Raw genomic sequence first — 142,363 nt, 5'->3', positions numbered from 1 at the left:
TCCCCACATATCTCACTTTGCAACTTCTTCCAGCGCGAATACCTCAAAAACATCATGTTTGTATCGCATCTTCATTTTCAGCCTTAAGGTTTACAAGCTCTTTCAACATACACCATGCTATTGTATTCTTACAATGACACTGTGATCATTTTATGATCATCACCGCAAGTGGCTGCTTTACTTGGACAAGATGGAAAAACATGTAATTTAAACCTGTTGGACTGCAAATGTAAAAACTTGTCTTCTGATTCCTAGTTTCTAACTTGAAGCTAATCCAATCTAGTCATAAACTAGGTGACTTTTAATAAATGCCCTAGAACTGTGCCTTTTTCGGGCAAAAAGTAACCTGGTAACCTTTTTGCTTCATTTTATATTAGTTATTAATGGGATAATCTTAATTCAGGACTTATAAAGACCAAAATAAATCTGTGTATCTCCTTTACGCTCTGTACTTTAGCCAATACACTATGACAAATTCGGTAAATGCTGCACTATTTGAGGATGAGTTAGAAACACTGATATAAGACAAAGTGCTGTGCCCTTCAAGGCTCCTTGATCTGTTTACATTGATATTAATAGATGGCTCTGGGCTTCAGTCACAGACCTGAGTAATTCAGGTCATACTGACCGGCTATACTTTTTTTAAAAAACTTTAAGATATATTGGGAAATATTTTAGATAGGTGATATATGCATATGAAAGTTATATAAAACATTTAAAAGTCCACAGAAAATACAGTGTTGTTGAAATAATTATAGATAACATAATAAATTAACTTTTTCTTAATTGTTCCATTAGGATTAATTTCCAAAGGAAATTTTTATTACTAACAGCATATGGCAGGTAAGTAGAAAATAGTACTGATTTCCCATATTTACTTTGTTTTGAGATGGGTAGACTAATAATTTTACTTGTGGGCCAAACTCATAAAAACAATGAGGTTCTACATATGTTTTAAATTATATATTGCATAACCAAATAGTATTATGTAATTGTATAGTAGTAGAAAGTAGCTATGTGAGAAGGTAATGAACATCTGATGGTATTTTATCCATTGTGCTTCCCACCATATAGAGGTTAAGGTTAAGGTTAGCCTCTCTATGGTGCAGTGGTATGACCTACATCCTCCATGCCTGTTCATGATTCTGTATGCAATATTGTGAGGACTATAACAGCAGAGATATGTGAGATTGTACTCTACTGCCTCTGGATTTCTTTGGAAATCTATTTTAGAGACCCTTTTCAGCAGCCTTACCTTACTGACATTTAGATGGGAAATGAAGAGAAACTCAAAACCTGCAAGTTTTCTAAAGACAACTAGAGATTTCTATTTTATAGGGCCCCATTTATCCTTCTGTTTCTCATTGTTTAAATCCAAATTAATATCAAACTGCATTTATTAAATAGTTTTTGGGCATATTGTCAAATTGGGTGCTACATATATAAAGAAACTGGAGTATGGTAACACCATCTGGCACTGTGAATAAATTTTGGAATTCTTGCGGAAATTTCAAAGGAAAATATAGAAAAGTTTGTGTTTAATTTTCTTGAACTTATTTCCATGAGATCCATGATTTAGGAAGCTTTTTCTACAAGTTGTCACTAGACATTGAATTTTTTTTTTAATACCCAGATAGTGCTTTATGTAAAAACACAATTCTTGGCTCTTAACTTTTAATGATTCGTTGATTTTGGTAAGATAGAGCTTCTAAGAGAAGTTATTGAAATACTCTATGCAAAAAATCTTTAAAGGACTTATGAGCTTCATAATATTAGTTCTTGCTACATCTTAATGGCATAGCAAGCCAAAGGTCATCCTGGTTTAAAGTTAAGGAAACTGTAGTACATCCACAATATATGTCTGTGACTTTATGGACAGAATGAAGAAAGGAAGCAGAGTGTGATTATAACATCCAACTATCTACCAAGTTAGGATAAAAAAATTATCCAACACAAGATGTGAGTAAAAAGTCACCTTAAGTGTAAAATACAGTGTTCTATTTATTCTTATATCTATAAATACCTATTATTCTTATATCTATAAATATAAAAAAAATTAGAAATTTCCTTTGTTCATCAACATTGGAGGAGTCAAGTTGATTCAGATATTTTGATTCCTGGTTGGGACTCCTGGCTTTTCTAATTACTAGTTCTATGACTTGGCCTAAACAGATCATGTCTCTGTGCCTCAGTTTCTTTTCTGTATAAAAGTGATGAAAATAGTACTGACCTCATGGGGTAGTTGAGATGATTAAATAAATTAATACACTCAAAGCTCTAAGAAGAGTGTCTGGTCTATGATGTATGCTCAATGGCCATTAGCTGTTGAGGATTTTGGTTATTATTATTTCTATTAAGTTTCCAGGCATTGAAGTAGAACACTGGGTTGTAAGAGCATTGTGTCCTACCAAGTGATAAGAAAAAAAACTTTTAAGATAGGAGATAAGAAAGCTTTGAAATTAGAAGAATGCTCTTCCACCACATAAGGACATATGAATAGAAATGCTTAGTTTAATGGAAGGGAAAGGGAGAAGAAATATTTTAATATTATTGTAGGAAGTTGGAACACTGTTGGATGCTTGTTAAGAGGAAATGGAGGCCATCTGGAGAAAACAATTCCATTCCACATTGTGGAATGGATTGAAAGGACAGCTGAATAGCTAAGGCATGAATTATGTAGGCCTTTGGCCATACAATGTCATAGATTAACATAGCAAACAGCAGGGAGCATAGTGGTAGTTAATGAGAAATGGAAAGAGTTGTCAGGCTTCAAAGACCAGTTATTATATGGTTTTCCTTATTAAAGAAATACACTGATAACATTATTTTGGTTCTTACTAATCATTTGAATACATTAGGACCTTAACAGTATAAATCCTTCCATTTTCTCTATATATTTCTTATATTTATTGCCTTTGTATTAACTTTTGTCTTATAACCATTAGTAGTGGTTGCTGCCTTGTAGCTCAATTTTAAAATTTTTATTAGACATATTTTTAAAATCACTAAAATATGATTTAGGTGGCCTGGTTAACCTAATAACTAAACAGTAAGGGGGTTTAAGTGTGTTAACCTAATAACTAAACAATAATGGGGGTTAATAATTAAATAATTTTATTATTTAAAAATAGAGAAATTCTTATCAAGATTCCTATTGTTTAAAAAATTGTCTATGAAAAATGACCCACTAGAATCAGGAAAAAAAATTAGATAATTTTTTTACCTGAAATATTTTACCTTCCATCATAATGAGTTTAAGAACTTACATAGAAAATAAGTAGTCTTCCTTTATCAATGTTAAGAGAATTCCAGACCTGAAAATCATCCTGTAAGAATCTTCAGGGTTTCAAAAGGATAGGATTATATTGAAATTTTAATAAGTATTAAATAAAAGTAAGCCCATAGATAGCATGTTGTATTGCTTTCCTTCCACAATGTTACTGTTTTCTCCAGTTATTATGGATTCTATAGCTAAATTTTGACTTAACTAAAAATGTATACAGGGTGGGGTAAAAGTAGGTTTACAGCTGTGAGCATGCAAAACAGTTTATTCTTGTATTATTATTTATTATTGTATTATTTTCTATACAAACAACTGTAAACCTACTTTTGCCTCACTCTGTACATTAAACATTTAATTATAATTCATGTGAATAAATTACTTTAGGAATTTATGATCAGTGCTCACTTTCAGTAGATAATATGTGAGGTAAGTAAATTATCTTTAAGATTTCATGTTCACAGTGACTGAGAATCCTTCAAAGAAAAAAAAATTCTGCAGCAAGAGCTGAGCAAATATCTATCAGTGTACTTTCAGGGGGAAAAATGAATTGAGCCTTGTGTCTTAAAAAGAGCCTTTTAAAAATAAGTCATACAGGAGATGAAGAGCTGAGCTGTGGTAGATGATATTCCAGTTATCTCTTCAGTCAATTTTGTGTAATGCTTTAGAAGGAGAACAACAAGTAATATGAAATCATTTTTCAAGATGCTATATGTGCACACTCTTTGTTTTATTTCTGTATTCATTGGAACAGACAATTTAAGCAATGCATTTGTAATATTCCAAGAACAAAGACCAATTTCCCTGAAGGTTATAAGCACTCTTGAATTTTACAAATGCAAAAAAAAAATTACTTTCATGTTGTCACATTTAGATAATGAAGTGAGCTTGATTTACAGTCTCCGTGATGAACCTCAGGAAGTCTGCCCACTGCGTATATTCAGAAAGTGGATGTAGACAGTTATTAACAAGCATTGACAAGTAGTAATTAACAGTGAGTGTTGTAGAAGATGGAAGGCTGAAAGGATTTGGGCATTGGCTAGTGAACTGTCTTTAACTCTTAGGAAAACAGGTATCCAATTGATCTGTTAATGATCCTTAGTCTAGGTCTCAGGATTGAGACAAGAATCTCTTTGCGACTGAAATGAACCACCTGTTGTCTTCAAATAAAAGTGAGGAAAAGGTCGAATAAGGACAATATATTCATCCTTTTGGCACCTCATAGCCCCTTTGCTTGTTTTGTTTTACTTTGGGGAGATGTGTAGGGCTGAGAGTAGAAATGTCTCACACTTGGACCTCCCGCTGTGATTCGACCCATGACCATGGCATGCATCTGAGTACACAATAGTGACACAGAAGATGCCAGAGTTCACAAAGAGCCCCATATTTTTGCTCGCTTGTTCTTTCTTGAATGTTCGCATGGTTTTATGTGATCTTTAATTGTACCTATGGTGCCTTGGGGGAGAACGCGTTCCCTCACAACATACATAGAAACTGTTCATATTTCAGGGTTCATAGCTACCTGAGAAATAATCCAATGTGGAAATCCATGAATTGCAAGAAGCACAGTGCTTTCCAGCTTTCCTTCCTTTCAATGAAATCTAACCTGAATGAACAGAACACAGATTTCCCACTCTACACACTCTAAGTTTTCCGTCTTTGGGGGCACAATCCTGCTTAAACTTGTTTCTGTCACATTCCACACACAGGGCAAAGTTCTGAATATGTACACACTCTACCCTTGCCTGGTTTCTTGTTATGTAATAGCTGTAAATGCTCTTACGTGCCTGCATATAAACTACAAGAAAGAGGGGGATAGTGCAACACTAAGCCTTGATATAATTTTTACAAGAAAAAAAAACCTTTGTGGGCACCTCTTAGTAGTTAGGCACAAGCAGGAAGACATTTTGGCCCAATCTGCTAAAGCTTGGGACCCCATTTGAAGATCACAGAGGAAAACTGAGACAAGAACGGGTCTGAGTTTATAAACCCTTGTCTGTTAAACCTCAATGCAGAGAATTAGGGCTGGTTTAAAAGTTTTCATGTGCTTTATTAGCTTAATAGTTGGAAAGTTACTCTCAGATTCCATCTGGTCAGAAACCAACAAGCTCATTCAGATATATCCAACTATTGGAGTCACCTCATTTAGTGAATAAACATGTGGGGAAAAAGAAGGGAAGAACAAAACTGCAAGAATCTACACTGGGACCAAAAGACTGCTTTTATGTCAGCTAGTATGTGATTTCAGTTATAGCTTCACAGGTGGTCCAAACAGATGAAGAGGAAAATGGATGGCTGTAGAGATCAGGCAGTCTTCCCCTTGAGTTCTGCCACTCATTTTAATGATGTTTTCATTTATTTGTTCATTTATTCTGCTGAGGAGAGAAGATGGAGTGGAAGTAAAAATGAGTTCAGGCATCTCACTTGATAATCTTGTTCTTCCCAGCAGGTTTACCCAGCAGGTCTGTTGTAAATAGGAAGGAAGTTTGCTTTTAAGATCAATTTCAGCTAACTATATTTAGGTGGGTTGTGATCATGGTGACCATTTTTCTTAAAGTTGCATTTAGACTTCCTTTTCTCATCTATATACTTTTAAAAATCAAGAGGCCCCAGCACCATGATGTTGTAGCTGAATTGAGCCCTTGGTAAAGGAAAAGATAGCTGAGGAGTAGGTGAGGGTCCCAATAAAACCCCAGTCATAACATTAAGGCTAATTAGTTTGGTAGATCTTCAGTTGTATAATTTCTTAATACTCTGCTGGCCTTGTATGTTTTTTAGAAGTAGGCTGGATAGAATGATGAACAAATGAAGAAATAAGCATCCTCATAATTTACCTCTTCAATTACATTGATCTTCATGTCAACCCACGTGAGCAAACCTGGCCTTCTCATTCTCTTCGTTGTTTCTAGGGCAGGATTTCTCAACCTTGGCACGGTTGACATTTTGCACCTGATAATTCTTTGTCATGGGGTGCTGTCCTTTGGATCATGGCCTGTCCCCACTGGGTGCTAGTAGCAGCTACCTAGACATGACAACCAAAAATGTCTGGGGGCAAAATCACCCCTGATAACCACTGCTCCAGGATGAACAGATTTTCCAAGATAGTCCCAACTTACACGATTTCTCAAGTGCGTAGCATTCCCTATCACTCTCAGAAGTGTCATATTTTGGACAGAGAATTAAATGGTCACCCAACATATCTCAGTAAACAGCAATTCCACGTTCCTAATTGTTCATGCCAAAACTTTGGAGATGTTTTTAATTCCTCTCATTCTCTCCATACTACTGGTCAACCATTAGCAAATCCAGTTGAATAAAAACAACTTCAGATGAGGTGTAGTATCCAGCACTTCTCTTCATCCACATCTACAGATACCACACTGGTCCAAGCCACCTCTTCTGTCCCCCCAGAAGAGCACGTGCCTGTCTTCATGCTGTTCTCAGACCAGCTGCCAAAGTTACCATATTTAGTTAGCAAGTCGGATCACGCCATTCCTCTGCTCACAATCTCTCAATGGCTTCCCATTGCACTCAGAGTAAAAGCTAAGGTAATTACACTGGACTGTAAGTAGCCTCACAGGGTCTACCTAACCACTGCCCTCCTTCTCACTTCAGTCAGCCTCTCTGACCTGACCCCTTTGGGGCTCACTGACCCTGCTATACTGGCCTCTGCTAATTCTTGAACACCCAGCACATCCTGTTTTAGGGCTCTCCTCTGTCAGTTCCTTCTACCTATAGCCTTCTCCCCTCCCTACTCCAGATATCCACATAGCTTGCCCCCCGTTTTTCAAACCTATGTGCTGATATAGGTTCACACCCTCAATTCATTTCCCTGATTTATTTTTTGCCATAGCCCTTATCACTATTTAATATTAGAATTTTACTCACTTATTTATTTACTTCCTGATTTATTGTGTGACTCTTAGAATTAGTATGCAGACTCCATGAATGCAAGGATTTTTCTCTTTGTTCACTGTTCCATATTCAGTGCCTTTAGCTATTTTCCCAGGAAACATATCGTAGGCACTTGGTTTTATTAAATGAGTGCAATAGTGAATTTATTGAATACTTATTTTCTTCTAGGCTATATACTGTGTGTTCATAAGGGAGTCAATACACTTAGGATCTAGTGGAGGACACACAATCATGTAAATAAAAAAAACACTGATGAGTGAGCGACATCTGCAATAAAGGGAAGAATGCATGGATTAGCATAGAGAAATAGGGGGAGTTGGCGGAGCACAAGCTATTGCAGTGTGTTGCAGAGAAAGTGGAGGTAGTGAAGAGATGAGACTTAAGATACTCTTTTTTTCAGTGTAGTATAAACAGCAACATAAAGCCACTGCATGCGCCAGTGGTTCCTCATGCGTGTGCCTACGCCTACAGTGTGGAATTCTACCTCTTTAGCATGGTATCTAAGGCTCATCATAATCTGGGCCCTGTCTGCACTTATCTATTGATACCTTCCTGCTCACCAGAGTGGTGGATACAAGATGTGTTTTCAGCACTTTCAGGCTCTTCCTTGTCCTGGAATGCCCTCCCCCACTACATGGTCTGCCTGACATGTTTCAAGATTGGCTGAAATGGATTAGCCTCTGTGAAACCTTCCTTGATGTCACCTATCACATAGATGAATTATCACACAGAAGGCAGGAGGCAGCTACATCAGACAGCTTGGAAGAGTTATGCATTTATTTCTGAAGATAATCTATAAAAAAAGGTATTAAAAACAATGCAAAAAATAAATAAACACCATCAGTCAAGACTTGCATGAACTTTGAGCAGTTGCAGGCTAAGATCCATATTCCCAGACCAAGAAGTGACAAACCTGTCATAGATCGATGTAAACAAGGAGACAGAACAGCATGAGAGCCTAGACAATAAAAGAAGAGAAAGATTGGTACCAGATCAAAACATTTGCCTCATCTGCCTGAAGTTTAAACTGGGAAGGACTGGAATTAAGTTCTGGACCACACTATGCTTATGACTACATATTGGGTTGGCCAAAAGGTCAGTTTAGTTTTTTCTGTAAAATACACATTTTTCATTTTCACCAATAACTTTATTGATTTGGATATTTTGAGTATGTCAGCTGTCTCCCTCTATTGGTTTCTAGTGGGTAGAAGCCAGGGGCACTGTTAAACATCTTCCAATACATAAGGCAGCCCCCACAGCAAAGAATTATTTGGCCAAAATGTTAATAGTACCAAGAAACTTCACAAACAACTTTTGACACATTCAATCAGTCATAACACCTTCTCCATACACTGTGCAAATCTTTTTTTGAGTTTCAGTTGCATTGTAAAGCATAATGCACAAAAAATGCTGCATATCTTCTTCCATTTTCACTATTAAAATGGCTGCACAAAGCTTCACCAATTTTGATGTTTCTTTTTTAAATGCACACTGATATGTCAGCTGTCATAATACAATCTAATAAAATTGTTTCAAAGAAGACTAAGCACTACAAGTGCCGTTGTATGGAAAAAACTAAAACTTTTTGGCCAACCTACTATTAATTGGGGGGTGGGTGGGGGTGTGTGTGTGTGTGTGTGTGTACACACATACATATAAGGCTTGTTCAGCAGATATCCAGCCACGTAATAGGAAACATAGAGACATTTATTGAAGAAGAAACAAGAAACATTGTACATAGGACAACAGCGCCTCAGTCCCCTTCAGAGGAGGCACCTTAGGACCTCACACAGTTCTCCCAATGACCATAAACTGTCCCATCGTATTTTCCTCATTAACATCTGAAATCTCTTCATTTTCAAAGGTGATTTAAATTTTGGGAAAAGCCAGAAGTTGGAAGGTGCCAAAACTGGGCCATAGGGGGGCTGAGTCACTGGGTGATTTGATGTTTTGTCAAAAAACTGCATAAAATGTGATGCATGAACAGGCACGTTGTCATGATGAAGCTGCCAATCACCAGTTGCCCACATCTGCAGCCTCCTGATAGTTTCCACAATAGTTTCCACAGAGGGATATTCAAGCTTAATGCAAAATTTGATGCAGATTCATTGCTCTACCAGCTCAGTCATTTTTAATGTGACAGCCACACAGTACATATGCTTACTCAATGGCATCTACTGCCCCCACTGACTACTACAATGAAGTCATCATTGTTCATACATGTGCATTCCACTCCAGTGGAATTCCAGTCCACTCTCCTTGGCTGCCAGGTTATATCAATGTCACACAAACTGTTCTCATTATATTAACAATGGCTGGACTTTTTCTGGACAGACCTCGTATTTATCTACACAAACACATATATACTTGAGTTAAATGTCTAGTAAATTTTATTTCATGTTTTGAGCTTTGTGATTTACAACTACTAATTCCTGTTATGATAAAGTTGTGGTTTTAAAGTGTACATGTGAGTATTTTTAAAGGTAAATACAATAATCAGGTAGACCAGAGCAGAGGTTACAATCAAGATTTGAGTGACCAGAGTCAGACCGGTTGGGCCAACAGCACACATTACAAAGTAGTATCTCTGTAGTACCTGCTACTTTTTGAATATATATTCAACAATTGAAGAATTCAATATTCAGTTCAACATTCAACAGAATAATTCAATAACTGAAGGTCTAAATGTCAGGCATTCTTTTGCTTTTATAACATTCTCAGAAACCTATGATTTAAGTTGTATTTTCACCACTTAAGCACCTTCACCTGCCAGAAAGAAGAGTCCAGATCTGGACCCAGCTCATTCCAAAGTCAAAGCTCATTGGTGACTGCTACGCATATCTGCTTCTGTGCAACATATCTGGTTGATTTCATTTGGGGACATTTGTGTCTGAATTAAAGGTAATACTTTGTATCAAATTTATGTAAAGTTTGATGGTAATCTATGTATCATGAATGGTGATCAGTCACAGAAGTTATTCAATTTGTAATTGTTACACCTTAAAATCATTGTGATCAGTTAAATGGCTGGTAATGTTTGAGGCCTAATTAATGTTTGATAATAATTGTTAGTTTGGGCCACTGTACTGCAGGCTTGGTATTGAATCACATAATGTGTCTTCGTGAAAACAGAACAGTTATAAGAACAGTATCAGCAATTCCTGAAGGAAGATTCCAAGAAGGAGCTGACAAGACCTAGAAAATTCCCCTGGGTATTATGGATTTCATTTTACATGAAAATAACAAAGCAATTAATTTTTGTAACTGAATTCCTTAATTATACAAGATCTCTATTACTTAATTACTTTTTATTTAAAAGTTAAGAACCTTGATTTTTTGCAAATACGTGAAAATATTGGTGCAAATGGAAAAAGATAATATGCAAAAAAGAAAATAGTTTTGTTCTAGGATAGCAAGAGAGCTAGGATGATTTTTTCCCTTTTAAATTTTAAGAAATTTTCAGTATTATAGTTCAGTAGTTTCCATTTTTAAAAGAAACCAATGTGAAATAAATAAAACTTATTTATTATTTAATGCATAGAAAAACATAATGGGTTGGAGTCTTCATTACTATTTCTATGATATACAAGTCACTTAATTCTATACATTTAGAATATTTTACTATGCATAAAATATATGTGGAACTTTGGATCCTAAAATATGTATTCTAAGTGTTTTTGCCTTAATCTTTCATTAATTTTAAAATAGGGTTTTCCAACCTGCTTTAAGTAGGCCTATAATTTATGTCTTGGATGATACTTACCCTAAAGGCAAATTTGCTTTTATTCCTTCCATCTGTTCTTTAGCCTTTGCCTCCTTGCAACAACAGGCCTCCTCCCATTATAAAACCTATGCAACTCACTGTGTTACTTTGGTATTCTATTGTATTCAACTTTTAGGACTCTCCCCAAGTTTCTTGACCACCCCCACCCCAGAAAAAAACTAGTAAGGTAGACCAAAAAAACTAGTAAAGTAGACCAAAGATCCATGGATGACTGTATAAAAAACTATAGTACAAGTTATTCCTATCTCTTCCAATATTATCTGTTCAGGACAAACCACCTGTTACATGCTGTTCTGAAAAAGAAATGTTCAAATCTTCACCTCTGTGAATTTGAGCTTATTTGGAAATAAAGTTTTTGCAGACAACAATAAAGCTAAGGCTAGAACATATTGGATTAATGTGGGCCTTAACCCATTGTTATCCTTAAAAAGTAGGGAAATTGGATGCACAGAAGACACATAGAGAGCGGAACACCATGTGAGAACAAAGGCAGAGACTGGAGTGATGCACCTACAAGCCAAGGAATGCCAAGGATTGCCAGCAGTCTCCAGAAGCTAGGAAGAAGCAGTGAGCAAAATTGGGGAGAGAAGGATCTTTCTAAGCCATTTTACTCTAGATGTGCTTTGCTCCTTGGCTTCTGACACTGGCCACCTAAGGCAATGGAACTGAACCCATGTATGAGGGGTCAGCAAATGTCTTCTCTAGATCAAAAATATCTTTGATGTTCTCATGTAGAACTCTCCTAAATTTTTTGAAATTAAAAAGATACATCAAAATCCAAAGAAAAAATACTTTATTTCTATCACCTACAACTAACTACTATTTATATCCTCTCATATTTGTTTTGCTATATTACTCTTTAAAAATTATTCATGCCCTTTTGAAGTAATTTAGACAAGAAAGAAATCTAGAAATATAAACGTTTAAAAACTTGTGTTGTCAATGTTGAACAACATTGTACACACCACTGATGTATATGCAACTTTTTTTGTATATGGACAGATAAAATATTGATGATGGATGGGTAGATAGATAAAAATACTTCTGTAAAAATGGTAACTGCAAATGCTATTATAATTAAAATATTAAGCTTTCTTGACTTTAATGTAAGAAAAATTGAAGGAAATGAAATTGAGGGAGCTGTTGAACTTCACATGTCTCTTTATGACAGGAAAACTCATTTCCTAAAATATATCTCTAAGGTTAATAAAAACAAAACACAGGTGTCAACATTAAAAACATTAAGATATTGGAGTCATTACATGCTTCAAATTTAGAAAGTATTTATCTACTATCTGAGTGGAGTATAGGGATATTCTTCCTCCCATCCCATCTTCCCTGTTGTGAATTATTTTATTTTTGTATCATCCAGGTTCCTGCAAGCACATTCAGTTCTTTGTAATTCTCATGGTGGTTCTGCTCCTTGTTCAAATAAATTCAAAGTACACACCATGCTTTCACTTCTTGATTCTCTGTTCCTGAATTCTTTAAACATCAAGCCTTGAGAAAGGCTCATGGGTGTTATTTCCCTAAGTAATTTCATGATTGAAAATATGACCTTTCAAATAAAATGACATACCAGCTGAAGTAGAATATTCCTGACAACACTTTCAGTGAGAGATTTATAGATTACTAATTCTCAAAATTTAATATCCACAGAAATCTCCTGGGGACTTGTAAAAAATGCAGATTCAGTAGGCTTGGCATTGGGCCTGAGATTCTGCATTTCTGACAAGTACCCAGGTATTGCCCATGCTACTCACCTGTGGATGCCACTTTGAGTAGCACATTTGTGGACTTTGCTTTGTCTTGGGATCCCGGATGCTGCTCTAGAGAAGTGTAACACCACCATTATTTTTCTCCTCTTGAAGATGACTTGCTTTTTCTGCCTGAATGAGTGAAGAATTTTCTTCTATCCTTGAGATTCAGTCATCATATTGGATTTGAGCATTCTCTATCAGATTAACAAGAAAAAGAAGTGTTCTTTTAAATTTGGAGATGTGTTCTTAATTCATATTATATTCTTAAATTATATATTTAGATACATCTTCTGTATCATCTGATGGGGTCCCTATTTCATGGAGAGAAATTTTCCTTATTGGATTATTCTTATTGGTCTGTGCTCTGGATCTTTTAGCATCATATCTATTGCTTTATTCTCAGTGTTTTTATATGCACCCATTCACTGATTATCCAAAGCTCCTCTATGTCAGTAATTTAATTTTCAGTAATGTCTACCCTATCATTATTTTTAATATTTTAAATTAGTTTTGGAACTACCATATTGTGCTGTGTATAATGTGCACCCGAGTTTTGTGCACATTATACACAGAATAATTATACCCATAGTATGTAATTATACCCATGCATAATGTGCATCCTTATTTTTCCCTCAAAAAAATTGGGCAAAAAAGTGCACATCATGCATGCCAAAATATGGTATATTGTATTAGACTTTGTTATGGTTTTTCCCTAGGTCAATATTACCCCCTTTTATTCTGTTCTTGAGTTATATTTTCCTCTAAGTTGCTCTGAGCCTCTCATATGCTGTGTTCCCTGTTCCCCTCATATATTTGCACAGTTACCAAGCTATTGCTTTTGCTAAGTCTTGAGTGCTTCTGTTTCACCTGAAATAATGGAATGAGTTCTCAACAATTTTTTTTCACAGTGCATTACACCTGCTTATTCAACCTTTGGACCACTTCCCTCAAATCAGAGTGTAGTCCTGGAGTCTCATCAGAGAGTGAGACTTGTTGTTCATTTATCTATCTCAGGCACTCATCCTCAACAGCAGCACAATGCTGTGATTAATGGAAAACATGTAGATTTGGTCATTCAGGTAACCAAATATATTTCTCATACACATATGTGGACTCCATCCACAGTTCCTGGCTCACAGCTCCCCAAATCCTTGTAATTTCCTAAGTGATAAGAACAATGGAAGCACCTTTTAATTTTGGCCTCTTGTCCTTAGTTTCTGCAAATGTTTTGGACCATATAGATGAAATGGATGTCTTGTTATTCATAACATGTCCCTTTCCACTGTGACTGGGTTTATATTAATGAGGTGGCTTTGGGAAAGCAACTAAAGATGGGGACTAGTTGCCAGTGGAACTAACAGAGAATACAGGGTTGGGATTTTTGGTCCTACCCCATGATTTCTGGGAAGAGGAGAGGGGCTGGAGGAACCAATCACCAATGGCCAATAATTTAATCAACCATGCATATGTAATGAAGCCTCTATAAAGAGAGAGAGAGAGAGAGAGAGAGAGAGAGAGAAGGTTCAGAGCACTTCCAGGTTGAGGATCCAGAATGCTTCTACCTGCCATCGTGCTGGGCCCAGAACTCCATGAGGACAGAAGCTTCTTTGGGACCTTGCCTTCTGTATCTCTTCATCTAGTTATTGACTAGTACCTTTAATATCCTTTGTAATAAACTGGTAATCTAGTAAGTAAATAGATTTCCTGAGTTATGTGAGCTACTCTATTAAATTATTCCCACCTAAGGAGGGGGCCGTGGGAACCTCTGATTCACAGCCAGTCAGTTAGAGGTACAGGTAATAACCTGGACTTGTGACTGGAGTTTGAAATCCACGATAGGGTTCCTGGGAACCTTCAATCTGTAGCCAGATGGTCAGCACAGGTGACTAACAACCTGGACTCAGAACTGGTGTCTGAAGTGGAGGGCAGTCTTGTGGGACTGGGCCCTTTATCTATAGAATCTGATGCTATCTCTGGGTAGAATTGAGATGAATTCTAAAACACCCAGCTGGTGTCCTGAGTACTGCTTGGTCTTATGGGGGAAACACCACACACACACACTGGATTTGGCTACAAAACCCAAAATTAACCGTTTTACTAATCCTTAGTTCAAAGAAAAAAAATAAAGGAAATGATCCAACTCAATTTGGTAGTCTCCAGATTTGGGGAGGGAATTTTTCACTAAGGCTTTTTGGAGGTAGGGCCATGGGTGGAGCAATCAGAGGAGTCGTATGGAGCCCAGTCCTTACTGGTTTTCCTCTGTAGACTCTTCTATTTCTTGTTGACCTTTTCATTGCTGTTTGAAGTTGTTGATTTTTTTTTTTCCTGGTGACCCTTTTAAAATTTAAGTCAGGTCCTATCACTTCATTTTTGAAAATTTCCCAGTGGCTCCTGATCTCTCACAGAGTGAAAGCAGAAGACCTTGCTCTGGCTCACTGGACCCATAAGGATCTACCTCTCTCCTCACTCCCATTCCTCCCATTTTGCTTATTCTGCTGGGGCCAGCTGGCCCTGTTACTCCTCAAGCACACCAAGGGTTTAACTGCCTCAAGGCCTTCCACCTGGAACATTCTCCCCTCCTGAACCCCACCCCATACCCTGAGGGCTTGCTCCTTCTTTCTTTAAATCTTTGTCCAAATAACCTCTTAAAGTGACCTCTGTCAAAGCTACTTAGAACTGCAGTCCTCAGTGCTTTCCCTTCTTGCTGTTTGCATTTTTCTCCATACCACCTATTACTTTCTAATATCCCGTATCATTTATTTCTTCATTTACTCACTGACTGTCCCTCCTGCTGTGTTCCCTGCCCTCTCCCAAGGTAAGCTTCATGAGGGCAGAGATTTTTCTGGCTGAAATAGTACTTGGCACATGGAGAGTATTTAATAAATGCTGGTTATATGTTTTTGTTTTGTATTTGTTATATATTTGTTGGTGTCATGATTTTGCTTATCATAACATCCAGGGAGAGAAAGTCTTTGAGGACATTTCTCCTGCCCCTTCAACTCTTCTCATTTAAACTTCCATAGAAACTACTACTTAATATATCTTGATAAAGGTCAGCCTTGTTCCTAGGAAACCTGTTCCAGTGTGTAATAAGCTCGTAATCAGAATTCCTTCCTATTTATTCAAACTATATCTTTAACCATAGCCAGCTCAGGTTTCTTTGTTCACTAGGGTAACATAGAAATACACACCTAAAGAAAATACCCTTCACTTCTCTGCCTTGCAAGATGGTGAGATAGGCTAGGAGGGAAAAAACAGACGGCAATTGGAAGTTATTTTGACTCCCTTATTTTTATTATTTAATTTGCCACTCCTTATATTTTCCCCCCATGGTGTTAAAAGCCATTTTGCTAACTAATCCACAATTGGGTGACTTCTGTAAACAGCAGGACTGGGAGCAGGAAGAAGCTGGTTCCTTTCAAACACTTCTGCTTGTTTTTCCAGGCGGTTTTCTTGAGCCTCTGCATCTCTAGGCCCTTCAGGTGGTAACTAAATCTCTGCTAACCCCTTCACAGATTTTGAAAGTATTTAATATGAAATCAAAACATGATTTTGGGTGACATAGGAATATTTGAACACTTACACCAAAATATATGCAGTTCAATGAATCCTAAGTCCTCTCCAGTATACTGTAGTCTTAATTGTCATCAAACCATCTCAGCTAACCTGTCATTTTGAATTCTGACCAGTTGGCTGTGAAGAAGACACTTGTGAATAGAATCATGCCTCACTTGGTCAGGAATAAATGTGAATCATTATCATCCTCATGTCTTAGGCACTTTGCCAGGTGCTTAACATGCATCACCTTATTCAGTCCTCACAGTAATCTAATGACTTAAGTAAATTAAAGGATAGTTTTTTTAAGGTTAAAATCATGACTCTAGTACAAATATAAACTGAATACACATCCAAGATTTTATTTAACTTATTAACGAATGAGGAAACCAATAAGATGTTATAACTGATTCAAAGGAAAATTCAAAGAACTACACATATTGAGGCAAGCAGTACTGCTGAAATGAATTTATGAATGAATGTAAAACAGGTTAATATCCAAAGACAATGATCAATTGCATTTCAGTGGAACAATCTGCCTAGCTAGGGCAAGGACCATTTGAATTGTGCTCAGTATTTTACATCTTCTGGAGTTATAAAAATAGCTGAAAGACAATGGTAGAGATAACTCAGAAGGATTCTCCAAACAGGATACCCAGTGCTGTGCCCATTTCAAAGTCTTTCACTGTTGTTGTTTCAGTGTTTTTCTGACAGTGTTATTCCAACTTCATTGACTTTAGAACTCAATACATAAAAATAAAAGATTAGAATAATATATAGGCTCTCCTATAGTTGGAAAACAAAAAGTGATCTTTAAAGCAAATAATCATAGAATGTTAGATCTGGATCAAATAATGCAGACCAAACTTCACGTATTATAGACATAAGAATGCGAGGTTAAATAATTTGCCAAAACTCATAAAGCTGGTTGTTGGCAGACCAAAGGAAAAAAAAAAGAGAAACTAGGACTTTGTCCTAGAGTATTATTAAAATAAACAGAAACAAAAACTTAAAAACCTTGTGTGTTGAAATTACCTTTAAATACAGGGGTGAGTAGAAGTAGGTTTACATTTGTGAGTACATGAGTTTATTCTTGTATTACTTATTATTACTATTAATTGACTTTTGCCCATCCCCATTATTATACTTAATGAATTACCCCTCTAAGATACAAATGAACTGAAGCAATCATCAGTTAGGAAAATTCCTTGAGATCATAGTTCAGGAACATAGCTCTGATATTAGTATCAGAAAACCTATCTTTTCCCAGCAGGCTGATGTGACAAAGTCACACTGCTTAATTATATAAATGGTATATTCATTTTAAAATTACAAATATGTTCTCTATCTGTAACTTTTTACCGAATGGATTATTGTTTGATTCAGTATATCTGCAAGGAGACATTCTTTGAAAAGACATACTCATCAAAGCCATTCTCCTTTTAATTAAGTCAAAGTATTCCCTTGCTTTAAGGACACATTATCAAAGAGATTACTTCAATTACAGACTTGAACACTGATTTGGTATATTAAGGATGTGCCTGACATTTAGTCCAACAGACAGCTAACCTGAACACTACAATATTTAAATTAAAAATCAAGTCATGATTTGATTCACATATATAAAAATGAGGTTTTTTTCTTAACTACTTAAGCTACTGAAATGCCAACATAGGTAATCAACACTGCTTCATTTAACATAATTTAGCAAGTGGGAAAGTCCTGGAAACCCCCTCATCTGCTCATTCAGATTGGCATTTCCAAAATAGCAGTAAGTGAATAGACCTGCTGTTGAGGGAAATAAGCAAAGGCTCCTGTGATTGACTGAGTCGCCTAACTCTGTTTTTTTGACTCATCCAATCTATGTCCTCTGTTCCATCATTTCAAAAACATTCCCGTTGACTAATAGAGGATTTTTTTTTCTTTGCTCCAAGTAGCAACTTGTCAGTCAACAGCAGTCCTGAAGAAAGCCTTCTTCACTATTACATGGTCTAAAGGCTCATGCACATCTGGTTAACAAGGAAAAGAGTGTTGCAATCTCCCTTTGGAACAGGGATTGCCTGTCTTGTGCTAATACCTGCCTGGCTTTCAGTGATTTTTAAAAAATCACTTGTGCTGGCAAGGGCACAGGCTTTTCAAACAATGAGATTTTCTTTCCAGGTACATCTTGCGTTTGGAAAAACTGCCAGTGAAATCTGCAGCAGGTCCTGGAGTAACCATTTCATTCAACATTGTTTCATTGTAATGCTGATGAGATGCTGTAGAAACTTAACTCTTGTTTATATCAATTAGCCTACAGTAAAATTGTGTTAAATTTTATTTCATTAAATGTCATTTCGCTGCAATTCCAAGAACCTATTGATAACATTAAATGAGGACTTACATTATTTGTAATTTTGATTGGTCTTCCTTCCAGTACCATGTTGAATTTTAGATACTAGAATTTGAATTTTATATTGACAACTTTGGGTCTGTAGAAAAACTGTCATTAAAATTGCAAGCTGGGATTTGAGAATATGGAATATAGAAGTTTAATGAAACTGAGATTTAATCTTGAGAAGAGAAAGATAACTTTTAAGTGCTGAGTTACTGATTCAGTAAACACAGAGGCCTCCTGAGTTCTGGGTCCCCTGTATGGCTGGTGAAGATCATAGGACTTGCTATTGTCCCAAAGCTTTTCTACATTGCTGTTGTAGTATTTGAAAAGGAAGTGACTCCTTGTAGCTTTAAATTTGCCTTTTAGTAGCTGTGAAAACTTGGGGGAGTTACTAACCTACCCTGCTCCTTAGTTTCCTCTTTTGTAAAATGGGGATAATAAGGCTCACTGCCTACTAGAAGGGTTATGAAGAAGATTAAGTAAGTTAATGTTTGTTACACGCTTAGAACAGTCTCAAGAACCTAGTAAGCATCATGAAAAATATAATACAGACAAATAAACCCCATAATCCTGAGGTAATGTTGGAATCCATCTGGTGCTAATACACAGCAAGGAAGTTGAGACCAAGGACAAAGACAGGTGAAAGCTTTGTGACAGAAGTTAAAAGTCACCCCCATGTGACCTGCACCTTGCCCTGTCAGCTCCTATGCTCTACTTCTTATGAATTTACAAGCTGGAAATTCATCTTTGTGAAAAATCAGGCCTTCCAGGTTTTGGCATCAAAATCCTTGGACCTTCTTCTTTAAATACAATTTTCCCTAGGTTATTTATAAAAAAAGACAAGAGATAAGGGTTGGTGAGGATGTGGAGAAAAGGAACCTTGTGCACTATTGATGGGCACGCTCATTGGTATTTCCCCTAAGGAAAACACCTATGGAGGTTCCTCAAAAAATAAAAATAGAACTATCATAAGATCCAGCAATTCCTCCTCTGGGTATATATTTGAGGAAAATGAAATAATTGTCTCAAAGGGATGATATGCATCCCCATGTTCACTGCAGCATTATTTACATTAGCCAAGATATAGAAACAATCTGAGCCCATGGCTGGATGAATGGATAATGAAAATGGTCTATCATCTATATCTGTATAATGTATATATGCAATGGTGTATTATTCAGCCATAAAAAGAAAGGAAATTCCTCTATTTGTGACAGCATGGATGAATCTTTTCTCTTTCCTGTTTATATTTTCTCCCCAGGTGATCTCATCCAGTCCTGTGGCTGTAATGATTAGATAAGATCTAAATTTATATCTCCACCTGGATTTGTGCCCTGAATTCTAGATTTCTACTTAACTCCTACAATTTAAATATTTATTAATAAATGTTAGTAATAAAACTAATGATATTAAGTTTATTTTGTTTATAATTTATTATGTTATTTTAGGCATTTTATTGTAGTCATAACTTTTATATTTTTTAAATTTTATTTATTTTTAGAGAGAAGGGAAGAGAGGGAGAAAGATGGAGAGAAACATTAATGTGAGAGAGGAACATGGATTGGTTGCTTCTCACACGCCTCCAACTGGGGACCTGGCCTGCAACCCAGGCATGTGCCCTGACTGGGAATAGAACTTGTTACTTTTCAGTTTGTGAAATGTTGCCCAACCTACTGTGCCACACCATTCAGGGCATAACACTTATGTTTTTAAAAATATTTTTATTTCATAAAATACATTATAATACATATAAATGTATTTATTATATTTTTATATTATATTTTTTAATTCATTATATTTGTATTAATATCATTGCATTTTTATTTATTATTAATACTTTAATTTCAATATTAAATTCTTTATAGTCCCTCCCAAACCAACTGCTCCTGTGGTATTTCCCATCTTGTTAATGGCATCTCAGTTCCACCAGTTGCTTAAGCCAACAACCTTGAAGATGGTTTTGACTACTTTCTTTTGCTCACTAATCCATATCCAACTCATGAATAAACCTATAATCTCTACCTTCAACATTTACCCAGAAGTTGACTTTTGTCACCACCTCCATGTCAGCTTGGTCCAAGCCATTGTCATACCAATTTATTACTATAACCAGTACTATCAGACTACAACGAATTTCTCTATCACAGAACATTAAAAAACTATTTTATAAGTTTTGATAGTTGTGTTCACCCTGAGCACAAAACATTATGGTCAGTGATGACATTAACAAATCTCCAGGAACTTCCCACAAAGCATTTGATTTATGAAATATTCATATCAATAACATTTTACTTATATATATTTAACCTGGGCCAGTTGTGTGCACACTGTAATATGACAAATTCCTGTGCAACTCACTGTGATAATGCATCAAACAAATTTAACCTAATTATTTCTAGCATTTCTTTTTATAAAAAAGTAAAAGAATAGGCCTTGAGCTTTTTCATGATTTCCCTCTAGGAAATCTCAAAGATAGTTTTTGTATAAAAGATATCCTGAAATTTAATTTTTTTCTATATTTCATCTTGAGTTGTGGGGAGGTGATTTAAAACGCTCTCAAAGGAAATTTAGGGACTTGGTTAAGACAGAATAATGGGCACCTGAGAAACTATTTAATAAAAGTGACACTATAACATTAAAATAAGCATAAAAAAATGCCTGTCTATGAACCAGTAAGTACTGCGCACACAATCTGCCAACACTTTGATCTGGGGCTTCAGATCCAAGTCTCCAGAACTGTAAGAAATGAAGTTCTATTGTTTATTTTAAAAATAAATATATAAACAAGCACAAAATAAGCATAGAATACTAGCATTACTGCAAAGAACTTTAGGTCTTTTATAAGTGAGAATATTTTCTTTTCTTTTCTTAAATAATCAATAATATAATAAAGCCAATATAAAGCCAAAAAAACTACTCTGGTAAGACAGAGTCTTTGCTACATAAGCAGATTACAGATAAGGTAAAGAAAATTTGATATTATGGGTAAAGGAAGGATATTATCAGTAAACCAAGGAAGCAAGCCCATCAGAATTGAGAAAATTTTGTTATAATTGTTAACATTTCATAGCTTTTATCAAGACTCAGTTAAATTTTCTGCGTAATTATGCTCTTTCTTATTCTGGAACCAACTGACATGACAGTAGTTATCTCTTAGGATATATGTGATATCAAAATAATACTAATATAATAATGCTAGAATGATATTAATGTTTGTATGCAATGTGTTCGTCATTGCTATCTTCAAGCAGATCAATCAATAAATAACTATTCATTTAGCAGACTAGCATCACTCATGAATATACATAACACAGCTTTCTGCAACTACATAGTTATAGACTGAATGTTTGTGTTTCCCCAATTCATATACTGAAATCCTATCCCCCAATGTGATGGCATCAAGAGGTGGGGGCCTTCTGGAGGTTATTAGGTCATGAGGGTGGAGCCCTCATGAACGGGATTAGTGCCCTTATAAAAGAGGTCCCAGAGAGATCTCTAACCCTTTCTGCCATGTAAGTCTGCACAAAAAATGGCCATCTGTGACCCAGGAAGTGGGTTCTCACCAGACATCTGTGAGGGCCTTTATCTTGGACTTCCCAGCCTCCATAACTGAAAAATAAAAGTTTGTTCCCAGCCTCCAGAACTGTGAGAAATAAAAGTTTGTTGTTTAAGCCACTGCGTTTATGGTATTTTTGTACAGCGGCCTGAACAAACTAAGACATACATCTCTTACATATTCTTATAATTGCAAAAAAACAACTATATGTGTTAACATAACCCAAAACTATAGCATCTCCATAGTAAAAATAAAAACCAAAAGTATGTAATGATTATCCATTAATGAACTCAATTTAATATCCGTCCAAGGCTGGATAGGGAAATGTGAGATGAAAGGTGATAGACACAAGGATCAAAGACAGCTTTGAAGTTTGGATTTGGGTGGCTCTGAATTCAATAATAAACTACAAAAGTCGTTGACTTTTGTATAATACTGTAAATTTGACATTTACAGTATTAGATTAAATTTTCAGCCAGAAGACAAAATAGGAGCTATATAGAGACTAAGTATTCATAAAAATGAATTATAATTACAAACACCTGAATTTAGGGCCCTCTCGTATCTGCTCTCTGTAATATATGTATGTATTTAGGAATGAGCCAACACACCTACTTGGTTACTAGAAGATTCACAACTAAGTAACGCAGTAGCAAGACTACGTATTAAATCTTATAAGCTTAAAACAAAATAATTATGGGGTATTTGCATATATCACTTGTACATGCAAATGCTTATAAATTGTTTTATGAATATGCTCATATAGAAAGACTAAGGAAATTAAGAGAAAGGGTGTAAGATGAAAACCAATTCACAAGAACAAAAGTCATTTAAGTATAGGCCACATTTTTTGTAATATTAATAAAAGTTTATTTTCAGAAGGGATCACATGGAACTTAAGGAGAGGGAGCAGGAAAGAGCTTTCTTCATCAGAGTAAGATCTTGTTCATTTTTATTTCCATTGAAGACTAAAATTTAACTGTGTTTAGAAAATTTGAGTATTCCCTATGTTGGAAATAAGGCTAGGCATTATTAGACACAAAATGAAAATGGCTGTGTGTTCCGCTCAGTAGCCTCATCTGCAAAGAAACATAAATTCAATTTACAGGTTGTAGTTCAACTAATCCAATATTAGGGAATACATCAAAACAGAAGTAGTTCTCCTGATTTTCCCATCTCCAACATGTAAACATGGGCAGAATAAGGATATAATGCCCCTTTTGGGTTTACAGAAAAAGAGAGATGAAAAGAAATAAAGTACTAAGTTATTTGCATAAAATGTTATCAAATTCTTTAATTACTCTTATTAATATAGTTGGTGTGTTTCCTATATAATGTACATTTAACTCTCCTGTCTTTGTTTTAGTCTGCATTTATATATTTTTTACTTTGAAAAATAATTTTTTTATATTATCAACATAATATATGCTTACTGTAGAAAATTTGAAAAAATAGGCATAATCCTGCTAGACAGAATGACTGTTAAAATTTTGTTATATATTCCTTAATGATTTCTCTATACATCTATTCATCTGTTTTACATAGTTGATATTATAGTACATAACTAATTTTCATCTTGCATTTTAAAGTATAAGCATTTTCCCATGGTTAGAAAAACTTCACAAAAGCCCTTTTATTAATTGTTTAATTTTCTATCTTATGTTTTACCACAACACTCTCAACTATTAATAGTTTTGAACATTGTGCTTGTTTTCTTAGTCTAAAATTTAAAATAATATAATTTATAATATAAAATATAGTCTTTAAAAATGACCATTTTTAAGCTTTCATCTCGGGCTACTTTTTCTACATTACCTCTCCACACTCTGCACCCCCACCTATACCACCACACACAGGATAAGTTCCTAGAAGCTGAATAACTGGGTCAAAGGGGGTGAACATTGCTTTGAACAGAATTGTGTCCCTCTAAAATTCGTAAATTGAAGCTCTTGCCCCCCCCAGGTAACTGTATCTGGAGCCTTTAGGAGGTTAATTAAGGTTAAATGAGGTCCTCAGGGTGGGGTGTAATTCCCCTGGAGTTCAGCCTTATGAGAAAAGAACATGTGAGAAATCTCTCACTACAGGAGCACACAGAGAGATGGCAACATTCTACAGGCCAGGAAGAGAGCTCCCAGGAGAAACCAATTATGCGGGTACTTTAATCTTGAGTTTCGCAGCCTCCAGAGCTGTGAGAAATAAATTTCTGTTGTTTACGTCTCCTAGACTATGGTATTTTGTTATGGCAGCCTGAGCAGACTAATACAGACACTTTTAAAGTTACTGATACATATTCATAAATTACTCTGCAGAAAGGTGTTACTGATATATACCACTCCAGCAGTGTATAAGGAGCCCCATTGCTCTGTACCCTTACCAGAAATTCAAAACTTATGTAAACTTTATTTTTTAAAATAGATCTATCTATCTATCTATCTATCTATTCTTTTAACCTTTTTTGAAGCTCATTCTTTTAACATTTTATTTCATCAAATTAGCCTTAGTTTCCATGGCATTCTTTCATGGATGTACCACTATACTTTGAAATTCCTGGTGTTAGTACTATTTCATAGAGATAAAAATTTCCACTCAGGAATCCCAAAACAAAGCCAACAAACACATAAGAAAAACATTTAAAACTTTCAATCATTTTATTGTCTCCAGTCTTATATTTATAGGAAAGAAAAACTAAGAACTAAGAACTTCAGGTGGTTTTAGGGCCATTTATTAATAAGATCAAGACTCAAAGACCTATGATATAGGTTTTTTTCAATTTAAAGCCCTCACCTATTTTGCAAAAAAAGATTTCATTTTTGTTAGAAAACAGTAATACAGAAGCTGCTAAAGCTGCTATAGAAACAAAGTCTACTCTCCCACAGTAACTTTTTTTATCATGCTTTTAAATAAAGCCGTAGTAGCAGAACACTTTTTCCCCCAATATGCACCCTAAATTGTTATTTGTTCATGTAGAAAATTTTTCTCCTTCAGTGTGCAACAGAAATCAGTGACTTAAGAGATATTTAAGTCATAATAATAAATGAAATTATTAACTAAATTCCACTTACCCATCTACTTTATACTGAGAACATTATACTGTGCTCTGTGGAGAATGCAAATATTTAGAGCATAAATTAATTTACTATTAAATAGTAAAAGAAATTTGCCTAATAATACCACTGATAATTATCTTGAGGATAAATCCACAGTGTTGTGACTTTATGTCTGACGCACTTTTTCCATTCTTACTCCATTCTTTACTCACCTGTTCCATTCAGTATTACTTTACAGCACATCAGGCACTGCTTTCCCAACTTTGCCCTGAGTTGGCACCAAGTGAGTGGAAATGAAAATATCTTTCACGTCAGTCTGTCTTGCCTCACAACATTCTCAAGCTGTTTTTCCCCATTTTAGCATTTTCAAGGGCAGCTCTATCCTCTTAAAGCTGATTGGGTTTCCATGGAAGAGGTGCCTGCAGAGTTGATAATGGAAAAAAGAAAAGAGAAAACTAAATTCACCTGTGCTGACCAAGGGACCGATGAGGACAATCCAATGTCAAACAAAGGATATTTCAAAAGTTAATCTTAACGGACATTTGTTTTGTAGAAAACCCAGCCATAAATGCGCTTAGCCCAGAAAATTGTTCTTATGGGCTTGGAGTTTGCATCTTAAGGTTATTTTTATAGCATCTATGTTGGTTTTCAATTGCCATAAATAGAGGAAAAACACAACAAACCACTGAGTTGAGGAATTGGAATGATAATTTGAGCAGAGTGATGAGTGGGTAGGCTATGGAATAAAAATGCCAGTTCTTCATATAGGAAAAAATGTTCTATTTCAGAAAAAAAACCTTTTGTGGTTCTAAAAAAAGTCATTTCAGTGCTCCTTGTTTTGTTCAATTTAGCAGTGCAGGTATAGCAATTCTAATTTCTCAAATGTCTAATGCTCTTCAAATTGAACAGAAAAATATGTAATTAGGTATGTATAATTTACTTGGAATGAAATTCAGTTCAAATTTAATTTTTCCTCTGTGCCCTTTGTAGTGTGGGAAATGCCAGTTTTTTAATAGTCTTATAGAAAAATGATGTTTCCTTATATGAGGATCTAATATAACTGAATTCATACTGGAAAATAATATTCACATTGTTTCAATGGAGACTTTTAGAAAAGACTTGTGTCTAACTCAAAGGACATTTTGATTCCTATCAAAAATCAGGTGGTGTTTCCCCTCTTTCTGTTGACAGATATACCTCTGATAGAAGGCAGCCAAGAAAAGCTACAACAATTCCATGTCACTACACTTCAACTAGGAGCTAGAGAATTAAGTGTTTTGGGAGTCCCCTAGAAGGGGAAAACTTCTCTAGTAATATACCAACATGCCATAAAATCTCATAATATGGTTATTATTTTGGCCAGGGTGTCACTTGTATTACATGATTAAATTCTCATAACAACCCTATAAAATAGTTACCATCATTAATTCCATTTAAAAGGTGAAGTAACTGAGACTGAGAGATATTAATTTATTTCCCCAAGGTCAAACAGTCATTATGTGTTGGAACTGTGATTTGAATCTACATTTTGAAAGCCACTTTATTGCCCCTAATCCTCCACAAAGTCCTCTGAGCTAGAGGTGGTATTCTTGTGATGGAGGAGGTATAAATTTGATATTTTGAAATAAGTTCATGTTTAAAGATTTCACCATGTTTGATTTTCTTACTTGGCCAAGTGATCTTAGTCTCCCTACTGTAGCTGTGAATTTAGGGCCCACGCCTCTTAGTGTCTTTTAATTGCTTTACAGTTCTGTAAATTGCAGAAAAGTTAGGATACTGCAGACAATTCTTGTCTCTACAAAGGCAAATGAATTTTGTCCAGAGGAATACAGATAATCATTGGCCTGTGGATATTGACCAATTTTGCATCTATGAATAAATTTACTTCGGCATTCTTGATTGTGTGTCTGTGTGTGTTGTTTGAATTCTCCTTTGAACTAGTTGTAACATCTTATTGGTCCCTCCATGATTAAATGAGTGAAATAAAATCTTTGACATATGTTCATTTTGTATTTGTAATGACTCATGATTGTACCACTAACTGGGTTTTTTTCCCCCTTTTATGCTTCCTTCCATCAGAGTACCTATTACAGGGCCAAATCCAGCCCAAATTCTGTTTTTGTCTAGTCCACTAAGAAGGATGTTTGCATTTTAGTGATTAAAAAAATTTTTTGTGGCATGTAAATATTGTACAAAGTTCAAATTTAGTGACCGTACATAAAATCTGATTAGAACAGCCATACTAATTAGTTTACATATTGTCTATGGCTACTTTCCTGCTACAACAGCAGAGTTGAGTGGTGACTCCAGAGACCGGTTTAACCTTGTTGGCCTTTACTTCCTCCCTACTCATCTATATATTTTGATTCTTTCCTAGATCTGCCCCCTCACCAGACTCCCACCTATTGCAAGTATTCTTAACTTACCTTAGCTCTCTGAGCACCGCAAAATACTTAAGATCCCTCTCAGGACTGAAGGTGTGGATAGGACTAGCAGCACCAGCTGCTGTCTGTTTTGCTCCTGGTGCTATTTCTTCTCCGAAAGAGTTGTCTTTGTTCACTATTTCTGATGTCCAAACCGTTGCTGCCTACGCTTTGCTTCTTCCCTAATTCAGCTCTATAGATTACAAAAAAAAAAAAAAAAAAAAAAAAAATCACTGTTATTAGTATTATATTTTGAATTATATTAATTTAAAAAGTTATATAAATGTGTTTTCTCTCATGTTACATGTGCATCTATATAAAATCCTCTTGGCCTGCAAAGTCTAAAATGCATGTCTCTAAACCTTTACAGAAAATGTTTGTCTACCCCTGGTCTATAAATGACAGATACCATTCTAGCCCCTGGGGATATAGCAGGGACCAAAAAAAAGTAGTTCTTACCCCTCTTAAAAGAAACACTGAAAGCAAGCGAATTAATAATTATGTATGTGTAGGAGACTACACTGGTTCTTAGATAATATACACCAGAGTATTTAGAGGTAAAGGAGGCTAAAATATGCAACTTACTTTCAAGTGGTTCAAATAAGAGAAACAATGTATGCATGTGTCTACAAAGTTTTGAGAGTATTAATTTAGTTTCTCTCTCTCTCTCTCTCTCTCTCCCCCCCCCCACCAGCCTCCTCCCTTTCTTCTCCTTCTCCTTCGCTATTACGGTTTTCCCCTAGTCTTTGGTTCTCTTCAGTTCTAACTACAACTGTCCAGATATAGGTTTCTTTTTAAAAACCTATCCTATCAAGGACTCATATTATTCCATGGGCTGTGTTTTTCTTCATTTCTGAAAAATCATCTGCCATTTTCCTTTTGAATAGTGCCTCCCCTTCATTACCTCTTTTCTCTCTCTTTGGAACTTCTATTAGGTGTATGTTGGATATTCTTGCCTTCCACATCACTTAATTTTGCTTTTATAGTCTCCATTTTTTAAAGATCCTCTGTTCTGTGAGTAATTTCCTTGGATTCACTTTCTGATTTAATAATCATTTTTCGTGATGTTTCTAGTTCATCTATGTAATCCATCTGTTAAAGCAGGGTTTTTTTTTCCAATAGAACATAAGTACAATTTGTATGTCTTCACCATTTTATCTCCAGTACCTAAAATAGTGCTAGAATTTTGTAAATGTTCAATGAGTATTTGTTTTAAAAAAAAGGAATTAGCCCTAGACAGGTAGCTCAGTTGGTTAGAGCACCATCCCAATATGCCAAGATTGTGGGTCTGATCCCCAATCAGGGCATGTAGAAGAATCAACCAATGAATGCATAAATAAGTGGAACAAGAAATCAATGTCTCTCTCTCTCTCTGAAAATCAATAAATAAAATTTTAAAAATTAATGAATCCATAAGTCCTATTCTTTTTCAAATATTTCTATTTTTCATCTAATCTTGTGCTTTCATTTATTTTTCTTTTACATTTTTAACTTTTTGTAGCCATTTCAGGTTGTTTTATTAACTGAAACTATTGGGTACAAATATTTTTCAGTTTGATATATCTGCCGACTCTTCCTTGTGATAGCTTGTTCCCTTATGTGGTATGCGAATCTTGAGAGTTCATTGTCAGTGAAGGTTGTCTATTCTGTGGCGTTCTTTGGTACCATAAATTCTGCAACTGTCCTTATTGAGGATTTTTGTATTTGCTTCTCTAGGGGCTTGGTAATCTCTCTGTTTCTAAGCTTGGTTTTCTGTTTTCAAGTGATAATGTAAAATTGGATTTCCATAGACTGGACTTTCAATTTTTATGGGAAATATTACTTTCCACCTCTACCCAACCTAGACTACTGAGTAGAAGATTGACAACTTCATAAGCCTTCAAACAGTGAAAACCTCTTTAGAGTTCTAATTTATACAGGAATTCCAGTTTCAGCTTCTCACTAAGTCGCTTTAAAGCCACATTTCTTGGTCCTACATAGGATCAAAAACCTCAATTTCTGGCCCTTACTACTTTGAATTTCTTCCTCATGTCTGGTATCTGAAGTTTTGCTTTCTCAATTTTGAGCTCAGATTTATACTTTAAAATAGGTATGTTCTATTCATTGTTTCTGTAAGTTTGGAGGAGGTGGGATTCTTATACCATGAATGTCAGTTCTAGGTAAACAGATGATTTTGGTTCCATAGTTTTTGCTGTTTAAAGTTATCCAAATTATCCAAGAGCCTATCACTAAGTATCATCATCTCATTTCTGATTCTTAGAGCTTTGGCAATGTTCTTATGGACATTACCATTCAAATCAACTCAATGAATATTATTGTGCTAAGTACTTAAGGAAATATAAAGATAACTAAGATAGTCTCTGTGCTCAAATGGCAAACATTATTTAGTATTATCAGACTAAGTAGTGTTTGTATAAAATCATAAGGCAGAAAAGCTTTAAGTGCTATAGAGATGCACATAGATTTAGAATAATGCATGCTATAATACATTTATTATTAAACAGAATGCTAAGCTCGTTACAAGGATGAAAAGGAAATAGAAAGAAGACCTTTTCTTGGTAGTAACAGAAAAAAATTCATGGAAAAGATATAAGTTGAAATTTGTCTTGAAGACTGAGTGGGATTTCTAAGTGTAATATGGAGAGGTAAGTGTTAGAGGAGAGGGAGTGGTTTTTCCAAGTTGAGGGAAAAGTATAAGCTTAAATAAGAAGGTAAGAGGGTGGAAGGCACAGAGAACAACAAATAGTCCGATTTACCAGGTTAGGTGTTAGAATGATAGTATTATTAGAAAGTAAAAATAAAAGAAATGAAAATAAAGCATGGGTGGAGATGAGTTAGTATAGGATTGGCCGGTACGTAAAGGTAATTTACTTTTAAATTTCTTACTGTCTTATATATCCAAAAGGAAAGGAAGATGTTAGGCTCATTTTTTAAGGTTAAATTTAAGAACCAGGATCACATAAATTCTGGTTTGGAGAATTGCTTCTCAATGTCCTGAATCTTCTGATTGGCTAGTTTCACTAGTTTCCGGGAAGGTAAATAAAAGCAGCATTTTTGTCTCTCAGGTGTCCAAGTGCCATCTAGTGGTAAAAGAAGGCCACTACAGGAATTAAATCCTCTGCAGGGAACATTTACTTATTTTTTCACTTGTTGTTTATAATATGATTAACTAATAAAAGTGGGCCATGTTAACTGGACCAGGAAATAAAAAGTACTCTCAGACAACATTATTTAATCATTGGATTAAGAAAATGTGGGGTCAGATAAAAATGGATTATAGACAAAGAGCTCATTAAATATGGAATATTTGAAAATTTCACATCAGGGACTAAAACTGCATTTTGGAATGAACCTTAAAGCAGAACTTATTTACTTTTTTAAATTGATTTGAGAGAGAGAGAGAGAGAAAGGGAGGGATAGAGAGAGAGAAACATTGATTTGTTGTTCCTTTTATTTATGTATTCATTGGTTGCTTGTTTTGTATGCCCTGACTGGAGATTGATCCTGCAACCTTGGGGGATCTGGATAGGATGTTCTAACCAATTGAGCTACCTGGCCAGGTACTATTATGTTTTTAAAGACAGTTGAGAGGTGTAAATGAGGAAGAGGCTGAAATCCTGAAGGTTAACAGTGTGCTACCAGAATATTATCTTCTTCCTCTTTATGTAACTCCTACTTAGCCTTCATATCTTAATATAGATATGACTCTTCCTCTGGTCAATTTTCCTTGACCTCTCGGGTCTGCTATAGATGAATCACTTATGTCCTCCTGCCAACAGCAATCCCCAGGATGCTACTCACTGCACTCCTTTGTCACTTCCCATTTTTATCTATAGCCCTCTTTACGGTCTAAACTTAACAGCTGGTACCATGTCTGTTTTATTTATTATTTTATTCCTAATGCTTAGGACAGTACCTGCCATTAAGGGTGGGGCAAAAGGAGGTGAACAGTTGTAAGTACACAAAAGTTTATTCTTGCATTATTTATTGATTATTGTGTTATTTTCCATATGAACTGTAAAACTACTTTTGCTCCATTGGTCTCATAGGCACTCCACAAATACTACTTACAGAATGAATGAATAGATTAATGAAGAGATTAACAGTCATGGAAATGTGCAGGCAACAAATATTAAAAGTTAATATCAATAAAGCTTAAATAAAAAATATTTCCAGGAAAATTATTAGTAGAATAAATCTTTATTTAGTGTATATCCATTTCATACATGATGTTAATTTGTGATCTCTGGTGCTTTGTAGTTTTCAGAGTACTTAACTTCTCTCGACCTCAGTGGAGGAAAGGTAGTACACAGCTCACATGTCATTGTAGAGATTCAATAAAAGACTACCCAGAAAGCATACAGAACAATGTGTAGCACATATTATGTTCTTAATAGTTAGCTTTTGTTATTTCACATACCTCATCTCAAAAACTGTGAAGCAATACAGAGTCAAAGAGGGTAGGTAGGTATTTTAAAATCCAATTTCAAAAATTAGAAAACTAGTGATTATAGAAGCTAATTATGCATATGTGATTATGCAGTCTTTTCAGTTATTAAATTTCTGAATCTGTAATTTTAAAGTAAGAGTTCATTGTCCTTTCCATGGCATAATATTGCTTACCTATAGGAGAGAAGAAAATGAAGGACGTTTGGACACTAAATAATAACATCTCCACTGCAGAGAATGAAAACAAGTTGCAAAAGCTGTATTATTTTTCTATTGCCACTCTTACATATTACCACAATCTTGATGACTTAGAACAAAACAAATTTATTATATTATGGTTCAGTAAGTTAGAAGTCCAACACATAGTTCTCTCTAGGATAAAATCAAGGTGTGGCAGGGTTGCGTTTGTTTCTGGAGGCTCTAGGAGGGAATGTTTTCTCACCTTTTCCAGTGACTAGAGGTCACCTGCATTCCTTCCTCCACCTTCACAGCCAGCAATGATGGGTTGAGTACTTCTCACATCACACCACTCTGACTTTCTCTCCTGACTCCCTCTTCCGCTTTTAAGGACCCCTGCGATGACACTGGGCCCGCCTAGATAACCTAGGATAATCTCCCTATGCAAAATTTATCCTCTTTTTCCATGTAAGGTAACACACTCAGAGATTCCAGAGATCAGGATGCAGACATTTTTGGGTAGACCAGAGTCACGATTATGCTTATTCCTATTCTGGAGGGATAGTGCAGTCTATGAGGAATACTGGCCAGGGGATCCCCCAAATGAAAGGAAGGGGCAGGTGCTTATGGGCAGTTTGTCAAATGAAAGTGTTAGAGGTATCACTACAAGCTACCTACTATATTATTAACTTGCATTGGTCTTGGCAGACACTAAAACCTCTGGATGCTTGTTTACATGGCTAAACCAGGATCTATCCTATTTTCAGTTCTGCAGTTTTATTTTTCAATTTGAACAAATGTAGGGGTTTTCCTATATTTCTGTTAAATTTTATCTTTAGATTTCAGCTCAGAGTTTAAATTGTTAATATAATTTTGTTTCCTGGTCCTGTCTTCAGCCATATTTTCTATGCTATATAGGTTTTATTCATCCTCTGACTTGACCAAAATGATCATAATGGCCTCATCTATATAACCGATGAGAAATTATAAACAAAAGTTTGGCTACAATTGTCCAACTAACGTTGAGTTTACCTAATTGTAATTATAGCAAGCCTGTATTTTAGGGTTTCACTCACAAATATCATAAAGACTAGATGAAATGCTTTTCTGAAATTAATTTATATAACTATACAATTGCCATTTTAATTAAAAAATAGTCAAACTGTCTTATAAATTTTCATAAAATATATTTAATTATGTACTCTGGAATTTTACTTTTCTGTTTTAAAGTTTTTAGTGTCTACCTTTTAAACAATTTTTAAAAGCAGGTGATCCTATCACCTTTTTCATTTTTTACAGTTTCTCTAAACTTAACAGCAATGGATCTTAGGTTACCTGTAAACAGCTGTGGGATGTAATTTGTGCCTGGAACCCATGAACTTATTTGAAATAGATAGGTGTTTGCTTACTATCTCCTCACCTATCTCAAGTTTCAGTTCTCTTTCTATATTGTTTCACCTTTACTACTTTAAAGTCCATTTTCCTTACTAAGTAGAGAAAGAACACGCAAATAGAGTCAAGTCTCTTTTGTATCCTTTGCATTGTATCTTAGGTAAACTAATAATTTTGTGTTTATAAAAGCCTATTCAAGCTTATTTCCCTCTGCCCATTATGGTTAAACCAATCTCCCCATCTTTTCCTCTGAAAGATACCAGGTAATTCCAGCCCTCAATAATTCCTCTATATTGCTTCATAGTTCACACCACATAGTTTAATAGTGAAACAAATATTATCTTCTATTTGACACTCTTTTTTTTTGGTCTATCAGAATAATTGGTGATTTCTTTACCTTTTTTGTTGAGCTGCAAAGTTGGGGTTCTTGCTAAACAAGAAGGCTAGGAACTCAATATACTCTTGTTGGTTGGGTGAGTTTTTAAACATCAAATTTGGCAATATAGTCTTCAAACATTAATCTCCTTGAATAATTTTTCTGTTTGGAGAAATACAAAGAAAGAATATAATACTTGGAATTCTTTTAAATGCAAGAAAAACAACAACAATAATATTACTACTAGTAATGAAAGCCAAACTAAAACTACCTTCAGAAGTCATTCTCTTCTTCAACCCTCCACCCACTATTAATTAATCATTCCTTAGGCAATTTAGTAACAATCTCAACCACATTCAAGATGGTAGCTTGGAATTCTTTTTTTTTAAAAAAATATTTTATTTATTTATTTTTAGAGAGAAAGGGAGGGCAAAAGATCAGGAGAGAAACATCAATGTATGCTTGCCTCTCACTTGTCCCCCACTGGGAATCTGGGCCGCAACCCAGGCACGTGCCCTGACTGGGAATCGAACCAGCAACCCCTTGCTTTGCAGGCTGGCTCTCAATCCACTGAGCCACACCAGCCAGGGTGGCAGTTTGCAATTCTATTGTTAATATTGTGAAATTCCTTTCTACTTTCTCAGTCAAGGCTACGTTTCTTTATTTGTTTTGCCCTGTTCTGGAAAAAGGTACCAATTTTAAATTATACCTAATTTTTAAAAAAGACTTTATTTTTAGACAGAGGGGAAGAGGGAGGAAGAGAGGGAGAGAAACATCAATGTGTGGTTGCCTCTCATGTGCCCCCTACTGGGGACCTGGCTCGCAAACCAAGCATGGAACCTGACTGGGAATTGAACCAGCAACCCTTTGGTTCACAGGCTGGCGCTCAATCCACTGAGCCACACCAGCCAGAGCAGAAATTATACCTTGTTTAAACCCTAATTTTAGAAACCACATCATTCTCTTGGCACTTTATTTTTAGCTTGTAGAAATGGCAAATGTTTAAGAACTATTAATAATAATGTTTAATAGTAATAGATTTAACAAAATGGTGTATGGCATTTTCAATGTATTGATAATCATGCAAAATAATGTACATCAGGAATACATTGCCTTAACAATTTAGAAATTTTGCTCTTAATTTTGGCATAAGAAATCCATTAAATAAGGCAAGTAAAAAATCAACACAAACAGAATCCATTGTTCATCAGCAGAAGGTTATGGTGTAGGTTGGTATTTAGGGCAGCAAGCCTGCTTCTCTTCCTCTGCATTAAACACTGCCAAAATTTTTATTCACTGTTCATTTTGTTCAGCTAGGCAGCTTGTTAAATTTCAGTCTACAACTTCTATGATCTATGTATTCCCATGTGATTTATTTGTCTCAGAATCTCTTAACGAGGTATGGGGATTTAGGTTGCCACCATGACAACCAGGCATTATGGCTTGTTTGCCATTTCCTAGATACAGAAACTCAGAAAGTAACATCTTCCCTGCAGATGCTTATTTAATACTGGAACCTGGTAACTATGGAAATGTAGACTGAAGTAATGTGGCTAAATTGTTTACAAGGTACATGCAATCTGATAGGCATCCCACTCAAAGAGATGTCACGGCCAATACATTACTCGGTGCAGTCTTTGTAAGTATTCTGTTAGGTTATTCCCACAGCCACATTATCAGTATAATTTTGTCACTCATTCCATAAGAAGAATTTCCCTTTCTCTTTTTAAAGGTATGTTTTGTTGCGTTTGTGGACATTTTGTGGGAATAATAATAACAATAACAGTATTTGCATACTCTTGTACATGTGTTTTCTCATCAGTAGTACTATCATCAACATTTGCTGGACACTTTAATGGATAAAATCTGGAAATTTATATTGATATAAGAAAAAGCTCTTATTCCATACTAGTTACAATTTAAGAAACAGTGCATAAGTAAAATGATATGAACAAGATGTGTGCCATTGAACGGAAACTGAAATCATTTTGTCTAGGGGATGAGAATTTTACAAAATCATTGGTTTTTGGTTTTGAAGGAAGAGTGAAGGCATAAGCAGACAGAATGAATGAGGGAGAATGTCGCAAGGACAAGAAACTCAGGAAACAAACAAAAACTACTTGATCAGTAGTAGAAAAATGAGTAAACTTCTAATATTAAAGTGGGTTAAGGCTACTAGTCAGAAGTACAATTGGAGAGTTGGGGGTGAACGAATAATTCAGTACGACACTTTTACCAAGTTTATCTTTGACCTACATTTATTTATTTGCCCACAAATTGAAGGCCATTAAAAATGTAGTCTTCTGATAGTCAATAATACCGAGATATCGGAGTGTGGAGCCAGGTCAGTGCTGGGGGAAGTGAGAGGACCACCCTGCAGAGGGCATGGTTTCCCGCCCCTTCGCTGTACATCTGAAACTGGTGCACAACGGTAGCGAATGCAAACTGTGATTGAAAAATATAAATAACTAACTAAATAAAATGCAAAAAAAGAGAGTTCTTCTGAATTTGTAACAAAAACATTTTAGATATTCCTAAAGAGAAAAATAAATCATGAATAATTTTCATTACCTGCCTTCTTCAGTATGCGGGTGCAGTTTCTAGGACAGCCTGTTTCCTTTCCCCCAACTTCCACTGCCAGATGTTTAGTCATCATGGATTCTTGCTAAAGCTTTTTGAATTTCCTATTTAATACATATTTGATAGGATAAACAAAACTTGATTCCTTAACTTTTTGGTAGAACTTAGCATTGTGATTGGTGGGAATATTTGGCTTCAATTTGAGAACAAAAACATAGGTAAGTTTAAAAAATACACGATGTACATAGGGTCGACAGAAATGCAAAAAATGATTTAAATTAAATTCCCCAAAGTAAAAAACTGAGCGAAGAAATGTGACCATACAGAAATCAGAAGAGGAAAATCAGTGATGCTAAGCACTATGGGCTTTTCTTTCACGAAAACTTTTGACTACCATTTAGGTCACTTTGGGTAATAAAACTCAAAACATCAGTTTATATTTTTAGCGAAAATAAGTGTGATAGAGACCCTCTCAAGGATACCATGTGCTTCGGTCCTTTTTTTGAAATTCAGGATCTGCCACTTGCCCAGACTCTCAAGAGAACACTTCAGAAACTAAAAGCATCCTCAACGTCCAGATGTCCTAGGTCGGTGTCTGATGTGGGGCCGAGGCAGCGGTTATGAAAACGAGGTCATCGCACCCCAGACGCTGCGGAAAGCAGGGGCCGCGGAGTTCATCAAAACGCAATCCTGGGAGAGGACCTTTCAAACGTCCAGAAAACAAAAAAGAATGGATTCTTAAAACTAGATGTCACCGGGGGAAGCAGCTGCGGTAAGGGCCGCAGGCCAAGGTCACACGGGTTCACCAGCTCTCGACTACAGGCCGGCTGTTTCGGCTTGTGCCTCACCGGGGAGCGCGGTGAGATCCCCACAGAGCTGTCACACGACGCGGGCGCTCTCAGGGCTCCCCGGCGCAGCGGGCGCGCGCGAGGCAGGTCTCCGCTCGCCCTGCTCCTCCCGCCCCTCGGAGCCCCGCCCCCAGGCGCACGCCCCTCGCGGACGCGCTGCCTTCCCAGCCTGCGCCTGGGCGCGCGAGGCGGAGCGGCGGAAGCGCGCGCGTCCTCGGCCCGGTCCTCTAAGAGTCCCGCCCCCAGGTGCGTTCAGCCGGAGGCGGAGCCCTGCTTACGACGCCGAGCGCCTCTTTCTCGGAGCGCAGCCGACCCTGCAGCTCTAGGGGCGCACGGGGTGCAGCAGGGGGAACGCGTGCGCGCCCGCGGGGCCGCACCCTCACGTATTTTCCTCGCATACTGAGCGCGTCCAGGCCTGACTTCGGTGCTGCTCGGGCCTGGACTCTGAGGTGAGGGGGGCGCCGAGGGCAGCGGCGTCTGTGCCTCACCGTGGGGGAAACCACTCCCGGGGGATAAAGAGGTCGAGCCTTGCGGCCGGAGGCGGCCGTTGAAGGGCTGGCGTGAGAGCGGCGGCGGGAGGGGGAAGGGTCGGGGGTCTGAGTTGTGGAGGCAGAGGCGTCGGCCGGAGGCCGAGTGCGCGAGCCCAGGCACCGAGGAGCGATCCCAGCGCGCAGGAACCGCGGTTGGCCGCGGCCGCTGTCAAGGATGCGGTTTGCTTTTCCCAGGGCGGTGGTGTGCGGATGCAGAGGGTGCTGAAGGGGGTCCGTCCGGCACCCAGGACCCGGGACCGGCCGTAGAGAGACCGCGAGGCTGCGTCTGGTTGGACGTGGTGGTGTCCATCCTCAGGGTGTCGTGGCAGACGGCAGGTGTTCTATAGTCAGTTCCCCTGCCCGCAGCCGATCACTAATGAGCTTATTAGTTATTCGTGGCGGGGGGGGGGGCGGTTCGTGCTCCTCACCAGTGTGTGTTGAAGGGAGTCGGGTGAGGTGACAATGCGCACGTCTCGTGGCACGATTTGGGAGGAGATACCCTGATTCCGAAACCCCCAATAAAAGCTGCACGCGTGAAAATATTTCCGCATGTATGAAAGTTAGGCAGGTTGGCGGTCTTGAACTCGGTTTAAAGCGATAGTAGCCCAAGGAGGGTTTGTCCTGGGCTCCCGAGGTTTAGATGTGCATTTTAAAATAAATCTTAAAGAATGAAGACAATCACGTCTACTTTCCATCAAGGACGTTCTGAAGGAGCAGAAGGGGAGAAAAGTATACGTTGGACTCCCGACTGGGAGCCAGGCTCGGTGTTCACTCATTTCATCATGACGGCTGTCCTGGGAGGTTGGAGGTGTTATTCTCGTTGTGCAGATGGAGAAAATGAGCCGCAAAGAGCTTCAATCGCTTATCAAGGTCTCAATCCAGGGATGGCAGACTCTAAATTCTGATGCTTTATATTTTGTGTCTGCCCAAAGAGAGAGATTACATGTTTTTAGGGAAAACTCCAGACCAGAGAGCATTAATTAGGGCTCTTGGGGGAGTCGGGTTAAAATTAAACACAGCATTAATTTTTGAAGATGTGCTGTTTAAGTGTATTTGCCTTCAAACAGGGTTTGCAGAATAGGGGAATATTGCATTCAGGGTAAAAACAAATTTATTAGTACATTTCATGTTTATTTGAATGTCTTATTTTCCGGATATGAAACTATGTGCCAAGAGTACCAAAATGAGTACAATTTATAATCTCTGCCCTTGAGTTTAATTGAGGTGATCTTATAAAATAATTTTGTAATATTCTACAAATTGGTAATCTTCACTAGTGTGTGAATTAATTGGATTAAAATAGTTGTAAGCACAAGCTTTTAGGATCCATTAAGAAAAGATATCGGATAATTTACCATGTTCCCTTGCATTATTACTTTCCCATTCAGCAAGAAATACTGTCATAAAATTTAGGTTAAAACATGTTGACAATCAGCATTCTGTTTTATTATTTACACTATCTTCAGTGAATTTTAAAATAGTAGAGAAGAGAACAGTTATAACTTATTCCCTGTTAAAAGGCTTGATTTTATAGTGCTTTTATTTCATTAGTTGAGAAGCCAGTGTGGCCAGGATTTCTTTCAAGGCATCTGCCTAGCATGTTCGTAACCTCTTCTTCCAAAAAGAAAATATAAGTACCTGATGGGGCAAAAATAGGTATACAGTTGTTCTATGGAAAATAATGCAATAATAATACAAGAATAAACTGAGTTTCGTGGACTCACAACTGTACACATACTTTTGCCCCACCCTGTATAGTTAATAACAGATTCCATTTAACTGTTTATGGCTCAGAAGTCTAATGAACAGTCTTCAGTTTAGTAACATTACATTAGACACAGCGGTAGATAGGTGGGGCATTTTGGAAATTTCTGATAGCTTCAGTTTTCTGAGTGAAGTAGGAATCAGATCATAATCTGACAGTGATTCTGCAGGTGGATGCTTTGGAGGTTTGGGGGTTTGGGCAAGTGAATGGACTAGTGAAATACATGATTGCTAAGCAATTAAACAATCACACTGAGGTATGAAAAGCCCAATAATGGGGTGCTAAATATGGGTGCACAAAATACAGTGTCTGATTTGATTCTGCAAGCTAGGTATTTCACAAACCATTTCCATTACCTGTTTTCACATCTGTTGTAAAACAAGTTGTATCCAAAAAGTTGTATCTGGAGCATACTAGTGCACCTTTTTGCCCTAACTCACTTTGCTTGTGCTTCTGCCATAGTGCAGGTATCCTTGTTCTTCATACAAGTTAAGCCCTTTTAGGAGTAAAACCTCCATATTTTTTTCTCTGCATGGAATTTCATTCCAATCTTTTTCAAGCTCTTTTCCTCCCGTTACAGTGATCACATTATATTACATTTTTATCAATGTGTACAATCAATGACAGTGTCTAACTTATTTTTTGTCATTATGTTTAGTGCATGAGTATCTCAGTAAATGTTAAATGAACTTGCCACTTTCCTTCTTTCTTATTCCTTTAATCCATAACTGGGGTCAGTAGAATTTTTGTAAAGAGCCAGATAATAAATATTTTAGGTTTTGCAGACCATCTAGTCTCTCTTTCAGTCATTTAACTCTGTTGTTTAGCACAAAAGCAATCATAGACAATAAAGAAATGAATGAGCATGTCTGTGTTCCAATAACACTATATTGATAGACATGAAATTTGAATTTCATATAATTTTTGCATATCAGAAATTATTTGATGACTCCCCTCCCCCAAACATTAAAAATGTGACACAACACTCATAACTCATGCTGTACAAAACAGGCTGGATTTAGCCACCACTTCCTCCACTGTAATGTGCAGATCTTTGATCTATATATAAGGACACTCAGCAAGTATTGATGAAATAATTTGCAGGAAGGCAATATTAGTTGTGATATTACCATCGGTGTTAGAGGAGCAAAGATAAGGCAGTTTTTTTTGTTGTTGGAGGTTTTTTTTTTTTGTCAAGGATCTCATGATCAAGTTCAAGATTAAGACATGTAAACAAATAAATAGTGCTGATACAATTTGTTAACTACAGTTATAGTTTATTGGACAAAGACGTGGAACAAAAGAGTGATACAATCAGCTTTATTTAGGTGGACTAGAAGTAACCTCTAACAGCCATCTGTTGGAGATAGGGAACAGTTTCAGTCTTTCTGAGGATCTTTGAGGCTTGCTCAGGTGATTGACCATATCTTTTACCAAGAAGCTATGAACATCAGGATGACTGAATTTCTTTATAGGCTATAATCTGAATTCATTTGTCTCAGAAATAAAACTAATGCATTCCAAATGATTTTTCCCTAGCAATGATTTCTAAAGGTCATGTACATTTTGTATTGCTTAGAACGGTGAAATGTTTTCATAACATGTTAGTGTAGTAATCAACATTTCTTTAATAAATTAATAAATGAATTTTTGATACCAGATTTTGGGTTATGTAACTTCTAGTCTTCAAGTCAATTATTAATATATTACAAAAGGAAGATGGGCTTTAGTGGGCTTTCAATTTTCTTGCAATTTATTAGATTTAGTGTGAATTATTTTATCTAGGAAAGCACTCACCTAGGAAAGTTACATATTTGATGAATTCTTTAATGATATTAGGTGCTTAAAACTTACCTAATTATTATTTAAAGCTGTACAGCAAACTTAATGCATTCCCCAGGTACACTGTGAAGCAGTACAAAGTAACTTTTAAAAAATTTTTAAATTTTATACCCTTATTCCTCTGTTTTTGTCATTGTTCTTTACCTGTTAAGCATTGGGTTTGTTAGAGTTTTTGTTTTTGTTTTTTACATACCCCTTCCATCTCTTTTCAGGTAGGTTTTGCTCACAAAACCTAGTGACTAAATTCCATAATCACTGAGCTCTCAGGCCTAATGCTGTGCTGGCCACAGTTTTGGTTTCAATAAATATTGTTGAATAAATAGATAAATGAGCTGTTATATTTCTTATAAGCAAACAAAATAGCAAAAGCTTCAGAGAAAAATAGTTCTCCATCAGAATTATATTCTCTTCCCCCCAAATTCTCCACATATTTTAGATCTGGGATTGGGTAAAGGACAGTATCTGCAATACATATGTATGGCAGGAGGAATAAAGGCTGAAAAACAGTTTGGGGAGAAATTTTCTGAGCAAACATGACTCAGAAAATTAAATCATGTTAAAGAGTTTTAAAGGTACTGCATTGGTAAGAGTTTGAGTCAGAACTACATAAGATATTGTAAGTTTTCCAAAAATTATATGTTAAAGAAAGCTATTAGATGTTTTATTGTATTTCAGTTGTGAACTTGCACTTTCAAGGATCATCTTCTAATACATGTTGCAAAAAAGAAGGTCTTATATATGTTGTCCACTCAAAAACCTGCTCTTCACCGTGTGGCCCTCTCCGCCATTTCCAACTCTGCCACGCGCTGCGTGAACTATATTATCAGCGAACTTCTGGATACTGTCTGCTTGATTCTGTTCTCACTTCCAGGCAGTGTTACACGTGGGACAGTCCAAGCATTCTTTACTGCCTTTTCCTTTTATTCTTTTGAACACCAATTACTGGAGCACTTTTTTAATAGCTGCTTTAAAGTTTTTGTCAGATAATTCCTAAATCTTGGCATTGGCTTCTGTTGATTTTCATTTCTTAAAAGAGTTGATATTTTCCACATGCTTCATTTGCCAAGTAATTTTGAATTGTAAGAAACTTGTGAGTTTTGTTTTATTCCTATAGAGAGTGTTGATATTTTCTTTTAGCCTGCTGTCAGCCTCGTTAGGTTCAGGTTGCAGGTTTCTACCCACACTCTGAGCTGTGGCTCTAATTTCAGTTTTCTTTTTTTCTTTTTCTTTTTTTTTTTTGATTAACAAATACAATTGTTTTTCACATCACATGGTACATGTGAAAGTGCTTGAAGTAAGGGGGATCACTTAGTTATTAGCTCTTGCTACATCAAGTACTAAAATCATTTTTGGTGGAGATGACAGGCATTCCTTGGCTAATTTTGTATCTTGTTATTGGCATGTCACCGAAGTCCAAGTATGCTAACATCCACGGGCTATTAAACGTTTAATAATTTATTCACTCATCCACCTATTTATTAATCTCACAAATACTTCTGAAGAGGAATTTGGAGTGGGAAACATTGTTCAGTTTAGGCTTTTGGAGAATTTTCTTGGGGTTGGGAGGGAGACTTGACTCCCAACATTTGCCTACACTATTTTCTGTCCAAAATGCCTTCAATCCACATCTTGAGCCGGTAAAATTCTACTCACCTTTCAGTGCTTGCTTGAATATTCTTTCCTCTCAGTAGCCAGCCCTTGCTTCCACACCAACTAAGGAGTCCATCTGCATGCCCACCCCAGCTCTGTCAGCCTACATTTCTCATGGCACCTGTCACTTGGATGTAAAGTAGCCTGCTTGATAACCTGCCTCTTTGATTCTGGTTCTCAAAATGTGGTCTAGGTGCCAACAACATCAAAACCATCTGGTTTATTAAAAATTCACATTTGTTGACTGTTGTCAGACTTGAGGGGAAAATGTGTAAAGTGGATTGTACAAATTTTTTAGGTGATTTTTATATGCTATAAAGTCTGGAAACATTCTTTTATCCTCTCAGCCCCCTGAAGAACGGGCAAGCACATGAAGTAGTAGGCATTCATGGAATGAAGGAATGCAAGAATTAATGAATTATAATCGTAAGAAATAAGTGCTAAGACCATGTAGCAAGAACATTCCTAAAGACTTTGACTTATAGCTTTGTTGGTATAGGATTTCAATCAGAAGGCTTTGCAGTACAGTTTGGATCTGTCCTCTGTGTGACAGCCAGTGATGGGTCTGGATGTGAGCAGTGGTCTGACATGTTCAGTTCCTCAGGTTTTTGGTACACAGAATAGGATTAGATCCGTGTATACCCCGTTTAGTGGTCAGTCCAGGAATTAATAGATAACTTCACTGTTCTTTTTCCTAAGCTCCTTTTTATTTGCCCTCCCTGCCCCTTTCCTCTTTTCCATCCCCCAGCCAAAACGCTATGGTTTATTTGCATCATCGGGTTACACATACATACTTCTGCCACCACATCCCCGGCATCCTGGGGCCTGTGGTGGGAGGTAGAGAAGGAAACCGAATTTGGCCCCACCATTTTGGAACCATAGCTCCACTTAATGGAGAAAAAGGTTCCCCAGCATTTAGAGTTTTGGCTGCAGTAAACTTTCGTTAGTGCAGTTTAGCACTACTGTCATGGGATTACTTGGGGACAGGGTCACAAGAGAAAGTAGAAAAGAAGAAAAGATTGGTGCCCTGGTGCTTGCTTCTACTACATTCCAGGGAAAAAGTGTAAGCTCACTGTTGGTTGGGAGTAGTTACAATTCTGGTTCACTCTTGTTTCACATGCTGCGGTTTACTTTCCAGGGCTTTCAGATCGCCATTACGTGCCTTCTGTCCAGGTAGGAGACACAGCCTGGAGTATGCTTAACTTCATCTAACCTGAGACTGAGACATTTGTCTGTTTTGCCATTAAAAGTGGCATGTTCTTAATTGTGTGGTTCTGTTTTATATTTTTATTTTTATGTTTTTTTAGTCTTCCCCCCTTTAATAGCCTGGTTCAGGAAACATGGCTACTGCAATTAGGGAGGTGGGAGTTTGGAGACAGACCAGAACACTCCTACTGAAGAATTACCTAATTAAATGCAGGACTAAAAAAAGTAGTGTCCAAGTAAGTTAAATGTTTTGTTTTTTTTCTTATGTCTTATTGCAGTTTATTTTGCTTCCATCTTTAAGAGATATTTACTTTGCTGGATACATTTTTATCATAACTTTGTATTTTTAGATTCTTGTAATTTGCTTGTGAAGTAAAAAAGTTAGCCACAGCAAAGAACCTAAATTACCAGTTTTCTAAATGTTAAAAATTCTAATGATTCTTAAATTTAATTAATTTCTGATGTTAGTGCTTAATTTTGAATTTTTAGGCATGCATTTCTCAAGTTGCATGAAATGAAAAATAAACTTCACAATGTTGTAGAACATTAAACTTCAAGGTTTTTTCCCCATAGTTTCCCATCTTTTGGTCTCTGGATTGAATTACCTAATATTACTAAAATTATATCATATATTTGTTTAAAGTAATGTTTTAAAACATACATTACTTTAAAAGGTAAAAGAAAGAACACCGGCTAACCAGTTATTAATAATTTTAAAGGACGAAAATATATTGTTTATCTTCTCCTGAAATCAGAACAATTAAATAGTAAGATGAAATAATAGCTAGTTCATCCCTATAAAAGTGGACTGTTCAATTTACTTAGGTATGATTAAAGCATGAGTTTTAATTTAGAATTAAAGACATTTTTATGGTGGTCTCTATTAGGCATGTTTGGTAAGTTATTTTAAATAAAGTAGATGAGTGAATTTATTTTATATTTTATTGTATTTTATATTTATGTTTACATATTGGTTTGTCTTTTTATTATGTAATTTAAATTTTAAAATACTGGGTTAGCCAAAAAGTCTTTATTTTTTTCCATAAAATAAAAGATAATGTTTTTCATTTTCACCAATAAGTTTATTGATTTGGTATTTTGAGCATGTCAGCTATGTCCTGTGTGGTGTAATGTTGATTGTTCTCAATAAATGTCTCGATTTGATCGCTATCAACTTCAGGAGGTCTACCCGACAACCATAGACCATTGTCCACTAAGAAGTCTCTAGCACGAAACTTTGCAAACCACTTTTCACATTCTTGATCAGTCACAGCACCTTCTCCATACACTGCACAAATCTTTTTTTGTGTTTCAGTTGGCGTTTTTACCCTTCTTGAAATAATTAAGCATAATGTGCTAAAAATGTAGTACATTTTCTCCCATCTTCAATATTAAAATGGCTACAGAAAAATTCACCATTTTCGATACTTTTTGTTAACTACACACTGATATGACAGCTGTCCCAAGACAATCTAACAAATTGCTTCAAATGAAGTTAAAGACAACTAAGTGGTACTGGAGCCATCTTATGGAAAAAACCAAACGAACTTTTTGGGCAACCCAATATTGCAGTAAAACTGAATGTAAAGGAAAAGTAATATGTCTTTAGGTTAGGTGAGATGTTCAACACAATATTTCTTTTAGGATAGAATTGCTTTTACTTTTTGTACTTAAGAAAAGTGCTAATTTCTCATGCTTTTTTCTTAGTTATATTATTTGCATGAAAATCATTAATTTTGTTGCCATTGTTATATTTCATAATTATTTTGTTTTCTTTATTATAGGAAATTCTATTTCCACTATTTTTTTTGTTTTGGTTAATATTAATTAGCATGATGCATCCAAATAAGAAATACGAAGAAGAGCCTGATATGGAACTTAACTCTATGGACAAATCCGTTCTCTCTAATCTAATTCTTGGATATACTCCAGTGACTAATACTACAAGAAACATCATGCAAAAGGTTTCTACTGATCATCTTTCTAATGGTATCGTGAGCTTCTATACATATTTTATCTGTTACAGAAAGCCTCTGCAGTATTTTTCCACTTGTTTTATTGAGTAAATAACATCTTTAATTCTTGGAGCATAGTATAGTTTCACCAAAATATAGTTTTATAAAACTATTAAAATCATTTAATTCTTCTGCCTTATTTTTCTTGTGAAACCCTTACTTTACATTTTTGATAATAGGAAGCATTATTTATTTATTTATTTAACCCTCACCTGAGGACATGCTTATTGATTTTAAAGAGAGGGGAAGGAAAGGGGAGAGAGAGGGAGGGAGAGAAACATCGATTGGTTGCCCCTCACATGTGCCCCACCTGGGGACTGAACCTGCAATCTAGGTATGTGCCCTGACTGGGAATCAAACCTGTGACCCAAACCTGTGATCTTTTGGTCTCCTGGACGATGTTCCCACCAAGTGAGCTACACTGGCCAAGGCTAATTTTTTTAAAAAAAATATTTTATTTATTTTTAGAGAGAGGGGAAGGGAGGGAGACAGAGGGAGAGAAACATCAGTGTGTGGTTGCTTCTCACATCCCTGCTACTGGGGACCTGGCCTGCAACCCAGACATGTGCCCTGACTGGGAATTGAACCAGCGACCCTTCAATTCACAGGCTGGCGCCCAATCCACTAAGCCACACCAGCCAGGGCTAATTTTATGTTTCAATAGTTTATACTACTAAGCCGTTTTTAAAATAAGTATATTTATACAGAATAAAAGATTTGAAGGAACATTTCATTTTGATTTTGTCTCATATAATAAAGAAGCTGGAAATATATGATTAAGATTATAAAGCAGTGACCTTTTCAGATTGCCATGCTTATTTCTGGAGGTATATGATGTAAACCAAAGAAGTACTTAGTTTTGGAGACTCTGATTGTTGCTAAGCACCTAAGTCTATTTTTCTCATTTCATACTTTTCACAAAGAAATGGGTTAGAAAACAGTGTAATCAGTGAGGTACTAATGTGTCTAACGTGGCTGAGAGAGAACCTGAGGCAGAAACTGGAAAAAGTGACAGAAATGTTCATACTGTGATGATTGATTTAATGAAATGCTCAATTGTAGAAAATAACAGATTAACATGTCTTATATAGGATAGATATAGTTAACTTGTAGTATATGTTATTATTGGATATATGTTACATTATTGGATAGTGTATCATTGAACAGAAGATGTTTATACAATTCAGGAGTCAAATAACTTTTCCCACAATTTCTTTTTTGCTTATTGCTACTTAATATTTTTTACCAAACATGTTTCTTATTGGTATATAACATGTTTGTTGTTTTATTATATTAAGCACAAGTAGCATGGATAGCAATAAGAATTTAGCATACCAGCTCAAAATCTGATCAGAAATGTTGAGAAGAGAATTCATTGGTAAATCTAAGTAGGAGAAAACATACACACCAAGGAAATTCAAGTCAACGTATATCAACTTCAATGCCAAAATAGTAGAAACATGTATAGGTTTTTAAAAAAACATTTATTTTTAAGGAGGGGAAGAGAAGGAGAAAGAGGGGAGAGAAACACCAATGTGCAATTGCATTTCATGCACCCCTTGCTGGGGACCTGCCCCGTAACCCAGGCATGTGCCTTGCACTAGGAATCAAACCAGTGACACTTTCGTTCTCAGGCTGGCACTCAGTCCACTGAGCTACACCAGTTAGGGCTATAGGTTTTTTAAAAGTTACGTATTTTTAACAACCAAACTATCCGAAAGTGGGTTACACATAAATGCATGGTAGCATGACTTGAGAGGATGTTGAACTAAACACCCTTCTCATCCAAATCAATCCTGGAGTTGCATGTCCACCTTAAAAGTCTGGAAAATCACGATAATTAACATTTAAGTAATGCTTTGTAATTGACAAAGCATTTTCATATTTGTGGCTACATTTCATATTAACAACCTTGTGTGATTAGATAGATATTGTGGATGAGGATACTAAAGTTTGGAGAATTGTTTACCTGTGCTCACACAGCTAATAAATAATAAAGTTACATACTAATCCTATGTTCTTTCCACTTCACCACATGTTCTGAAGCTCTGTACTGAAAACTGATTTCTTGTAAATAAAATCTCAAGAAAATATTTGAACATTAGGGTTAGCTGATGTGAAAGGAGCTGAATGATGACTATGGTATATTCTTTATATATCTTCCAAGAAAAAAACAAGCAATATTGGGTTTAAGTGGCAATTTTTATTCAAAGAAGAGTCACATCATAGTTACTAAATTACATATTTAGTATCTGAGAAGGATTATGGAATTTTCTTCATAAGAAGAAATATTTGATAAGCCAGTCAGAGAAAGACAAGTTCCATATGATTTCACTCATATGTGGAATCTGATGAACAAACTGACTAACAAGCAAAATAGGGACAGAATCATATAGAGTAGGTGGGCGGCTTTGGCTGGCGTTTAGGGGATGGAGGGATCCAGCAAAAAAGGAAAAAGAAAAGAACTCATGGATATGGACAACAGTATGGTGATTACAGGGCGGGGGAGGGGGAGGCAGGTGGGTGGAGGTAGAAGAGGGTATGGGGGGATAGATGGTAATAGAAAAAAATACAATTAAAAAATACTTGAAAATAAGATATTCACTCATTTATCAAGGAGTTATTTGTATCGATTTATTTGGAGATAGGTCAGTGAACTAACAGCACATATCACATATGAAGTGTATACTCTTACCATCCTAATATTTATTACACTGACATAATTTATGTAATTAAATAACAGTTAAATAGTGTGTGTAAAATTATACTGTTTGGCTTTTTTAAGTATGTTTTAGAAGGGCTCTATTTTCTAAGAAGCTAGAGCATAAAACAAATGTTTATAAAATATTACACATTTATCAAATATAATGGTAAATTTGGTCTATTGTGAGTTAACTATATTGTTATAATATTTTATAGTCATAATTACCGAAGAATATACAAATGAAAAAGAATTGCTAGCATCCAGTCTTTCTAAGAGCAACAACTTTGTAGGTGTGATTTTCAAAGACTTCATGTCCTACGAACTCCGTTTTTTTCCTGATATGATTCCAGTTTCTTCCATTTATATGGATTCAAGAGGTAAATAGTCCTAAAAAATAATTGAAAATTAGTTATTGCTGCTCCTAGTTCATATGCAAAATTTTAATGGGGTCCAGCATTGGCATTTTTCAAATATTTAGATAAGAAAACTCTCAAGTGTAGTGTAAAAATTTGTACGTATACTCAAATAACTACCTATCTACATCTGCATATATAACATATATAACATCCATTTTCATTTGCTACATTTATACATCAAATATAGTAACAAAATGAATGTATCTTTAATTGTAAGACTTTATAAATCTGTATTTTTTTCTCCATGTAGTTGTTTTCAGAAATGATATATTACATATCTGAAACTTCAAAGTTTTCCACCAGCAAACTTTGTTAGTTTTATGTTTGAAACATGGAAAATTGCTCTCAATGGTTAAACCTATGAAGAGATATATTAGCAATAAACATTTGTCACTTTGCTAACTACTGAATATGTAACTTGATTCCAAAAAACTCTTAGAGAATTTTTTTTCTCTTGTCTTAACCTGGACTTGTCTTTGCATCTGGAAATGCTTTGAAGCTAAGTCATTATAGAATAACTTACGTTAAAATAGAAAAGTGACTTATTTTAGATAACTATGTGTACAATTAAATTCTTTCCATTTGTTTTCATTTACCATTAATCATCCTAACACATGTTAATGTACTTCAAAAATTTCAAATAAACAATCAGTAGAGTGATATTATTTGTCTTCGAAGATAATTGCTTATTTTCTTTGGTCCTGTATAGGTTGAGTAATCATATTACTTTGGGAAACCTTCATATGCTTTCTTTAAAAAAAGGCATTTGCAAGTCTTGCAAAACCTTATGTCTCACATTTTCCTCCCGTAGCTAGCTGTTCAAAATCATGCGAGGCTACTCAGTACTGGTCCTCAGGATTCACAGTTTTACAAGCATCCATAGATGCTGCCATTATACAGGTAAGTATGAAGAAAAATAAAGCCAAACCATATTTTAACAATTATGCCCTAAGTCTTTACAATAGGCTTTGGTTTGACTCCTGTCAAATGTATAAAATACATAACTTATTACAACTCCTTTAAGAAAAAAAGATACCTGAAATTCTCTGTTTGAAACCCACACTTATTGGATGGTTTCCTAGCATATGAATCAGTATTCTACATAGCTATATTATTTTATCTGGATTGACCATAGGTAATAGTCATGAAAGATCTGTATTTGCAGATGTTTCCCCTTGAATAAAAATAACTTAAAGAAAGTAAACATCTTTGTCTTAATTATAATGGTAGGTTTTTTTTAATTTAAGAAACTTGTATCACTTACTTGCCAAACATTATTATAAATTATATACTAATATTAACCAGTTTAATCTTTACCAACCCTATGAAATTGGTGCTGTTGTTATGTCCATTTTATATACAAAACTGAAGCATAGGGAAATTAAGTGATTTTTCCAAAGCTTAGTTAATTAGTGGCAAAACTAGTTCAAACTATGGCTTCTGGGCTCTCAAGCCTGTGTTTTAATTCTATACTGCTAATTGGACTGCATACACATGTGACAGTTATATTTTAAAGACATGCTTAGACCTGATCCAGTGTTTCACATTTTTGTGAAAATGAACAGGAGACTTTGAACAGAAAAACTATTTCTGTTAGTTGTCAGACTGCTACATAGTAAAATGGCTATCATAATGCCTTGTTTGGCAGATTGTTTTAAGAACCAAATGAGATGATATATATAGAATTGTCTTATAAACTCCCACACATGGTATATGTATTACAGATATGTGATACTACACAAATTCAATAATTCAAAAGTTTTAAGGTAAAGACATTGAAATATGCGATATATCACTTTGCTGGTGTTTTAGTACTTACTTGTGTTTGGGCCAAAGACCTTAACCATCTACAAACCAGACCACACTGGATGAATAGGCCAAGAAGATCTCATTTTAGACATTCAGTTAAATGTTAGGTGGAAGTATCATAGGGCATAGTTTTATTATTCTATTTATACGTGCTAAACATATATATTTTTTTAAAACAATAGGACATACTATTTACTTTAAAAAATTCTATTTAGATGAACATTTTTAATGAGTCATTTTTTATGGTACTAATAATCATTCTTTAATTTCTCAATTTTATAAATGCATATTTTTAATATACACAAATAATTGCCTGCTTAAAATAGTAATTGAAATTTTATTTTCTTTGACAAAATATTTTATCAAAATTTGTATACTTTCCCAACTTATGACATTAAACTTGATAGTCTTTTTCCAGAATGAATAAAATCAGTACTCTATTGTGATATTAGGGTCGATAACTTTATTTCAGGTGTATAGCTTCTTGAGGACTGTATTTGTACTAGGTTGTTGACTAAATTTTTGTGTTTATTAAACTTTGTTGGCTATAGTCAGAACAAAATTAATTGAATGTATTTACATTTTCCAATTATAGTTGAAGACCAATGTTTCTCTATGGAAGGAGCTGGAGTCAACTAAAGCTGTTATTATGGGAGAAACTGCTGTTGTAGAAATAGATACCTTTCCCCGAGGAGTAATTTTAATATACTTAATAATAGCATTTTCACCGTTTGGATACTTTTTGGCAATTCATATCGTGGCAGAAAAGGAGAAGAAGTTAAAAGAGTTTTTAAAGATAATGGGTCTTCATGACACTGCCTTTTGGTATGTTATTAAAAGTTTATTCAACATGATTAATAATTAAATATACAAATATCCAGAATTTTAATTTTGTTATTCACCTGACTTGATAAGAAGGGTACTTATCCTGTTTTCTTACAATGATTGTCTTTGTTTTAAAATTTGAGACTATTAAACAAGCTTCAGAAATTGATTGGCTTGTTTTAACATAAGAAAAGTGCGATTTGCAAAGTATGGTAAGACTACATCTTTAAATTTTATTTCACATTTTGTTTGAATCAATGAAGTGTGTGCCATGTATTTCAGTGTATTTTTCAGTGCATAGACTATATGAGGTCTTGGAAAGTTAGAAATTAATTGCTTAGTATAGTTCTCCCCCAATATCATAGCATATACATGTTATTAAAAACTTAGTTAAAATGATTGAAGTTTGTGTACATAGTTCATAGACTTTTTTCCTGAAGAAAAGTTATTTGTGTGAATTACGATGAAAATATACAAATAATTTATAGAGAAACAAGTGAAGAAAAATATTTTCACAATTTTTACAAATGAGCGCTTTTTATACAATGGTAATTTTATAGACACATGCATTTTTACTAGTAATTGTAGGTTTATTTTCCTTACTTTCCCCAATATGTTGTAAGAAATTTATTTTGACCTCATTTAGGGAAAAAGGTTAGTATATTTTGGGAGGAAATTTAATAAGCATGTGAGTTGGCATTCTAGTCCATTTTATATAATTTTATTCCATTTAGCCCAATGCAACAATTAATTATAACACTTTACCTAATGGGATTATTGTCTATAACATATTTTCTTTGTTTCTTTTTTTTCTCCTGTCATTTTAGTAGTGATTGGTTTTTAAGGTGCATTGGATTATTAAAGTACTTTGTGAGGAAACAGTAGTGGGAAGAATTTAGGCAAATCAATCGGTGCCTCAGTTTTACCTCTGTAGAATAATGCATTCAATTTTGGTAATGTAGGTCTCCTTTAGCCTTATTTCAGTGATTTTTATGATAGCATACATAAAATCATGATCTATTAACTTGAAACATAAAATAAAATGAAACTAAATGCTGTAGAAATTCCACTGAGCTCCAGTTCAAGGAGGATTTTCAAGCAAGTACAGTGAATCCATTGTTGACCTTCTTGATCTGATGTGTAAATATGTAGTAATTATGTTGTTGATTGGTGAGATGGTATTTATTGTTTAAACTGCCATGAGTGATAAGAGGTTTTATCGTAGCACATGCCATAAAGAAAATTGTTAGTCATTAAACTCTTGTATTTTAAGAAAATCAGAAACGTTGTTATTGAACTTTTGAAATATTAGATTTAAATTAATTATGAATTATTACTAATTTGTTTTTTGACTCTTGCAGAGATAATCAGCATTTCATCTATGTATCAGTAACATGTAATTCCATGTGTAATATGTAACAGTATGTGTGTTATTACACATGTGTAATTGGTTAATACTGTAACCAATACTGTATTTTAATTACTTATAAGAGCATTAATTTTCAGTAAAAGAACATACATAGAAATGAACAGATTGACTTAATTTTAAGGGTAAAGTGGTTGAAATAAAGATGAAATTTTATTTAATGTGTTTTGTTTTTAACTGTTAAAACCTATGCTTTTAAATGTAAATGTATTTGTATTCACATTTTAGGCTTTCCTGGGTTCTTCTGTATACAAGTTTGATTTTTCTTATGTCCATTCTTATGGCAGTCATTGCAACAGCTTCTTCCTTATTCCCTCAAAGTAGCTGCATTGTGATATTTCTACTTTTTTTCCTGTATGGACAATCATCTGTAAGTATTTCAACTTGAAATGTGAATAAAGTATTGCCAAAATATTTGGTTAATATAGCAAGGTCTTATTCTTTATTTATAGTCACTTTTCCCAAGAAAGAAAGATTATTACAAGGTTCTGATAAATGACTTAAATACAGCATTGTTGTACCTCCATGTTTTTAGGAAAGGTACAAAATAGTCTCAGGTTTAAATATAACTTGTTTTCATCTGATACGTTTCACATACAAATCCTTTAAGTCTTTTACTATCTTCATACAACATGTATAATTAAGATTCTGTAGTAGTAGACTTGTTTTTCATTTTCCTGAAATTTGACTCTTTTGAGTTCATTTATATTATAAGATGATGTTGTATAAAGATATGTCTTTGTAAATACAGCTCTTACTCATTTGGTATATTGGCAGAATGCTTGCTGTTAATGACCAACCTTTGTCTTAAATGGTTCCGGTTTCCATTCTGACTGGTTTATGTACCCATGCTCTAGCAGTTGTTAAATATCTGACTGTCACCTCTTTTCTTTGACGTAATAATTTACATATAATTCATACACTTCTTTACATAATTGCCCAGTTTTTAATCGGCTTTGTCATATCGATACATAAAATTTTAAAGATGGTGCTTGTATTTAAAAGCTTATTTATTGTTTTCTTCATGTAGTACACATCTAACTGCAGAAATGCCTAGCTGTTTATGGTTGATAGAGTGCAGGCGATCATGTTTGCTTATTATATACATCATATGTCAGTTTAAATTCTTAAATGTATATTATTATTTTTATGAAAATAAAATGCCAGAGCATTTAGAAATTAAAAGTATTTGTTTTAGTACGAGTGTATATGAACAATGCATTAACTTTAATATTTATATTTTATAGGTATTTTTTGCTTTAATGCTGACACCTCTTTTTAAAAAGTCAAAACATGTGGGAATAGTTGAATTTTTACTCACTGTGGCTTTTGGATTTGTTGGCCTTTTGATAGTCCTCATGGAAAGTTTTCCCAAATCATTAGTGTGGCTTCTGAGTCCCTTCTGCCAGTGTACTTTTTTGATTGGTATTGCACAGGTAGGTGATATATTTATGTTGCTTTCACTAAACATTTTCTTTTCTGTTTCATACAGGATGTTATACTACCATGAATACTACCTTTGATTTGAAAAAAAAGAAAAGTCAACATGAGAAAGGAATGATATTTGAATACTGGAGTACCTTTTATTTTGGTTTCATTTATATTTTCTCCATTTTTAGTTTATATTTTCTGTTTATAAGTTTTCCACATCTACTTCAGTGTATCTCAGCAATCTAGTCCATTGCAGTAACTCAGTTTGTTAGAAGTCATTAGTTTAAGCATCAAGTCATTTAGATTGCTTTATGGCCTGGTTTCATTGCTGCCTGATATAAAATAATCTCAAACGTGTGCCTGGAGAAAATTCTGTGTGGAGGAGAACAAATTTTTCATGACTGTAATAGTAGAATAAGTAGACCTGGTGGATTTTATTGGTCTAGGATCCATGGGACCATGTCATTCACCTAAATTATATTTAGATTTATAAATTTGATTTTTATTAGTTTTTAAAGGAACTGCCAGCTTCTTAGGTAAAAATTCTTATAAGGAGCTGTTTGATGTAACAAAATTAATATGGTTAATGTAAAAGAAAAAATGTAACTACTTAGTATAAGAGATTATTCATGTTGGCTGGGTAGAATATTCTTATTTGTGAGAATTAAGATAGATTATTTATAACAATATTGAGTTAAACAAATTTTAATTACTTAAGATGTAAGAGTTGATGATATATATTTTGGAAGTTCACTGAGTCCCCTTCCCTTGGGGAGACGGAATTACAGATTCACAGGTTTTTGTTGTGAGTGGAGGGGACTTCTCATCTCCTTCATTTCACAGATGAGGAATCTGAAATTCAGAATGGTAAATTAAAGTTTATTCAGTTCATGACAGGTCTAGAACCTAAATGAGGCCCCAAACTCTAGTATGTTTCTTTCTGCTTTATCACATATATTTACTATGAATAATTTAATATTTATGTTAATAATTATGTTAATTAATTGTAGTATCTTCTATCTTTTCAGTATTGAAAAGATGCTGACCATAATTTTATCCCCTAATGCTTAATTTGTTTGCGTTCTATGTGGACCATAACCCTTTTTGTATTAGTATTAACATCATACTTATATTTACTTCATTTGATAATCATAGTATTAAGAATTAAATGCCTCAGAGGGGATGTATACTATATACTAGTTTTAGAAACACATTAAAAACATGATTGAAATGGATTACTGTGATAAACTCATACTTTGGTAAAGTTCTGTTTTCTTTATGATTTATATCTCTAATTGGGTAGACTTTAATCTGCTAAAAGACCTAGTTTGATTACTGTCATTGTGGATATAAGGAGTAACTCTAAGCATCTAAGCAGTGTTAACTTTTGCTTACGGGTGTTTTTAATCATTTTTATATAATAAAGTTGGTGTTTCTGTTTTTTAGGTTATGCATTTGGAAGATATTAATGAAGGTGCTTTATTTTCTAATATGACTGAAGGCCCATATCCTCTTATTATTACTATTATTGTTCTAGCACTTAATAGTATATTCTATGTGCTCTTGGCTGTTTATCTTGATCAAGTCATTCCAGGTAAGCAGATACTTACTGGTTTTAACTTTAAAGATTTTTAGGACTTTTTTTGTCTGCATAGGGTAAACTTTATTTCTTTCTAGCCAGCGTACCCAAATTATATTCATGTTAAAGCTTTTAATTTAATTTTATTTATATATATTTATATATATATATTTTGTACCTTATATCCTAACGACTAGTGAACATAGGAAAGTTGTGTAAAAAGAGAGCAGATTGTTTTGAAAATCCGAAGTCCCTAACTGAACTTCTTAACTTCCCTATGGCAATTTTCTTTGGCTATACTGTTTCATTATTTTACCGTCTAAGGTCCAGAACTAAGAAGCAGTGTTGCATCTCCTACCATTCCCCACAGTGCCTTTCCTGTATCTGTAGTAGCAATTTTCAACCATTGTGCTGCAAGAATATTTAGAACATGCAATATTTGACTGTTTAGTCAGAGGCACTGACCTCTTTTCCCTTAGATTGTCAAATTAAAAAATGACTACAGACAACATAGCAAATAGTGTGAATGAATCAAAATTATAACTTTCTTTTTTTTTGTCAGATTGGAAAAAATATATTTTTCGAGGTGCTGCAGAATTTTAGTAATTAGTTTAATGTGTGCCATGAGATAAAAATCATTGAAAGTCACTGATCTACTATAGATTAAAAATATTATTAAATACCCAGTACCCCCTTTACTTTTCTCCTGAAGTTCCTCATTACTTTTGTCTATGTTCCAGACCTGCACTGTTTTATACAGCAACCGCTGGACTCACGTGGCTTTTAAAATTTTTTCTTCTTTTAAATTTTTTTAAATCCTCACCCGAGGACATGCTTATTTATTTTAGAGAGAGGAGAAGAGAGGGAGAAACAGAAGGAGAAAAACAGCAATCAATTGCTCTTGTATGCATGCCAACCAGGAACTAAACCTGCATCCTGGGCATGTGCCCTGACTGGGAATTGAACCAGCGACCTTTTTGTTTACAGGATGATGTTCCAACTAACTGAGCCACAGTGACCAAGCCATGGCTTTTAAAATTTAAATTAATTAGAATTAAATAAATTAACAATTCATTTCTTGTAGTACAAGCCACATTGCAAGTGCTAGTAGCCCTATATGACTGTTACCATATTCAGTATAGACATAGGACATTTGCATCATTGCAGGAAGTTGTATTGGACAGCACTAGTCTAGATTGCTGTAATACCACTTATCTAATTACCTAACTTAAATCTAAGAACTCACCATTTCCTTTAATCAAATTAATCACCTCTTAAAAAACTTGGCATATTCTTATAAATAGGTATACTTATTACTGTACCTACTTACTATATATTAATACCCTCCATAATACTTTCATATATTTAATTTCTCCTCATCATTCTCCCTTCCTGATTGTATTTAATATTCATTTGTATAGCCTTACTTAACTATTTAAACACATTTCCAGGGTATCAGTTAGATTGTCTTTAGTTACTCATATCAAAAAATCTAATTGGCTTAAACAATTAGAAGGAAATCAGTTGTTTGACTTAAAAGGAAGTCCAGAGATAGGATGGGCTTCAAGCTGTTTAACTTGCACAACTATGTCATCGGGGACCCATTTTCTCCATGCCTTTGCCACCTTTGTCTCAGAGTCTGGCAGATTTACTCTCGTTTATGGCCACGGGGTGTTCTGCTTCTTTGTTCATGGCCAGTGGAAGAGGAAGGGTGAACCTTTCCCCCAACTAAGCCCTTTGCTTCTGTCTTATTGGTTACGTGCTTATGTGTGGAGCAATAACAGTTACTAGAGCATTCCACGAACTGATTAGATCTATTAGAATCTTCTGTGTAATTGGGATTAGATTTCTTTGAGACATGTGGCCATCTAGAAGAGGAGTAGATATTTAAAGTGTGAGTGTTGGTTTTGGGGAGGAAAAGAGGGGAAATGGGTACATGGTATGTGGGCAACTGTCACTGTCCACCATATGTAAGTCTCCTATATCTCTTATTGCTGTATTGTTCTCCTAATTCTAAAAAATATTCTCTACAAACTATATTGAATTTTCCAAATACCTCCTATTATCAAAGACTAAGATGATATATTCAACCTTTGAGGATATATCTCCTATCCAGATATAAACTTTTCCTCTTCTGGACTCTTACTAGCATTTTGGATGGCATGCCTCATGTTCTGCATTGTCTTTTTGCCACTTGATATATATGTGTGTCCTCATAAAGATTTAAGTTCCTTTGGGCAGAAATTGTGCTTTACTCACCTGAACATTCCCATACACTCTTGGCAACTCTGAAACCATTTATGGACTGAGTTGTCAATAAAAGTTATTTTTCACACAATACGGATTTAGTACTTTATATCTAAGCTTTACATTTAGGTTGTTATATATTTCTCATACTGCCTTTATGATTTTAAAACTCATTTTTGGAAATAATTTATGATAATTCAGTTTTTTATTTTTCAGGGGAATTTGGCTTACGGAGATCATCTTTGTATTTTCTGAAGCCATCATATTGGTCAAAGAACAAAAGAAATTATAAGGAGTTATCTGAGGGCAATGTTAATGGAAATATTAGTTTTAGTGAAATTATTGAGCCTGTTTCTTCAGAATTTATAGGAAAAGAAGCCATAAGGTATGATTTAATCTTTGATAATTTAGGCATAAGAAGTGCTAATGGAACATGTCCTATTTAAATCCTGTCTTTTAAATAACATATGTAAGTAATGTATGTTTTTTAAACAGTATTAATAAGAGCTAATTGCCTTTTAAGTTCTTATTTGTAACCATTTAGAATAAGGTGGCTGCTAGATTTGAAATTTTATGTTTCAAAGAAAAAATTTGAAAGTAATAAAACCAGGTTTTTACAGAGTTATTTTAAACTTTCTGTTTTATCAATCAAAACATAATATTAACTTTATAATTCGATTCTGGATATGTTTTCTAAGTTATATAACATTAAATTGTCCTCTGTTAATTTCATAGTCCTTTAGGTATTGTGACACAGAGTATTAGTTTAATTTCTAAGGGCCAAAGAAATTAATCACTATTTTCACTAGATCAGTCAAAACCAACTTAAAAAATAATAATGAGAAAGCAAAAAGAAATAAAAATTACAGAAAAAGTGAAGTGTAATTTGTTTTTTAAGTTTAAGAAAAATGGATAAAAGCTGGGGAGAGTAAAATAATTAGGATGTAATTAGCAAGCCAGTGGTCTGCCCTCTCAAGGGTAAAATTCAAAATGGTTAATAAAACTTAGTGGAATGAATCACTTCACATTTGCAGATTGTTTGAAATGTGTACTGATGTGAAATAAATAGCATTTGGTTTTTAATTTCCCTTAGCTGATATAACTAGTATTTTATTAGTTGCAAGCAGAAAAGTATCAAAGATGAAAACAGATCTATAAATTGCTTGAGTCAAATGCTTCACTTTGCTTTTAGAAGTTGGTTTATGAAAAGTGAATGAACGGCATTTAAAATGGAGAGGAATACTATATTTTTCTCTTGTTTCTTAAAACTACTTTTATAATTGTCAACTCTGCTTAATTATTTTAGCAGGAAGGTACTTTATTATTATTCCTATAAAATATGACAGATTCGATAAAAATGTACATGGAAACACATTTATAAATTGCTCTAAATACTTAAAGTAGAAATGGGTGTTTTTCAGAATCAGTGGTATTCAGAAGACATACAGAAAGAAAGGTGAAAATGTAGAGGCTTTGAGAAGTAAGTAGCTTTTTTACTCTTCAGTCCATAGTATTAAAGTACAAATGGAAAAACAATTTGCATAATTTGTGGGAAATTTAAACATCTTTATCACAAATTTCTTTTTCCTCTAGGGATACTTAAATTTATTTATGTGGTTAATATTCATAATAAAACTAATATCAAATTAATAAAATAAAAAAGTAATACCTATTTTAAGATTAAAAATATTCAACTATTTGAACAAACCTATGTCCTTTTTCCCTTTATTATCATACATGTGTTTATGGGTTGATTGCTTTTTTTTTCTTTTGACTTACAAAGTCTTTCTCAAACTCACCACTACTGCCATTTTGGATCTAATAATTCTTTTTTTATCAGAGGCTGTCCTGTGAATTGTAGAATGTATAGCAATTTGTCAGCCTGGGTTCTTCTGAACCAACAGAATATATGTACTTATATATGCACATACAGAGAGCAAGTGAGCTGGATGGGAGAGGGCAGGAGGGAAGAAGGGAAATTATGTTTAAGGAATTGGTTCATGTGATTGTGCTTTCTGGAAACTTTGAAATCTGCAGGGCAAGCTGGCAGCTCGGAAACTCAGGCAAGAGTTGAAGTAGCAGTCTTGAATCCAGAATTCATAGGGCAGGCAGGCAGGTGGGAAACTCAGATTTCAGAGGAAATCTGTACTACAATATCGAGTTAGATTGCTTCTCCAGGAAACCTATTTTTTGCTCTTCAGGCCTTCAACTGATTGGATGGGGTTCGCCAGTGATATTGTGGGTAGTCTCTCCTTTACTGAAAGTCAGCTTACTGTAAATGTTAATCACATCTATAAAATACCTTCACAGCAACATTTACTTTAGTGTTTGACCAAACAGTTGGGTGTCATAGCTGTAGCTAAATTGACACATAAAATTTACAAGCACAAGCAGCATCTGTGGTCTCTATCTACCATATACCCATAGCAGCTTCCTTCTTCCTCAGTTGTGACAACCAGAAATGTCTTCAGGTCTTCCCAGATGTCCCTGGGGATCGGGTGGGAAGTGAAGGGGGAATGTTAAGCCCCCAACCTCTACTTAAGAACCACTGGTCTAATATATACTGATTTTTCTAGATAGCTTTCATTTTATTATTTTCAAATGTATTGCCAAAAACTTGTTTAAAGTATTTTCATATTATTAAGACCTGTAGGATCTACAGTAATGTCTTCATTTTTATACCTGGGATTTGTTATCTTCATTCCTCCCTCCCTCCTTTCCTTCTGCTGCAGTTTATCAGTAAAAAAAAAAAAAAGTCTTTTTAAAGAACTAATTCTTGCCTTTGTTGATCCTCTGTGTTGTATATTTATTTTCTATTTTCTAAATTTTTTTCTCGTTTCATTGTTTTTGATTTTACATTTAATTCTGTTTTTCCCCCTAAATTCTTGAGATAGATACATAGATCACTTTATAATAATGCATTTTAAATATGTAAATTTTCATCTAAGCATGGCTTTAGGTGCATCGCACAAGTTTTGACAGGTTGTTTTCATTATTATTAAATTTTAAATATTTCTAATTTTCACTGTGATATTTTTGAATGGGTTATTTATGTTTTGATTTTTAAGTATATGGTGATTTATATTTATCTAACATAAGTCCACTGTAGTCAGATAGTATAGTAGTAGTATTTGTTTTTAGCTTTTCGCAATTTATTGGGATTAGATGGCCCAACATATGGTCAGTTTTTGTACATATTCTCTGTGCACTTGTACAAAACACATATTCTGCAGTCGTGTGTTGTATCATCATTGGTCGAGTTGGTTAATTGTGTTTTTGAAAACTTATGTATGTTTACCGATTTATTTTTTGTGGGAGTCCTTCTATCATTTATTGAGAGAGAGATAAAAAATAAAAATCTTCAATTATGATTGTGAATTTGTCTCTTTTTTTGTACTTGTTATTTTCTTTTTTTAAAGAATGTCTTTTTAAAAAAAATTTTATTTATTTTTGGAGAGAAGGAAAGGGAAGGAGGAAGAGGAAAACATCGATGTGTGAGAGTGACATTGATGGGTTGCCTCTTGCACACCTCCCAACTGGAGATGGGGGCCTGGCCCACAACCCAGGCTTGTGCCCTGACCGGGAATTGAACCAGCAACCTTTGGTTTGCAGGATGATGCCTGACCCACTCACTGAGCCATGCCAGTCAGGGCTGTCATTGTTTTCCTTTACATTTTTTCAGACCATGTAATTAGATACATATGTATACTTGTATATTCAGAGTTATGGCTTCCTTTAGTCCAGTGATTACATGATTCATGTTTTTTTACCCTTTTTCTTTCAATCTGTTTTTGAATGTGTCTCTATTAAGTCATTATAGTTTCAAAATCTGATCTGAAAATCTTTTAAACATTCTAATTGGAATGTTTAGTACATTTTGTTTAATGAGATTGTTATACTTGAGTTTTAATCATTTATCTTCTTTTACTTTGTTACTGTTTGTCTCCTTTTTCCTATGTTCTTTCTTTACTTTTGCTTTTTTTTGGTTGAATATTTTAAACTTTTAAAAATATTTTTAACCTTTTAACTTTCTTTTACTTACATTATACTTAATAAAATACAAAAATCTTAAATGTACAGTTTGGTCAGTCTTTTACAAATGTATGCAGTGATATAACCACAACACAGATAAAAATAGAGAACATATATAGCACTCTAAAGGTTTGCTTATGCCCCTTGCCAATCAATACCATCCTCCACCAGACAGAGCCACTGTTCATTACGAGGTCTATCACTGAATTACATGTCTATACTGGAATTTCCTAGTAATGGAATCAGTATTATGTCTAACAGACTTTCCATTGTGCTTTATGTCATAGCACTTTGTTCTTTATCATTGCTGTCTAGTTTTCTTTTGTACGAACATACAAAGGTATGGGTTTTTTTAAAAAATATAGTCATGCACCACACAATGATGTTTCGGTCAATGTTGAACCACATATATGAAGGTAATCCCATAAGATTATAAATGGAGTTGAAAAATTCCTTTCACCTAGTGACATAGTAGCCATTGTAACATTGTAGCATTACTCATGTGTTTGTGGTGATACTGGTGTAAACAAACCTACTGCACTGCCAGTTGTTTAAGAGTATATAGCTCTTTGTGTTGGTATGCTCTGTGATGTTCACAAAATGATGAAATTGTCTAATGACGCATTTCAGAATATATATGGCCGTTATTAAGTAGTGCATGACTATATTTGAGTAGAATTTTTAGGTCATGAGTAGAACTCATGAGAATTGCTAGTTCATAAGTTTAACTTTAGTAAGGACTTTGAACATTTTTCTAAAGTTGGTACCCCTTCGACCAGAAGGTATGACAGGTTTTGACCAGAAGGTATTACTGTACATCTTCACCAGCCTTTGGTATTGTCAGCTCTTTTAACTTTAGCTATTGTGGTAGAGTACAATAATATGTTAATATGGTTTAATTTGCATTTATTTAGTACCTAGTGTATTTATTGAAGATCATCATTTATTTTTGGTTTTCAGAAGTTTTATTATAATATACATTGTTGATTTTTTTTTAACATTTATTCTGCTTTTATTTATGGTGCTTCTTCAATCTGAGACTTGATGTCTTTACTCTGTTTTAGAGACTTCTCAGCCATTTCTTTTTCAGTATTGCTTCTGTTCTGTTTTCTCTTTTGTTCTCCCTCTTTTTTAATACATGCTATGACTTTTCATTTTTATTTGTCTTTTATTCTCTTTTCTGAGTTTTCTTATACTTTTCTCCCTCTCTGCTGTAGTCTAGGTATTTTCTCCTGACTTTTTGTTCATTAATTTTCTCTATAGTTGGATATAATCTGCTGCTAAACTATCTTTTGAAATCTTTTTCACTAATGGTTTACAGTTTTTATCTTTCCACTTGGTTCTTTTATATAGTTTTCAGTCCTTTGCCAGCATTCTCTTGTGAAGATACCATAATGACTTTTAAATCACCCCTAAGTCTGTTTCTGTTGGTTTTGGGTCTTACCTTGCTTTCTCCTGCCTGGTTAATTTTGGCTAAGTGCTACGTATTATGTATGAATAATTATAGAGATAATTTGATGCACTAGACAATGTAATCTTCCAGAGAGGACTCATTTTTACTTCTGGTCTACAGCTCTAGATATACTAAATCCCAGATCACCTTCATTAAATGAAGGGCTATACTTGCAGTGGTGGGCAAAAGTAGTTTTACAGTTGTAATACAAATACAATACTTAATAAACAAAAACACAAGAATAAACTCTGTTTTTCATACTCAAAATATACCTACTTTTGCCTATCCCTGTATTTGAAGCTGGGTTTTTAGATCCCTGTTTTATGTCTTCCTTCAATGATTGATTCATCCATCCAGTGACATTTCTTTGTTCCATTTTTCTCTTGCTTATATTAAACCATTCAGGTGTTAACTTAGCTATTCCCATGCTATTGATCAATGTCTAGTCTTTTTCACCAGTATATTTAACATCCTATAAATATCCTTGGGACCAAACTTTTGTTTGTTTCAGTTCTCTTGGAAATTCCCAAGAGTGGGTATACAAACCTGCCCCCAATATTTTGTACACCCTCTAAATCAATGTAACAAAAAAAGTTTTATTACTTATTCATACTGTTGACATAACAAATAATTATTATTCTATAACATTAAATATTATGCACTTAAGTATGCTGGTAATTTTCAGTCTGGCTTTAAATTTATTTACTTGTTTCAAGATGGCTCAAGTAGTATGAGTTATCTTATATAGCTCGATGGAACTAAAAATTATATCTGGATCTTTTTTTCCCTGAACTAGATTTGTCATTTGACATATACGAGGGTCAGATTACTGCATTACTTGGCCACAGTGGAACAGGAAAGAGTACATTGATGAATATTCTTTGTGGACTATGCCCACCTTCTGATGGTGAGAGTTTTCTGACGTTAAAAAAACAAAAAACAAAAAAACAACTCTGACGTGTGTTATTAGTATTATTAACTAAAGTGTCAGTCACAGCATAACTATCTTTGAAATATGTACTGATTGGTTTTTGTCAATGATTTAGGACCAACATCTGTGTCTATGAAGCTGTTTTATCTTTTTTGGATTAAACACATCTATTTTTCGGTAGGAAATAAAAGATGATTCGGTAATGTTTAATAAAGTAAAAAGTTCTAATTTCATACCTTTTTTAAATCAGATACTTTGTGTGTGTGTTGATTTTTCATTTTCAAGGAAGAATAAATCAGTAACTAATTGGATATTAAATGAGACCTGTAGACATTTCAGGTTGAGAAAATAGTCACAGGTTTCTAATTATATAATAATAGTTCAAAAGGAAAGAGCAGTACATGTCAATATGATTTCCTAACCTAGGATTTTAGGAACAGTACCTCAAACATGTAATTGTCATATGTGATTGCCCTATAGGTAAGAATTCAGTATGGCAGTTCCGTATTTCCACAATAAGCAAAGAGAGTGGCAGTACAACATTTTACTTTAATAAAGGGCCAAATTTCCGTGTATCAAATCTGCATGTTTTTCAGTGTAGTTTAACTTTTTAAAATTTTGTTGCTTATCCATAATTGTGTCACTCTCTAATGGTAGTATTAATATCTTACATTTATTTAAGAATGTATGGTTTTTATTATGATCCTACATACATTATCACATTTGTGTAACAATTCTAAAGTGAGATATATTAGTATTCAGTTTATATAAGAAGAAGCTAGAATTCAGGTTGATTTCTCAAGATCATACTGCTAGTTATTATGAGAATATTTATATCTCTCTGTTCTCTCTACTGTTGTGTAATGCCTGAGAATGAAGGAAAATTGTTACTGGAATGTAAGTGTAAATAATGTACCAGTTAAACTTCTGGTTCCTTGCTCTTTCTGCTATGTATTATCACCTGGAAATGAGGGAAAATGAGATTGGAATATAAGTGGAAGTAAATCAACACTATGGAAATAGGGGTGCATTGTATTTTCCAAATTTATATTAATTCTTACCTTATATGTCTACTACATACAAGTAATTGGATTATTAGTATATATAAAAGCATGTATACTTTTTAATACTTAATATATTTAATATGAATTTAAAGATATATTTCGGTTTCAGGGTTTGCGTCAATATATGGACATAGTGTCTCAGAAATAGACGAAATGTTTGAAGCAAGAAAAATGATTGGCATTTGTCCACAGTTAGATATACATTTTGATGTTTTGACAGTAGAAGAAAACTTATCCATTTTGGCTTCAATCAAAGGAATACCAGCTAATAATATAATACAAGAAGTATGTTATTCATATTGAAAACTTTGCTTTTATTTCCTGTAAATCAATAGCCTATTATACTAACTTCTGTAATAAATCTAAATATAAAACCTGTTCTGAGTCAGTAAACAAAATCATTACAAAGAATTAGAATTTTAAGTAAAAGTTTTTGCATGCATACAGTTGTCATTGTTTTATCAGGATGATACTAGTTTCTCAATATAAGTGTTTCTTTTCTTCCTTTTCATTCACATCACCCTCGTCTTCCTGAACACCCATGTACGCACACACACGCAACCTTTGTACGCACACACACGCAACCTTTGCACTGATCCTCTTCCCCACTACCCAGGAAGTCACACAAAAGTAAAACAGACCTTTCCATCAGGAATCTTTTTATCTGTTATTTCAAAATTATATATGAATATTCTCAAAATTAAATTCTGTACTAAAATAGCACTTTAAAGGTTGATATTAAAATTGGAACACTTAAAAACTAATATTGATGATTATGTAAAAGGTGTAGTTTAAAAAATAACATTGTTCTTGCTTTACTTTTATAGGTACAGAAGGTTTTACTGGATTTAGACATGCAGGCTATCAAAGATAATCAAGCTAAAAAGTTAAGTGGTGGTCAAAAAAGAAAGCTGTCTTTAGGAATTGCTGTTCTTGGGAATCCAAAGGTAAACAGATATTGTCACTGATGAGATAATTTTAAATTGTTTGATTAAAAAATGTAGGTTGTAGGAAAATATATATACACACATTACAAAATTTAAGCATACATAAAATACTATATGTTATTGTAAATGTAATTATAGTAATAAGGTTTTAAAATTGTAGTCAGATACGTAATATCTTCATGATAGTGTTTACCTTTAGGAAGAGGAATGTAAAGGACAGCCTTTAGTTATATCTACAATGTTTTATGTCTTTAAAGAAAATCTGAGGAAACTATGACCAGAAATAACATTACTTAAATTTCATTGGTGGTTATAACAGTACTGTTCTATTATTCTCTACAATTTTCCATATATCTATAATAGTTCATAATACAAATTTTGAAATAGAACAATGTCAAAGGAACAGTTTAGTTTTTCACTGTCCTTCTGATTTAATTTCGTATGTCTCGTTTGTGCTGTTCTCTATCCTGTAGAAACAGAACTAGTTGATAGTGTTTTGCAAGGTGCTAGAAAGCTGCTATGTACATGCCTGTAGCCAGGAGACCCGTTGGTCCCTACCATCCTTTCACTTTTGCACTTGCTGCTATAGTTTAGGGGTGATTCTGGTTCTGGCTTTATGTTAATTTATCTGTCTCCCAACCCTCACCACAATGTTTTTGAAATTTAAAATATGCATAAAACAAATTACTTCCCTTGATCTAATATAGGACATATTTCTATAATAAGCAGTTGATATGTTTACAGAATTTAATTGTTCAGATAAAAGCAATATAATGTTTTGTTTTTAATTTATTTATCTGATTGTTATTACACTTACATATATTACAAACATTAGTCTTTTATAATTAAACCAAGGAAAATATTCATATGCCGAACTGATAATTTTTAAAATCTATGCTCACATGAGTGAAAAACCCAGATCTAATAGATTTTCAAATGAAAATAATAATTAGAAATGGGGAAGCTTTTCAGTTCACATAAATTTTATATATTTTAGTTTTCATGAGGATTCTCTGCCCTCTCTGGTTCACGCAGATACTATTGCTAGATGAACCAACAGCTGGAATGGACCCTTGTTCTCGTCATATTGTTTGGAATCTTCTAAAATACAGAAAATCTAATCGAGTTACAGTGTTTAGTACTCATTTCATGGATGAAGCTGACATTCTTGCTGGTGAGATTTTTACTTTACCTTTGAAGGATAAGGTCATGGGGCCAAATGGGAGATTGGATGTAGAGATGCCAAATTTTGAGAAATGAAGAAGTTGATGCATTTAACAAAAAAAGGTTTAAAAATTTTTTTCAATCATGTAGTTTTGTGTTGGGGAGGTCCTCAATCCTATGGGTGCTAGGAGAACTCATAGGACTTAGCATTGTCATACTCATACATGAATTAATTACTGTGAAACTGAAAGGTACAAAGCAAAGTCAGCACCGTGAAAAGGCACACGGGACAAAGTCTAGAGGAAACCAGACACAAACTTCCTAGAATCTTCTCCTAGCAGAGTCACATAGGATATGCTTAATTTATCTAGCAATGAATTGTTAAAGACATGTGAAATGTCTACTCGGGAAGCTCTTTAAGACTCAGGGCCCAAGGTTTTCATTGGGCATTGCTTGTGTAGGCACCCTCTGCCTAGTATATACCTAAACTACAGAATCCCAGAACAAAAGCAGGTGTTAAGTATACTCTACATTGTTTGTAAATTTTATGTAAAGTGAGCCATCCTCATCTGCCTTGGGAATGGTGGGAACACTACTAAAATCCAGGTTTCCAGACACCAGTTAAGGACCAACATTGTAAGCAGGCCTTTCTAATAATAATCTCAGGTCTGCTATGTTAACTGTTTTCTGTGCAATTCTCAACACAAACACATGTATAACAAAAAAATAATCTAACGTGATTTTAATAACTGACAAGATCCAGGAGTTTGAAATTCTAGAGCAACATCTTTCTATTTATAATATAATCATAAAAATGTGGCATGCCATTCATTTCTTCAGTTGTATCTTTGTTTAAAAGAACTAATATTTTACTTTTGTTGCTTTTTTATTGTTTTTACCTTTGGTTACAAAGGAAATCTTGAAAATTAGTAAGTCTTAGGAAGAGATAGATATTTGGAGTAGTTTTAGGAAAAAAGACTAGAGTTAGACAGCCTGGCTATATAGTTCATAGCTTTTGTCATTTAATATGTGAAATGTGGACAAATTGTATATTTTCTCATTGCCTCAGTGGTCTCACCTAAAAAGCAGGTGATGCAAATCTAGTATTTTCTTCATAAAGTTGTGATAATTTAATCAGTTAATAAATTGGTTCTCATAAAGTAATCCATAAAATACGAATGCCAATTATTAATGCTGTTACTAATTTAAGAATTGAAATGCAAATCTCTGTTTGCAGATCGGAAAGCTGTCATATCACAAGGAATGTTGAAATGTGTTGGTTCCTCAATGTTTCTCAAAAGTAAATGGGGGATTGGCTATCGCCTGAGGTATCTATTCATTCTTTATTGGCTCTATATTATATTCTTGATCTGTTACTATATTTAGGGCTTGACATAAGGTACTTCGGCCTGCTTTTATGGCACTCAATTTAAAGCATTCAGAGTTTACTTTTGGTTATTCACTGAGTATAAAAAATTACGATTTTTGTTTTTTTCTAGCATGTACATAGACAGATACTGTGCCACAGAATCTCTCTCTTCTCTTGTTAAACAACATATACCTGGAGCTACTTTATTACAACAGAGTGACCAACAACTTGTGTATAGCTTGCCTTTAAAGGACATGGACAAATTTTCAGGTATTACTTACTTTCAGTTTCTTGGTTGTTAAACCAGCAGCTTGCTTTGGGAATAGGTTTTCTTGCTTTACCTTGTTTATTCTTCTGTGTAATATTTACATGCTCCCAGGTGGCCAGAGTTAATAATCTGTTTCTGCTTTATTTTGCTTTAGAAAATCGGAAATACTACTAGTTAACATATTTCTTTCTTTACAAACAGCATGCAAGAAACTGTAACTAACATGTTAACTTAATAACTGTGTTTGCTTTGTTGTCAAGAAATTGCTCTGTTTGGTTGTGTATACATGTACATATATTTACACACATATATGTGTCTATATACATACACATATATATACACACATGTATAATTGTGTATATCCTCAAGTTCTTTTCCATTTTCTTAATTTCATAATAAAATCCATGATTGTATGGTAAACCACTGAATTATTTTAATTGTGGCACTAGTTTTCCAGTTTATAATGAGGAAGGAACTCAAACTCAGTCTCCTATATCTGTTTAGGGATCTCTTAAGAAACAAAAGGATACTATTAATGTACATATGTTGTGCAGAATTTCCATAGTATTTATCTCATAATCAGATAGAAATCTTTTATATTAGTTTAATTGGTTTCTTTCAAGAATTAAGACAAAATTATTAATTAACTGGATTGAAGTATCTATGCCAACTTAGTATATGCTGCCTATCATTCTGTCTGTAAAATATCGTATTTATAATATGATAAATGTCTAACAGATATATTTCTATAAACAAACATTCCTTGGTGTTCTTACCAATAAGAATGTTAAAAGGGTCCCAAGACCAAAAAATTTGAGAACCACTGTACCAGCAGAGTAAATTTAAAGAGCATTTTTAGAATAATTCATGATAGTATGCTTAACTACACAATATTCTTTCATATTCTCTTCTAGGTTTATTTTCTGCTCTAGACACACATTCGAGTTTGGGTGTTATTTCTTATGGTGTTTCCATGACAACTTTGGAAGATGTATTCTTAAAGCTAGAAGTTGAAGCAGAAATTGACCAAGCAGGTAAAAACAAAAGTAACAAAACATTTTAGGCAGTGAACCAGACAGATGGCAAGCAAGACAAGCAGTTATATAAACATGTGAAATTTATGTTTTGGGAAAGAAAGGACTGAAATAAACCGGTAAAATAAGTAATTGAAATATTTACTAATAGTGATAGGAGTTATGAAGGAAATAATGGGGTGATCTTGGGAGGCAGATAACTTAGATTGCATCTTCAAGGAGGACTCTGTTGAGATGAAACTGAGACCTGGAAGGCAAGAAAAATCCAGGTGAAGATTTTATTCCAGAGCTTTCTAGATAAAGGAAAGTGTTACTGCAGAGGTGGTATTGAGGAGTAAGTTGAATGTCTTTGATGCTAAAAAGGACACCAGGGATAGAGTTTAATGAGCCCAGGTCAGAGGGATAGGCAAGGGGCCAGAACATCTGGAAAAGAATTTGGGTTGTTTTCTTTGTGCAATGTGAAGCTATCAGAGAACTTTGAAGCAAAGGAGTAAATGATGGTGGTTGAATGGTGAGGATATTGTAAAGGAAGTGTGGAAGCAGGAAGACCAGTTAGAAAACTTAGCTTGAAGTAGAATGGTAGTGAAAATAAAGAAACATGAACAGATTTGGGTTATATTAGTGATACTGGTGATGACTTGCTGATGGATTAAGTATTAGGGGTTGGGGAAAGGGAAGAATCAAGAATAATTTCTAGCTTTTGGCTTGAGACTTGGGAATGGAATAGCTGTTTCCTGAGAGTGGGGAAGGAGAAAGTTTGTGGAAAGGGGGAATTTAGGCATGAATTTTGGCTTTATTGTTTGAGATGCTTATGAGACATACAAATGGAGATGTATAATGGGCAGTTGGGTTAACGTACGTGGAGCTAAGTGAAAAATAAAATATAAATTCCAGAGTTACTCATATATAAATGGTGCCATGGGATTGGATGGAATCACTTAAGTAGAGAGTATAGATAAGAAAAGAGGGGAAAGCCCTGAGGTTGAGCAATGAAGGGCCAAAAGGGGCTAACTGAGAAGGAGCCGAAAAAGACATAAAAGCCAAGACAAAATGGCGTTTTAGGAAAGAGGAAGTGGGCAGTTACGTTTTGACTGCTGTGACGAATAAGATGAGAACGAGAGATGTGTTTGGTAACATAGAAGACACTAGGGATTTGGTAGTGTAACCTTGACCAGCCATTTCAGTGGTGTGGTAAAGATCAAACCTGAATTTGTGTAGTTTAAGGTGAGAATGTGAGTTGAGGAAACTTGTAATGATTGAAGTGGCAGTATGGTGCAGTGGAACGTCAGAGGAGAGAAGGAAACAGGGATGCTTCCTGCAAACGTGGAAACAGTAGGAAAGTCAAGTTGATGATGACATAAGATTATAGTCGGAAGGCAATTTCACATAAAAATTTTAGATCTTATGTGGTTGGAGAGAGAACAATATCTTAAATTTGGGTATACATCCAGTTTGATGAAATATCAATGAATACGTTTGTAATAGTTTGGGTAATGGGAGAGAATTAGATGGAGAAGATGCTTGTACGTAAGTATTTTGAGGTATATGAAGTAGTTTCTACAAGTGTTTGAGTAGTTGGAATAAAGCTGAGAATGATGTGCTCTGTTTAGGTATTAATTTTTTTTTTCCCATAGTACCTTTAGGACTACCATAAAAAAATCATATTTCTAACATCAGCTTGCCTTTATTTTGGCTGATTTTAATTGTTTTATTTTTAACTGTTAGTATATATCAGATTCATAGAAGGTGAATTGGTGGTTACTGAACACCATGATTGTGATGTACAATATGGAGCACCTGTTTTTAGTTTGATTAGTTCACTCTATCAGGGGAAGAGAGGGATTAGACTGTTTGTCTTATTAAGCCATTCATCTAAACTGTTGATTTGGTAGGATGCCCCAGCCAACCAGGTTGTGCATAAATACTATTTTATGCATTATTTCATTCCCCTCTTAAAAATTTTAATGTTTACTCATTTTAAAAATTTAGTGTAAGTCTAAAAACTCTTCTTCGTGGCTCGCATACTGAAGCCAGTTTTCATCCTTTTTTTTTTTAATCTGATGTTAAATCACTGTTATAAAAATAACATCTTGATTTCTATTCCTTATTGATTAGTTTTGTCAGTTTTTGGCCTAATGGAATCATTCATAGCATGTCTCTTGTGTTTGACTTCTTCTACTTAATGTTATATTTGTAAGATTCATACTACTGTACTTGGATAGTAATTTGTTTATTTTCATTGTTTTATACTATTTTATTACACAAGGAATATTTCACAACTTATTTATTTATTACCTGTTGATAGCCTTTTGGGTTCTCCCTACTTTATGGCTATTCTGGATAGGGTGCTACTTAAGGATATTCTTCTACATGTGTTTTGGTGAACATACATACATATTTCTGTTGTGTTTATACCTAATAGAATTTCCTGGGTTGTAAGCTATGCATCTGTTCAGTTTTAATAATATTGTCAAAGTATATGAGAGTTCCATTTGACGTACATCACTGCCATATGTGTGCTTCTTTATTTACTTATTTGTTATATTTTATTCAACTTATTGGGGTGACGTTGCTTAATAAAATTCTATAGGTTTCAGGTATACAATTCTGTAATACTTCATCTGTATTTAATGTTCACTACCCCCAGTCAGGTCTCCTTCCATCACCGTTGATCCCCCATGTGCTTCAGAAAGATTTTCATCTTTTTTAAGGAATATATCATAATTTTCTAAATTTTTATTTTGTTTTGGCAAGTAGATTATAGTGTATTTACTCAGCAGCCACTTGAGGAAGAAATGGATTCAAAATCTTTTGATGAAATGGAGCAGAGCTTACTCATTCTTTCTGAAACCAAGGCTTCTTTAGTGAGCACCATGAGCCTTTGGAAGCAGCAGATGTATACAATAGCAAAGTTTCACTTTCTTACCTTGAAACGTGAAAGCAAATCAGTAAGATCAGTGTAAGTATATCACTCTTTTACTTGATAAGTTGTTTTTTTAAGGATACAAATGGGTTTACCATCTTAATTTTTTAAAAGCAAACATGTGTAAATAATCCCTGTGTTTTTGAAAGGTTAAAGCTATATCATATGTCAGAAAAAAAAGTATGCTTTTGGTAATTGCATCAAATAGTGTTAGAGCCTTATCCTTTTTTTTAACTAGCATTTTTTTGTCTTATTTATAAAATGAGGGAGTGACAAACAATATTCTCTAATTGTGTAAAATTTTTGAATTACTGTCACTGTTTTTAAATTTTATTTTGTATTCATATTTTTCACAATTATTTTGCATCTGTTCCTAATATTTATTAGTAAACAGCAGGAAGAATAAGTTTTATCACCATTTATTGGATGAAGAAACTGAATATAAAGGAGGCTCTATAGCTGGTAGAACTGGAATCTAAATGACATCCTTTTCACTTAGCTTTCCCTTTCAGTTTCCCATGGGATTCTAGGGTGCTGGACATTGAATTATTTGGAAATATTAAGTACTTTCATACATCATACACCTATCTTGGTGGATCCAAAATAGCAGTAGAAATAAAATTTAATCAAGAATAAGAGTTTTCTTATATGTTTGAAATATGCTGAATTCCTTTACTTTTTTGTTCAGATTTATTCAGTATCAAATAAATATCTGATACATTTCTCTGTCAGCATTACTGAGAGAAAATATATGTTTCAGTGTATTTATTTGAACACTACTGTTATATTTCCTGAAAAAACAATGGAAGTTATCTTAGTTAGCTTGGGCTGCCATAACAAAATAATGTAGACTGAGTGTGGCTTAACAACAGAAATTTGTCTTAGAGTTCTGGAGGCTGGAAGTCAAGTTAGGGTACCAGCATGGTCTGGGTCTGGGGAGGATTCTCTCTTCCTGGCTTGCACATGGGCCACCATCTTGCTGTGTAGCTTTCGTGAACTCTGCGCACCCGTCAAAGAGACAGAGACAGAGCAAGCTCTCTGCTGTCTCTTCATGAGGTCCCCACTTTTAGGACCTCATCTAACCCTTATTATTTCCCGGAGGCCTCATTTCCAAATACTATCACATTGGAGGTTAGGGCCTCAGTGTTTGAATTTGTGGGGAGGGTGACACATTCAGTCCATCACAAAAAGTGTTCTGTGGTCAAATGCATATTTGACCACCTATACATTTAGGAGATATTTTATCTTGTATTTCCTCTCTTAAAAAGTTGTTCATTAGCATAACAAAAACACAGGAGAGGTCCTATGATAAAGAAATTACTTCAAGTTTATTTAACCTGCAGTTTCCACATATTTTTTTGTTGTGTTGTGTTTTTATTTTGAAAGATGCAGGAAAATCAGTGTCTTTAGGAAAAATAATACTAAAATAAAGCCAAAAAGATAGTTACAAACACAGGACACTTGAAGCACAAAGCTACTTATGTCTTTTTATTATGTCATTAAAATAGGATACAAAAAGCAAACTTTCCCACATCCTTTTTCTCTCTGATATGATATCCCCTCCCTTAGTCTCCGCAGCAGCAGGTATATTGTGACTGTTCTTGACAACCCTACCCCAGTGGTCCTACCTGAAATCTTTTGCCTACATAGTCACATTTCACCATCACTAATGCTCTCAAAAATTCATCCTGTAGAAAGACAAGCATCAGAAAGAAAGTTGTTGCGGAGAGAGACTCAGCTCCTTCTCTGGACAACAGGGAGGCCCTGTCGGCTGAGAGGAGACCACCCTGCTCTTTCCTCAACCCACAGCACTTCCCTAGAGACTCACTGGCCACAAACCCAAATCATGTCATTCAAACATTTTTTAATCATGATTTTTTTTAAGCTTAAAACACCTATTATTATGGAACTGGAGTTTCATGTGATATGCTTTTGGAAATGCTGACTTAGGTGTATTTACAACAATTTAAGAAACTTTTTTTTAAATAATAGGGTTTCTGAAAGTGATAAAATATTTAAGCATGATAATCCAAGCTCTCTCTACAGTGGCCGCACCAGTGTGCATTCCCACCAGTGTACCCCCACTTATGGTACACATCACATGCAATGTGGAGCTATTTCACCCAGTAAGATAAAAGGATGCCAGCCTTCTAGAGAGAGGGGCATTTTGAATGGGTAATAGAATTATGTAATGGACCAGATGCAGGTGGTGATCCTTGTAACTGACTCTAGTATATCTTGCTTTGAGGTTAGGATGAAATTTCAAAGATATCAATCATTCAAAGTTTCATTGTATTTTTATTCTTTCTTGTATCTAAAGTATTTTTGTATCACACATTTTTGAAAATATAAGGACAGTAATTAATTAGAATAGAGATAGGGCAGCAAATAGTTTCTTTAAGAGAATAGAGATGAAAATTTTGACATACTGTCTGGTTCTTTAAAAGCTGTAACTGTGTATATATGTACTTTATAAAAATTTCAGGGTAATTCTGATCTAAAATATGCTTTTATAACTTTTAATTTCATTGTTAAATATTGAATTTCTCTTGAATATTGTCATGAGATCATTTGCAGGGTAGAAATTCTATTTACAAGTGCTATTTTTTACAAGTTTTTCCCTTTAATATTTTTTTAAATGAGTGCCTTTTAACTGTCAAGTAAAGAAAGATTTTAAAAATAGATTTACATATTAATGTGCCTTGAGCTGTATTATCATTTTTTCCTTTCAGGTTGCTTCTGCTTTTAACTTTTTTTGCAGTTCAGATTTTTATGTTTTTGGTGCATCGCTCTTTTAAAAATGCTGTGGTTCCCATCAAACTTGTTCCAGACTTATATTTCCTAAAACCTGGAGATAAACCTCATAAATATAAAACAAGTCTGCTTCTTCAAAATTCTACTGGTGAGAGTGTGTGAAGGTCTGTGAATGTGTGTTGATTGGGGTGTAGGGGTGAGGGGTATAGGTCCAAGATATGGATTTTAGAAATGTATGTAAGTTAAAGGCATGTTGTACCTGCACAAATCTAAATTTAACACAAGTCTTTATTAAGGCTGAACAATATATTAGAGAAATGAAATTTTGGTTAGAGTATAGATGACAATTTTAAAAAATATTCTAATTTATACTGCATATAACCATAGAGTTTCCTTTTTTAACAGTAGCAGCATCATTCTCAGAGTAGCATATTTCACTCAAATTTTATGATGAGCAAAATAAATTTCAAAAGTTGAAAAAACTCACTTCAGAGTTACTGCATGTAATATGTAGGCAGTATAACCAAAATTTTCAAGGGTTCTCTGGAAAATTAGAATTAAGAATAAGCGCCTTAGGTGTAAATATTTATAATCAAATACACTACATTTGCAGTGGCTATTTTGGATTTGCTATTGATTATTCTTATTACATAATTGTAAAATATCAAAAAACAATTTAAAACACATGGCCTGAGCAATGAGCAGAACAAATAAAAAAAGAAAAAAAACTGGCGTAGGATTCTGCTTGTCAAAATAATAAAACCTAATGCCAACTTTTATTTATACATGACCAGTTGTTCCTTCAACATCTCCCATCTCCAAAGATAGTTTGTACAGTAGTCTCAGGGTGCTTGAAGAAAAAGTGAAGATCAGCAAACTTAACTGGCAAACTAAGAGCAAAACAGTAGCCTCTTAATTTGCTTATCATGCTGAAATAGGTCAAAAGTTGCATTTCATGCAACCCTTTCTATACTCCTAAACTCTTTGGGGTTTAACATCTCCCAGCACTTCACTTTTATTTGAGTATCTTCCCTTTAGATTCATTGCTAACTGAAGAGCTTTTCCTAGTGTTAAAATAATTGTAGTTGGAGGTGATTATAAATTACTCCTTAAAATCATTACTCTTAAAACCTGGCTGAGTTTATTATACAACTTTTATTCTTTTGGAGGAAAAACATGATTAGTGAAGGAAAACTACTTTTGATTAGAAAATGTTATGTTTTGCAATTTTTTTCTTTTATTATTCTTGTTTTGGGTTTTAATATACATTTCATGTTACTAAAATATAGTACTGCATGGAGCCATATACCCTGACATTGTGACATTTTTTGTGTATTTGGGGAATTGTCCATGTATCTCAAATCTTTCTGCTTTGAGTTCATTCTGAACTGATCTGTAGAAATTCTAGTATTTTCAAAGTTTTGTCCCTTCAGTTACATTTTAGTATTTCAGGAGTTGCTTACATATGAATCCCATATTCTGTTAGGCCTTATTTGTTGGTCCTGGACAAAACCATGTTTTCTTAAGGCATCATTGGCTTCTGTGTATACGTTGGTGGGTATCTTACCTTCCTTGCAAAGGTTTTTGTATCACAAGTGATACAGTTCCCTTAGTTATAGTGTAGCTCTCTTCTCTAGAGCACAGAGCCACTCAGGCAGGCTGGGGCTGAGAGAGCAATTGAGACTCAAGGTTAGGGGTAAATGTAGTGTCACCAGGATCACAGTTCTGACACTCAGGTTTGGTGCTGAGCCTGTGCCACCCCGCCGTACTACTTAGTTACTGATAGTGTTTTCCTTTGGTTGGTTTCAGTTTTTCTCAAAGTCACATTTGTCCTTCCTTGAGTCCTGGCTTTTATGATAATGAAATATTTTCATCTATCTGGCATGTTGGTATGAATTTAAACCTTAGACAGGATTCAGAGTTTTTTCATTGGCTCTGGGCAATCTAAAGAATATAGATGGAGACCTGGTGATTATGTGTTTTAATATTTTAAGGCAGTCAGCATTGATTAAACTTGTCTGTTCAGAGCATACAAAAATCCTCTAAGGAGTGACGTTACCTAATTTCATACCATGACTTCTGCCTCTCTGAGCCTGCACGTTATCTTGTTACATAAAATTGCCGGATAGATTTTTATTGTCACTATTTAACCAAATTTCAGGTATGATAGATAGAAGTTCAATGTGAGTAATAGTTGCAGCAGCAGCAGCTAAAATTTTCACAGTTACCGTGTCAGGTTCATTCTATGGCCCACGCATGTATTGACTGACTTGGATTTGAATCCAGGCAGGCTGGATAGCTTACAAAGATAAAATACTTTTTGAAGGGGAGATAGCCTTTCCAATGTTATTAAAAGCCTGTATATGTTTCTCATTTGAACTGATTCTTTATTATTTGCTTATTTTCTAATACCAGACTCAGATATCAGTGATCTTATTAGCTTTTTCACAAACCAGAACATAATGGTGACGATGTTTAATGGCAGTGACTATGTATCTGCTGCTCCCCATAGTGCAGCTTTAAATGTGATGCATTCAGAAAAGGTAAGAGTAATGTATATGAATGAATACCCATTTGAAAGTTATAAAAGATTAAGATGTTTCCTCTAAAGTTAATCATTTGCTGATTTGGCTCCATTAGTTGCAAATTAGAATTTACTTTTGGAAGTAGTAATATTTATAATAGATTTAATGCCCTGATAGGTTACCAATAAATTAAGCTTAAAGGAATTTAATTTTATGCTACATTTTTTAAATACTAAAATATCTATAGTTTCCAAACAAGGGTGTCTTTATCATTGAGTATGATTTCTATGATTTGCTGACTAGCTTTCTGTATAGATAGTGAAAAGTAGCCAAGTGGATGAGAAAACCTTGCAATCTAGCAACAGTATACCCATTTATATGTATATATGGTATGTAATAAGTCTCTCTTTTCTAAATTGTAGGACTATGTTTTTACAGCTGTTTTCAACAGTACTATGGTTTATTCTTTACCTGTATTGATGAATATCATTAGTAACTACTACCTTTATCATTTAAATGTGACTGAAAGCATCCAGGTCTGGAATACCCCATTCTTTCAAGTAAGCAAAATTAAAATGTGTTTGTGTGTATAAAGTAAGTATTAAAAGCCAAATGATAATAAAATATGAAGCAGCTCATCTTTGACATCTCCTAGTCTTCTTAAAACTAGAGTTGGGAATCGTTTATATCTGGGTGTAGGAGTCCTCAATATTAATTTGCTTCGGGATCAAGGAGGTGTTCTGTGTTGATACTGATATTTTTGTAAAGTATATGTATTTTTTATATTAATCATAGAAAAGTTAGTTTAAAAATGAATATTGTTGGTCTAAAATCTGGAAACTGGGGTAGTGAAAGAAACTTGAGAAGTCACCCAGACAATTTTTCTTCTAGATACTATTGCTGGTTATAAATATGAAAGTTAATTTGTCTCTAGAAAAATGTGAAACATTTTCTCTCAATTCTTATTTTTTTATATGTTGAAAAATAAATGGACAAATATCTTTCTGTAGTAACATGTTTTATTCTCTATTGCTGTACAGTTTTTAACAGTTTATTGACATGTACATCATATGCCATCTAATTCTATGCCATCTAATAATATGCCATTTAAAATGTACAGCTCAGTGGTTTTTCTTACATTTGTAGAGATCGGTTACCATTGCCACAACCAGCTTTATATTTCATCACTCCCCCAAGAATCCCCCAAGAATCGGGTAATCACTGCCGGTTTCTCCCACCTCCACCACCAGCTCGCTAGTCATCTGCTTTCTGTCGTATGTCTGTGTAATCTACACCCAAACCTTTTTTTAGTTGGCTGTAATCTTTTGCCATCTTTAAATGGGAATCACACCGAAGATTAATTTAGTACTCTTTTTGTTAACAGTTATATATGGGGACAAAATAACATTAAATTTACATTTTAAAAAGTTCCTTGGCACCAGGGTAGCGAGGGATTTCTGTGAGGAGAATTGTGCTGGAAGAAAGAAAGTTAAAGAAATCAAATCAAAGATTCTTTTACTAATTAGCCTAAATTAGAGGTGATGATGTGTGTGAGAATTAATTTAGGGGCAGTAATAATAATGACGGGAGATAAAGATGTTAAAGAAATATATGGCATACTTCACCACTATTGAATTTGTGAGGTGAGAAGAAGAAAGGAATCTTATGTTTCTTATCATTTTGGGTAATGTGGTGTCTGGTAGTATCAGTCACCGATTTTGAGAATATGGGCAGAAGATTTTTGTTTTGTTTTGATAGAATGGAGATACTGATTTCAGTTCTGAATCTACTGAGTTCTGGCATTTGTGCCTGATGGACATTCAGGAGGCTTTTGATGTGTAAATCTGGAGAGATTTCTGGATTGGAAATAAATATTTGTGAGTCACCAGTGCTTAGGAGATACTGAAATTGTCAAAATTGTAGATCATCCCTTATTTTTTTATTGTGAAATATTTCAAGCCTACAGAAAAAAAAAAAACAACCATGTGCCTATTACCCAAATGTTTCAAATATTAGTATCTTGTTATACTTTAAAAAAACTTTAAATTTTAAAGGTACATCTGAAATCCCCAGTGTACCCTTTCCCAATCTCATTTTCTTCTCTAGCTCCACAAAGCAACCACAATTCAATATTTTTGATTCTCATACCTGTTTTTATGATGTTATTATATTTGTATGTATCCATAACTATTACAATAGAGCTTACAATTTTCATTTTCCATCAAACACATATAACCATTTTTTTAAATTGGAGGGAAAGAAATGAGACTTTGCAAAGCTCACTATTCATAGATGTAGTCTTATTAATAGTCCATATTTTTTCATAATTCATCAGATTCTGTGCGATTGAATCCAATTGTAGTCTCATTATTCTTCACTTGCTGTACTAATGAGCTTACATGTTTGTTGGTTCTGTCCATTGTAATCTACCAGAGTTTGGGAAAAAATTCTACATTGTTATATGGCATGAATTAAGGAATTAGCTTTATTGCTAAAAACTCAGAAGGCCAGAGCCAACAAGATGCACTCTGTTTCCACATAGTCCTGTGAATGGGTGTGCCAGGGCCAGAGTGTCTGCTAGACATTCAGATTATTCCGTTCTAGTGCAAAGTGTTTTCCCAGTCCCATGCATATATCTTCTTACAGAGCAAGGATAACAAAATGGCCTTGTCGAGGGTGGAGGGTAACAAAGTGCATTTGGTTTTTAGTTGTTTGCATTTGGGTGCCAGCTGTTTACAAGGTTGTTTGGAAAAGGTTGCTGTCTGCACACACCTTTGGGGTAGCTAGTGACCTTTGGGGCCTGTGGGAGCTGTAGTCCCCCCTGCTTGGGAGAAGAAGCTCCTGGTTTCTGGGGCCCTTTGGAGAGCAATAGGGCCCCAAGCTTCCAGCTGGCATACAGTCTAGGCAAACTAATGAAGGCACCAGAGATCATTCTGAGAGAGTCATGTTCATTGCATAGGACCACTGGTGGATGTGTTAACTGCTTTTCATGCAATTATTATTTTAAGTGGTGAAGCTTAATTTATATGCCATATTCAGTGTTATAGATTTAAAAAAAAGAAATACAGTGATTTGCTCAGGATCTTATAGCTCTTTAGTAAGTGGCAAAGTTGGTACTATGGCTCACTGCCTGGTAACTCTGCCACCCGTTTCTTCATATAGGCTCTGCCTAGGATAGTTATACTGATGTGTTTCTTCAGAGGTTTTGATAGTCTTTTAGACAGTGCTATCAGTGGTGGGCACAGGTTACAATATACAGACCATGTATCATAATAATGTATACTTGATACCTGTATGACTCTATTGGCTGATGTTACCCCAATAAATTTAACAAAAAAGAAGAAAAAAAAGTTCTAAGATGATATCAAGTGATTCTCAGTTCCATTTCTTATTATGTGGTTCTTTTTCAGGAAATTACAGACATAGTTTTTAAAATTGAGCTGTATTTTCAAGCAGCTTTGCTTGGAATCATTGTTACTGCAATGCCACCTTACTTTGCCATGGAAAATGCAGAGAATCATAAGGTAATGACTCAATTAGAAAACTATAGGAATAGTTTGCTAATAAGAATAACATTTATTTGCATGAATGAAAGACATTATGTCAGTAGTAAGCAAATGGAGCACAATACATTTATTATTTCTTATAGTAATACAGGGTAAGACAAAGTAAGTTTAGAGTTGTGAGTACAAGAAGTAGAGTTTATTCTCATTATTTATTGTATTTTTCATATGAACAACTGTAAACCTACATTTGCCCCACCTTGTAGTAATAACAATCATTTATTACTCAAATCCTTGCCATCTTCTTTAGAAGTTACATCCTTTAATCCTTACAACATTATGAGGTAAGTTTTACGTTACCCACTTTGTGGGTCAGGAAATGGAGGATGGGAGTGTTGATATAATGTGTCCAGTTTTAATGCATCTTGATTAAGTAGTAGATGTGGGTACTATGATCCTTATGTTCTTTTTTTTAAATTAAAGTATATTTTATTGATTATGCTGTTACAGTTGACCCATTTTTTTTCTCCCTTTTATTTCCTCCCTTCTGGCACACCCCTCCCTCCAGCATTCCTCCCCTTAGTTCATGTCAATGGGTCATACATATAACATACAAGTTCTTTGGCTTCTCCATTTCCTATACTATTCTTAACCTCCCCCTGTCTATTTTGTACCTACAAATTATGCTTCTTATTCCCTGTATCTTTTCCCCCATACTTCTCCCTCCCCTTCCCCGCTGATAACCCTCCATGTGATCTCTGTTTCTGTGATTCTGTTCCTGTTCTAGTTGTTTGCTTAGTTTGTTTTTGTTTTTAGGCTCAGTTGATACTTGGGAGTTTGTTGTCATTTTACTGTCCATAGTTTCGATCATCATCTTTTTCTTAGGTCCCTTTCACATTTCATGTAATAAGGGCTTGGTGATGATGAACTCCTTTAACTTGACTTTATCTGGGAAGCACTTTATCTGCCCTTCCACTCTAAATGATAGTTTTGCTGAGTAGAGTAATCTTGGATGTAGGTCCTTGGCTTTCATGACTTTGACTACTTCTTTCCAGCCCCTTCTTGCCTGTAAGGGCTCTTTTGAGAAATCAGCTGATAGTTTTATGGAAACTCCTTTGTAGGTAACTGTCTTCTTTTCTCTTGCTACTTTTAAGATTCTCTCCTTATCTTTAATCTTAGGTGATGTACTTATGATGTGCCTGGGTGTGTGCTTCCTTGGGTCCAACTTGTTTTGGACTCTCTGAGCTTCCTGGATGTCCTGGAAGTCTGTTTTCTTCACCAGTTTGGGGAAGTTCTCCATTATTTTTTTCAAATAAGTTTCCAATTTCTTGCTTTTCCTCTTCTCCTTTTTTCATCACTATGATTCAGATGTTGGAACGTTTAAAGTTGTCCCAGAAGTTCCTAAGCCTCTTCTCATTTTTTGAATTCTTGTTTCTTCATTCTGTTCTGGTCGAATGTTTATTTCTTCCTTCTCCAAATTGTTGATTTTTGTCCCGGTTTCCTTCCGTTCACTCTTGGTTCCCTGTGTATTTTTCTTTATTTCACTTTGCATAGCCTTCAGTTTTTCCTCTATATTGTGACCATACTCAACAATTTCTGTGAGCATCCTGATTACCAGTGTTTTGAACTGTGCATCTGGTAAGTTGGCTGTCTCTTCATTGCTTAGTTGTATTTTTTCTGGAGTTTTGATCTGTTTTTTCATTTGGGCCATATTTCTTTGTCTCCGTGTTTCTGTTATCTACAAGGGGCAGAGTCTTACATATTTGCCAGAGTGGGGCAACCCATGTCACATCATTGTGGCGCTGTATGTAGGGGAGGGGTCTGAGAGGGAACAATGCCGCTAGCTTGGCCCTGAGCGACTTTCAGCCACTTCCCTTGCTTCCTATAAGCAAATTGGGTCCTTCTGGCACCGATTCCCAGATGGGTGGGTTTGTGTACGTTCTAGGACCCTTTGGGTGTCTCCAACAAACTCTCCTGTGAGTCTGGGAGTTTCTCCCACCGCAACCCCCACAGATTTTTACAGCCAGAGGTGTTGAGGCTCTCTTTTTCTGTGCTGCAACCCTGGGTCGCATGGTCTCTCTCACTCCCCAGTTGTTCCTCCTGGTTTATCCGCATGCGAATGTGGGATCTACCAGCTGTCATCTTGCCTGCCTAATCCTCCAGCCACCTCCTTGCTGTGTGTCCTCTCTGCTCCAGCTGCCCGTCTCCACCCCTCCTACCAGTCTGGATGCATGTTTCTTCTTTAACTCCTTGGTTGTCAAGACTTCCAGACAGTTTGATTTTCTGGCAGTTCTGGTTGTTTTTTGTTTTTAATTTGTTGTCCTTCTTTTGATTGTGTGAGGAGACAAAGTCCTCCATCTTGACCGAAAGTGTCTGATCCTTATGTTCTTAATTGACACACTCTCCTCTAGCCTTTAATGGAATGTATGGATTGTATAAGGCGCTTAATGTGATGTTCAGTGAAAAAAAAAAGGTGAAAAATGATTGTTGTCACCAGGCCGAGGAAAAATTGCAATGTGTACAGAGGATTTTTTAGTATTCTTCCTCTTTATTTTCTGTTCCTTTCTCTTTTTAATATCCTCCATCCAAGGAGACTCAGGTGATCTTATATAGTTTTTGACAGTTCAAAGTCTTCCACTCTTCCACTCTGCTGAGATTGTCTCTTTCTTACTCTTCTACAAAAAGTTCTCATTCTCTTTGTGTCTGTTCTTCTACTTGTTCAGTGGAAGCAAATTTGTCCAAATTAATTTATACAATGTGATTAATAATGAGGTTAAGCCTCATTTAAAAGTAACACATGAGTCTCAGAAGATATTTTAAAAATATATTCAGTTTTTCTGTTATACATATTCATTGTACTAATTTAGAAAATATAGGAAAGTATATAAAGAAAATAAAAATTATCCATAATCTTCACCACTCAGAGATAAAACCTACTAGACAATTGCATTTTCTCTTTTTTGTTTCCCCTTAAATGGTTTTTAATTCAAATTTTTATTTTGAGGTAATTGTAGATTTATATTAGGTTGTAAACAATAATACAACCTAATAATAGTGAGATCCTATGTACCCTTATTCACTTTACCCCAATAAAAGTATCTTGCAAAACTGTAGAAAACTAGGGTTTTGACATCAAGAGACAGAACAGCACTGTCACCACAAAGATCCCTTCTGTTGCTCTTTTCAAGCCCGCCTGGACACCCTCCCCCCTCCCTGACCTCTGGAAATCATTAATTTGTTCTCCATTCCTATAATTTTGATGTTTCAAAAATGATTTAATGGAACAACAGCATGTTTCCTTTTGAGATTGGTTGTTTCACTCAGGATAATTCCCTGGAGATCCATCCAATTTGCATGTATCAGTACTTCATTCTTTTATTGCTGGTTAGTATTTCATGGTGTGCATCTGGATTGTTTCCAGTTTTTGACTATTAAGAATTAAACTGCTGTGAACATTTGCATACAGGTTTTTGTGTCAGCATTAAGGTTTTATGCTTCTGGCATAAATGCCCGAGTACAGTGCTGTCGTAAGGTGACTGAAAGTTTACAGGTACTTTTATAAAAAATTGTCAAACTGTTTCCCAGAGTGGATTTATTGTTTGACTTTCCCACCAGCATTGTATGAATAACAAAAGCATTCATTTGGATTATCAAAAATAATTGTATTTGACTTAGTTTATATTTTTATACTTACATGTGAATTTATTTTGTTTTTATAATTCATTGAACATAAAAGTTGTCCTTTTTTTTTTTTTTTTTTTTTTTTTAAAATCACTTCTCTTCTTAACTCTGTATTCCATGGTTCCCTTAGCTGATTCTATGGCTAGTTCTTTCACATAATAACTTTAGATTATTAGGAGTGATATTTTTATAGGTGACAGGAATCAACTGATTAAAATATTAGGAATTTGGATTTGTAAAAGATTTTAAAATTTCAAATTAAGTAATGAGAGCATTAGAAAGTTAGAGAAACTGTCATCATTGAAGTTACTCTTACTATTCATGAAAATGCTATTTACTTGTGGTAGCAATAACAGCTTACATTTATGTACTATACAAGAATGTATAAAAAGCTTTTAAATGTATGATCTGTACCTAAGCCAAAAGCCTTATGTAAACCCAGAGGGCAGTTGGCAGTTTATTAGTATTTTTAAGAAAGTTCAGTTTTTAAAAGTGAGAGTCCTTTTTTTTTTGTTTAAAGCACACCTTTCCATCTATTTCCACATATTTTCACAAGCAGTCATGTTTTGATGACTGTGATATAGAATCACTATTATTCATCTATAACCCCAGTAAACTTTCGTCTTATCTCAGTTTTGTGTCTCTTAGCAGCACTGTTATAATCTGGTCCTGAAAATTTTATTGGAATTGTTACATCTCAGAAATAATGATCTAAGTTAAATGCGAAATGGAGTTTATGTTCAGCTGTAAGAAAGCTTTAATACCTATATAACTGGAATATAAACTTGTTGTTGATGTAAAAATTGAGAGTTCTACTATAATTTGATAGAGTTTTTGTTTGAAAAATATTTTAAAATATAATCAACTTTTTTCCTTTTTTTTAAATTTTTAGATCAAAGCTTATACTCAACTTAAACTTTCAGGTCTTTTGCCATCTGCTTATTGGATTGGACAAGCTATTATTGATATCCCCTTATTTTATGCTGTTCTTATTTTGATGCTAGGAAGTTTATTTGCATTTCATTATGGATTATATTTTTATCCTGTAAAGTTCCTTTCTGTGGTAAGTTAACGTTAGTTGTACTCATTCTATTTATAAATAAAATGCTACTTAAAAAATGGAGTCTTTACAAACATGACAATTGGCTGGTTGAGTAATTTGGATGTTAATTCTTTTTTTAATGGAAAATAGAACCAGTTTCTATTAATCATTGTATTTTGTTGGCCAAAAAAGTTCCTTAGTTTTTTCCTGTAAGATGGCTCTGATAGTGCTTAGTTGTCTTTAACTTCATTTGAAACAATTTTTTTAGATTGTATTGTGACAGGTGTCATAGCCTGAATTTTAAAAAAGTTATCAAAATTAGTGAATTTTTGTGTAGCCATTTTAATATTGAAGATGAAAGAAAATGAGCAATATTTTCAGCATATTATACAAAGAAGATAAAAATGCAACTAAAATACAGAAAAAGATTTGTGTAGTATATGGAGAGGGTGCTGTGACTGATCAAACGTGTCAAAAGTGGTTTGTGAAGTTTTGTGCTGGAGATTTCTTGCCAGGTGATGCCCCACAGTCAAGTAGATCAATTGAAGTTACCAGTAATAAGGATCAAATTGAGACATTAATTGAGAACAGTCAATGTTATACCATGCGGCAGAGAGCCAACATACTCAAAATATCCAAATCAAGCGTTGAAAATTATTTGCACCAGCTTGGTCACTTTGATTTTTGGGTTCTACCTAAGTTAAGCAATAAAACCCCTTCTTGATCATTCCACATGTAATTCTCTACTTGAACTTAATGAAAATGTTTTGTTTTTAAAACAAATTGTGACTGGTGATGAAAAGTGGATACTTTACAATAATGTGGAACAGAAAATCATGAGGCAAGCAAAATGAATCACCAACCACATCAAAGGCCCGTCCTCATCCAAAGAAGGTGACGTTGTGTATATGGTAGGATTGAAAGGGAGTCCTCTATTAGCTCCTTCTGGAAAATCAAACAATTAATTCCAACAAGTACTGCTCCCAGTTAGACCAGCTGAAAGCAGCACTCCACAAAAAGCATCCGGAATTAGTCAACAGAAAATACATAGTCTTCCATCAGGATAATGCAAGACCACATGTTTTTTTGATACCAAGTGAAAACTATTACAGCTTGCCTGGGAAGAAGTTCTGATTCATCCACCGTATTTACCAGATATGGCACCTTCAGATTTCCATTTATTTTGGTCTTTACAAAATTCTCTTAATGGACAATTTTAGTTCCTTGGAAGACTGCAAAAGGCACCTGTAATAGCTCTTTGCTCGAAGTATTTTGGGAAGATGGAATTGCAAAGTTGCTTGAAAGATGGCATAAGGCAGTGGAACAAAATGGTGCATATGTTGTTCATTAAAATTATTGGTGAAAATGAAAAATGTGTCTTATTTTTACTTAAAAACAGAACAAACTTTTTGACCAACCTAATATATGAACCCGTAATCAGTGCAATTTAAGCAATTTTTAAAGCAGTAACTTACAGCCATTACAAAAGAATTCCTTGAAACCAAAGCACTCTTTTATGTAGACTATCTACTTATGTATAATTAGAAGTACTTAAGCAGTCCTTTCTTAAAATATCTTTCTTGTCCTTATGCCTGAAAATAATTTCACAAGGAAACTCCTTTGTTTCATAATTTAAAATATGATTTGAAATACTAAGGAAGAGTATGATTCGTTGTTATTAGACCCTTTTATATGAATGACTTATATGAGGAAACCGAGTTAGACAAGGTCTGGGTTGCTGAAAGTAAACAAACTTCTCTATTTTGCCAGAGATCATACTGATCTTACATATTTCTGCTTTATAAATTAATGAGGATTTTTTTTAAATGTACAAAATGCATTAAGTGCTATATATTAAAATGGTAACTAATAGTTAATTGAGGAAAAGTTTTAACCAGCTTCACCTGTTTCTATAACAAGATAAAAGATAGCATTGTACTTGGCAAAGAAAACTGTTCTGTTTAAATTATTCAGGATTTTGTTAACTTGTTAAAAGCATGAGCTTTATTGATTTAGGAGCCATGTGTATGGTAACTCCTCAAGTAACCAAAATTTCAATTTTTAGAGTGATTTGTTAAGCAGTAAAATGTGAAGAATAATTATTCTTTAATATTTTAATATTAGTGGTATTTTATATATCTGCATTGCTAGTTATTCATATTTTTATATAAAACTACATCTTTTTGTTTTACAGGTTTTTTGTCTTATTGGTTATGTTCCATCAGTTATTCTGTTTACCTATATTACTTCTTTTACTTTTAAAAAAATTTTAAATACCAAAGAAATTTGGTCATTTATCTATTCTATGGTAAGTCACACTTTATATTATTTCATTTCAAATTTTCATAGTAGCTTATTTGAAACTCCTTCATGTTTATACTAGAAAAGACATGAACTCTTTCAGGATAATACTCCAGAATGTTGCTGTGTCTTTTCTAAGTACAGGACTTAGATAGCTGGCAGCATCTTGTTGTCTGTATATTTGTCTTCTGCATCATCCTCTCCATGAAGGGATGATAATGAGAGCATTTAACAACTGCATGGAAAAGATGCAAGCCAAAAGCAACTGGTACCAGTGCACTGAGACTTGCTAAGTATCATCTCTGGTTCCATGTTTTACTAGAAGATTGACAGCATAGTTAATGTTGAGTATGAAATTTCTAAACGCTTTTTCACTTGTTTTCTTCTTATTTTTTCTTTAGACAGCACTGGCTTGCATTGTAATCACCGAAATCACTTACTTTTTGGGATATACAGTTACAGCTATTCTCCATTATATCTTTTGCATAGCCATTCCAATCTACCCACTTCTAGGTTGTCTGATTTGTTTCATAAAGGTAGGTCTAATAGATGTTTTAATATTTAAAAAAACGTACATAGTGCCTAACCTTTAAGCTCTTAATTCTTGTACTGAAAATAATTTTTTATAAAAACCTCATCATGTTAGCAGCTACTACTTGATTTAAATATTATTAATGAAGCAATTTAGAATCACTGTGGAATCTTTTTAAGCATGTTTTTAAACCTTAAAGTCTCAAAGTAGAAAGGACTATGTCCATTACATGTTCTTTGATGCCCCAAATGGTATATGTACATAAATTAAAGTATGATCTGACTTCAATTAGTATTTGGGAGAGCTTCTCAAGGATTAAATAATGTATTTTCTTATAAAGGGAAAAGAGAAATAAAGTGTAGAGTTTTTTTTTTTCAAAGAAAAAAACACAGATTAATTTTATTTAGCCTGGATAATTGAAAAATTCCATGTAATTAAAAAAAGTTAAGTGACTTAAGATGATTGCTGATTAATTCTATTCACTAACTAACTTCTTTACCCCCTCCCTTTTGATCAGTTTAATATGTTTATTTTGTCCCCCATATTTTGGGATGGGGAAAAATTTAATCTAAGAACAAGTCACAGCTATTACTAGTAATAGCTAACATGTTTATATGGAATACATATTTGCTGAATAAAATGCACTTTTTTCATTTTAATCCAAATATTTCTACACATTGCAACTAAAATAAAACTATTTCTAACACTTGGGACACAAAATGCATGGGTTTTTTCCCTCACAAAAAGCAATACTTACATCAACTACCTGGAATTAGTGCAGACCCATTATTTAAGGTCTCAGTCCCGTAAGACTGCCCCCTGCCCCACTTGAGATGCCAGTTACAAGTAGTGGGTACCCTGTTACTTACTTTTCTGTCTGACTTGGCTACAAGGATCCCAAGTGCAGGAGCTTCTGTCCCTGTGGAGTTCAGAGTGTGCTATTCCTTAGCGTGTGGATGCATTCATCAATCCAAAAGCTCTTCGAACCATGTGTTTAGGGTTTTTATGAAAGTTCCATTACTTAGGCATGATGACTTAATCTCTAAACTCCTTTCTTTAGCCTATGGGTCAGCAAAGGGATGGGACTGAAAGTTCCAGCCTTCTAATCACCTGGTTTGTTCTTCTGGCAACCAGCCCTCATCTTCTAATAGTCACCTCAGCTTTGGTTGAAAGGCACTTGTTTCATTATTATTACTACTACTTATTTTAAATTTATTTTTATTAAATTTATTGGAGTGACATTGGTTAATGGAATCTTATAGGTTTCAGGTTATCATTCATATGATAAAATACCCAAGCTGTATATCGCATTGTGTGACTACCACCCAAAGTCATAGCATTTACCATACCATTTTCCATAGCATTCACCAAATATATGTCCCTCTTTACCCGCCCCCCCATCACCCCACCACCTCCTTACCCCGGGTAACCACCACACTGTTGTCTGCGTCTATGAGTTTGAGTTTTATATCTCATATATGAGTGAAATCATATGGCTCTTAGCTTTTCCTGACTTATTTTGCTTAGCATAATATCCTCAAGGTCCATCCATGGGGTCATAAATGGTTGTATTTCATCTTTTCTTAGGGCTGAGTAGTAGTCATTGTGTATATATACCATATCTTTTTTATCCACTGTTCTATTGAAGGACACTTTGGCTGTCTTCATGTCTTGGCCATTGTGAATAATGCATCAATGAACATAGGGGTGCATATATCTTTGTGAATAAATGTTTTTGAGTTTTTTGGGTAGATAACCAGAAGAGGGATTGCTGGCTCATATGGGAACTCTATTCTAAATTTTTTTGAGGAACTGCCAGACTGTTTTCCATAGTGGCTGTACTAGTCTACATTCCCACTAGCAGTGAATGAGGGTTCCCTTTTCTTCATGACCCCTCCAATATTTGGTACTACTTGTCTTGTTGATCATAGCCATTCTTAAAGGTGTACAGTGGTATCTCATTGTAGTTTTGATTTGCATTTTTCTAATAGTGAAATTGAACATCTTCTATATATCTTGGCCATTTGTATGTCTTGGGAAAAAGTGTCTGTTCAGGTCCTCTGCTCATTTTTAATAGGATTGTTTGGTATTGAGTTGTATGAGTTCTTTGTATATTTTGGGTATTAACCCGTTGATGGGTCTGTTTGCAAATACCATCTCCCATTCAGAAATGGGAAGTAAAAGTGTCACTTTTTGCAGATGACATGATTCTGTATATAGAAAACCCTAGCCCTGACTGGTGTGGCTCAGTGTGTTGAGCACCGGCTTGCAAACCAAAAGGTCGCTGGTTCAATTCCCAGTCAGGGCACATGCCTGGGTTGCGAGCAAGGTCTCCAGTAGGGGATGCAGAAGAGGCAACCATACATTGATGTTTCTCTCCCTCTCTTTCTCACTTCCCCTCTGTCTAAAAGTAAATTTTAAAAATCTTAAAAAAAAAAAAAAAAAGAAAACCCTAAAGGCTCCACAAAAAAACTATTAGAAACTATAACAAAGTGGTAGAATACGAAATCAATGTGCAAAATCCACAGCTATCCTTTATACAACAATGAAACTTTGAAAAAGAAATGAAAAAACAATTCCTTTTGCAATTGCAACAAAAAGAATAAAATATCAAAAACACAATGGAGTAAAGAAAGCTTCTTTAATAAATGATGCTAGAACGCCACAAAAGAATGAAACTAGATTATATTTTGTCCCCATGTACAAAAATTAATTAAAAATGCATCAAAGACCTACATATGGGATCTGAAACAATAAATTGCATTGAAGAAAACATGTGCTAAACTTAGGGACAATATTTTATCAGTTTGACCCCAAAGACAAGGAAAGTAAAGGCAAAAATAAATGAATAGGACTAATAAAACCAGAAAGCTTCTGCACAGCAAAAGAAACAGACAACAAAACAGAAAGTGTCTTGTTCCAAGTCACAAAAGATACTCTTGTTACCTCTGACGTAGGGAATTCCAACAGTATTAGAAGCTGTGTGCCAGGAACTAGGGTCAAAGACCAGTATCATGTCACAACAGCACAGCAGCGTATAAATTTTCTATAACTTTTGTCTTAGGTTTCTTGGAAGAATAGTCAAAACAATGAGGAAACCTATAATACATGGGATAGGCTTTTCATGGCTGTTATATCGGTAAGAAACAACAAAATGTTTCTGTGTTAGCATGCTACCTTAAGAATAGTTTGGTTGTATGATTTTAACTCTTTTTAGTTTGTATCCTGTTGCATAAACATGAAGATGCATAAAAAGTTAAGTCTGTTAATACTAGCGGGTATACATTTTGATGGTGATACCTTTTCTTACTGAAAATGTCCATTTTAATATTCTTGGCTTTTTCATGTTAATAGTGCTATTTAATTATGATTCTGTCTTTCTTAGAAGCTATAAACAAAGCCTTTTTTCTTTTTATTTTATGATGCTGACAGCCAATGAACTTTACAGAGATAAAAATAAACTTTACAGAGAGAAAAATACGTGAATGATTATCTTACTATAAAACTATCTTGTTTAGTATTAAAATCTATTCTTAAATGATATGACATGCAAAAAAAAATGTGGTTTATTTTTTTGGTGTTGGTAAGGAAACTGAGGTGTGTGGTCTTTGTTCTTTTGATTGAGAAAAAGAAGATTCAGTCATAAGCTGTTCTGTGTTTTTTAGCCTTACCTGCAGTGTGTACTCTGGATTTTCCTCTTACAGTACTATGAGAAAAAATATGGAGGCAGAACAATAAGAAAGGATCCCTTTTTCAGGTCAGTTAATTTTTTTTTTTAAGTTTTAAAGTTTTTTGGCATGTTTACAGAGTTGTGCAACTATTACCATAATCTTATCTTAGATCATTTTCATCACCCCCAAAAGAAACCCTCTATCCATCAGTCGTCACTTCCCCCTCCAACCCACCCATGCTCCCTAGCCCTATATAATTACAAATCTATTTTCTGTCTCCACATTAATAGATTTGCCAATTTTGAACATTCATAGAAGTGGAATTATATAGTATGTAGTCTTTTTTGGGGCTGGCTTCCTTTACTTAGTGTAATGTTTTGAAGGCACATCCATGTTATAGCATGTAGTAGTACTTCATTCCTTTTTTTTATGCTGAGTAGTATTACACTGTATGATTAAACCACACTTTCTCTGTCAGTTGATGGACATTTGAGTTCTTCACACTTTTTGGCTATTACAAATAATGCTGCTATGAATATTTGTGTACAGATATTTGTGTGGGCATACATCTTTATTTCTCTTGGGAGGATACTTTGGAATGGAATTGATTGGCCACATGGTAACTCTCTGTCTAACCTTTTGAAGAACTGATAGACTGTTATTTCCTGAAGCAGTTGCACCATTTTGCATTAGCCTCCCCTTCTCTGTGGCAGATGTGCTCCAAACCCCCAGTGGATGCTTAAAATCACAGATAGTGCCAAACCCTGTGTATGATGTGTTTTTTTTTTTTCCTATATATACATACCTTTTCACTTAACGGAAGCACTTTATGGCTTCTCTTTGGCATATCTGAACTGCCAGAAGTGCTTCGGAGACATTTATTAAGTAAAATAAAGATTACTTCAACATAAGTACTGTGATACTGAAATAGTCAATTTGATAACCTAGAGGTATTTGATAGCAAAGAGATGATTCATGTCCCCATTGAGACAGAATGGGACGGTGTGAGATTTCATCATGCTACTCAGAACAGCATGAAACTTAAAAAATGCTTGTTTCTGGAATTTTCCACTTAATATTTTTTAGACTGCTGTTGACAGCAGGTAACTGAAACTGCAGAATGCAAAGCCGCCTGAAAAGGGGAGACCACTGTACATTCCTATTAGGGATATATCAGGGTTCTGTTTCCTCCAAATTCTTGCCAATATTTGTTACTGTTTATCTTTTTTATTTTAGCCGTTCTAGTGGGTATGAAGTGGTGTCTCACTGTGGTTTTCATTTGCATTCCCCTAGTGATTCATGTGTTTCTACCCTTACCTCTCTATTGGCACTGTTTTCAGTAAGAACTAATGACTTCCTCTATGTCTTGTCAAGCAGGGTCAACATATTTAACTAATCTGCAGCCTTTAGTGTGCTTAACCTCCTTCTTTCTATACTTTTTCCATCTTTCACAGAATACCACGGATCTCATATTGATGTATTTTTTCATTTTTTCTCTATGTAGTGCTTTAATTTCTTAGTAGATTCTATCTTGATATGTTTAGGACCCTTTCAACAAAGTCCAAAAATAGGAAGTTTCCAGAACCACCAAGCAATGAAGATGAAGATGAAGATGTCAAAGCTGAGAGACTAAAGGTCAGAGAGCTGATGAGTTGCCAGTGCTGTGAAGAGGTAATATAGTCTTTATTGCTAAGTCATATTACATGTGTAAGGATCAGTTCCCATACATAGGAATTAATTTGAAAAATATTTTCTATATGAATCAATATGGAAAAAAACTCTGAAAAATATTTTGTCCACTTTTTTTTGAATGGTTTTCAAGGTATATTTCAAATTTTTAAAAAATGCTGCAGAATGATGCTTTCTTAAAGAAAAACATACATCCAGAGAATATCCTGAAAGGATATCTATGAAACTGACAAGGGCAGATTGGTTGCTGAAGTCAGGGTTGCCATGATGTTTACATTAATTTCAAATTAAAAATTTTTTGAAATATTAACATATAAAAGTAATACAAAACATCTAAAGGTAAAATATACACAAAAATCAAAAAGTAAGAGCTCCAAGAAATTCTACATTAAGAAAACTTTCAACCTTTCCTTGACTCAGCATTTCCCAAACCTGTAAGACTGAAGGAAACAGAATCCCCTCTTTTAGTGGGGTGGGAGGGAAGCACTATTCTATTCCAAGAGAAACTAGTATTGCAGATACAAATATTTTTTTTAAATCACTATTTGATTAATTGAGCCAACTAAAAACAGTAAGAATACTACTTGGGTCATTTGAAATACTATTTTTCAAAAAGATTTAGTCAAGCAGAGAGTAATTTCAAACATAATTGTAATTCCACTGGCAATTCAACAAAGTTGCATCCACTGAAAGTCTAGACTTACTGTTTTCCAAGATTAAGCTCAGTCATCATCCCATGACTTATTTATTTCAAAGCCACTTTACTGGGTGTTTCTGACATTCCTGGCCAAACTGAATAAAATTAATAATCTTTTAACTGGTGGTTAAGATCTTAAGCAAATCACATAAGCCAGCATTTCCTAAATTTTGTTCTCTATCCACATGTGATTCATAAACATAGCAGAATCTATGGCCAAATGAGTATGGGAAATGCTCTACATTATATATGTTCCTAGAAGATTTATAGGATATATGAACATATCATGAGTTCTCAGAAGTCCTCTGATTGTGCATGTCCCAAAAGTTTAATTAGCTCTATGTATTGGGAAAGACTTTGGATCTAAAGGCCTGTAGGTGGCAGACTCTCCCCATTCCTTAGCAAGCCGACTGCGTTCCCACAGCTGGAGTTCTATCACTGGGCTATTATAACGTTACTTTTGGATGATTCCTGAACTGGTTTGGGAAGCGTAGGTTCAAAGCTTTATTAGCAACAGCTTGTTGGCCTTCTTTATATTTCTCCCTTCAGAGTCCCATGTCTGCTCACCAAGACTCAGTTGCTGAGAACATCTGATTTATTTCAAGTGTGTTAAAACAATATTGACCGAACTGCTTTATCTCTTCCGGCTCCAAAAAGTTCTCCAGGCTCTTGGGCTGCCCCCCTGCTCTGTCGGGAATGTGTGGCTGTCCCCTGACTGCTGCTCTGGCCACCACTGTAGATTGTCTACTTACTGTTGAATAAGTCATTATTTCAGTGGAAAATGGATATTTATTTATACAGTACCCTTTATTAGCAAATAGTTTTTTTCTACTTTTTAAAAAATTTTTTATTCTATTACAGTTGTCTCAATTTTTTTTCCCTTTGCCCTCCTCCACCCAGCCCACCCCTTTCTCCCACTGTCAATCCCCTTTCCATTGTCTTTGTCCGTAAGTCATTCATACATGTTTGCAAATATAGTTCTTATGATAGGATATGAGTTGTGTGCAGCCTGTTATTTAATGATAGGTTTCTGATTTATGACTCTCTTTTTAAATCCTGTTTCCCTTGTTAGAAACCGGCCATTATGGTGAGCAATTTACATAAAGAATACGATGACAAGAAGGATTTTCTTACAAGAAAAGTAAAGAAAGTGGCAACTAAATACATCTCTTTCTGTGTGAAAAAAGGCTGGTATTTAATTACTTTTCTCTTAAATAATGTTTTCAGAAGAATAACGTCCATATTAAATTTGATTTACATATGATGATTTTTCTTTCATTTCCTTTAGGAGAGATCTTGGGACTGTTGGGCCCAAATGGTGCAGGCAAAAGCACAATTATTAATATTCTGGTTGGTGAAATCGAACCAACTTCAGGCCAGGTATGATATACAGGGGTGGGGAATACATTGACTATGATTTGTAATTTTCATTAAAGTAAATTTTTAATGGCAAATTAGGATTTTGATGCTTAAATATTATGTTTTTAATATTAAATTTATAGTATAAAATTGTGATCATTTTGGTTATCTATGAAAATAATATACATAGTAGTATTTTTATAACATACATGCAGACACACATATATAGGTTTTCAGCTTTTATAATTATTACATGCATGGGTGATTTGTCCACCAATTTAATGGAAGACAGTAGTGTTAACTTGAGGTATTGGAGCTGGTATTTTCATTGCCATCAATTAGTCCCTGATTAGAAGAATGCCATTCATCACTTTGTGGTAACTTCACAAAACTGTTCTGATCCTGTCTCTTCCTCTCCCCCTTGCTTACCTCACATCAATCATACTGGCGCATTGCTTTCCTGGAAAATACCAGGCATACTTTTTTCTTTGGGTTTTTGCCTTAATTATTTTTTATGTTGGCTATTCCCTACACTTTAAAAATCTCAATGGCCAAATCTGCTTACCTCCCTGCCTCAAATTGTGCCTTCCAATGTAAGCCCCAGATCATGCTAGTTAAAATTGGGCTCGCTTTCCCAATCAATGCTACGTTCCTAATCACTGCTTCTGGCCATGTCACTGAACTCTGATTTACCTGTGTATGTCTTTGCTTCATCAAAAGGAGTAAAAGTCTTGCCCTAGCTCCAGGAAGGAATTTGAATTAATTCATTTTCTATTTCCTTCACAATGTAAATTAAAAATAGTTATTTAAAATTGGTTTGTGTTTCTGTAGGTATTTCTAGGAGATTATTCTTCAGACTCAACTGAGAATGATGATTCCATTAAGTGTATGGGATACTGTCCTCAGATAAACCCACTGTGGTCAGATATTACATTGCAGGAACATTTTGAAATTTATGGAGCTGTGAAGGGAATGAGCCCAAGTGACCTAAAGGAAATCACAAATCGGTAAACTTTAAAATCTTTTTGTTACCTGGATAAAAGTTTCTTTCTCAAATTTAAAAATTTCATAATAGGCATTCCTTTGTATCATAATTTTTGTAGAAAATGGTCATTACCTTTTTATACATTTTTTACAAAATTATGGTAGGTATGCAAATAAAGTCAATTTTTCTATTTCTAATTACAGAATGAAACGTATTTTAATTGAAAGGGGACCTTTAATCAAGATAATAATTTGTTTAAAATGATACAAATTGGAGGTCTAATTGTAGGAAGCTGAGTGTTCTAGAAAAAAGAATATCAATGATCACAAACAGTGAGTGATAACACACTCATTTTGTATATCAATTTTGCAGAATAACAAATGCACTTGATTTGAAGGAACATCTTCAGAAAACTATAAAGAAACTACCTGCAGGAATCAAGCGAAAGGTACTTTTATTAAACAACAAATATGGGTGTTTTTTATTGATAGTTTAGTGCCTGATACTGTCATGATAAGATTCCTTGTTTTGAAGTCCCCTCCCCCATTTTCTTTCCATTTAGTTGTGTTTTGCTCTGAGTATGCTGGGGAACCCTCAGATTACTTTGCTAGATGAACCATCGACAGGTATGGATCCTAAGGCCAAACAGCACATGTGGTGAGTATAACATTAAAGGCCCTTGTTAATACTGTGTTCATCCTTTAGAAAAAAGAATATTTTATTATAACTAATGGTTTTATATTGGCTAAATATGCATGTTGACTTTAAATCCTACACAAATAATGAAATAGTAATTATCATTAAATATTCTTGTTTGTAGAGGATCCCTTAAACTTTTAAAACTTTATCATATTTTTCATGAAGTATTAATATTTTATATATTTCAGAACAAAAATGAGTATATAGGTAATTATTAAAGAGTACTGCTGTCTGAATAGTTTTTAAAAGGCTTTTTTCTTGGCATTTAACATATAAGTTGTAGTTCTTTCTCATAATAATACTGTCTTGAATTATTTGGAGCTCTTTCTAAGAATTCACAATGCTAATTAGCTGAATAACTTTTCGGGCCTAGGTATATGTCTGTAAAATGTCAGATTTGGTTTAGATTCATGTTAAGGTGTGTCTATATGATTCTATGCCTATTTTATTTTATAATATGAAAAGGCTTCAATTTTTATAATTCATTTTCTTAAAACATGAAACATTTGAAATCGTGGAATTTCTATTTGACAAGCTTTTAAAAATGAGAACTAAATTAGAATAGAAAAAAATCATAATTGATCAAAATATAACTGCAGCAATTGAAATTTGATACTTTACCCTAATTAACCAACTTGATTGATTTTTAAAAACCTATGTATTTTCATCAACATTTAGCTCCTTTCTTCTTTCTCTACTTTATGTTCGGTAGGCGAGCAATTCGAACTGCATTCAAAAACAAAAAGCGGGCTGCTATTCTGACCACTCACTATATGGAGGAGGCAGAGGCTGTCTGTGACCGAGTGGCCATCATGGTATCTGGGCAGTTAAGGTAGATGTCTGAACAGCCATTTGGGGAATGGGGTGAGATGGATTTTAAATGTCATCATTTAAAAATGCACGTTAATTTAAATGTTAAAAATATTTTTCTTGCCGTGGCCGGGTGGCTCTGTATACAGTTTTGTCCTGTATACCAAAGAGATCATGGGTTTGATTCCCGGTCAGGGCACCTACCTAGGTTGTGAGTTTGATCCCAGTCCAGGTGTATGCAGAGGCAACTGATCAGTGTTTCTCACACTGATGTTTCTATCTCTCTTCTCTCTCCCTTCCACTATCTCTAAAATCAATAAACATATCGTCAGATGAGGATGAAAACCATTTTCTTCTTGTTTGAGGTTTTGAATCAATTTGCTTTCTATAGAATTACTCAGAGATATGTACATTTTTTTTTCCAAAATATGACTAGCTACTTTGCATTGGGAACTGGATTAATTATTCAACAGTGTAGAATGTTATTCTCAGGTATGTCTGTTATTTTAAAAAATTGCTAAGCAGTGTATTAGATTATAATCCAAAGTATAAAATAAATATACATGAATTTATACTCATATAAATAAATGATTGAATTAAATATATAAATGTGGGAGAAGAGGCAAATCTTCCTTATAGGAAAGGATAGGAGGAATGGAGATATCTGTAATAGTGTAAACAGTAAAAATAAATTTGAAAAAATTATACATAGATACTACGCCCTCTAGGAAGGGAGCCTAATCCCCTATCTACCAGGTGTGGGCTGGATGTAGCCAGTCTCTTCTAATGTATGGAAAGGGGAAGACGGTAACTTTACAGTGGAAAAACCTGAAGAATGCTATTACCTGAACCAAACAATGTCATGTGGGTATCATGTACCACCTGATACAATATGATAAGAAAGGTACTTCAGCTCTGTGGCATTTTCTCCAAAACCAATTACTAAAACACTTGACCAGTTCTTCTCAAAACTCGCAAAAGTCATGGAAAAGAAGGAAAGCATTAAGAAACTGTCACAAATCAGTGGAGACTTAGGAGCCCTGACAACTAAGTGTAATGTGGTATCCTAGATAGATCCTGGAATGGAAAAAGAACATGAGTGGAAAATCTGGTGAAACCCAAATAAAGTTAATAGTAATATAGTAATGCTAGTTTCCTAATTTTGACAAATGTGCCATGCTATTGTAAAATGGTAATATTAGGGACACTGAAACTGCGTGAGGGATTTATGGAGACTCTGTTATATTTGCAACTTTTCTGAGGTGGGAGCGGAGACTCTGGTCCCGCAGAGCCCATCCTGGGTTCATCACGGATAGATGGAATAAAATCAGTCATTCCAGACACTTCTGTGTCTGCCAGGGAAAGGAGTGGCACTTCCCTCTAGTGGAGAAGGCACCAAGCTCCTGTGTCCAGTGGCTTTTATTGAAAGGGTTATCAGTGGGGCTAGGTAGTAGGAATGTACAGGTGATCTCATTACATCAGTATGTTAATGTTTACAGAGAATAGATGATGTTTTGAAGAAAACAAATGGCAGGAACACACCTATTTATATGAGTCTGAGAAGAGACAAGTAAACATAAGACTGTAAACATAGGAGCGCCAAAGAGTTTAGGGTCAGGGCCTGTGAATAATGTACATTTCCTTCCCAGCCTGAGCTGGTTATCATAGCTTTTGAGGGAAAAACGAAGCATGCTTCAAAGAATTTACTTCTAGGCCTGATTTCCCCCAGGAACCGCCCAATTTGGTTTAGGGCTGTCTCCAGTATTGTTTCAGACCTGAGCCATGCGAGGGATCAGAGCCACCAACAGATAAGGAGACTTCTTTCAGAAAGAATGAGGACCTCAGCCATGTCAAAGCTGAGGGGTGAGGGTCTTTTTGCCCTTTCTCCATGTCCCCCCTGTTCTTCCCTCATGCCCATGCGGCGGTACCTGTCTTAGGTTGCCCCTGCCATCGAGGGGTCTAACCCATCATTGACTAACCAGCCATCTTTCAGGGCTAAACAGGGTGATGTGAGGGAGGCAGGGGCTCAGTCCTTGCCAGGGGGACAGGTTTGTTCTCTCAGTGGCCTATTTTCCCGAGGCCTTCTTGCTTAGCTCCAGCCTTGGGACCCTCTCACCTGTGGGCAAGGCTGCAGTTCCTGAAACCAGAGGGGATGTCTCCTAACACTTTTCTATAAATTTAAAAGTATTCCATTGTAAACATTTTATTTAACTCATTCTGTAGCCGAGAAATCATTTTTTGAAACTATCATCTTACATCTTTCTTTTAACAATCACTGCAGATGCATTGGGACAGTCCAGCATCTAAAGAGTAAATTTGGAAAAGGCTACTTTTTGGAAATTAAATTGAAGGACTGGATAGAAAACTTAGAAGTAGACCGCCTTCAAAGAGAAATACAGTATATTTTCCCAAATGCAAGCCGTCAGGAAAGGTAAAGCTTTTAAAATTTTAATTATATAAAAATTCGTTATTGTGTTGAGGATAAGGGGAAAAAGTCTGTATTGTTACCAATATTGGATTAATGTAGTCTAATGACAAATTTTATATGTAATTTAGCATTAGATCTTTCAATATGTAATACTATTGACCCTGACTGGGCGCTTAGCTGGTTGGAGCATTGTCCTAATACACCAAGGTTGTGGGCTTGATCCCCCCGAGTCAGGGGGGCACATATTGTACAAGTATCAACCAATGGATGCATAAATAAGTGGAACAACAAATTGATGTTTGTCTCTTTCTCTCTCCCTTACCCTCCTTTTTCTCTTTCTAAAATCAACCAACCAATAAGTATATATGGTACTATTTAAACTTTTTAAAGTTCTTATTTAGTAGTAATGAGAGTTATTTTATTATGCATGGAAATTTTTAAGATTGCAAACATTTTTTGTGCATGGACAATTGTAATATTTCAAAAAATTATCTAGATAAATATTTATGTAAATAATTTTGAATTTTAAAAATTTTCAACTTAACTTTAGAACACAGTAGTAGTAATTTAAAAATTTTCCCATATTTCATTTTATCTTTTCTTTAGTTTTTCTTCAATTTTGGCTTTTAAAATTCCTAAAGAAGATGTTCAGTCCCTTTCACAATCTTTTTCTAAACTGGAAGAAGGTAAGTATATTTGAAGAACATGGTAAGATAGCTTTCAAATTATAAAAGAATTTTATCTAAAAAGTTTAGAAGTTGGGTACCAGCCTGTGAACGAAAGGTCACCAGTTCAATTCCCAGTCAGTGAGGCGCGTGAGAGGCAACACACATTGGTGTTTCTCTCTCTTTCTCTCTCCCTTCCCCTTTGTCTATAAATACATAAATAAAATCTTTAAAAAATAAATACGTTTAAAAACCTGTATTGAAAAAAGTTTAGAAGTTGGGGCTCAGATTGCTGTAGAAACTGATAAATAGGAAAATAAGAAATACTTTGATAAATAGGAAAATACTGTAAACTTTTATTAATTTGACCTAAGATACAGGTAAATACTAATAACACTGTAGGGATTTGGTTTGATCACCTATATTGCAATATAAACCTTTTACTATTTTGACAGACATAACCACAGTTTTTCCCATTGCGTCTGTGAAAATGTGAAATTTCAGTTCAGTTTAATTCCCTTACTAATTCAGTCCAGAACTGGCAGCATTGAGTTTCTTGAATTCATAGAAGTAGAAATGGTAGCAAGGCATAGTCACATCAGGAGAGAGAAGATGAAAATTTGTAGTGCGGGAAAGTGGACATTCCTAAGAGCTTTAAAGAAGCTTAATTGAATATTGACCTCTTAAATATAAATGGTAGGCAGGATAAACATATGCTGGTGGCACTAGAGGGAGATAAGCTCCTGGATGGGGCAAGTATTCAAATGCATGTTATTTTATGGTATTTACAACTATGAAACAACCTGTGTTTCCTATTGATTTCCTTTTTATTGAAGAGAACACCTGAACTACTTAGAGAGAATTAAATTAAAAGAATAACTAGACCCATGGACAAAGGTGTGGGGATGGACAGAGGAGGGAAAAGGGGGAAGTTAGGAAAACTCTAATAGAATAAAGAATAAAATAATAATAATAAATTTTTTTAAAAGGAATAAACAGAAAACTAGAAAACTTTGCATTAGATTGCAAAAAAAACCTGAAATAAATATTAAAAAGTATTTGGACATATGAACAATGTCCTGAATCTAGTTCAAGAAGAAAAGAACAGGTTATATCGGAATTGGGGAATGGAAAATAGCAGGGATCAAAAGAAATGAAAAAAGGAATAATGAAGAAGATGATAAAGAGGAGATGCTTGGAAGAGGCAAAAAGAGGCAGGTAATATTAATTATATTGTGCTTAGGCCATGAGGAATTGTGGGGGTAGTGAGGAGAAACAAAGCAAGATAAAGGAAAATAACATGTTTTGGTACTTCAGATTTAAATGAGTCAATTACAGAGTTTTGTTTTTTAAGATAGATTGTTAGCCACTTAGCAGTTACTGCCATTTTAATTCTTTAAAATATTAATAAGTAAAATATTTTTTTCATATTTTAATAGCTAAACATACTTTTGCCATTGAAGAATACAGCTTTTCTCAAGCAACATTGGAACAGGTACTTTTAAACATTTTTAAAACTTCTTTTACAGCAGGAAGTGCCTAATATCTAATTGTTTAGGTTTTTTATTGGAAAGGGAGTTTGTGAACCAGAAACAAATCGTTATATAGTATTCTAAACTTTTGTGTAGTTTTTAAAAACTGTAGGCTCTCCATCAGCTTATTTTGAATAGTTCAATTTTTAGTAAAGTAAATGGGGTCATGATGGTATTTAATATTAGCATATCAAATTACATTGTATGAATAAATAAATTATTTTATGACAGTGCTATTTAATTATATTAATCAAAAAATAATCCATTAATTGTCCAAAATATTCATCTTTGTATGTGATTAATGGAGATTATTCTGTTCAAATTTATTAATAGTAATAAACCTTTTGATACTTGAATCGTTAATGTAATTAGATATAGCTTTATACTGTTTCTGATTTAGTTAAAACGTCCTTGAGGTAATTGAGATATAGAATACTGTATTCACTTACTTACTTTCATTTAGGTTTTTGTTGAACTCACTAAAGAACAAGAGGAAGAAGATAATAGTTGCGGAACTTTAAACAGCACTCTTTGGTGGGACAGAACACAGGAAGACAGAGTAGTATTTTGAATTTGTATTGCTCAGTCTGCTTATTGAATTTATTTCTTTTTCACTTTATTTTAATTTTGGTATTAAAAAAGTGTACTATTTGAATGGTAACTGAAGAACCATGAAAGCACTTGGAAATTTCCTCAGTTCCTTAATTGAAATGCTGTGGTTGTATGTTTTTCTTTTCTTCAAATAAAACTTAATGTATTATTCATTGAAACTGCATGTTTATATATAAAGTATATTGAACTATGGTCTATATGTGAAGTTGAATATTGACACTTTTACCTTTCAAAAACTGCTTCTAAATTTATGGTTTAAAGAAATAGAATAATTTTATTTCAATTATCTTTATTTTTGTTTATATAATCTTGTTACATAAGTATGTAATGTTCCAAACTAAGTAAAAAACTAATATATAAATAATATATAGAAAGGAGACATAAATCAAAAGCTTCTTGCTTTTCCTTTCTTTTTTTAAAAAGGAACTTTGAATGAAAGTTGGCATCCTAAAAAGCTAAACAATCTCATTGCAGATAGAAGTTTGTGGAATGTGACATCCACTAGGTGGCACTCATTGGTCATAATAAGTTAAATGAGACTGTCCTGTTGGGTGATTTTAGACATAGCTAACTACAGTATTTTGCTATGCCTAATGTACACCCATGTTTTTGGCCCAAACTTTCAGGAAAAAATCTTTCGTTTTAATTTTTTAATTCAATTTGTTATTTATTTGTTTTTTGTATTATAAAGGAATTTTAGCATTTATTTTTGAGCGTATTATCATACAAGAAATTTTATGTAACAAATAATTACAAAAACAGGAACAGATACAAGGTATTTCAGGTACTACCCATGTATAATGCATGTCCTTATTTTTCCTTCAAATACTTGGGCAAAACAGTGCTCATTATACACGGCAAAATATGGTAAATTAGATATTTAAAGAAATTCTTTTGCTTATAATACAATTCATACATACATAATTGTCTTAAATAAGAAGGCAGAACTTCCCTCTGTTGGAGTTGAAGTAAGATTATGGTTAATGTAATTTCAGAAAATACAGTTGACTCTTGAACAACACGTAGGTTAGGAGTGCTGATCCCCTCCCTGCCATGCAATTGAAAATTTGTGTATAACTTTTGACTCCTTAAAAATTTAACTAATAGCCTACTGTTGACTGGAAGCCTTACTGATAATATCAGCAGTCATTTAATTCGTACTTTGTATGTTATACGTATTATATATTGTATTCTTAAATTAAGCTAGGAAAAGAAAATGTTATTAAGAAAACCATAAGGAAGAGAAAATATATTTACAGTACTGTACATATTTATTGAAAAAAAAAGTGTATCAGTGGACCTACACAGTTCAAACCCATGTTGTTCAAGGGTCAGCTGTACTTCCTTGTAGAACCCATGTATAGACTATAGGTAAAATACAATATAAATAATAATAGTTAACATTATACTTCAGCCAGATGAATGAAAGTATTAATTTTGTCAGAGCAAATATATTGGGAGTGTGATAACAGCAAAGCACAGAAGAATTTGGTACTGTATTATATACTTTGAATAGCCAAACCCTTTATTGAAATTATTAACTATTTAAAATAGACAAAACATAATGAACTTTTAGCTTTGCTGTTGTAATAAGACATCTGGTATTTTAGGTTCTAGCAGCTGATTTAAAATAATGTTCCTTTTAAGTCTCAGCACAAAGTACAAGACCGGGGGAGAGGGGCGACAAGATATCCTCCCCCCCACCATTGCTTTGATAACCACTGTCCACATTCCTAAAGATGCCCTCTTTGCTAGCTGTCTCAGAAGTCTTCTAACCTATCTAAAAGAGCTGTCCTGCAGTTTCTGCTTGGATTTTACAACCCACAGCTAAGTTAATTTTTCTTGTAAGATTTAGTTGGCACTAGTTTTTAATCTTTTGTTATTAAGTGACAATAATTTGCCTCAAGATACCAAGCTTTTGGAGTCTTCATTTGAGAATCTTAACTTTTTTTAGGTCTTTAGTACCAAACTTAGTGCATGATGAATATAATTCCAGACACATTTGAAAGAAAAATCTTTACCTTTGTAGATAAATTAATAAATAGCACATTGCATTTTTTAAAATTTGATTTTAAAGAGAGAGGAAAGGGAAAGAGAAACATCCATGTGAGAGAGAAACATCATTCAGTTGCCTTCCCTTTGTGACCTGACCAGGGATCAAACCTGCAACCTGTATAAGCCGATGCTTCAACCAACTGAGCCATATGGCCAGGGCTAACACATTGCATTTTTTAAAACAAGTTATTGCTAAATGGTGTCATAAATTTAAAAAGCTATCTTTTAGTGTCCAATATTCATATAAATACTCAGGGGCTTCTCTTTTGGGATGTGTTTTTGTAGCTATATATTATCCTGAACACTTAAACTCAGTGTAAAGTATAAATCTAAGTTGACTAGCACAGCGACTAAAAGAGTAGTTTTTTCGAACCTGACCGTACTGAGAAAGATGTATTCTTTTAAAGTAGAGCATGACTAATACAGAACATAACCTGCTTTTGCACATTGATTTGGTCACTTTCACTTATATCTGTGTATATGTGATCAATGGAAAGTAAAATTGTTTTCCTGCAAAATAAAAGTTGAGATTATGTTGACTAGTCATAATCATGTTCTTTTCTACTATGTTGTTTCTTTCCTGTTATTGTGTTCCTATAAGTATTTTTTAAAAGATAATTTTTTTTTAGTTTTTATTTACTTAGACTGGATATTTTGGTCATGAATTATTTGTAGGGACATCCTGTTCCCTTTTTTTACAGTAATAAATTTTTCCTCTTCAGAAGTATAATTTAACTAATTCTTAGGAAGAAAGTCAAATATAAAGTTTATATTTACAGAGTACTGATCATGTCATTGAATATAATTTACTTTATTTCAAGATGTCTTAAATTACAGATCTCAAACATTTTTCTATAGAAATACAAATACATATAAATGCATATATTAGGCAAAAGTTGGAAAGAAACTCATCATCTAGTTTATATTTTCTGTTCATGGTCAAATTTTAAAAGTAAAGGCTGGACTTGACTGAGTGTCTGTAGTTACTGACTAATAAGGCAAGCCTGTGTCTGCAGCATTTAAGAATCAAGCTGCTGGTAACAATGAAAACCATGATTAAGTGTACTTTACACTTCACTTTGTGGACTCTTAATTTTATTTTCCAGTTTGTTCTTAGTAAACGGCTATAGGTTTTCCTTAAAAACGTTTTTGTCCTTTAAATTGACGCAAACTACTCTAAACCATTATTTTTATTTTAATCATTAAAATATTTTTAGAATTATTTAATTCAACAGACTTATTAGTGACTGTTTCAAGCAATGGTTTCTTTCGATAGGAAGACGACTGTCAATTTTGGCCCTGTAAAATCTTATAATCTAATAGGAGGAAGATAGATCCTTATGTAACTAACTATATATGACAAATACTTGCTAGTTGTACCAACATTTTTATCGGAGCACAAGTCTCTTAGGATGTGTTTTTGTTGTTCATTTGTTTCAATATTTCCTATTAATTGTACTCTGATTTGATGAAATACCATGCTGTAATTTTTATGTAATACATAGATAGGCATTAATTATTTAAAAAATAGAAATGCTTATCCCTAATGTATTTTTAATATTGCTGACATTGATTTTTTACTTTCTTTTCTGAGAGAACATATAACATAAAATGAAAATTTATTCTTGGGTGTACAATTTTTATATCAGCTATTCTTATAAGGTAAAAGTTTACTTATTTTTTATTCATAAGGTGTTATATGTAAGTCTCAATGTTGCCCTTTAAGAAAAAATAAATATGATTAGTAATAAGCTTTAAGAACTGAAAATTTAAGACAACACTTTATTTTGTATACTGAAATGAATTCTTTGTTATTTAGTATTGGTAAATGAAAATGAGTGGCTCGTATTAAAAATGAAGAAAAAATGTGGCCCTATAATTGTTAGTAATTTTGTCAAGTACAGAGTAAATATGTTCATTATATTTAACATATTAAATCATTTCCACATACTTAATACTACTTACATACTTACTAATTTTCTTAGAATTTTTGAATAAATTTGATTCTCTCAAACATTTAGGCCATAACTAACTGTGTATGGTGTCAGATGGGTAGTAGATTTATTGAGCTGACTGTGAGGTATATAAATGTCTAATCACTGTGTTGTATACATGAAACTAATATAATGTATGTCAACTGTAATTGAAAAATAAATTTTAAAAAAAGATTTTAAATTTAATGAACTTCTTTCCAAGCACCTAAGCAACTCTTGCAAATCTAATCAATTACCTTTCAAATTAAGCAAATTAACTTTTTAATAATTTCAAGCATTTTCAAAGTAGACAGTATACAGAAAAACTACCTGTTAGAAGGCTTGCCACCAAACTTACATAAATATGTCAAAAGAATCAATACAATAATAATTATTTATTTTTATAATTTCTATACAGATGCCTTTCCTAGGGTTACACATATACCAGTAAAAGGGCCATCCTGGGTCATGAAAGTTGACATTTGATAACTTGAGATGATAAATGAGTGCTGGTCAGGTTGTTCAGTTAATGATTGGAATTGATCAATGGCTATCTGTGACGTAACTAAGTGCTAATGTAAGCATAAAACCTGGATCTACTTTAAAAGAGTAAGCTGGCAACTCTTCAGGCAGGTGGCCCTTGTTTTATGTTTCTCCTTTGACCTTTTCAGTTTTCAGCTGGTACTTAGAGAACTAAGTTTCAGATTTTTACAACTCAGTATTTTTATTTTCACTTAAGTTTTTTTTTTGTTAGGGTTTACCTAAATTTATGATAGTAGGATTTTCCAAGTTCTGTTTTGACACTACTATAACCTTTTAATTAATGACTAGCTAAATGAATCCTTCACTTGGGCTGCAATTTTATTTCCCTTTTTGTTTTGTAATTCTTCAGGGTTTCATTAACCATAGTATATGGTCATTTTACTACCAAAATCACATCCTTATTGTTTTGGGTCATCTAATATAATTCTTATTAATACAGTATCTTTGTTACATAGTTGTAGGAAGAGATACTGAATGCTCATTGTCTTGTTTATATATTGGCTAATAATATTTTTGGCCAAATTTTACTATTGATACTATTTTGTAATTATTATGTAGTTAATACTTTTTTTCTGTTGACTACATTCATACACATCAATAGTATGTGAAATCAATTGAGATCAAAATTATTCTTGGTCAAGCTTTACAAGTTGATAAATTCGAAATTCTAATGTCATATTTTAACTTTGCAAGATACTATCTTTTTGCTTTAATTTTTTAATAAATAGGGAGTACATACACCATAGTTCAAAATTTAAAAGTGAAAAGTTATTTTGCTCTTCTGACTCTCCAAGAAAAGAGTAAGTCTTTCTCGATAGTAGAAAATGGATGTTCTATTCTTCAAATATATGCAAATACAGTTTTTATTTGGCTGGCTAAATAAAAGGGGTCACTGTACCCACTAAGTATGCATGCTTTAGAGTTTACCTTCCCTAAATTAAGGCACTAAATAGTCCTTGAAACCATCCATGATAGTGTCCAAAATCTTTAAAGGTTGCATTTTCTTGGTTATGTATTCACAAATATTGCATGTCTATTATGAATCAAACACTGGGAATATATTAAGAGACAAATATCTTCACCTTCACTGAACTTTTATTGTAGTAGAGTGATACAAACTACTAAAAAATACATAATGTGTGAGATGAAAAAGGGAGATGAGTGTTGGAAATGGAGTGAGTGTTACAGGTGAGGCTGCACTGAAATGGTAACATCATGCTGAGAAGAAAAGAAGCTGGTGGAAGAGCATTATAGACAGGGAATAGCAATCACAAAGGCCCTGAGGTAGTGTGTGTAGAATATTTGAGGGAGAGAAACAGGACCAGCAAGGCTTGCATGAACTGATCAAGCGGGGCTCTCTTCTCTTTCTCTTCCTCTTTTTCCTCCTCCTCCTCTTTTCATTCTCTTTTTCCTCCTCTTCCTCTTCCTCCTTTTTTCTTTTCTTCCTTTTTGTGACCATGAGACACAGTGTCTTACTCTGTCAGCACAGTATATGCTTCAGGTACCTAGATGAGGGGGCAAAATATGGACCCTTTGACCACCAGATGATAGCAGACCTTAGCAACAGAACGGGAGGTGGAGTAAGGCTTCAAGCACAGTGGCTTAAGGAGAGCCCAATATGAGCTAGCAAGGCAGCCTGGGAAGCTAGAGGCTGAACTCTGCTGAGCCAAAGGTCATCTTTAAAAATAGGAGGCAACAGAGTTCAGGATGTCATAATAAAAGAAATGAAGGGTGAGGCAGAAAACAGTTCAAGCCATTCAACAATAAGGACATGGAATAGCCAGAGGTTAGAAAGGACCAGAATTGTGTGGTAAACAAGAGCTTCTGAGGCTCAATTTTAAAACATTAGTTTTAAGTGTCTCCCTTGGTCCCCTCAAGGAGCCACAAAATTGAAACTTTTCAGTTACTCTCCAAAGGACAGGCAAGGAACCTTTTTCTGTAATTTTCTCTTAACCCTGAAAATAAATTTCACTGATAACTAGAATAACTGGGAGGGGGGATGGGCAGAGATGGTAAAACAAAACCTTTAGGAAAGGGGTATCATTGTTAATAAAGATATAACCAGAGTGAGCTAGGATTTGAATCCAGGCATAGTGACTTAAAGAGCTTATATTTTTTATCTCTTCCTCGCACAGAGAGTGCTACTTAGCCTTTTTGTGGTATTTGGCTTCTGTCCTATGGCACTTGTAAAATAGTGAATTCTCTCGGTAAGAGCAATGCATGTAGTAGGTAGAGTGTTCTGGGTATGCACACACTTCCACACACATGTGTGGTTGTATATTGTCAAAGGTGGCTGGTGGTGGCTGGAGGGGGCTGAAATTTCACTATTTTGTTTGGTCTTCCTGCCAAGTCAACTGAAGATAATCAAAAGTGGTCAGTTACAAAATGCATGGTAAAATGAGAATTGATATTACTTAAATAGTGGTTTTTCAAACTTCAGTATGAGTCCGAATCTCCTGCTTTGAGAAGATCTTGAATAGAGTGCACCCTGAGGAGAAACGTTGTGAAAGACCTAAGGAAGGTAAGTGTGTTTATAGAAACAGACTTTGGAATATTTTGCATGGACGACTTTGAAGATCAAACACATACATTTTATTGAAGGCCATAAAAGTTACCCAAATAAACAGTTTTGTCATATTAGGGAAGGGAAAATTCAACATGAAATAGAAAATTCAACATCCTCTTACACTATTAAATGCAAAAATCAGATATTGTTGGAGTAGGTCATCAAGAGGATGTAACTACTGGTGGACTCCCAAGCCAGACAGGCAACTGGGGATTTCTCACATGTTGCCTGTCCTTGGAATGTACATTCAGCCCACCATTCCCATAGTGGGAGCCATTTTGGAGGATGCAACCTTAAGAGAGCGGTGTGTTGTTGACACTATCTGGATGGTATTGTGACCACCAAGTTGAGACCTCTGTATAAAGATGCTGGTGGGTATAGAGATCTGCCTGCAGTCGCCCAAGACTAGTCTTGGAAGTAACTTCCCTTGCTTCATGAAACCACCACCTACCAATCTACAGTGGTCTGCCTCTTAGGTCTTTCCTTGTCCTTGGTACAGGGGCTATTTTCAGATTTCACTCGGAATTTGTAAGTTTGTGACCCAACAATTATTTCATATACAATTTTCAAAATAGTAATAATTCTTATAGTAGAAAGTTTGCAAGGAGATAAGGAAATGGAAAGTTTAATATGCTGTTAGTTAAAATTTACATTTAAAAAATTTTGGACAGCAGGCTCATAACATTAATAGAGCTAAGGCTGTACATACCTCAGGACAAAGAAATCCCATTTCTAAAGTAATATCCTTAACATTTTAACATTTTACACACTATTAATAAAATAATTTTGATCATGCACTCCTGATACATGTATAAATTGAATTTTCAAAACTACATTATGTGCATGTATTACTGAGTTACTATGAAGCATTCACAACAGCAAACTAGAAAGGGTAAGATAAAGCAGAAAGGGTTCTTAAACTAGAAACATTCATAGATGCAGAGAGCAGACTGTTGGTTGCAGAGGGGAAGAGAGAGTAGGAGAACTTGATGAAAAAGGTGAAGGGTATTAAGAACTACAAATCTGTAGTTATAAATAGTCATAGGAATGTAAAATACAACATAGGGAATATACCGAATAATATTGTAATAACTATGTATGGTACCAGGTGAACACTTGAAATATTCAGGGAACTACTTTGCAAATTTTGCGATTGTCTAACCACTGAACACCTGTGCTGTACACCTGAAACTAATACAAAATAATACTGAATGTAAACTATAATTGAAAAATAAAATTTAAATAAATTAACCCCCCAAAGATGAAAGCTTCTGTCAGTTATAAACATGTGATCATAATTTGTACCTTGTAATAATAGAGTGCCATTTTCTTATTTTTCACTTTACGTTATAAGAATAATTTTAATATGCAGTCCCTTCGCAGAAATCCTTTTAGGTCATGTTGACGGTAAATTGATATAGTATAATGTATAAATATATATAACCACCCAACCTTATATGGTTAAATGCTGACAAACGAAAAGATAAATGTGCCACCACAATGCCTTAGCATTATGGGCTCCTGCTTATAGTTACGTATTTTGTGTAGTATCTATGTGAGACATTTTTGATTTATAGGTGTACAGAATAAGACCATTTTCAATCCATTTATTAAATATAAGCAATTGTCAATATTTTTGGTGAAAAATAAATGTACACAGAAGTTCAAATATTTTCACATCAACGTACTTTTGAGGTTATACTGTCTGCACTTGACCATCCTCATAAAGAATCTTTGCATACACGCAGAAGAAGGCCATTGTCAGGAGGTCATAACAGCCTGTTTGTAAGAATGAAAGACCATATGCAGCCTTAATAACCAACAGGTAGAGGGAAAAAAGATGGCGGAGGAGTGAAAGGGAGTCACACTGACCTCCTCTCAAAACCAAACTGGAATTGCAACTAAATAATGGAGTAATCACCTGGAAAGCAGTGGAGCGATAGTGGGAGAGGAGCCTTGGTGCCGCGGACAGCGGATTCGACTCTCACACATCCCAACGGGTGAGAATTGCGGTGGAGGCTCGAGAGGGTGGGCTGGGTGCGCACGGGCACTGGCACCAGAGGGACATTGAAACAGCCAGTTAGCGTCCCCCCGGGAAGAACGGGGTCTGAATCATAAACAGGAACCCCTAAACTACAGCCGCTAAAGCCGAGAAAATACAGACAAAACGCAACCCCAAAAAGCTTAGGGGCACTCTCTGCCAGAGACAAGTGGCTGGGGATGCAAAAAGACATTTAAAGGGCAAACGCAAAAGTTGCAGCGGCAGCCACCCTCCTTGATCGCTGGGTACAGGCGGCAGCAGGGTGGGCTGGTGCCTGGGAAAAGACTGGTGAGGAAAACTTTGTGAAGAGAACTGACTCTGCGGCCGGTGGAGCCCGGGTGATAACGCACTTCCCACTCTGCAGCTACCATCTCGCTCAGGCATAAGGGAATCAATTAACCTGCCTTTTGTGCGCTCCGCACACAGCTTGTGCGCCTGTGAGCTGCGGGGCTGAGTGCAGACTGGCTGGGAGAGCCTTGAGGAGAGACTGGAGACAGTGGCGTTGGGGAAAGAACGGGAGGAGAAACCGGGGAGTCCCGACTCCCTCCCCGTTCGGTAGTCTCCATTGTGGGCTGGAAAGGCGCGACCCCAAAGAGGCAGAAGCGGGGCGCGCATGAACCAGACTGCCTGCGATTGAAACGCAGTCCGCACAGGGGTTGGATCCTCAGCCGAAGGGGTCACAGAACTGCCCAGAGGCCCCTGAGGGGAGACTAGAAACGGAGGCATTGGGGAAAGAACGGGAGGAGGAACCGGGGAGTCCTGACTCCTTCTCCTTGCCGAAGTCTCCATTGCGCGGGAAGAGGCCACACCCCCAAAGAGCCAAAAGCCGAAAAGCAAACATAGACACCCCCAAAACACCCAGAGCAGGCGCGCACACTTGCGCCGAGTGACTGGTGAGGGTTGGCGAGCGTGTGTGTGACCCACCCGGGCTGGCAAACGCTTGCACCTGCCGGCAAGGCCTCACACAGACTGGCACCCATACGGCCTGCGAGGGATTGCACAGAGGGGCAAGGGCAGGCGTAAATTGACCCGCCCGCCGCGATTGCAGAGCGGCCCACAAAATAAGTAGAGCTGCCCAGAGTCCCTGGAGGAGAGACCAGAAACAGGATTAACCGGAGAGCTGATTTCCTCCCATTTCCATAGTCCCCATTTGGCGAGGGCAAGCAACGCACCCAAAGAGCCAAAAGCGGGGAAAACACACAATAGAAGACTCTAAACTGACCAGTGCCGCGAAGCTCGCGTGCCAGGGAGGTCAGATGAGCACGGGAGGTCGCGAATAAGCCCTCTGGTCTGGGGCAAACACATGCGAGCCCAGGCAGGTGGGGGACCCTGCCGCGCTGGGAACGCGCTCAAGGAGCTCTCGTGAGAGCGCAGAGAGATCCCAAAAAATAGCCCAGCCCTGACCGAAGGGGTCACAGAGCTGTTCCAAGCAGGAGTCAGACACAGGCATTAGACTCCTGAAAGGCTCAAACAAACAACCCAAGGCCCTATAGGGTCAACAACTGACATCATCAGAGGCAAGCCCAGAAAGAAAAGTAAAGGACAAAAATACTTAACAGACTCTCACAAAAATGGGAAGAAAAAGAAGTTCTCCCCAAATGAGTGGAAAAGGGGACTCCCCACAGAGAGAGCTCAATGAAATAGAGGCAAGGGAACTCTCAGATATGGAATTTAAAACAATGGTTCTAAGGAAGCTCAATGAGCTCAGCCAGCTCAAAGAGAACTATGAGAAACTGCAGAGAAACTATCAGGATCTTACAGCAAACTATATCAGCCTGGAAAAGGACATAGAAACTATCAAGAAGACACAAGAGGATATGAAGAATACCATTTCTGAATTGAAGAACACAGTAGAAGGAATCCAAAGCAGGCTGGATGAAGCTGAGGATCGAATCAGTGAGATGGAGGATAAGGTAGAAAAAAGCTCCCAGAAAGAGCAAGAAATGGAAAAACGGCTCAAAAAGAATGAAGAAGCATTTAGGGAAATGCAGGACAACCTGAAACGCAATAATATCCGTATAATAGGGATACCAGAAGGAGAAGAAGAGGAGCAAGGGATAGAGAACCTCCTCGAAAAAGTAATGATGGAAAATTTCCCTAATTTGAGGAGAGAAAGGCTCTCATGGATCCAGGAGGCACAGAGGACCCCACTCAAGAAGGACCCAAGGAGGTCCACTCCAAGACACATCATCATTAAAATGGCAAATGTCAAAGACAAAGAGAGAATCCTCAAGGCAGCAAGGGAGAAGGAGAAAGTAACATACAAGGGGGCCCCGATACGCCTAGGAGCTGACTTCTCAACAGAAACACTCCAAGCCAGAAGGGAATGGCAACAAATATTCCAAGCCATGAAAAGCAAGGGCCTACAGCCAAGGCTGCTCTACCCAGCTAGGCTCTCCATTAAAATAGAAGGAGAAATACGGAGTTTCCCAGACAAAAGAAAGCTAAAAGAATACATCTCTACCAAACCAGCACTCCAAGATATGCTAAGGGGACTGGTTTAAGCAGATGAAGGAAAAGAATGAGACGGAGAGGAACACAAGTACAAAGAGAAAAGATGAGTAAGTTTCTATCAGTAATATCTCTCAATGTGAATGGACTAAATGCCCCAATCAAAAGACACAGGGTAGCTGAGTGGATAAGAAAACATGACCCACACATATGCTGCCTACAAGAGACCCACCTCAGAGCAAAAGACCTACACAGATTGAAAGTAAAGGGATGGAAAATAATATTCCAAGCAAATGGACATGAGAAAAAGGCTGGCGTTGCCATACTTGTATCAGACAAAGTCGATTTCAAAGCAAAGGCCATAAAGAGAGACCCAGAGGGGCACTTTATCATACTTAAAGGAAGAATCTATCAAGAAGACATCAATATTGTAAACTTATATGCTCCCAATATAGGAGCCCCCAAGTTTATAAGGAAATTGTTGGATGACTTCAAAAAAGATATAGATAGCAACACACTGATAGTAGGGGATTTCAACACCCCACTGTCCAAAATGGACAGATCTTCCAAACAAAACATTAATAAACATATCGTGGAGCTGAATGAAACACTGAATCAAAGAGACTTAACTGACATATATAGAATCTTACATCCCAAAGAAGAAAAATACACATTCTTTTCAAATGCTCATGGCAGTTTTTCAAAGATAGACCACATGATAGGACACAAAGCAAGCCTCAGTAAATTCAGGAAAATTGAAATAATACCAAACTTTTTCTCAGACCACAAGGCCTTGAAACTCGAAATCAAACTCAAAGAGAAACTTCAAAAACTTGGAAACTCATGGAGACTGAACAGTACACTTTTAAACAATGAATGGGTCAATAATGAGATAAGAGAAGAAATCAAAAAATTTCTGGAAACAAATGAAAATGAACAGACAACTGTCCAAAACCTATGGGACACAGCAAAGGCGGTCCTGAGAGGGAAGTTCATAGCAATACAGGCTTACCTTAAAAAGATAGAAACATTTCAAATAAAAGACCTAACACTACAACTTGAAGAACTGGAGAAACAACAACAAATAAATCCCAGAGCAAGTAGAAGGAAGGAAATAGTCAAGATTAGAGCAGAACTGAATGACATAGAGACAAAAAGAACAATTCAGAGGATCAACCAATCCAGAAGCTGGTTCTTTGAAAAGATTCATAAAGTGGACAAACCTTTAAGCAGACTCATCAAGAATAAAAGGGAGAGGACCCAAATTAATAATATCAGAAATGAAAGAGGAGAAATAACAACTGATACCACAGAAATACAAATGATCATCAGAAACTATTATGAACAATTATATGCCAAGAAATTTGAAAATCTGGATGAAATGGACAAATTTTTAGAAAAGTATAATCTTCCAACACTGAAGGAGGAAGAAACAGAAAGCTTGAACAGACCGATAACAGTTGGGGAAATTGAAGCAGTCATCAAGAAACTCCCAGCACACAAAAGTCCAGGGCCAGACGGTTTCCCAGGAGAATTTTACAAAACATTTAAGGAAGAGCTAACCCCTGTCCTTCTCAGACTATTCCAAAAAATCCAAGAGGAGGGAAGACTGCCAGACTCCTTCTATGAGGCCAGCATCACCCTGATCCCCAAACCAGATAAAGACCCTACAAAGAAAGAAAACTACAGGCCAATTTCGCTGATGAACATAGATGCTAAAATCCTCAACAAAATATTGGCAAACCGCATCCAGCAATACATTCAAAAGATTATCCATCACGATCAAGTGGGATTCATCCCAGGGATGCAGGGATGGTTCAATATACGCAAATCAGTAAACGTGATACACCACATAAATCAAAGAAAAGACAAAAACCACATGATCATCTCGATAGATGCAGAAAAAGCATTTGACAAGGTACAGCACCCATTTATGATCAAAACACTCAGCAAAATGGGAATCAATGGGGCATTCCTCAACGTAATAAAGGCCATATATGAAAAACCTACAGCCAATATCATACTCAACGGGCAAAAACTGAAAGCTTTCCCACTAAGATCGGGAACACGCCAAGGATGTCCGCTCTCACCGCTTCTTTTCAACATCGTATTGGAAGTCCTAGCCACAGCGGTCAGACAAGAGAAAGAGATAAAAGGCATCCAAATAGGAAAGGAGGAAGTAAAACTATCATTGTTTGCAGATGACATGATAGTGTACATAGAGAACCCTGTAGACTCTACCAAAAAACTCCTCAACCTAATAAGTGAATTTGGCAAAACAGCAGGATACAAAGTCAACATTCAGAAATCAAAGGCGTTTTTGTACACCAGCAATGCAATAGAAGAAGAAGAAATCAGAAAAAATATACCATTCGATATAGCACGAAAAAAGATAAAGTACCTAGGGATAAATTTAACCAAAGACACAAAAGACCTGTATGCAGAAAACTATACAACATTGAAAAAAGAAATTAAGGAAGACACAAATAAATGGAAGCATATACCGTGCTCATGGATTGGAAGAATTAATATCCTTAAAATGTCCATACTACCAAAAGCAATTTATAGATTCAACGCAATCCCTATTAAGATACCAATGACGTATTTCACAGAAATAGAACAGACATTTCAAAAATTTATATGGAACCATAAACGACCTCGAATAGCTGCAGCAATTTTGAGAAAGAAACACAAAGTAGGAGGGATCACAATACCGGACATCAAACTCTACTACAAAGCCACTATACTCAAAACAATCTGGTACTGGCACAAGAACAGACCCATAGACCAGTGGAACAGAATAGAAAGCCCAGAAATAAGCCCAGGTCTCTATGGACATCTAATATTTGACAAAGGGGGCAGAAGCATAAAATGGAGCAATAACAGCCTCTTCAACAAATGGTGTTGGGAGAGCTGGATGGCTACATGCAAAAAATTGAAATTGGATCATCAGCTGACACCATACACAAAAATAAACTCAAGATGGATAAAAGACTTAAATATAAGTCGCAACACCATCAAAGTCCTAGAGGAGAACATTGGCAGGAAACTCTCAGATATCCCACGCAGCAATTTTTTCACTGATATGTCTCCTAAAGCAAGGGACATAAAGGAAAGAATAAACAAGTGGGACCTCATCAAAATAAGAAGCTTCTGCACGGCTAAAGAAAACATCAGCAAAATGAAAAGGGAGCCAACCATTTGGGAAAATATATTTGCTAATGATACATCAGATAGAGGTTTGATCTCCAAGATATACAAAGAACTCACTCGACTTTACTCCAAGAAGACAAACGATCCAATCAAAAAATGGGCAAAGGACCTGGGCAGATGCTTTTCTAAGGAGGAGATACAGAGGGCCCAGAGGCATTTGAAAGGATGCTCTGCATCACTAGCCATTAGAGAAATGCAGATCAAAACCACCATGAGGTACCACCTCACACCGGTCAGAATGGCCATCATAAACAGATCCACAAACAACAGGTGCTGGCGAGGCTGTGGAGAAAAGGGAACTCTAGTCCACTGTTGGTGGGAATGCAGACTGGTGCAGCCACTATGGAAAGCAGTGTGGAATTTCCTCAGAAAGCTGAAAATGGAACTGCCTTTTGATCCAGCGATTCCCCTGCTGGGACTATACCCTGAGAACACCAAAACGCCAATACAAAAGAACCTATGCACCCCAATGTTCATAGCAGCACAATTTACAATAGCCAAGTGTTGGAAGCAACCTAAATGCCCATCAGTAGATGATTGGATCAAAAGGCTATGGTACATATACACAATGGAATACTACGTAGCAGAAAGAAAAAAAGAAGTACTAAACTTCGCAACAGCATGGATGGAACTGGAGAGCATCATGCTAAGCGAAATAAGCCAGGGGGCGAAAGACAAATACCATATGATCTCACCTATAAGCGGAACCTAACCAACAATGCAAAGAAGCAAGGCAAATATGACCAGCAACACTGAAAGGAAAAGAAATCAACAGAGACAAGAGGGAAGGGGGGGGGCAGGGAAAGGGAAGGGAAGGGGAAAGTCAAGGAACATATAGCAAGGACTCATGGACAAAACCAAAGGGGAAGAGCTGAGGGAGGGAAGGTGGGAGGGGGCAAGGGAAAGGGGGGGAAGGCAGAGACAAATGTATTTAAAAAGTAAATAAATTAATAAAAAAAAAAAAAGAAAAAAAAAATAACCAACATGTAAGTGCTGATAAATTATATATTTTCATTTTTAAAAAATTTAAAACATTAACTAGATCTACATGTATCAACATGGATATATAAAACATAAATAGAATATTAAGTGGAAAGGGCAAGTTGCAGAATGATGCACGAGGTCTGTCTGGAAAAATTCCAGCCATTGTTTATATAGCAAGAACATTTTGCATGACATTGATGTAACCTGGCAGCCAAGGAGAGTGGACTGGAATGCGCATGCGTAAACAATGACGGCTTCACTGTACTGGTCAGTGGGGGCTGTAGATGCTGTTGAGTGCGCATGTGTACAATGTGGCCGTCGCATTCAAAATGAGTAGAGCAACAAATCTGCATGAAATTTTGCGTTAAGCTTGAACATTCTTCCGCGGAAACTATTTGGATGATTCAGAAGGCAGCGGCTATGAGCAACTGGTGATTGGCAGCTTCATCATGACAATGTGCCCACCCATGCATCGCATCTCAGGCAGACTTTTTTGGTGAAACATCAAATCACCCAGGTGACTCAGCCCCCATAATGCTTGGATTTGGTACCCTGCAACTTCTGGCTTTTCCTAAAACTAAAATCACCTTTGAAAAAGGAGAGATTTCATTCAGAATGTTGATGAGATTCAGGAAAATATGACAGGGCAGCCAATGGCAATTGGGAGATCTGTGTAAGGTCCCAAGGGGCCTATTTTGAAGAGAACTGAGGTGTCATTGTCCTATGTATAATGTTTCTTGTATCTTTAATAGAAGTCTCTTTTTTGTATACATGACTGGATACTTTTCTGGACATGCCTTGTATAAAGTATTATGCCATTTTTGTAACTTTAAAAGACAAAATGCTATATTTGGTTTATGAATTCATATATAAATAATAAAGTAAAAATGAGTAGGATGAGATGCTCTGGTATGGAGGAGCAAGTATAAGATTGGGGAGGGCTTATGAAGGGCACTTTAAATATGTGTATATCTTTTTTTCTTTACTGAAGCAAATGTGTGTTAACTTTTTTCTTGAGTTTGAGGAGGATATATATGAAATTTGGTTACATTCCTCTGTGTTCTGTATTTTTGCGATATTTCGTAATAAGAAGAGCTCATAATAAAAGTAAAAATTATTAAGTGAAGGTAAAATAATAGATTCAATCATTAGAGCTAAAGCTGTTCTTAACACAAATTGTATAATCCATGTTAAGGAACAAGAGGGGAAGAAAATGAATGTTAAAAAATACAATTACCTTTGGAAAGATATCTGAGCAATTTTTCTTTTTACAAAATATAAATCTGGGATGCAAAATGCTTAATTGAAGACTTTAAAATAGACAAACCTCCACCAGAAGACAATTCAAGAAGCCAGCTTTTCAGTGTGACCATAAAAGATGAATGTGAGACAAGAACTTTTACTTTATCTAGGCCTACAGTTCCAGAAAAGGACTAATCCAACAGGACAAAAGCAAATAATCTCCTTTCTAGAGATATGCATAAGCCCTAAAGAGCCAATAGAGTTTGGTAATTAAATTAATTTTGATTGTGAAGTTGAGATATTAAACAACAACAGTAATAACAACAACCAGCATTAAAATTGTGGACCAGTGTCTATTGAGAGAAAAGAGAAGATCAAATGAACTAAGTATTAGGAGATAAATCTTGATAAAACTTGAGATTAGACATGCTGAAATTGAATAGATGGATTCAATAGAAAGATGTAATAGAGGTCATTGATATAGATCTGGGATGAAGCTGAGAAAGTGCATATATTTATGAAAGGAAAGGTTAAAATTTGATGTAGAAAGTGTCAAGGGACATAAATAAATTGAGGCTTTTTAAAAGCAGAGAATTCAGGAGAGAAAACAGTAAATTGTATCATGGAGTTCCTAGCAATAAGTCTAAATACTGTCAAATGCTGCTGAGAGGTTAGAAAATTAGAAAAAGCTACTGAAGATGTTGATGTCAAGATGTCAGTCTCTGGCAAGCTTTGAGAGCTTCGTTTCATTGGACTGGATGCCAGGGTAAGGAAAACTGTAGAACAGCCATTAGGTGTAATTGAGGTGTTGACAATGAACTGCATTTGTGGTTGTTATGTGTTAAATTATGTACCTCAAAAAAATACATTGGAAGTCCCAACCCTGGTACCTGTGAATGTGACTTTATTTGGAAAAAGCATATTTATAAAGTACGGGTATCCTTGTAAGAAAAGGGGAAGAGACAGAGACACGCAGAGGGAATGCCCTGTGAAGACAGATACAGAGATGAGTTGACCGTGTGGTGGCAGAGGCAGAGGAGGAACGTGAAGGATTCCTGGTAACCACCAGGAGCTAGGGAGAGAGCATGGCCCTGCCGACACCTTGATTTTGGACTTCTGACCTTTGGAACTGTGACGATATCCATTTCTGTTGTTGTAATGCACCTAGTTTGTGGTACCTTGTTGTTATGGAAGCCCTGAGACACTAATACCATAGAGATTTAGGCAGTAACTGTGAGGAGATGAGCTAACTTATAAGTAGTTGATATGGCCCTGGCTGGTGTGCCTCAGTGGATTGAGCGCTGGCCTGCAAACCAGAGGGTCACCCTTCAATTCCCAGTCCGGGCACATGCCTGGGTTGCGGGCCAGGTCCCCAGTTAGGGGCATGCAAGAAGCAACCACACATTGATGTTCTGTTCCCTCTCTTTCTCCCTCCCTTTCTCTATAATTAAATAAATAAAATATGTTAAAAAAAATAAGTAGTTGATATCACAAGATAGCTTAAGAAAGGTAGCAGGGTCAATGACAAAATTTTTCCCAAACTTAATTACTAGGTATGTTTGAAAAAAGTGGGGAAGAGGGAAGGTAGAAGTTAACAAATAAAGAGGGAGCCAGGTTTTAAAGTTGGTTATGAGACCAGATTGAGAGATTGTACAATGGGTTTAAGTTTGAAAATGACTGGCCCAGTGTCTTCCTTGAAGTTAGCATGAACTAGAGCAGCAATTTTGAATCTGTGTGCAGCAAGAATTTTTAAAACATGCAGTACCTGACTATTTGGTCAGAGGCACTGACCTCTTTTCCCTTCGATTGTCAAATAAAAAAGTGACAACAGTCAAACCAACAATAGCCATCTGGTGTGCCACAGAATTTTAGTAATTAGTTTATGTGTGCCATGAGATGAAAAAGGTTGAAAATTGCCGAACTAGAGATGTGCCAAATGGTCTTTGATTTTTCAGTGGAACGGTAAATGTATCTGCTGAAAGCAAAAGTGAAGAAATAGGGCTAAGGTCCCCTGGAGAGTAAGGAAGGATTGAAAGAGCTATAAAAAGCGTGCTGAGGAGGGCTGGGTTAAGATTATATTGCATGGGCATCCGTAAATCCAAGGGTGGAGGATTTAGGCATTGCGACCCTGGAGCAGAGCTGCGCAATTGTCTATGCACAGAGAGACTTGGAACTGGGAAGTCCAGGCCTTGTTATAAACGTGGAACAGAGGCCCAGGGATTTCATGTCACCTGTCCGAGGCATACGGCCAAATAGTGACAGGTTTGAAATGTAGGTCTCAGGCTCCTACCCCTGTAACTGCTTCACTGTACCATACTGGAGCTTAAAATCTCTAAAACTATGAACATAAATTATTTTTAAAATTTTGTTACTAAAAAAAGTATATGTATGTATTATATAATTTTAGTTGTTTTCCCCACCTATTAAAATAAATATGTTATCACTGATATCTGGATTTGAAACCAGGTTAAATATTTGGTGTTTTCTAGTTCATGGACTTTTACCTCTAGTAATGACTGGCAGAGAAGGAAGAGAAATGTAACTAACAGCAAAGGAGGAATGAAGTTAAAGTAAAAGGAATTGCTTATTGCTATAGTCTTTGTGAACATTGTAATCATTTAAGTACTCTCAGAATACTTCACCCTTTCTCTGTCTTCCACTTTCATGAATGGTTATTAATTTGTATATTCATACCAAGAAATGTATTGCAGTAATGCAGTAAAAATCATGTAATAAGATTTTCAGGATTGATAAGCAGAGGTTATTTACAATTCTGAGAATATCTAATTTATAAGGTTCTGCCCATCTACTCTAAATTATTAAAATATTAAAATGGGTATTAGATATTGTTTTGATTAGAATAATTTTCATAGTAGTGCTTAAGAGTGAGGGGGCTTGGAGTCCAGACGTTTTTCTGGATTCTCATGTTAGATCTTTTTTATTTGAGCACCCGCAAATAACTTTACCTTTTAACCTCACTTTTCAAATCTGTAAAATGGCTGTAAATATTGCACCAACTTCATGGGTTTACTCAGCGCATTAGATGAGAATTCATTTTAAACCCTTAGCAGACTTTCTAGCACAGAGGAATCAGTCAGTACACATGTCATTTAATTGAAGTGCAGTTAGTTTTAAATGAAGCACTTATTCTGATTTCTGAGATGATTGGTCCTCACTTTCCCTCTATCTGTTAAACTTTCTTTCTTTTTCATCTGCTCCATTATGGGCTGTCTCTCGAATTTTTAATCATTAAAAGTGAATATGGACTTATCCAGGACTGTGGATCTTCCCCCTTTTTGAATCTAATCTTTTTTTTTTTAAATATTCCAGAATGGTAGAGCAATAAACATATTATGTGACACACTTAACCAACCATCCTTAACTCCACACTCCCTGCAGAGTAATTGGAGAAGAAAGATATGGAGAAAAAGAAATTATCAAGCAAAGAATGTGTGGCAGGAATTTTACATAGAGGCTACAGCCTGTTTTTAGGAGCCAAACTGAATAAAAACAGTTTTAAAAGGAGAGTCTTTGAAGAATTCTTAGCCATTCTCCCAGACAAAAAGAGACCAGTGACTCAAAGGCACTTCACGTTCCTCAACTCTTATTTTCCTGGCAGGAAGTGAAAATATTTCCTTTCACTTTGCATAAGGTAATTAAGGCATAAAGAATATAGCCAATCCCAAGCATCTTAGTTGACACTGTTCAGATTATTACATTGTTCTGATAGTTCCAAATTAGTGTATGTTTTATATAGCAGGGGTTGGTATGGAGCTACACGTAAGAATAGGCGAGTGAGATGTGAAAAAGAGGTTTAACTGGGGGTTTTTTAAACTGCACACACCCTTTGCTCCTCTTATCCTTGAAATTCATGTTGTCGTGAGTCATTATTATTGTGAGTCTGATGTACACTCCTACGTAAGGTTGGAGTAGGGAAAAATGATTGGACCCTATTCTAGATCATTTCACTTTTTATTCCTGGCCACCTCCTCCTCTTGTGATTCTTCATTACAGCTTCTGGAGCTCTGACTCCTACCCGCCTCCCTCATCTGCACTGGCCATGTACCCTGCCTGACCACTGTTGATTCTACCCTGATGTGGCTCTCCATACTTCCTCCATTAGGGCACTGACCTGATCTCATTTTAATAGGAAGCATTTACAGAGGCCTCAGGGACTGGTCTCCCTGCCTGCAAGGGCAAGCTCTCTGCTGTTTTCTGCCTAAAAGTCTCATGACTTAATGGAGTCTGTCCCTCTCTTATATAAACACCTCATTCCAGCTACCATGCCAGCCTGGCCCAATCACAGCTCCTCTCTTCGCCATCTCAGTCCATGTTGTCTAACTTGCTATTGGCACAAGCATTCATGTTCTGACCTTAACAGTATTTGTATATCTCTAGAGAAAATCAGTGAAATTAGCCTTGTCCTCTAAAAATTTCAGTTTTACTTTACATTTAGAAAGATGAGTAGTTTTGAAAGATGCGGCCCCACTAAAAAAATTAATAACCTTACCTTCTTCATGTAGATATCACCCTGAGTGAGATTTAAACACTGTGTTAAAATTAATAAAAATTTTAAGCCCATTCTGGTGTGGCTCAATGAATTGAGTGCTGGCCTGTGCACCAAAGGGTCTCTGGTTTGATTCCCAGTCAGGGCACATGCCTGGGTTGCAGGTCAGGTCCCCAGTAGGGGGTGAGCAAGAGGCAACCACACGTTGATATTTCCCTCCCTTTCTCCATCTCTTCCCCTCTCTCTAAAAACAAATGAATAAAATTTTAGAACATAAAATACATGAAAATATAAGAAAGTATTCAATAAAGGAGCTCATAAGTCGGACTTCAGAGGTTTCCAAAACTTCCATTAGTAACAGATTTATTAATTACCTATTGGTTGGATTACTTCTGCAGATTGCAAAGTCATCTATTATGTATATTATGTGCTTTATTCTTAGAGAGTGTTATTGACTCCAAAGTGTTTAGGAATCTTTAGGTGGAGTGTAACTTTGCTTCTGATTCTCCTCCTCCCCAAACTCCTATTATTTTTTGCTTGTAAAATTTAAAAAATTAAAAAATACTATAGTAGACATACAATATTATATGAGTTTCAGGTACACAACACTGTGATTAGACATTTACATAATTTATGAAGTGATCACCCCAATAAGTCTAGTACCTGAATGACACCATACATAGTTATTACAATATTATTGACTATATTCCCTATGTTCTACTCTGCATTCACATGATTGTTTTTATAACTGGCAATTTGTGCATCCTAATCCTTTCCTCCTTTTCACCCATCCTCCCAACCCTTGTCCCATCTGGCAACCATTAATTTCTTCTTTGTATCTATGACTTTGTATATTTTGTTGTTTCGATTCCACATATAAGTGAAGTCATATGGTATTTGTCTTTCTCTATCTAACTTATTCATTAGCATAATACCCTTTCAGCCATATGCTTCTGATTTTTGTACTTGATTCTTTGAATGCAGTTTACTTTTACTGGCATGTTATTTTTATGAGATACTAAGCAGTTTATAATGTTGGCTGAAAAAAACTCCACCCAATTCTCAAGTATTTCTGTTGATGATTTTAAATATTTTTCTCTATAATTATTAAGTATTTTAATCATCAAGTCAGTAGCCACTCTAAAAAAAAAGCAGTACAAACTTATATGAAGCAAAAATATGAGAGCCTTTGCTCTCATCCTTACCACAACTTCCTCCCACACCACAACTTCCATTTAAATGTGTTTGTATCTTTTTAGGATAATATGTACATACTCATATACATGGTCACACATATAGACATTAATGTTTGTATATATGCATAAAAGCACACAAATTCATTGTTTATTTACTAAAAAGAAATAATGCTGAAGAAAATTCTTCAATTCGATCGTTAAAATCGGTACATCATTCGCATCTTTTTACATGTTTACATTGAACTTATGACAATAGAAAGGACTTCTAGCCCTTAATTTAGAAGTCTCTATTTAAGGATAGTCTGTAATACCAATAATTTTATGAAAACCTAAGCAATTGCAACTTGGTTTTTGAAATAAGTTTATATAATTATTTTTATTTTTCATGCATAGCAGGAAGGACAATCATTGGGACTCCTGATGAAGACACCATGGATACAGTACTTCCAGAAATCCACTTGTGTTTAATGATATTTTCTCATGTAGGCTGAAGTTTAATCAGGAATATAGAGTAAAAATTACAAAAGAACTCATTTAATACTCAGGTGAATATATGAGAATTGATTCCAATCTGTTTCACTACTTTATCAAATCTCTTGTTGGGAATGACTGATGGAAAACAATAAAATTCAAGAAAAGAAGTAATATCCTTCTATTCTTGAACTTGACCAGTCTTTACTACAGGATAAGCAACTACTCAATAATATTCTTTCTTTCATTTTTGCAGAGTGCTATAAAAATGCTCTAGATTGTATAATCATGGACTCTGAGCAGGCATTTAGATATTTTCCTGTAGAGCCAAAGTTAAGGCTTTAATTCAATTAATTGATTCTTTTGCATAACAATGGGCATGTTCTTCTTCTTTACAGAACACTGTTGTGTCTTTTCAAACTGCAATTAATGCTGCCATTGTAGTGATAAGGACCTAACATAAAAGATCTATTTTAAATCTTCAGTAACTTTTCTCTTTCTTCTAGCCTCTACCTGGTCTTCCACTTTGCCCCTGCACTCTTAGGAGATGGTACTTGGCCTCTCAGTTCCCATGAAATGGCCGACCTACATGCTCGCTACACCCACCCTTTCCCTTCTGCGTCACCCCTAACCGCCTTCCTCAGTTCATGAGCTGGATCCCATCTCTTTCAGCGTTGCCAGAAAAGCTGTACAACGAATGCTGCCTTCTGTTTCCTCTTTCTTCAACTTCCCCGTTTCAACTAGATTCCTCTCTTCAGGATTTAAAGCTATTAATTTCTTCATTTATTTTCAAGAGCTTCCTTCGTCCACATTTCCTCCTCAGATACTCTAGCTCCCTTCTCTTAACAGCTAAATTCAGTTCAATATGATTTCTATCCCCATGATACCACCAAAATGGTTTTTTCTAAGGTCAGTGATAACTCCCATGTCAATTAACAACTGACATTTTTTATTCTTCATCTTACTCAGTCTTTTAACTAAACAGCATAGCATGCACTGGTTTCCTTTCATTTTTCTAGCCCGCCCTTCCCAGCCCTCTTGCCAGCTTACCTAACATTCTACTCCCATTTCTTTAAATCTGTAGTTCCACAAGGTTCTATCTTAGGCAGCTTTCTGCATCCTGTATAGCTTTCTCTAGGCTATGTCACTCATTTTCATACCTTTAGTTACGGTTTAATGCTGATTACTCTAAGAACCCTACTTCGCCTTGCAGACCAGCAAAGTTTTTCTATTAAGGGACATATAGTGAATATTTTAGGCTCTGAGGGCCAAACCGTCTCTATTGCAACTGTTCAACTCTGCTATTGTACCGTGAAAGCAGCCATTAGATAATACATTAACAAATGAGTGTGGCTGTGCCCCAATAAAACTTTATCACAAAATCAGAGGGGGGGCCAGATTTAGTTTGTGGACCATAGTTTGTTGACCTTTGCGCTCACTCCATGTGTTTGATTGTGTACTGGCTACCTCATTTTTGATGCCTTATAAACAATTAAAACTAGCCTGTTAAAAACTGAACATGGGTGTTTTTCTATAGATGTGACTGAGTTGAAATTTTCTCTCTATGTTAGTAAATACCAAAGCCACCCACACTGTAGACCAGATAGAAACTGGGGACTCATCAGTGATAATTTTCTCTGCCTGGCCCATTACCTTCAGTCTCTTATCAGGCCCTGTTAATTCTAAGCTCAAATCTACGTGCTTCAATGCTGCCTCCAGCACTAGTCCAAGCTGTTTGTCATCTCGAGCCTGAACCCTGGGAGTTTATTTCTGCAGCTTCATCTACTCCCTAGCTATGTATCTAAATCTATTTCTATTTTTTGCTACAGGGACCTCGTTTCCATGCCTCCAATGTATTTTACTATGCTTCTTTTTTCCTTTGCACATGCTGTCTCTGCTGCCTAGCATTTTCTTCCCCATTTTCAACTCTCTCCCCATAATCTTTGTTTAGATAAATAAGATCACAGCCTTCAGCTCTCCGTATATGTGTCATTTCTTCAGGCAGCTTTCCCTGGTTTTGCTCTCATAGCACTCTCTACTTCTCCTTTAATGCAGTTGCTCAATTATAATTAAAGAGCTGATTGTGCAACAAACTGCTTATTGTTTCTCCTCTCTCCAGCTCCATTGTAAAATGGAAAACTTGAAAGTGAGAAAGTTCTGTCAGAGTGCTGCTCTCTCTTAATCACCTACCACAATGTATTGGTCATGATAAATACGCCCCCCCCCCGTAATTCTTCAAATGACTCATAGTTAATATCAATTAATACCAAAGTGATCAAGATTATTCTGATAATATTAACAGTTCACCACATGTTAAAATAATGGAAATATGTAAGCACTGAACATGAAAGAAAACAAGAGCTCTATGGTTTTCTAATATTTTTTTAACAGTCAACATCATAAATTTGTTAGCATTCCAACTGAGGTGGCAAAGGATCGTTCTGTGGTGGAGGAGCCGACGTCAGTCATTGGACTACATATGAAGATACTGTCTTTAATTTCTAAGGGAAAAACTATAAATGGTTTATTTTTATTTATATTGTTTATTTCTCCTCTTTTAAATACTTGGCATCATAAATGTTACGTAATAAAGAAAAAATTTAAGAAACTGAAGACAGTGGTGGGTCTCTGAGAGTCAGCATTTGGGTAAGTATACTTTATCTGCATATCACACATTAATAAATAGAAAACCTCATTAGGTTATAAAAGAAATTGGATGCATTCACAAGTTTTTCTGGCAAGCATTCTAATTAATTAGTTTACCTGTGTTAGATTTGAAGATGTTAGCAGTAGAAAATAAATATTGTGCTTCTCTGATTTGAAGAAAAAAAATAATAAATAATAATATAATAATAAATAAATAATATAAATAAAAAATGATTTAGCTAGTGCCAGAAAAATGCATAAAAAACTACTCCAAAACCCAGTGTCCTCAAGCAACAATCATTTATTATATCTCAGCTAGGAGTTGCTACTGGCATCTTGTGGGTAGGGGCCAGGGATATTACTAAACACCCTCCAGTCCATGGAGCAGCCCCCAACAACAAAGAATTATCCAGCTAAACTGTCAATAATACCCGTATTGAGACACCTGATTTTGTTGAACCAAAATCAAAGCTTGGAGTTCATCCTCTAAGTTTTTATTACTCAACATCTAGCATTTGAGATTGTCTCATATCCCGATTGTAGTCTTGGGACTTCCGTTTGTTGTTGTTGTTTTTTTTTTAAATGAGTCTTCTTCCTCGTCCTAATGTTTCAACCAGCAAAGATGATGGTTTCAGGGTTTGCCACATATTTATGACAGATTATGACAATTTGTCAAAGAGAGGAGTTCAGGAAAAATTAATGCCTTCCACTTTCCACCAGTGCTCTCATTCCTGTCAAATAGGATTTGCCTTGATCAAAAAAAAAAAGATGCAGCAAGGTTCTATGATTTCTTCTCATGCAACTGTTTGATAATGAATGCTTTCAGCTATCAGATGAAAGACTTCTGCTAACATTTCTTTAGCTGCTCTGAGTAGGCCATTTTGGGCTTATATTTGTCAATTTCCTACTTGTATAAACAAAAAACATTCACTTCTGCTTTGTTTCATTCTTTATACCCTTAAAATCGCTGCTTTGCTGTTGTTGCCCATTACCTCATCATCTTTGGCTGCAGGTATAGCTACCAAGAAAACACATATTTGGAGTAGGTAGAATGTTCTCAGTGCTTTTCAATCATGATGTCTTAACTAATTGCAAAATCTCCACAATCTTGGTGATTTCTTATTTCCACATTTTTATTCCTAATAGTTATTTCTGCATTGTGGGGGTTTCTCTGGTTGTAAGAAATAGACTTATATGTGCTAACTCAGGTAATGAGGGCTTAGTGTAATCCCAGGCATGTCCAAGAATAAACACAGGACTGAAAGAGATAGCTTGAAGGTCAGTGTGAATTCAAGATAGCCACAGGAATCTCCATGACCACAGATTGTGAAACTTCAACAGATTAGTCCACCAGTGAGAGAATCTCAGCTTCTTGTTCTGCTGGACTTATCAGTATAGATAGTTTTACTTCTTCCCCCAACTGACTGGCTATAGCACCCACTGCTTGGTACCTTTTTTCTCAACCTACATCTTTTGCTTACTTTGAGCGTTTATTTCTGGCTTTAAATTTCCACAGGGCCTATATTGTCCCTCCTGCCTCACTGCTTCTCTCTGTGCACATTGGGGCAACCAGTGTATTTCCCAGTTTAGTTTCCAGAGAGCCGAAGCTTATGGTTGGCTTTCTCTCTATTTTAACTGAGCTTTTTACAATCAACAACACATAGGGTGAATGTCCTATGGCTTTGTTTCCATGATACAAATTATGGTCAGCCTTACATTAGGAAGAGCCTGGGGCCTTACCCCTCAGGAAGGCCATTTCCCATGAGGCATCTATGAAGCTTGTAAGCCCCATGCTTGGCATACTTAATAAAATCCATATAGAGAGTTTAACCCAGAGAGCTCATGTCTTTTAACACAGATTCTCCTCCTATTGCAAACACATGAAATTCTGGATAAAATACCACCCGAGCAATGAGCTTCAGCTTTGTGTTGAATAAGCCTCTCACGATAGTGAACACTTGTGCGCTGTTGGAGGGAATGCAAATTTGTACATATTGGAAAAGTATATGGAGTTTCCTCAAAAAATTAAAAATAGAACTACCATATGTTCCAGCAATTCCGTTACAAGGGATATAACCAAAAGAAATGAAAATAAGCCAGTGAAAAGATATCTGCATTCCCATATTCACTGCAGCATTGTTCATAACAGCTAATACATGAAAACAGCCTAAGTGCCCTTCTGCAGATGAATAGATAAAGAAAATATAGCATTTAAATGATCTATATTGGAATATCATTCAGCCATGAGGCAGAAGGAAACCCTGCCCTTTGTGACAGTATTATTGGCCTGGAGGGCATTAGGCTGAGTGAAATAAGTCAGAGAAAAATATACTGTATGTTATCACTTATGTGTGTGGAATCTTAAAAAGCCGAATGAACTCACAGGAACAGAGAAGAGAATTGTGGCTGCCACGGGCTGTGGGGGCTGGGATACAGGGTGACGTTGGTCAAAGGGTACAAAGCTCCAGTTACAAGATAAATGAGTTCTGGGACCTAATAGAATGTGATAATAGTTAACAATATTGTATTACATATTTGAAAGCTGTCAAGAGAGTTAATCTTACATGTTCTCACCACAAGAAAGGAATGATAACCATGTAGCATGAGGGCGGTATCAGCAAAGGACATGGTAGAAACCATTTTGCAACATGTAATTGTGTCAAATGAGCAGCTGTACATCTCAAACTTACACAATGTTATATGTTAATTATATCTTAATAAAGTGAAAAAAAGTCAGCCTAAACATGACCCATGGAGCATCTATGAGGAAAGGAGGTCAGGAAGGCAACAACAGCTATGCAGAATGTGGCTTGTCCAGAAGTGGCAAGAGAACCAACTGCCACAGAAGCCACCCTGAAAGCAAAATCAGAAGCAGCAGCAAAATGGTAGGTCTGGTGGGGGCAAGGTCCGAGGTCACAGGCAGTTGCTGACTTGTAAATGTGCAGGATGCATCAGGAGGCAGAGCAGTGTAAAATCTTGATGGGAAGAATACAGAAACACGTGCCTTGGAAGATATGGCAAATTAGGTTAAAACATACTAATGGTTGCAAGTAAAACGAAGGGCGTTCATGGCCCATAAATTCTCAATGTCTCAGTCCACTTGACTTTTTAAAGCTATGGTAAAATATAGCATAAAATTTGCTTGAAGTAAGTTAGGCATGAATATTGTAATTACTATGAACATTCATATGAACTATGCAGAATACGCACATTTATGGAGATGGAAAGTGGTTTAGAGCAAACCAGGGAAAGGAGGAGAAGGGGCAGATGGGGAAGGTATTGTTTAATGCTTACAAAATTTCTTCTAATGAAAACGTTTTGAAATTAGATAGTGATGATGGCTGTATAATATTGTGAGTGTCATTAATGTCACTGAATTGTAGACTGAAAAATGGTTAACATGGCAAATACAGCCCATTTAACTTTTGAAAATATAATTTTAAATAATACATGTTCTCTGTTTTAAAATCATATAATTTATACAGGTCTATAATATATAAGTATTATCTTGTTTAGCCAGTTCATTTTCCATCATATATACACACAAGATAACATTATATTTACTCTTTTGTGATTGCCTTATTTAACAACATACAGGGAACATCAGACCTTCCTGATTGATTATAGACCTGTGTCATTTTTTGTAATGTCTATGTATTATTTCAATGTTTGGTTGTACTGAAAAATTTTAGTAAAGAGAAAGAAAATCAATTGAAAGATACATAGGGTCTTTCTAAATTCCCCTGCCACATTCAACGCTGCAACTAAGAATGTTGCATGGGGATCTTTGGCATTTACCTACTTGATCGCTTGAAATATGTTCCCAGAATGTGTGGGTCAGAGACGCTGTCTGTGTCTGAGCTTCTGACAGAAGTGCCCCTGAGGAGTTCCACCAGTACACAACCTGCTCGTTCCTTGACTTTATGATAGGCAGCTCCTCTGGAGCAGAGATTTCTCTAGAAAGGAAGGAATTAAAGACCGCCGGCAGTGATGAGAAGGGAAGTGCCGTTTCCATAATGCTCTCACTCTTACCTACTAAAATGAACAAAACAAACAAAACAAGCCCCCAAATGATGTCAGAAATGGAACGAAGAAAGGTCTCGGCCTCTTATAACCTCTAAACAACTCTGTTAGTATTGCAAGCAGTTATTTACTAAACTAAAGGAAGATGCCAACAGCCAGCACACATCTCCCTGATAGCAATGTGAACATTGGAAAGTGAAGTGAAGTCCGTGAACACCTATTATGTTGTCGCTACTCTGTTGAGGGCATCCTGCAAGCATGATCAAGCTAAAGGCAAGCCGGCTCTATCACTGAACAGGCGGGAGAGGTTAGGCTGAGGCAAAAATGCTCAGGTAAATGCTCATTCTACCAGGTATTACCATATTATTGTACTTCTCCCCTCTTGGAGCCAGCTTGAGGATCATGTGGATGATCAAAAACTCCTAGGAAGGACTTTGGATACTCAGCTAAAACCATCCCCTGCTGCAGTGGCAATTTAAGTAAAGAGGGACTTTGTTCCTGAGGAATCTTGAATTTTTTCATCTTGCAGAGCAAAAGGCAAAGAGAGGGGTTAGCTTACACTCCTCCCACCAAAAATAATAATAATAATAATAATAATAATAATAATAATAATAGAAAAAAAAATCATTGGTTTTTCCTCCTGGACTGGCATGAGAAGCACAAAGAATGGCCTCCTCATATCTGGAACAATTATGCTTTCATATTAGTGAAAAGATTGGTAATATTTAAAAAAACTGTCATCAAGAAACTGACTAAGAACGTACTTTAAAGACTATCTTAAATAAAATAGGAGATGAGATGGTTTTACTCAATGAACTTTTAAATAAATTTGGATTGGGGATTCGGTATCAAGAACAAACTGACAGTTTACCCAAGGAACTCTGTGAATCTCTCGAAAAATATTCTAAAGATTTGAACCATCTCAAAGAAAACAGTCCTCCCATTTTGCTTCAAGTAACAGTATCTTAGAGCTGTTGTAAGAGATCACATTTGGACCCTGAAGAACCAGTCAATGTGAGGAACCTGAACCCACAAAGAAATACTTAAGAAATGCCATCTATATCTTCTAATGAGATCCGTGGCATGACTGCATATATGAAATCTCACTTAACCTATTGTCAAAGTAATGATGTTAGTAATCAACAGGCAATAGTTAGAAAACATAAGATTCTATATCAGCTAAAAAGTCTACAAGTTCTGTGGCCAGGAATCTCTATCACAGATTTATTGATGAAGAAATAGAGGATAGCAGAAGTCATTATTTTATAGTAGAAGCTGACATAAACAAGTTCACGTTTCATGTGATACTGAGTATTTTATGACACTGCTCGAGGCCATCTGAGATCTGAGAGATCTGAGGGGGGAAGATAACTACCTATGAAGTTATCACCTATGGCTCTTTGAGCTGTTGACCCACCAACAGTAAGATTTAGGTTAGAAGGTGCACCTAGAATTCCCATATATATAGACATATAACTTCATTGGCTTTTTCATTTTCTGATTTCTTACAAAAATACAACTTTTTTGATAAAGTATATACACAGTAAAATTTACTCCAGCAAATATTTAACCACATACCATATACACCTCTGTGCTTGGCACATGATGTAAATAAAAAAATGTTCATGTCTAGTTTTTGTGTTTTGTGGACAGTGCTGCAGACCCAGTTGACCCAGTCCGCAGACACCAGTAAGATGGGTACATATGTGCCACCAGAAGAAGAAGATCAAAAAGACAGATAATGTTAATGATACCCTGGCCCTTTGGAATTAAAAATCATTAGTGTTCAGATCTTGGCTATTGTAAATAATGCAGCTATGAATATAGGGCTGCATATATGCTTTCGAGTTGGTGTCTCAGGATTCTTAGGATATATTCCCAGAAGTGGGATCGCTGGCTCAAAAGGCAGTTTCATTTTTAGGTTTTTAAGGAAACCCCGTACTGTTTCCCACAGTGGCTGCGCCAATGTGCATTCTTGCCAACAGTGCCCGAAGGCTCCCTTTTCTCCACATCCTCACCAGCACTTGTTGTTTGTTGATTTATTGATGATGGCCATACTGGCAGGAAAGAGGTGATAGCCCACTGTGGTTTTAATCTGCATCTCTCTGATGATTAGTGATGTTGAGCATATTTTCATATGTTTATTGGCCATCTGTGTGTCCTCAAGTTCCCATCAGTAGATGAGTGGATAAAAAAAGCTGTGGTACATTTACACAATGGAACACTACACGGCCATAAAACAGGAGGAAATCTTACTTTTTGCCACAGCATGGATGGACCTGGAGAGTATTACACTGAGTAGTATAAACCAGTCAGCGGAAGGCAAATACCATATGATCTCACTTACATGTGGCATCTAAGGAACAAAATAAACTGAAAAAATAGAAACAGAGGCATGGATGCATGGAACAGACTGACAGCTGTCAGAAGAGAGCGGGGAAAGGAGGACTGGATGAAAGAAGGCGAAGGGATTAGTTAAAGGACATATATGCATGACCCATAGACACAGACAAAGGTGTGGTGATGGCCAGAGGGAAGAGAGGACAGGGGCTGGGTGCAGGCGGGTAAAGGGGAGGAAAATGGGGACATCTGTAATAGTGTCAACAATAAAAATAAAATTTAGCCCTGTCTGGTGTGGCTCAGTGGATTGAGCACTGGCCTGTGTACCAAAGGGTCACTCATTCAATTCCCAGTCGGGGCACATGCTTGGGCTGCAAGGCCAGGTCCCCAGTAGGGGGCAAACAAGAGGCAACTACACATTGATGTTTCTCCCCCTCTCCTTCTCCCTCCCTTCCCCTCTAAATAAATAAATGAATAAATAAAATCTTAAAAAACATAAAGCTTAAAAAATCATTAGTGTCTAAATTCCATCAGTGGCATTTCAGCATACAGGATTTGGAGGTTATCCATCTGGTTATTCCACTGTCCCAGAAGTCATCAGGGAAGAGTTGACCCAGTCTGCAAACATCAGTCTGGAATGAAATTATAATAAAAGTATACCAGATGAAAAAGATGGTAACATGTAAGCAGGTTCAGAGTGGTCATGGAAAATGGGTGCTTGGATTGGAATAACTTAGCCATGTTTCTCTTCCTCAGGGAGATGCTTTCTGGTACGTGTATGTCTATGCTATGCTATTAGCTTGGCAGGTGTATTTCTGTAGCAGAGAAAAAAATGTCCAGCAGCTGCTATGGCCTCGTTAACACCATCACTGTGATGATTACACAGTACATTATGGGCCCTGGGGGGAAAATTGACCTAAATCAGTTGCCAAAAGAGTTTTCAACAACTGATCACCATGCTGGGCAATCTAGACCTCTATACTATGGGTCATTAATGAAAAATCTCTTTGGCTAGGTGAGAAGGATTAGACTACAGAAGGAGTGAACCTAAGTAGCACAATCAGTAAAGTTCTCTGGAGAAAGAATCAATCTCAGAAACAGAGATTTCAAAAATACTATTTAAAATTCTGTTAGTCCCATGTGGAAGTGTTTGCTGAGTTTGCAACAATTTCCCCTTTTCTGGGAATAGCTTTATCTCCTTTTTTGCAGGTTCATAGGAGTAGCACCTGCACCCGCATCATGTGACTCCAAACTAGGGATAACAAGGATTGAGACTGGAGCAGTGCCAACCGCAGACGGATGGTTTGAGCTCTGTCCCGGAGGTTTGAGTAGGTAATGAGATGCTGGCAGCTGCCACAGCTTTATGGAAAGGCCTACAAATTCTTGGTGCTGAGATTTGTTCTAGGGTAATACTCATATAATCCTGATAATTGATCCTATCCCCCTTGGCCACACATGGATGTCTGCTCATGTTCTTCATAAAGCACATACGCAAAACTTCAAAGTTTGTAAGAGAAAAACATGCAAAACACAAGAAATAGACGGCTCAAATTACTGCTGCAGCTAAAATTCCAGAAAACTTGTGGTTTGCTCTAATATGCTGCCAAATTGCTATGTTCTAGTTTACTTGGAAAGTTTCTTTATTTAGAAACTGAACCATGACCACGTATTTTGTTTGACCTCAATAAAGCCTTGACATAATCTTTGGTAGCCAAGCCCAAAGTTCACTACTTTTCTGGACACAATGAGTCAGCCCTTTGCCATGTGCTCAAAAGCATAATTCAGGAGCTAGTGGACCCAATGATGTTGGCAAGAAAGAAGAGTCATCTACTATCTTTACTTAGGAGTCCTCAGCCTTTCAGGGCGAGGCTTACCTCAGCCGGTAGTCACTCTATTATATAAACGGCAATGTTTAACCCTCTCACCCTTCCTCATAATTGCCAGTCAAAACCCAAATTTTGGTTAAACCTGTGGTAGGGAGTTGAACATTGGTAAAAGATACACATGAACAAAATGACTAGTCTCACTTTTAAATGATCACTGCCTTCAGGTGGAGCCTTGGCTCTGCCTGCCAACTACACTCCATCCCTCTAATCTATTCACTCTTTCACTGAGTTGGATAACTAATTAAATAACTTTATTACGTCTTCTTGCTTCTCAAACTCTAACATCTCTTTCTCCTCACTATCAGCTGAAAATCTTGCTTCCCACTTGAGTGTGGAAGTGGAGACAATTAGATGAGAATGTTTTCATAAGGTTTCAGAGTCTCGGCAACCGACCAGCTTTCACCGTACCCATACACTCTGACTTTCTTCTTATTAGCAAAAAGGCACAAAGTCCTTGTATAAGACTATCGTCCACACCTGTGCACCCGATCCCATCATCATTCCTTCTCCTTTATTCAAGAACATACTTTGTCAAATATCTCCCTGACCAGCCTGCATTATCTTTAGACTACAGCTCACAAAGGCCGCCTTTTAAGTAAATGGAAGGATTTCTAGGGCCAAATAGGTTAAAAAAAAAAAAAAGACAGTAAATCAGATAACATTGGGCCCCACAACAAACTCTGAGGAAAACAATGACATAGTACACTTGCAAAATCCCCAACATTCTCCACTCTCATGCTGACTGTCTTTTTTCTTAATTAGTAATTAAAGCTCTACAAAAATCATAGAGACCCCTAGGATTCCATCAGCACAAACTGAAAAAATGTGTAAGTTGATGGGAAGTTCTGCTTCCTTTTCCACAGAATTATTGCTTACAACAATGAATATTTAGTTTTGGCAACTCATTTACCAAACTCTTCTGACATGCAACTCATTCTGCCAGAGTTCAGTTTGCTTTTTTTTATTGTTCAAATACATTTGTCCCCATTTTCCCACCACCACTTTCCCCTGCCCCACTCACCCCACCTCCTGCCCTCGGTCCTTCTCCACTTTGATTTGTCCATGGGTCCTTTATACATGTTCCTTGATTTGACCCTTCCCCTCCTCTTCCCTGTTACCACCCTTCCATCCTTCCCTCTCGTTACTGTCAATTTCTTTTTTTCTTTCAATGTTACTGGTTATATTTTCCATACGTGTTTCTTTTGTTGATTAGGTTCCACTTACAGGTGAGATCATATAGTATTTGTCTTTCACCCCCTGGCTTATTTCACTTAGCATAATGCTCTCCAGCTCCATCCATGCCGTTGCGAAGGGTAGTACCTCTTCCTTTATTTCTGCTGTGTAGTGTTCCATTGTGCAAATGTACCATAGTTTTTTGATCCACTCATTCATTGATGGGCACTTAAGTTGCTTCCAGCACTTGGCTATTGTAAACTGTGCGGCTATGAACAATGGGGTGCATAGATTCTTTTGAATTGGTGTTTTGGGCTTCTTAGGGTATAATCCCAGCAATGGAATTACTGGGTCAAAAGGCACTTCCATTTTTAGCTTTTTGAGGAGATTCCAAACTGTTTTCCACTGTGACTGCACCAGTCTGCATTCCCACCAACAGTGCATGAGGGTACCCTTCTCTCCCCAGCCTCGCCAGCACTTGTTATGTGTTGATTTGTTTATGATGGCCATTCTGATGGTGTGAAGTGGTATCAATGTATTTTCAGATAAGTATTTTGGTTGTAATATAAAGTACATTCTTTAGTATTCCTCCAGCCTGGCTATGGAAGGGGAGATATCTTTATTTCACATACATTTATTTGGGCATATAATTTGAGGTCAATATTTGATTTTTCTCTCAGCCCTTTGAGGACATTATTGCATTATTTTACAATGTCTTTTAGTTAACTGTAGATCTTTAGTTGCTAGTTCATCTTTACTATTTTATTGTTTTTAAAATATTTCCCTGTCCCCTCCCTCCTCTCCATCTCTTACGTTTTGAAAGTCTATGGTAAAATAGTTGTTGGATATTTGTATGTTTTTCTAAGCTGATGTTTCATGTCTTCAATTCTGGAAAATTCTTACACATTTTATCTTTGAATATTCTTATTTATTCTCTTTATTTTCCTCATTAAAAATGCCTATTAGATGTGTCCTGGATGCCCTCATTCTGTCTTTCATGTTCTAAACTCTCAATATTTTTCCATCTTTGTTCTCTCTTTGCACTAAATTTTATGATTTCATCAGAAGTATTTCTGGTTTATTAATTTTCTCTTCAACTATGTCTCATTTGCTATACAACTTAACCATTAAGGTTTTAAACTTAACTTTTATTAATCCTTATAAATATTTATAAATTCTAATGGGTCATATTCCTACTAGTCTTTCTTTCCATTGCCTCCTGTTTTTACTAACTTACATTACTTCTTTAACTATATATTTTTATAGTCTTTGTGATAATATTTATTATATTAAGTCCTTGAAGCTGGCAATAGTCCCATTATTTTGGTCTGCTCATTCACTTTCATAGCAGACTTCTGATTATAGTTGCTGGGAGGAACATAGACATTTGTGCCTTGTGTTTTTGACATATCTCTATAG

At 35.4% G+C, this 142,363-nt stretch overlaps 1 protein-coding gene and 1 pseudogene across 2 annotated transcripts; both read left to right on the top strand.

Annotated features, from left to right (window-relative positions):
* Positions 1–37,773: 37,773 nt before the first annotated feature.
* ABCA5 (ATP binding cassette subfamily A member 5) lies at positions 37,774–105,848 on the top strand. 2 transcript variants are annotated; one of them, XM_054573102.1, is made up of 40 exons: positions 37,774–37,968; positions 44,445–44,479; positions 44,632–44,748; positions 46,297–46,501; positions 49,447–49,608; positions 50,459–50,547; positions 52,052–52,281; positions 53,936–54,077; positions 54,955–55,143; positions 56,585–56,732; positions 59,181–59,349; positions 60,386–60,444; positions 65,246–65,356; positions 66,554–66,729; positions 67,272–67,391; positions 68,427–68,565; positions 69,793–69,883; positions 70,055–70,194; positions 71,107–71,226; positions 73,984–74,185; positions 76,882–77,051; positions 79,319–79,446; positions 79,851–79,988; positions 82,839–82,952; positions 87,505–87,675; positions 89,849–89,962; positions 90,357–90,491; positions 93,552–93,626; positions 94,153–94,244; positions 95,703–95,829; positions 97,617–97,731; positions 97,833–97,924; positions 98,735–98,910; positions 99,261–99,336; positions 99,451–99,545; positions 100,300–100,419; positions 102,679–102,828; positions 103,432–103,511; positions 104,930–104,985; positions 105,486–105,848. In XM_054573102.1, the coding sequence occupies exons 3-40, from the start codon at positions 44,647–44,649 to the stop codon at positions 105,591–105,593; spliced, it is 4,926 nt and encodes a 1,641-aa protein (XP_054429077.1). In that variant the 5' UTR covers positions 37,774–37,968; positions 44,445–44,479; positions 44,632–44,646; the 3' UTR covers positions 105,594–105,848. The 2 variants fall into 2 exon arrangements, with proteins under 2 accessions (XP_054429077.1, XP_054429075.1); XM_054573100.1 differs by lacking the exon at positions 44,445–44,479.
* A 30,363-nt stretch (positions 105,849–136,211) lies between these two features.
* On the top strand, positions 136,212–136,957 carry LOC129070178 (spindle and kinetochore-associated protein 1-like; annotated as a pseudogene).
* Positions 136,958–142,363: the final 5,406 nt, after the last annotated feature.

The sequence above is a fragment of the Pteronotus mesoamericanus genome, unplaced genomic scaffold (assembly GCF_021234165.1).
Source record: "Pteronotus mesoamericanus isolate MK-2021 breed Mesoamerican mustached bat unplaced genomic scaffold, CSHL_Meso_final contig_246, whole genome shotgun sequence".
Taxonomy (NCBI): Eukaryota; Metazoa; Chordata; class Mammalia; order Chiroptera; family Mormoopidae; genus Pteronotus; species Pteronotus mesoamericanus.
The sequence above is the reverse complement of the archived record's forward strand: the minus strand, read 5'-3'. Positions and strand labels throughout refer to the sequence as shown.

Bases quoted from the DNA above. Each gene is read 5' to 3' on its own strand.
- ABCA5 (XM_054573100.1), top strand. From the start codon at position 44,647: ATGGCTACTGCAATTAGGGAGGTGGGAGTTTGGAGACAGACCAGAACA. The intron at 99,337-99,450 runs GTACTTTTATTA...CTTTCCATTTAG, and splicing joins CTGCAGGAATCAAGCGAAAG to TTGTGTTTTGCTCTGAGTAT. The intron at 103,512-104,929 runs GTAAGTATATTT...ATATTTTAATAG, and splicing joins TTTTTCTAAACTGGAAGAAG to CTAAACATACTTTTGCCATT.